The following is a 115604-nucleotide window of genomic DNA, read 5'->3' on the forward strand; positions in this document are numbered from 1 at the left end:
TCGTTAGTTTCATAAGAAATGAGATAACTACGTTGTGTTGAATTTAGTTCCATATTTTTGTTTAATTTCAACTGTATGTACTACATATCGCTGTTAGTCACATACCTTTATTAATTGATCGTGTAAGTTAAACCAAAAGCAATTGGGCTACATACAAGGTGACAGAAAATAGACATCGGTTGATAAGCATATCCGACTTGAAATTATAATCGTTTCGTTTCCGGTTAGTGATTCTCTTTTCCCTTTAATTCATAAGACCGTGATAGTTACATAGCAAACATATACATTTTACTATAGACAATTTGAGAAAGACCGCATGCTAGTTTGAGTTGTGGGTTGCTTTTGGTTTAAATTACAATACAAAATAATCAGTGATAATACACAAATATTTTTTTTTTGTTAATATATGTACTAGTAACATTTGTATACATCAGTGTGAATTTTACAACACTTTAAATATCGATTAAATTGTTTATAGGTAAAGATCACTTACCTGGTTGTACCGGTACAAAAAACTGCAGAAGTAACCACGAAATCATCAAATTCCATATGTAATCCATTTTTCCTACAAGGAAGTAACAGTATCACGTGGGTCGTAGTAAATAATAATACATGTCTACCTTAACAATTTAAAGGTAAAATTTATTTCTGTATTTAAATTTACAGTCGAACAAATTCGCCTTTATATTGTTTAAAAACCACTGAAAACAGAAATAAATTGACAATACAACTTACAATTCAATTGATTGACATTGATATCGTATTCACTAAATGCACATTAACATGATGTCTTAAAAAGTAAGTCAAAAGAACCATACGATGCTTATTTAAATAATGTTTTAAATCTTCATAAGGAAAGGTTCAAATGTAGTGAAAAGGATTAACGCAATAATTTATTTCTTGCATATTATAATTAAATGTTCTTATTTTATGTTTAACACACAAATGTTGCACTCAAATGTTTATGCTATTTTAATTCTTGTGCGCGTTGTCATCGTTTATTTGGAATAACGTGTCTCTTGGATTTGGCTAATACAAGAAGAATCGTCTTAGCCTTGTTACAAATCACTTTTATCATGAAATTCAGCATATTTACCAATAATATATACAATTGTACGGAGCCCTGTTGGTCTCACACAGATTATAAAATGTCTTTTAAAGTCCTTTGCTGAAGATGTGTAAAGTCTAGCGCTGAAGATGTAAAGTCTAGCGCTAGAGATGTAAAGTCTAGCGCTGGAGATGTAAAGTCCACCGCTGAAGATGTAAAGTCTAGCGCTGGAGATCTAAAGTCTAGCGCTCGGGATGTAAAGTCAAGCGCTGATGATGTTAAGTCTATCGCTGGGGATGTAAAGTCGAGCGCTGTAGATGTGTAAAATCTAGCGCTTGAGATATGCAAAGTCTAGCGCTGTAGATGTAAAGTCCATCGCTGGAGATCTAAAGTCTATATGTAGCGCTGGAGATGTAAAGTCAAGCACTGAAGATGTAAAGTCTAGCGCTGCGGATGTAAAAGTCTAGCGCTTGAGATTTGTAAAATCTAGTGCTGGAGATATGCAAAGCCTAGCGCTAGAGATGTAAAGTCAAGCGCTGGAGATGTAAAATCAAGCACTGGAGATACGTAAAGGCAAACTATTTTATTTTTATGAAACATTTTACTTATTTATACATGAATTAAGAAAGATATTCCTTTTAACAGTGCTTCTTGAAAAACTGCAATAACATGTTTAGGGTAGGGGATAACAATTAGGGTAGGTAGGGAAATAGGACACATTGGTGTATTTTGTCTTGCCATGGCCTAAACTGGAATCAATATGTCAAACGATTTCTCCGTAGAAATTTTTTTTTGCAGGCTTTTTCTATAGAGTTATATGTAAAACTATGTTCGGCTGTTGTGGCCATCTTTATTCTTTAGTTTTCTATGTTGTGTCATGTGTACTATTGTTTGTCTGTTTGTATTTTTCATTTTTAGCCATGGCGTTGTCAGTTTGTTTTAGATTTATGAGTTTGACTGTCCCTTTGGTATCTTTCGTCCCTCTTTGATTCCCGATTGGCGCCAAAATTATAAAATCAATGAAGGGCCATCATTTAATCATTCATGCATAAATTTGATTCAATATGTCATAAGGTCTTTCATTACATCTCCAGCGCTTGACTTACAAATCCAGCGCCAGTATTTACAACTCCAGCGCTTGACTTCACATCTCCTGCGCTTGACTTTACATAACCAGGGCCAGACCTTACATCTCCAGCGCTTGACTTTAGATCTCCAGCGCTTGACTTTACATCTTCAGCACTAAACTTTACATCTCCAGCGCTTGACTTTACATCTCCAGCGCTTGACTTTACATCTCCAGGACTTGACTTTACATCTTCAGCGCCAGACTTTACATTTCCAGCGCTCGATCTTAACTCCTCAGCGCTAGACTTTACATCTCCTGCGTTTGACTTCAGATATCCAGTGCCAGACTTTACATCTCCAGCGCTTGCTTTTACATCTCCAGCGCTTGACTTTACATCTCCAGCGCTTGATTTTACATCTCCAATGCTTGACTCTACATCTCCAGCGCTTGACTTTACATCTTCAGTGCTAGACTTTACATCTCCAGCGCTTGACTTTAAATCTACAGCGTTTGACTTTACATCTCCAGCGCTTGACTTTACATCTTTAGCGCCAGACTTTACTTCTCCAGCGCTTGGTCTTACATCTTCAGCGCTAGACTTTACATATCAAGCGCTTGATTTTACATCTCCAGCGCTTAACTTTACATCTCCAGCGCTAGACTTTGCATATCGCCAGCACTAGATTTTACACATCTCCAGCGCTAGTCTTTACATCCCCTGCGCTAGACTTTACATCTTCAGCGCTTCACTTTACATCTCCAGCGCTAGACTTTTGATCTCCAGCGCTGGACTTTACATCTCCACCGCTAGACTTCACATCTTCAGCGCTGGACTTTACATCTCCAGCGCTAGACTTTACATCTCTAGCGCTAGACTTTACATCTCCAGCACTAGACTTTACACATCATCAGCGCAGGACTTTAAAAGACACTTTATAATCTGTGTGAGACCAACAGGGCTCCGTACAAGTGACATCGCATTAGGTACAACTAACGACTCATGATATTGTCATACATAAACTACAAATGACTTCATCGTAAACCAACATAATATACTCATTCTGGTAATAATTATTTAATTATGGTTTGATAGTCCAATAAATCATCATAATTTCTAAAAAAAAAGAAGGAAAATAACATGACATAAGATATAGGTATCCAAAGCGAATTGTTGCTTAATCAAGAACTATTAATAACCGAATATTTCAAAACAAAAGATGTATAAAAATAGAAAAAGCTGAAAAAATAGATGACCTAAATAAGTTTAAATAAATAAATGTTCCTTGATATTTTAGTACTATTTGTTTTGTGCATGATAGTCAGTACATTTGTTGTTGATAATATGTGTTTGAATCGCACATCAATATGTTGTTATTGAAGCTAAGCAAAACTGTCAGTACAACTGATAGTATTTGTTTTACTCGTAAATTATTAAAAGGTTCGCGCGTGAAGGCATACCTTAGAATAATTGTTGCATGTAACATTTTAGTGTTTCATGAAAACAATCATCAACTGAGCATCATATATAAATATTTGAAATTTGTTGTGTGCCTGCAATACAACATTGTATGTCGCTTACAGAATTTCAAAAGGTGTCTTTCTTTCGTGACTCCGTCCAAAAAATTAATATTTGGAAGAATGTCTTTTTTACAGCTGGTTAATTTGAAAATTTATAGTCAGCATAAATTCATATAACAAAAATATCGCATTCAGAATTCTAAACGAAAAGTTCCAAAACATATGGTAAAAGCAAAACTCAAACACATCAAATAAAGATAACAACTGTCATATTCATGACTTGGCACATGCACTTTTTTTTGTAGAACATCGGGAATTGAGCAAGATTTTATATGAGAGCTAGCAGTCGCATACAATTCTATTATATTGATAACGATTGGTGATCAAAACAAACAGCCTTAATGGAAAAATGTCCAAAATAGGGGTACAAGAGTCAGCATTGTTCAATAATCGTAATCACTACAAATTACTTACAAAATTAACTATCAGTGGCATATATGTACAGTCATAATTTAGTCGTCGTCCATTTTGAATTTACCGAACTAACTATTTCGAGAATAAACACCGATGCATGAGACCGTCTTTGTTCTAAACATGAACAATAGTTTCGTTATTTGCATTCGCCATGGTCGGATTTTTTTTATTTTAGTGAAAGAAATGGAAAACAACACGTTTAATTATTTATTGCGTCCGAAGCGATTTTCTGGGTTTACCTTCATGAGGAACGCTCAAAGCCAAACATTTGAAATCCGAAGATAGATAAGTACCGAAAATCGTTGAAGAGCTATATGTCAAAAATACCTAAAATAAATAGCCAAATTCATTTAAAGTCAACTTTGCCTGAGGGAGTTGAAACCTTAGTTTTATAATAATTTCAAAATTTATAAACGGACAATTTTAGTATAGTTTGTAAAATCATGTCAGCACCGAAGCACTGACTACTGAGCTGATGATACCCTCGGGTACTGATAATCCACCAGCAGAGGTATCGACCCAGTGATGTAAAAAATGGAAAACAACACGTTTAATTATTTATTGCGTCCGAAGTGCTTTTATGGATTTACCTTCATCAGGAACGCCCAAAGCCAAACATTTGAAATCCGAAGATAGATAAGTACCGAAAATCGTTGAAGAGCTATATGTATAAAATACATAAAATAAAAAGCCAAGTTCATCTAAAGTCAACTTTGCCTGAGGGAGTTTGATAAATACCGAAAATCGTTGAAGAGCTATATGAAAAAAAAACCCGAAAGTTTTTAAGTATTCCAATTGACAACATTTGTTGCTTTTAATATCATACTTCTTCCTGTACATCATGTACATGTATTGTTATCACTTATTGATTCGCAGTTGACCAAGATCTTATCATTCTAGCTTTCTAATCATTATTACAAGATATAATACTTACCTTTACCTTGATGATATTTTTACCTTTTAATAACCAGTTATATCATTTTATAGTTCATACATTTACCAAAAGAACATTGCTTTGATCAAGTGTTACAGTAGCAGATATGGCAACTTCGAATTCATCTTAACAAAAATGCAGACCAGCTTTTTACATTTATTTTTGACAACAGGAAGTGTACAGTTATTTTATCAGTGTACACATTATCGTATCTATTTTGAAATATATATATATATATATATATATTAATTTTAAATTAAAATTCACAGTCGAGTAAACACAGCCCTTTGTGTTATTTATAAACTGTTGTTAGTTGAAGATCTGGAGGATTATCATAGGCGTCTTAATATCTACAAGTGATGTAAAGCTTGATACAGAAATTCTCATTTTCTGTCACATAGCAAATTCTTGATTTATCATCAGTAATATCCCTGTTATTAATTTTTGCTTTTGAGATGAATGAGACGTCAATGTATTTTTTTATTCCTTTTCAGAAGGACGGCAACATGAATGTATTTAAATTTCATTATTTATTCCTCGTTTTGAAATTTACATGATAAAATTCCAATAAATATAAACTGCTTTGTTTGCACAATTATTGCTGAATTGTTTATGTTCTTGTTAATGTTCAGCAAGCAGTGGATATAATCAAAAATGTGCATTCAAGCTTATTTAAACAAAATTACATTGTGTAAGAATCATAAATTATAGGCGATTAATTTGCACCCAGTTATAAATTGATAACAATAAATTGATCAATTTGAAAATAAATGCTTTTAAACCATTGGGCTACACAAGTTTTAGGGAGTTGCACATACCCTCATCCATGGAAACGATCATTCTCATGTAGTTGTAGCCAACACAAAGAAAGTTCACAATTTATACTTAAACTTGGATTTACAGAGTTAAGCCTTTTTCAATTGATTAATATATGGTCTGTTTTTATGTTGTACTTTTACACAACTTTTAAAAATTAAGGAAGTGTTTGCACCTTCAAGAATGTTTAGCTTCACCACATTATGTGTGTGTCTATCCCAATTCACAAGCCTGTATTTAAGTTATCGTTGTTTATCAGTTTATTACTGTTTCTCACATTTTGCTATGGCTCACGTTTTGTAAAGTTTATTCTTGTGATGTGCCGTTACGTCACTGTCCCAAAAGGAAAGACTAATTCAGGCTTTACCCGGCCTCTTTCTGTATATCAGGATATTGTCATTTAGTAGGTGTCGTTGGTTGATGTCTGTCATACTAGTTTTTCGTTAATTATTCAGAAAAATTAGGCCGTAAGAGTTCTTAGTATAATTGTTTTATTTTTCTCATGTCGGGGCCTTTTATAGCTGAGTATACGGTATGGGGGTTTCTGACTGTTAAAGGACCGAAGATTGCCTATAATTTCATTCGAACAGTTGTGTCATTGGCAATCAAACAATATCTGTTTTTTTTATAATCATCGGATTTCCCCCACAAGTTCGTAACACCTACAAAATCTCCTCATTGCTATATAGGACTGCACACACACATATTCTATTCACTGAATTAAAGTGTCGATATCATACATATATTGTTTTTCTAACCAAACGTGAAACTGTTTTGTTATAATACGGGGCGCATTCAAGGGCAGTTCAACACCAGAACATAGTTTGGAAGATTTAACGAACGATTTTCTTTTCTAAATTCTCAAAACTGTTAATAGCTTTTCATGTAAAATATTAAGTGAGATTTTTATTTCATCGATCGAAAAACTCTTTGGTCCGGTTACTGTCTCTTTGACATAAACCCCATTTATATTCTCAATTTTTGTCGTCTGTTGTCAATATCTTAGAGGAAATATAGTATTGAATGAATCATATTCAAGGTAATACTATCATATTTCTGTCATTTACAATAAAACATATTTCGTAAATGTTTCCTGTTTGTTTGAAACGACGTCATCTTTTTTTGTGATAAAATTTCAAGAATAAGTAAATGTGTATGTCTTGTTTACTGCGCACTGAACTAAGACTGCTGTTTAAAATAACTTGTTTTGATGAGTGTAGGTATGCGTTGTCAGTTTGTTTTAGATTTATGAGTTTGACTTTCCCTTTGGTATTTTTCGTCCCTCTTTTATCTTTGTATATGATATATATCTATGTTCTGTTCTGGTTTATATGATTTGATCAAGATTTTTGGATTCATAAAAAAGTTACATATTCAATTCCAAGAAAAAGTAATGTTTTATGAAAATCAAACATTCAAGACAAAAGTATACCAGTTCTCTGAAGAACACAAAACCACTGTATTGAAACATTATCAAGTTGAATTCAGATTATTTGTATACTTCAATGCAAAGATAGCTTAAAAAAATAGAGATTCAAGGAAGACACCCTGAAATAAATTAAATTTTTTAAGCATAACAAATCTCTACAATGTGTAGCAATTAAAGAAAAAAGATCTATCAACAGAACGCCTTATGTTTGCATACTTTACCTCTGCATATACAAAAAGCGAATCAAGGATACATAACAAAAATTAAATATTTTAACAAAAGGCAATTTTGTATGTACATTTCATTATACATTTTAAATACGAATTGAACTTGTATAATTAACGTACATTCCAGCTACATGTAGTGACCTTTTTTCGATAATTCTGATTATAATATCAATAAACACAAACGTCGAGTCTTAGGCCAACTAAAATTAATAAGTTGATTTTCATCCAAATTAAAAAAAAAAAATGGAGCGGGTGGGAGGATTTTATTTTTTATTTTTTATTTCTTATGAAACCCTCTTGTGACGTATTCTTCATGTATGCACGTGTAATAATAAACTTATATCATGTATATACATATGTAAGGACTCGTAAATAATTTTTAAATCTTGAATAGATACATCGTATCTCTGATTGGAACCACTGTTCTACATGTTATTGCTGCTTTAAAAATATATTTTTAGTAATTAAGTTATAGACATTATATTTACCGAATGAATATCTTTTTAAAGTCTATTATTCGCAAAGAAGACACGTCTAATAACCTTATTAGTTAGGAATAAAGCTACACTTACGATGAAGTAAACATTTAAGACTAAGGCCGTGTTCACATTGACATAAACTCGGTGTTGTGTTAGTGTAACTCACACATAAACTAAACATAATTACGTTCCCATTGATAAAACTAAATGTTTACATGTAGTGTAAATCATGTTTTGTCTACATGCAGTTGATAGTCGATGTATGCCTTGTGTAGGTTAAGTGTACACAAAACTAGGCATTCAGAACTTTAATTTTCCCATGTATATTTGAAAAAGAAACATTTTTTTACATAAAATTGATACTTATAACACTTATTAATAAAGTTCTTTACAGAAATATTTGTCTAAACTTGATATATGTATTTCATAGCCTTATTAACCTCTTATCAAGACTCATCCATCATCACTGCCGAACACATAATTAATTTGAAAAGGTCTTTCCGAATCGACTGGACATACACACTGACAGAAATATTTGCCACTGGTATTTACTCAAACAACGATTCACTCATAAATGCATTACTGAAAAAGGGTGAGGTTAATTGTTTGTTTGTGTAGTATCTCAGGTCTGTTAAAATTCAATTACAAGTAATAAAAAAAAAACATTACCCCCTCCCTTTGCCAAATACTCATTGAAGAAAAAAATACCATTTAAAACAAACAGAAAAGATAGAAATGATGTGTTCCTTAACATCGCAATTCTTTTTCTTCGTCTGGTCTGTAGGCAAGCTGATGCAGCCTTCGTTTTTAATGCGTAATCGACACATCTTTAAACCATTGCAAATCATCCAAAATGACTTTCTGAACGGAGCAACCACTTTTCCTTTAAAAAAAATAAGAGGGGGCGGTCCTGAGTCAGATTTTTTTTCGCGCGAATGTTTATATTAAGTTTTTTATTCGATGGAACCAATTCAATATTTAACACTATAATGTATGGGGAATATTTGGATTCAGAATAATTGTTCATTCTAATCATCGGTATGACCCGATTTTTTTTTAATCAAATTTTGGAAAATCCTTCCCCCCCCCTTTTTTTTTAAAGGTCAAATGGTCGTTCCCTTACTGCAAGAAAAGTTGTTTGAAAATTTGAATTAAGTTCTACGTAATGAACATTTAAATGACATATAGTTTACAAGTGTGAACAAATCTTATGTACAGGTATCTAAACAAAGTGTATAGATGTGAACACATTTAATGTGAAACTAGTGTAGATTACATTAAACCAAATGTAAAATTGTTTACTGTACACGGCGTTTGGTGTGAACACGGCCCAACTTGGTCATTTACACATAGTCATTCTTATAATACAATTGAAGCCTACAGCCTTATAGGTAAAGATGTATTTAACTTCAAGACCTTAACGAATAAGATGCCTACACTATTAAAGAATTGTGTCCTTGTACCGATGAAAAACTGTGGTACAAGTAAAGACAAATTCAATCTTTTATGGTATAACATTTCACAGTACATTCCGTGACATGGTCAGAAAAATGTCGCACGATATGCTACTTAATATATGTAATTAGTTATGATAATGTATAATCGATAATTACATAAAAGAGGGACGAAAGATACCAAAGGGACAGTCAAACTAATAAATCTAAAACAAACTGACAACGCCATGGCTAAAAATGAAAAAGACAAACAGAAAAACAATAGTACACATGACACAACATAGAAAACTAAAGAATAAACAACACGAACCCCACCAAAAACTAGGGTGATATAATAGTCATTTAAAAGGCATGAACGGTTTTCAGATTGTTTCAGTTCAAATTATTTAATTTACCAATAAATAAATGAATATAAATTCAACCATCTTTTTCATTTCCTTCTTTTTCCGGTACATTTGGTCGTGAGCTATATGTTCTAGCAATTTAGTAGATCAGTTATTTTAAAAACATAAGTTTCCTGTCTTTATTCATACTTGAAAACGTAATGTTATATATTTTCAAAACGTGAAATATTACTGTAGTAGAAATACACGAATGAAACAGCTGATGAAACATAGATTATTGACAACTAGTTTTTCGTTTGTAAAATACGATGGTTAATGTTTGTATTGCAATAAAATATTTAAATGGAAGCAAATCTGAACAAAGCAGGGTCAAGGTTGACACGATAATAACACGTGTGTACATGTGTTTAAAACTTTTGGGGTTTTCCTGTTCACTTTCATGGATAAAATTATAAAAGAAATTATTAGCCTAACAAGTAACTATCAATCATTCATTTTTGATATTTTATGAAAAGAGCATTTACTTCTAATTATTACATTTTTCTCTTTCAACACATGTGTGCAGCAAATAACCCGTACATGGTCCCATTACTGCTTTGCATATACGAAACTAACGAGGTGTTACCTCACTGTCCAACTGCATATCAAAGGCAATTCATTACATATCTATTGTTAAAATAGTTATAATCTGTGAAGTATTGTTTAAAAGTTTATTTTAATCAAAGCATAACATTGTACATTGTACATATGGGTCATAGAAACAAATCTATATTTTTAGAACAGTTTATTTTCGTATCCCAGGTAAGGTAAAGGAAAGTCGGGACGCAAATAAACTAAAACGAAATGTGTTTATAATCTTTATTTAAAGAAACAAAATAAAAAAACACATATGCCACTCGACATATAATTCTTATTAGAATAAATCAACATTCAGTATGTTGTGGAATACAGACGCTCATCTTTCTTCAGGGATTTATTTAAATGATAACGATGATCAATATTTCTTATGACTGGTAGTAAGTTCAAGTTGACCCTTCGCATCGGTTTGAGCAGAATTGATGGTTAAATATCATACAAAGCTACATTCCTATTTTTATGAATGTTTGTTGATACTTTGAATTTCACCAAAACCAAACAGAAATGAAAACATGTCTAGGATTTCTTAACCTTTATTGAGAGGAATAATTTGACATTTGTTTGATTTAAGATTTTGATCTTTTTTGTCAAACGAAGTTCGGGAAGGGATATAGGGTTTCATCTGTCCAACACAAAGTTGAAGTCCATCTATCTGTGGAAGTATAAGTCATATTTCTTGAGATTTTGTTCATAGATGTATAAGTAGTCCTGATAAAAATAAGATAATCTTGACCTACATTTCACAAATGAGTGAATAATTTAAGTTTGCGTTAATGTCCATATCTGAGATACAACTCGTAGAGAAATAATGTAAGTAGATGTGTCTGTCATCATGAGTCAGAATCGAGGGTCCTCAAAAATATGTCATCTTAAGCTTGACATACAAATCGAGGATAAGTAAATGAGGTGAAATGCTGCGTTTAATTCCATGTCTGTGATTAGGTACTACAAATAGTTTGTCAGTAGATGCAACTTTGAAAGTCACGAGTTTTAAAATGAAGTCTTGGCAAATGATATAGATGACATTTCATTTCATCAACTGGACTAAAAGATATTCGATTTGTACAATAAAGTTATATTTTATATCATTATCATAACTAATTGGATTTGGCAATTGAAGATGAAAGTCATCTCAATATAACAAATTGTATAATACCTTGCCTTTCTTTTTTACATCAACAAACTCCATATTTCCGGCCCCAAAATTTGGGGCATGCACCAATTTACTCTCTTGTCTGAGTTGTAACAAGAAGTACATTGTATATCAGATAGCGAACGTAATTATGGTAATGCAACGGTTATCATCTTGCATATACAAAATGAAATGTTTATAAAAATTATTTAGAATGTTAAGTATAACCGCCTGTTTGGTTATTATTCAAATATTTCTGCTTTGATTACGATGTTATTTATTTTTTTCGCTAGCTCAGTCGCAAACTGTTTAAATCAGACATACGTATTTTCCAACGAACGCATCGCTATGTATGTAAGTTTATTCAACTATACATTATAAAACTGATACGTACTTTTTACTTAGTTTGTGGTTAAAGCTAAACAAGTTTGACTAGTAAACGCAAAATACTCTTCGTGGAACGAATATATAATGTACCCCAGACGTTATTTTGGACGTAGACTTTTTGGAATGTATCAACAATACATTTGTTCAATCAGGTTTCACAAATTATAATGTTGATTTTTCATAACAATTTATAGGAAGATGCATAAAACAACCATCCACAGTTTGTATGGACTGTTGAATTTGAATTTCCGTATCAATATCGGAATGAAGATCTAAATTTCAATTTGAAAGGTAGCTAAAACTGTTCTGTTTCTAAAATATACAGAATATTTATTTAAACAATCGGACTGTACATTTTTGCCATGGTAAGTTCCTGGATACTTGTTTTACAAGTTGGAACAACAAAATACGATGAGTCTGAATACGTGCGAGGACTTTGAAAACATGCATTAAATTGCTATTGAATGTAAATTGTATTATGTAGCAATTACCAAATGCGCTGGTACTAATGCCCGCGTCACACTGTCCCGATTTTTACGCCGATGGCAACACGATTATGGAAATTTTCAAAATCTGGACTGATCGTATCCAGATCGGGCTATTCGTAGTGCCATCTTTAACCATCGTAGAACCATCAGCCACTTTTTCTAGCATTCGGGGATAACTTCGGGAAGGGTTCTAAATTTTTTAACATGTTAAAAAATCCCCGAAGGTGCGTCCGATGTTGAGGGTTCGTATTGAGTTCGTATCACCATCCTCACCATCGTAATGTCACCGGGAATGCATCTTTGAACATCGTATTGCATTCGTGTTTCCATCGTTTCCATCGGGCAGTTTTGACATTACGATGTCTACACGAATGAATCACGAAGCTACCCGAAGGTCTTACGATGGCAACACGACTTCGTGAAGACGTCGTAATCCCGTCGTGTTGCCATCTAATAAAAGTACGAAGGCGACAAGATGGAAATACGACGGCAATAAATCCAGCTAAATGTAAGTTAATTTTCGCGCTATAATACATTTAAAGTGTCATGCGCGATATGCACTGATCAGTCTAATACGACAGTTAAGAAAGACGTTCACAAAACATGGAGCTCATATCATATGATTCTATGAGAACAAGAAAGGCGACATCGTTGCTTCTATTAATTCAAATGGAACAAGAAGAGCAGCTATTACAGGCTCAGGATTTACTTTTACAAGTAAAATATTATTTTTTGTCAATTTTTCATATCAAGTAACATAATGAAAATCATAAACGCGCCTCGTACACCAACACTGCAGGTACACGTATATAGGGAAACCATCTTTTTCTTCATAATTCTGATTTTTTATGTATCGTCTGCGTTGTTGTCACACAAATGTTTACTCCATAACCATTTTGTTTTCTATATGTCATATTTTGCCGCATTTGTTGCTTTCCCCACATCTTTCCTTTTGTTTATATTATTATGATATTCTCCTGGAAAGTGCTCTTTTTGAATAAAAGGGATCAACGAACCCATTACCTTACCTTTAAGATAGATCAGGAAACATGGGCATAATTATGGGTGATTATTCAGACTAGTGCAAACATTTTACAGTTCAAACAAGGCAATGCCGAGCGTGGCATCCCCTCGTATGTAATATATTGGGGACAAATATGGACACTATATTTGTATATGACACATGCAGAAAATGGTAAATTGAATATGTATATTTGATGCATAAACTAGTTTTTTTAGAAATCAACCAAAACATTCAGTAACTTGAAATACCTTTAATATTGTCTTTAGAACCAGCAGGTAAAAAAATAAGCAACCAATTTCCTGTGTATTATGCTTTTTCAAGAAGAAAAAACAAGTCCATCTGCATGACCTTGACCTTTGGCCTTGAACGTAAAAAATGTCAGATCATTACAAGGAGGAACAATATACCAAATGTGGTTAACATCTTTTAAAGCATATTGGTTTTAGAGTGTTCACAAGGGTAATATTGCCTTGTATTACAACTGTCACTGTGACCGCGTGATGCCTTCGGCATATAATTTAAATGCATCGTAAGCTGTACACGACGTCTTTTAGACATCGTATGGCCATCACGCCATCATCGTAATCCATCGTGTAGCCTTCGTGATCCGTCGTGTAGGCTTCGGCTGAGATAGAAGCTTAAATACCGGTCTTCGGTTAACCTTCGTATGTCCATCTTTTGCTATCGTATATAATTTCGGCACCATCGTATAGACTTCGTTATTGGTCGTACTTGCTTCGGTCACTTTTTGGTATTTTAACGAGATCGGGACCAACTTCGTACGAACTTACAATTTTCGCATTCGGGTGTCCATCGTATATGAAAATCGGGACAGTGTGACACGGGCATAATGAAATTACGAATGCATGACACAATAATTTATATATTTAAACAATTCAATAAGTACGTATCCATTTAAACAGGGACTTCTTACTGTCGTACAAGACTTTTGCAAGTATTAAGAAATATTTCCGTGTTTGTTTTTAATTCATAGTGAAGAAAATATACTTTATTCAAATGACAAATTTAATTGCACGACTAAAATAACGTACATCCTTCCTTTTAAAATATACAAATGTATATACTCTTACAATTGCGGTGACAGGTTAATGTAAGATAAGAAAATATTTTAAAAGAAAACCTTCAAATGCATGACTACATGGACTAGTTAATTAACAGTGTACACTGTCATAAGATTTGTAATTTTTATTTGCTATACATATATTAAATGATTTATTACATGATTATTGATAATTATATTTAGTAGAAACATCTAAATACAAGTTAAGAATCCTTCATAAAAAAATAAAAAATCGAACGCTTATTTATCCAAAACAGTCATTGTATGTGAAGTTACAAAATTAATTCAGCTTCCCCTCCTATGCATCCCAACGCATAATATCAAATGTTTGTCCCCTAACTTTCAGTTTTTTCCCATAAAGGAATGTGAATTTCTGTCAAATATCATCCAGATTTTTCCACATCAAAGATGTATGAAGTATTCAAACTGAGGTAGATTAAGGGTGACAAGGGACATTACTAATTTTTCAGCCCCATACATGTATATGATAAATGCATTTATCTTTTTCAAGTATCACTCGAAAATTTGTCTTCAATTTCGAATAGTTACTGAAAAACGATATGTTGACGATGGCGGTGTAAATTTTCGCTCTTCATGACGCCTCACTTTACAAAATCTCATTTTTTTTTTGCTCTTGATCACTGGAATGTTTGTCACTGCACTCAAACAAAAATAAAAATATTGATTTCGTTCCAGTGAATTTATAAAATGAATATGCAGAGGATAAATATTTAATTCTATCGATTAAAGAAAAAACAGTAGACAAAAAGATATATATTAACAAAGAATACAAAATAGTTACCAATACTACCAAAACTACAGACTGTTAAAAAAGTCAATGTGTCATAAAATTGACATAACATTTTATAATCTTTGTTAATATATTATCCAAATGAGGATTTCTGATTTATGTACCAAGCTAACATCAAATGATTTATTTTGTTATGGCTATAAGTTGAAGGTTGGTTTTTGTTTCCCTTTGAACACACGTGCGACTGTAGATTTGTTTTCAAGTCAGATAGAATTTTACTCTGGTCAATCGAGACCTGAAATATGAGAGTTATGACAGGCACCAGTTCGCATGCACTCTCATTTATTTATCGTGCTGGAATACTGCCTGGGCCAGAAGCTTTTAAAAGTTAAGCAATATGTAGAAGTTTGACTTCATCCAATAACATTGATGGATTTGGTATATGGGGTTGAGTTTTGTCCTAGGTTTGATAGGTTAGGTATGTTCTTGGTTGTAAAAACCGTGGAAATTTGCGAGTTAAGATGTAAGACTTGATTTCACTTTAACTAAAAGTCAATTCCGTTTTAGTAGAGCTATCCAACAGCGGTCACTCTTAAAATAGTAACAGAACATTTTTTGCTGGAATCTTAAGTGCATATAATGCTGTTTGTATACTGATTATAAATCTCTATTCATTTCCTCTGGTTTAGTTTGTTTATGTTCTCGTACATGTACATGTTTCCTAGCCCGATTGTAGAGCTTTTGTTTTAGTCGAGATAGCGAGCAGTGTTTCTTGGTTATTCATGATTGCTATCTCTTTGTAGGTGCAGTTGTATATGGTTAATCTTTATTGATGATAATGAGGCAGTTATCTGTAACTCTGTTCCACAAGATGTAAATTTCAGACAGTTCGTTTTATACGTATTTGATAGTAAATACTGAAGCCAATAATTTTGCATTGTCTTAATGCTTTGAGGGATTTTATATCTTCTTTCTTCTCTATCGGTCTCATAAGGGTTATTCTGGAGTCTACGAAAACGATTTCATGGCTACTATATTCAGGGACTGGCTAACTTATAGTTATGAGGGATGTGTTTTAGTTATAAGTTCAGGATGTTTGAACCTCTTGTTGGCAATTGGACAGATTGGATAGGCCCTCGGGCGTGCTCTAGCGACAATAAGGTGTCATTAATGTCTTTGTGGTACTAGCTACCTGTGATGTTGTTTGATAACCAGTTGATATCAGGTAGGTTGACATCACCTCCTATCCAGATTGTCGAGTTGTTATACATGTATTTAAAACAAATGTATCGGATGATAGAACACAGAAACTTTGCATATTCAATACCCCTGTTAGTTGGATGATTAGCTGAAATGACTTTTAATGATTTGTTAGAGTGGTAGTCAATCTTACGAGCAATGACTTCTGAGCCTGGTATTAATCAGCATTGCTTATAATGTTAAGTTTGATCGCAATCACCGTAGACATTTTCAGTCTTTGCGGAAAGTTGCAAGGGGAAAATAGGAGAGGTAGTAGTTCGCTATTGTAAATGGTTGGTTCTCCAAGTTTCATTTGCAGGTATCATATATGGGTTACAAGTGACTAAAACGTTACAGAAACTATGCTTTTTAGCATTTATACTTTGACAGTTAAAAGCTGCAAATTTTAAAAAAATTTATGGAATTAGGAGAAAAGTTTTTTTAAGGACAGAAGTATGTATTTAAGCGCTCATATTTGTGTTGTCGATGTATGTGGTTTTGAGGCCAAACGAATCATTGACTTGTCATTCGTTCAGTGCATCCCATCGAACTAGAGACGAAGGATACTACAGATACAGTTAAGTCGGTCTCATATCTTGACTTACATCCAGAAATTGACAAAGTGGGTCGGTTGAAAACAAAACTTTACGACTAAAGAGATGATTTCAGCTTTTCAATTGCATACTTTCCATTTCTTAGAAGCAACAGTCCATCAGCACCTGCATACGGGGTATATATACACATGGAAAAAAGTATTGCAACACCGTGATTTTTTAAAACTTGAAAAATCAGCCTTTTAATTTGGATGGAATATGATAAAATATCTGTAAAATAATATTGACACATAGTTTATAATTACATTGTCATTTTAACGAACAAAAAATGTTTGAAATTTTAAAAACAAAATGAAGTGTTTTGTACAAAAAACAGCATTTTACAACTTTTACTGTAGTCGAACTTTACAATGTCAGACATTTCAAAATGTTTCTTAAGATGATTGTTCACATCATGGTTGATCATTATACGCTAAATAATTAGTATTTTGTGCGTAGCCTCCATTCAAACGGTTAACCGCCATTTAACGTCTTCTGATTCCTGCAATAAATCGACTCATTTGGTGCTAAGGTAGCAGCAACCATTTCTGATGAAAGGCATTGTTTATTGTATCACGTGTTAGGACTAGAATGTTCTTTCGCGCACATTACGCCCAATAGTGTCCCATATATGCTCGATATGGTTCAAATCCGGGCTACGATCGGGTCAAGGAAGATAAACCGAATTCCATTGGAACAATGGATCTTCCTCCACGATGCTAATTTCTAACTTTGGCGAGCTCTGCACTACATTGGATACAGACAACTGTGTGTCTGTTCGTAAGCAAAGGTCCTCGAAATGGTCTTATTGCACGATAACCAGTAGCGATGCGTCGATCTCGAACAATTTTTGTCAAACGGCTCCTGTATGCCCACCTCTCTCTTTTTAGGATTGTATTGTATGCAATAGGTTTCTTTCTGACCAAGCTTCTTTATGCTTGATTTTCCCTAGCAGATGGCATAGTAGGTCTTTTTGATCTCGGATAGTCTTTAACATCGCTTATTGCCTGATTTGTATTCTCAAAACAACAAATAGTGGAATGGTGATGACCAACAATACGTGCGGTTGTCGCAGCGACATTCTTGCTTCTCTCATGCTGATAATCTGCCATCTTGCTGCGGTTAAGAGTTGAAGAGCACCCATTACAAGGTGTCAATTACATAACTTTATAAACTTGGTTATTTAAAGTGTTAGAAACAATGAAGATAAAAACACCGGTTTTGCTGTTAACGGGTACAGTAGCTGCATGTGCAGATAATAACTTATCGCGTCGATAATTATTGATCAAACTCAGGTGATATTTAAATAATGTTTAACTAGTTCTATTTTAACAAATTATATCACAAACAAAAGAGTGTTTTTTTTAATTTCAATTTCAATTTGATGTTGCAATACTTTTTCCCATGTGTATATATCTCCCAATTGATACGATATTCCCGTGCTTACATATCCTGTCATGATTTTCTTTATAGAGGGTTGCTGCTCACACGATAAAATCAAGAGTTCCAATTGGTGAAGGTGAAATCATCCCTTCATAAATTTTATGGACGCCATCACGAGTTGGTTGACCGTTATGGAAAAACCGTTTCACAAATGATATCGGATATGTTCCTTACGTCGTAACTACAATCCCCTTCCCTTTATAAATGTGACTTACCGAGTTAGACTATGTACCGCATTTGTTTTCACATAAGCAACACGACGGATGCCACATGTGGAGCAAGACTTGCTTACCCTTCCGGAGCACCTACGATCACCCATTGATTTTGGTTGGGTTCGTGTTGCTTATTCTTTAGTTTTCTATGTTGTGTCATGTGTACTATTGTTTATCTGTTTGTCTTTTTCATTTTTAGCCATGGCGTTGTCAGTTTATTTTCGATTTATGAGTGTGACTGTCCCTCTGTTATCTTTCGTCCGTCTTTTATCGATCAAATTAAGAAATACCCCCCCCCCCCCCCCAAATCACTCAATTCTTTTTACTGTTAGTTTTCAATGAATAGAACAATTCAAGCAAAACACGTGAGAAATAAACTAGGAGCTTCAAACGAAAGTGAACATTATATAATTATGATATATTTCATACTGCTTAGTGGAGAAGTAAATTTCAATATATGCTTTTACGTAAACAGAAACATAAGATCATCAATATTATCATTTAGCATTTAGTAAAGACATGACCACTGGTAGTGACCTCTTATTCAAACTATTAGTAAGAATATATTATACATGTTATATGCTGCCAATAAGACAACTATCAATCAAAGTTGTAATGATGAATATGTACGCAATTATTAATGTATGTATGTCCTCCTATGACCTTTAGTAATGAAAACCATATGTTCCTTATGTCGTAAATACAGCATTAGAAATATTAGACTCTTTATTCATGTTATTGTTAATTTATCATTGAAGTAAAAGTGAGAGAGAAAAAAAAAGAAGGAGAAAACAAATAAAGAACGAAACCGACTAATACCAAACAAACGATACTTGTAGTTAAAAAAAAGCTATCTTGTTGTTTAGGGGTAATTTTTGAAATTTTAAATGTCTTGAATATTTAAAATACACAAAACATAATAATTTGCTAAGGTTTACGTATTTACTCACGGATCTGGCAACTATTTTTGGATATTTTATTTGAAAATCGTCGGGTTTTTTTGCAATATATTACAATTTTTGCAGCAACGAATGAATACTAAACGAGCTTTTTATGTTTTAGTCCGTATAAAACAATATTCTTTAACTGTTATAAATGTCGATGTTTTTACTTGCTAACTAACAAAATATTAATAAAAAATTATGTCTAGTATTTCAAAAGACCTCGAATCAAAATTCAAGTCATTACGAAACATATTCTGTATAGATTCAAGTTACGAAAAAAAAGAAAAAAAAAACCATTACTGTTTTTATGTAAAAGTTATTTTCAATGGTATTTAAACATGAACAAATACAAGGTCTTATTGGCTAGTCCTATTTGATCAAATGAGTATACGTGTTTTAAAGTTAACATATTGTAGCACCTAGAATTTAACAGAAAGCTGGGATTGCTAACTTTAATGTTTGTAAATAACCACTTTTGGTCGTTAATGCTAGGTAAAATTAAATTTGAACCTAATTCCGAAAATATATTTAACTTTAATTTTAATTTATCCTCATTCCACTGTCACATAGATTTTATTTTTGACAATTGAAAATAGAAAAAAATATTACGAAGGAAATCGATATAATAGAGAAATCATGGTATTAAAAATGAGCTCGAATATCATGATAACATTTTGTACTAATAACATGAACGACAATATATAAAACATTCACAAAATATGAAACGAGTGTAAAAATATAGAAAAACAGGCATTGTTACAACGAGGATCTAAAATTAAAGTTCGTATTTCGAAAGTAAACAATTACAATATTGCAAATTTTTCATCGTCTTAAGTTCATAGTAACGCTATCGAAACAGCTAAATTTACTTTGAAAATTATTAGTTTTGATTAACATGAAATGTCTATCCGAATAAATATATATAATATGTGTATGCAACTGAAATTATGCAGTTGTTGATATATCATAATCATCTTCTGTAGTTTGTCCAAAGAAATGATCATATGTATCTTCTTTCCCTTGCTCATTTCTTTTGTGACTTCCGGAGTCGTAAATAGTATCAACGGTATGGTTATAAATGTTATTCTCCGATTCCTTGTGACGATTATTTCCTGAATGGTCGTACACTCCATCAGATATAGCATATTGATCATCTTCTATAATTTTGTTCTCTGTATCATGAACAGGCTTTACAAACTCAAAGCCTACAGGAGTGTTAGAAAGTATTTGTCTATTGAAACCCGTTTGGGTTGGGTCTAATACCATATAACTGTCTTCTGTTCCAGTTTTGTTGTACGTAGTCTTATTGCAACTTGTTTCAGCGGTAGGATCAACGACCGCATATTCATCGTCATTCGGCATGTGATTGTCTGCAAATGTTTTATCCTGACGGCGTGCATATGTAGGTACCTGAACATCATCATTGACTAAACCGTTCACTGCACCTACGTTTGTGTAGTCGTGATTGTTATGAGCATTAGCACGAAGACTAGTATCACTACTCCCGTTATATTTGCCAGTATTTTGCATATGTCTCGAGTGATTAGCGGCTAGTGGTAAAGCTATGTCTTGACTTCCAATATAGTCATTTTCTCCGATATTGTTTTTTATTTTTTCTCTTGGATTGCTCCAAGTATGCCTTTAATATAGAAATTGTTAATGAAATATTCTGTGTTCAAAATCAAATTTTTTATATACAAATAAGACATGTCTGAATAATTTGTCAATCCAATAAACACGCTTTGATTGAAGCTTTAGTGCTGATTGCTGTCCCTTTACAGTCAATATTTTGAATTTTAATAGAAATTAGCAGATATTATTTTTAGTATTTCATGCGTATAAGTTGCATGGTTTAATGACACGGAATCAAATATTAATGTGAAAACAGTTTTGTGAAATGTTAATTATCAAGTACCAAGAATATTACGTCGATAATACGTTGAATAATTTAACATTCTAGTAATGGATAATAAATATACCTTCTTATCAGAATAATAATCACAAGAACAGCAAATACTAGTAACAAAGCACCAATAACCAGGCCTACAGTCAAACCTGCCAAATTAAAAAAAGTATTTATATCACATTATATATGGTTGTTGTAGTTTTAAGAACACCGTAACATGCGTAAATTAATATTTCAAACAGTCAATGTCATTGCCGAAGCAAGCAAAACATGGTATATCCATTCTGCAACCCCACTTGTTTTTAAGGCTGTGAAATGTTTTATTATTCAGTTTTAAGAACAATATATTTTCCAGTAAAAATGAGTGAAAATAGTTTTTGTTAATGTTTTTCCTAACTCTTTAAAATCGAAAAATTGGTTAGACCGGTAAACTGTATAGTCTTAAGTGGTGGTTTTCATGACTCCATAAATGCTTTAACTTTGAATTCTGTAAATAAAAATATGATTGGTATTCAATAACCATTCATACATATTGAACCTTTTTCAGTTTTCTGGCAATCCAATCAGGAAAAAGGCTGCTCGAGCCTTTGATTGAAATATTTTCTACTTCACTGATCACATTCATCGTGTTGATTTTGATAAAATCGCACGATTCTTCATTACCATGGACAAGTCAAAATAAAACAAAGGCAAAAGATGTAAAAAGGGATAATCAAACTCATTAGTCTAACACAAACAGACAACATCATGGCAAAAAGTAAAAAGCGACGAAAAAACAACAAGATGATGACAGGGGAGATGAAGGGACATCAGGTTCATGTGACACCTACGGTTTTACTCAACAAAGTGTCCATCGGCATCTTAGAAACAAAAATGGGGTAGTGGTCACCAAACAAATGATAGCGCCTATAAGCAAACAGGTTTAGAAAAGATTAAATTTCATGATCCGTAACCATTGGTTTAATAGCTTCATTTGAAGCAACAACTATCAAGGAAATCACAATAGGGAACGCAAGAACTAGAACATCCAATAACCCTTAAGATATATACTCCGTATGCAGGCGCTACTAAATTGATGCTACATGTCAATTGAAAGTTTACAGTTTGAAGCTTAAATCATCACTTTTGTCCCAAAGTTCAGTTTTAGACATAACGTTAACGTTATGCAAATTTTAAAAAGTAAATAAGAATTGGAGCGGAATAATTAATTGTACCTGAAGTACGATCCTTCGTTTCAAGATGTGTGAAATGTAATTTATAAAGCTTCTGCATGGATATTAGAATAACGCGATGTGGTATGATTGCCAATGAGAAAACTATTCACCAATGTTCAAATGAAGTGAATGTAATCAAAATAGCGAAGTAGATGTAAGCAATATAGCCAACCGGACGGCCGTCAACAATGACAAAACCTATACCGTATGGTCAGCTACAATAGGCCCTGCCATAAAAAATGTGAAACAATTGAATTGGGAAAACCAACGGACTACTTTATAACACTTTTTTTTAAGAAAAACAAGTATTACTTTCAATAAACGTGTCCTCTTTGTTTCGTTCTTTAATAAGAATTTTAATATTTTGACCTGACCATCACGGAAAAGAAATTAGTCATCGAAATGTGCATTTGGCGCCAACAAAATGGTACCATTAATGATATTCTCAATCGACCTCATTGTCAGTTAATAATTGTAAATCAATATATCAAGTATTACTACTTTGGGCATCTGCTATTTCAACTTCATTAGAGTAGATACTAAATCAATTTAGTCATCATAATTTGAATGATTTATTGATCTCATCATTATTGGAACATAAGCACACAACCATCAATTGATTACCATCTCTATCGAGGCATTTTCAAACCATATTTGCCTTTTATAAATCACGGAGACGCATGGTTGTAAGTGCGCTTTTCAGTGTTTGCGCAGTGATATTGACATTACGTACGCCATTTGTTTTCCAGTGTACGTATGTTTTCATTGTCTATCCTTCCATATTGTTTGCTACTTCTGAATTTTAATTCATTAACTTTATTTGTTATTTAGCTTTTCTTACTTGTCGACTTTGTTTTTATTAAAGTATAAAAAAGACCGTTTACCTGTTTCTGAATCGTTTGAATTGACTATTGCTCTTGCTGCAGTAATAGTCTCATCACTGACTGTAAACAAACATGATAAATCTAAGTACAAGCTATTGAAACCTCGCTATCACTGTGTTTAATTTTATATTTGATTATCTTATGACTTTCACATAACAAAGATGAGAAATAAATAGGAAATAGTGCTTAACTAATAGCTTAGGTTTCTTTGGAAATACAATATTTTAAGGCGACCGATTACTATGATAAAAGGTAAGATGTTTATGGTTCAGGTTCCTGTCATCTAATTAGTAACTCTTCTATAACGCATAGTTTTTCCGTTCTGTGTGTTCTAATCAAATATTTTGTAACTTATTCACAATAACTACACATGTAAAAACACATACATTGCTGACACGAAGTGTTTTGTTAATTAGGTTCAGTCAATTTCAATCGTTGGAATCGATTTGTGATTGATACATCGGAGACTCTTTTGGTTTAATATAACGATATTGTAGCCGGAAATGCAGCATATAATTGTTTATATTTAACGTGTTTATAAAATTGGTAACATGCGCAGATATATGCAGCAAATCAACAACATTTTTGTATTTGAGTACTTTAACATAGCAGGAAAAAAAAGAATAATTAAATCATGTAAATCTGAATATCCTGGTAAGTGATAACAATAACCAATTTTAAATTGTTTTTTTTACAAAATGATCAATATATTATGTCTACTTTATTCATTGAGTAAAATGATAAAACTTGTGATATAAATATTTTATGATTGAACTCATTGAAAGAACAGTTTACGGTCATCGAAGAATTTAAGGTAACCAATGGTAACCAACATCCGAAACAGATCAATCCTTAGAATGGCCATCTCCTCCTGGCAATATAGTGATTTTTCATGAAGCAACACTACTTTAATCATAAAGATAAGATTTAACGTATAGAGGATACTCAGGATTACAAGACTGCATACATAGTAAACTGCATCCGAAATCATCTAAACCACTTTTAAATGCAAAGATGACCAGTGTTGTTTCCTTTTATGTTATATATATATTCAACCATACCTGCACTTGAACTCTCACTTGAGGTAAATGATGTCGTAGTTTTCACAGCTGAAAATTATAATTGTTATTAATACTTTAGTTAGACTTTATTGTTTAAGGTGGTATGGGTGTCTTTCGTCATCTTGGATTGTAAAAAACGGAGAATCCTAAGTGAGGATTTTCAATCTAGTTAGCAAAATTTGATGCAGGAATGCAGATAACTAAGGTGAATTTGCATTTAAAAGAACAAATCTATAGGATAATAACTTATAAATATCAAAGTTTAGATTATTTTTTGCTTGATTTGTAATGTTTTTCAATTCGCATTTTAAGGGGAGGTAACTCTGAAATAATGCATTTTCTGAGGGAATCTACATGGAATTTTGCTCTTTTGTATTTTAGCTCGAAAAAAAGCACGGTGACCCTATCTTTTCTTTTGATATTCTCAAAGTATTTACTAAAAGCTATCTTATTGTATTTTATTTTACAATTCTATCATTTAGTTTAGCTTCTACTTACATAATGAGTTTTTTTTTCTGTATGATCGATACAAAATTTGTCATTTTGTCACAACCTGTAGCTTGAGAAAATGCGCGATAACATATCATTTTTATTATACTGTTGATCATATATCAATAGATACTACGCTTTTGCAAAGTTTGAAAAAATTCTATCATTCCTAATTTAGACTCCCATACCACCTTAAATGGATTACGCATGACGATATTCGAGAATCGTAGGGAAATGAATTTCACGAAGTGCGATACAATTTAAACGTCGTGTGTTAAAATCCTTTATGAATTGAAATATTAAAACACACTTTTGTCATCTCGTGTTTTAATTCCAAAAGAAAAGCCATAATGTATGATGTACAAAATAAATAACGAACAACACAATAACATGCCTTCACTTGTTACTCTTCCAGATGTAATATCTGATGAGACTGGTGTAGATTTTTGGTCTGAAAATAGATTTATATCTTCAACAATTGTAGAAAGAAATCGTCACTGATAATAAGATAAAAATGTTATAACTCGAACAAACATTTAGAGATCATAATCCATGCGAGCCCAGTTATACGTATATATTTACTTAAATGACAATATACGGACCATTTGTTTCTGAATATTTATCAAGACAGGGCACAAACAGGACTAGTATTCAATTGTTCACCGACAAAGTATACTTAATGGTGTCGTTTAAACGTTTGTGACTCTGCCAAACAAAGTCAATTAATATGTTTTGTACAACTGTTAATCGTCCGCTCATCATTTGTAGAGCTGTTTAAAGTTCACGTTCTTTAAATGTTTTCATCGACAATTTGTATGTGAGTTATATAGAAGTTTGGTATTTTTGCTTCGAATCAATCACCTCAAAAATAAGGTATATTCATTAATTAGATATTGGAAGACGTTTTGATATAGAAGATGACGAGCATGATCAAAGTTTTTGCGTACGTAAAAACAGGAAACAAGAGACTTTAACCGAAAATAAAGACAAATACATGAAAAAGCAGACAAACACACGGGACACTGTAATTGTTAATGTGCTTGTTGCTGTTTATTTGCTCTTTGTGTGTTTTTATTTGCTGATTTTCAGTCATAAATGGATATTCCTTAATCTTTGTTTTTCTATAGTTGGTTCGTCGAATAAAAAACGAGTTCACATGGTTTACACATGGTTGCTTTTAACCAATATTATTCCTAGAAATGTAAAGGTGATAAGATCAGACTAATTACAACAATTTACAACCATTATATTAGTTTTCAAAGTATAGTTTTAAAAGTAGTAGCTAAATTCAAACGGCATTACCCTGATTTTGAAATAAGTGTCTGCATCATAATCTTTACTTTTATTCTTTTTTAATGGAAAGAGTCCATGCGTTGCAAAATTTAATATCAATCCAAGTATTTCAAATACTAATTTATAAAACACATGTGTTGATGGGCTGCTTCGATGTTTTCAAAAGACTTCCATGATAATGAAGTACATGATTGAAATCTATGACCCTCGTAACACTTGTAACATGCAATTACATTTTGATAAATAATTTCAAAACTCAAGCCAATCTAACAGTGTTGGTAAGTTTTGTTGATTGATACAAACAATGGGTCACACACATTCTATTTACGGAACTCTATAATATAAGGATATAGTGAATGCCGAAAACATCATACATATAAATAAGAATTGCAATGGGGAAAGTTTTAAAAAAAAAAATACCAAAGAGAAGAAAATAGCCGAAGGCCAGCAACGGGTCTACAACACGGCGATAAAGATCCCCCACCCGTAGATGGGCGCCAGTTGGCCTTTAAAAAAAACTAGTTCAGTAAAAATGAACGTCATACTAAACTCGAAAACATATATGAATTCAAATTTAAAATCTTATTAGTCTTAAAAATGCCGTAGACTTCTGAATGGGGACAGGCACGAACAATACGGTGGGTTTAAACATATTTTGTGAGAAATATACCCTTCTCCTATACCTCTAGCTAATACATTAATGTATGTTACGTAACATGCATAATACAGTAGTTAGGTAATATTTTGTATCCTACAATATGTAATATGCTTGTATTTTAACTATTATATGTTCCGTATTTGTTATTTATCTTGGAGTAGTAACGCTTAATTCCAATGAAAACGGGGCGAAGAACATAGACAAGAAATAGTTTTTCAAAAATAAATATAAATTCATATACGTTTTTTGTTAATAATCAAACCTACCTGAACTTGAAGATCTTTTTGATGTAATAACTGACGAAACTGTAGTAAGTTCTTCGTCTGAAAATATACGTCTATTTTGTTTTTTAAATTAATAACTACAAACGATGGCCATTGGGAATACGATGTTTTAACAAACAGGTACTGTATGTATATGACGAAATATTTGTATGAACAATTCTATTTAAAACAATGCAAGTCCTGTCGGCATTTTTGTATGTAATTGTAAAACAGTTCGCGTCTATCCATCTGAACAATAATTTAATATCTATATAGCTATCGAAGGATGATAAACTTACTTAAGATATATTACCAAACTTTAAGAAACCTATCAGAACGCGATTCATCAAGGTTTCAATGTCAGAAACTAACTGTTTAACTAGTCATGGTTATCGGCTATTTTATTTTATCAAATGATGTATTTTGATTGTACTTAATCATGTTCCGGTATATTTACAAGACTTAGTATAGATATAGATATACAAAACAAAATCAACAATATTTTTGTCAAACGCTTTAGTCATTCGATTATTAAAAAGGAGGTATGAAAAGAGTAATTTAAAATTACTATGAATAATTAAATTGCAAGGAATATTGCCACAGGGAAAGTTTCAAGTAAAAGAAAAGAAAATGTGATACAAATGTAAAAACACATTATAAATATGTTGACTTCTCAGAACTTTGTCAGGATATACTTTCACCGGAAGCGTTCAAACTATTCAAATTGATAAATTATTAAAGGAGATGATGTTATTGACTACCTACTAGTGCATATTTCACCTGAACTATATATGAAAATAAGCGTTGTGTCTAAGTTTTATAACAATTGGTTAAGGCAATCTATAGTTAAAGAACGGAAATAAAAATTCAGCAATTTTTATGTTTATAAAGTGGCATCAATCAAGAACAATAACAGAGACACACCAAATTTCAAACTTAATTGATCTTTATTATGTGGTAATGAGCATCTTCTATAAGTTTCATAACATTTGGTTGAGTCAAACAGTTTGCCAAACTGAAGTTAGAGAATGGAAACGAAAAATGCAGCAATTTTATATGTTTATAACGGGGCATAACTTATTATGTGGTAATAAGCATTGTGTATAAGTTTCATAACAATCGGTTGAGGCTAACTTATAATTAAGTTACAGAATGGAAAACCAACTTTGTGACGTACATGATATGGTCGGAAGGATGGACAGACGGTATACGTACAGAAAAAAGGGTAAAACTTAATGCCCACTCCACTAAGCAAGGGCATACATTTGTAAAAACAGTTAGAAGCTCAAACGAGGATATAAAATATCTGAAATAAACGATGTTTTTTTTATCAAGCACAAAAACAGAAAGAGAAAACATGTTAACAAAACTCCAAGGGAAACAGACGCAACCGCTAGTATTCATTGTTACCAAAATTCAACCCATCTATATAGAAACTAAAATATAATAATGAAACACTGGAATCTTATTTCACACAACACTGACATTTTTAATCATCAGCCCATTATAGTTTATAAAAGACATAAAAACTTACAAGAACTATTAGATATTGCCTCGTGGAGTTTAAACCTCTAAATAACTTCCTAACGATGTAGTTTAGAAACGCACAGTAAACATCATGTCAGTGACAAAGCATCGACCATTGTACTGAAGATACCTACAGGAACTAACAGAGTAGTAATTACACTAATGCTAGAAAAATTAAAGAAGCACATTTGTGCCACCTCAGTGATATGCATAGATTTTCCTTAATAATCGTAAAATATGTGAATGTCAGGGATGAAAAATCAATATGAAGAGCTTTAAATAATCAGCTGTTCTTACATATTTGTCTTTAGTCTGTATATAAGGCATATAACACATAAGAAAAAGAGTCGACGTGATTTTATAGTAAGTAAGAATAATTAGCTATAATCGGTCTTAACTCGAAACCATTGGCATATTTATACATATTGCACACCAAATCTGACTCCACTTTCAACAGGAGGTCCGTTGAGCAAATATTTACATCGCTAGGGTTCAAACTTATTGGTCAATCATATTGATAAACAAATTATTCGTTTGCAAAATTAACTATTGGTTGTGTTCCTTGGCTGTTTTGTAATGTTTTAACATTAATATTATATTGATGAACAAGAATACTGGCTTTGGCGTTGGCTAATATTAACATGTCTAAATCAAGGACGCGTCTCAGAAAAAAGTTGATCTCCTTATCATCATAAATAACAAATATCTCAGATACGTAAAAAGCAATTGTGTTGTCTTTAGCTATATATGCAATATTTTTTTATATGGTTAAATCCTAGTTATCCTACAGCCTGCCGATACCTATAATTTATACTTCTTTGACTGTCCATGGTGTTAAAACATTTCATCTCTTTGAAGTGTTTTAATTGATGTTAGCCGCTGATGCATGATTATGTTATATCAATTGTGTTGCGCATTTATCTAGCTTTCAGTAACTGGAAGTACTCTCAAATGGTACTTTGATGTTAATTTGACCTGTTGACACAATATGTTATGCAGTTTTGTTATTCAATGATTGCATTTTTAGTGCTATGTGTCGTCTCACTATGTTTAAATGTACCATGCACCTTTTATTTAGTAATACGATAACACTGCATTTCTGTTCTCGTACTATGAAAAACCAATTGATTTTGTAAAAAGAAATTCCGAACTCTTTAAAACAAAGTAATTTTATTTAAAGTTACCTGTGTACGTTATTTTGTTTAACAGCCACTTTAATATATATTTTATAGTGTTTCCTTTAATGTTGTAAGGTAATACTACTGATTCAAGTTAGGGTAAACGTTGGCGGTTGTTGAAACGTTTAAACGCAGGGTGTTTGCACCCGTCCTATATGTAAGTCGGTAACCTGTTGTTGAGAGGTTGTTGTTTTTTATGTGGTTTATGATTGTTTTTCGTTTTCTGGTTTTCTGGTTTGCTCTGTTTTAAACTAACCATTTCGAAGATTTTTATAGCTTGCTGTTCGGTTTATTTTTTTTTTACACATTATGACTTAGATGGAGAGGTGTCGCCTTAACACTCAAACAACATATTTTTATTTTATTTTATTTTAATTTTATTTTATTGTCCTTTTTTTTTGCCTTCCATGTTTCGACAAAGTGTTATCAATCTCTGGATGACTTATTGGGTTTTAATGTCCGTTTGATATGTTACGTTTCCTTTCAATTGGCGACTTAACATGTATGACATCCCCCTTCGTTTTCCAGTAAAACATACAAACGAGTAACAATAAAAATATGGAACATTTATCTGCGTGCATGAACTAGCTAATTCAAAATTAAATGTGTTGGGTGTTTTGCTTTAATAGGGATAAATAACTCCTATTACAAAACGCTTTGGATTAGGATATACATATGAACTATTTAAACATACAATTTTCTTATTCCGTTTTAATTGACAAGACTTTAAACTATTTTCTCACCTTCACATGTATGAATTATGTGATAATCATACAATTGAAAACATTCTGGATAATCACTTGTATCAGTTGACAAATCAATCAAACATGTTTCTGAATCATAACTTTTTTTGCATTCCTCCAAAAGACGATTTTTAGTCTGATTGTATATTTTAGAACATTCCTGTTTTTCTGGGTCAAATAACAAATGCAAATCCGCAAAGTTAAGGTATCCTTTAGGACATTCAGTTTCATTATGCGTTTTTTCGTCTATCGGAACACACATTTCCTCGTGATAACGTAACCCTGTAAAGATGTTTGAAGTATAACAAGAAAAGCTTTGTACTGCAAACAACATGCTAATCGAGAACGAAATTTGAATCCCGACTTCCCTTACTTTTTAAAACTTAAATCAGGAACTTGATGTTCAGTAGTTGTCGCTTGTTTGTGTGAAGTTGTTTTCGTTTCTCGTTTTTATATAGATAAGACACATGGTTTCGATCTGAGCGTCATCGATAAGTCTTATGTAGGCGAAACGTGCGTCTGGCTTATTAAATTATAAGTCTTGATACTATTTACACATGTAATTTTTGATACCCATTATAGCTTGCTGTTCGGTGTGAGTCAAAGTTCCTTATTGAAGACCGTACTGTGACCTATATTGGTTTACTTTTACAAATTGTAACTTGGATGAGAGAGCTATCTCATTTTCTTATATCTATTTATCTGTTTGATAAAGATTTAAAAACAACACTTTATGATTTGCATTCATCTGAGGTTTAACTTCGTTCGGTTCGATTATTGCCGAGTACTTAAGCAATTGATATATAAGTAACAGCTGAATGTACCTCAATATAATAACCACATCAATCCAAGGTCAACTTTGAATATATAAGTTTCTTAATTATCTATGAACGTTCTATATAAGAAATAATTGTTTTAATCGTATCAAAAGAAAATACTGGTTATTGGGCTGTTCAATGTCACCAATTAGTGCTATTTCACTAGGAGTGGTATCGATCCATTGCTTTTCAGTATTGACCTTTGGCAGGAACCGGAAATACGAATACTTATAATAAAAAGCATAGGATGCATAAAAATCGGACAGTTCAAAAGATATATGACCAACAATCCATCTGAGTCACTCTGCCTGAGTTAGTTGAAATGTTAGTTTCTTAATAACTTCTGAATCCCAGACGAATGCTTTTAGGAGCGTTGTTTCAGTTCAGGAGTACCGTTTTCTGATCTGATGATACATCAGAGACTGATAATAGTTATCAGGTACCAGGATTATAATTTAGTACGCCAGACGCGCGTTTCGTCTGCATAAGACTCATCAGTGACGCTGATATCAAAATATTTATAAAGCCAAACAATTACAAAGTTGAAGAGCATTGAGTATCCAAAATTCCAAAAAGTTGTGCCAAATACGGCTAAGGTAAAACATGAACAGCTGTTTCGACTCAATGATGTTAAAGTGAAGATTCGAGTACTGTTATATATATGACAATAAGAAAAATATAAAAAAAAAGTTGTTGGTTTACTTGCTTGTTATCTGAGTATAACTTTTAAGTTTTATAGGTAGCATAAACTCCACTCTTACACCAGATGTGTATAGTTCCGTTATATTGATAAAATTGGCATTTAAGGTTGATGTGACAATAAAAAGCTAGGATTCGGCAACCAAAAACCGTGTAAGTTAATATCATAGACATACAACACAACTGACTTAAAAATAAAAACAAACATACACAAATAATACAAATTAATCCAACAAAAACGCCAACAAATACTGTTTAAAAAACAGTAAACTTGACAATGACGTCAAGACAAAAAGTGTGTTACATTGATTGTACGTACATACCGTATATAACATTCACTTTCTCGATAAAGTTACAAATAAATAAATATTGATACAAGGGTAAACAAAATATACACAACATTTCACAAACTCTTTGTGTCGATCGCACCCTAGGAAACACCTGCACCAGGAATGTCCAAAGATTAAAAGTCAAAACCCCCATGTATTGCATCATACATAAACACGCCAGGACCAGTATCAATTGGTCAGACACCGATGCATTTTACAATATCTGAGAAGCAGCTGTTGCCTCATGAAATTTGTAAGAGTTGCATTTTATATACCACATATGTGGGTCGGGTTAGTTCACTGCTGCTACATGTAAGTATGTAAGGTGAGGTAACTTTATAAATTCAAAATTCAAATCGTCTCATTTGTTTTATGTATAGTACTGACGTGACTGCTGTTTTCAAATGGGAGTTAACTGTCTATAAATAATATTGAAAAAGCTGTATTGTATTTGTGAGTTCTTCAATCTCTTTTTAGTAGGATAGATTAACAGGGCGCAATGCAATATGTTTGGATTGTTTATGGAAATCACAGCATCAAAATTCCTCTTTTTGAAAAATAATAATCCAGATTCTTGTTTTCTACAAGTTTCTGAAGGAATTCCGTCTTAAATGAAAATAGAAAAAGTTCAGCCAGGAGAGCCGCAAAATGGGTTCCCATAGGAATGTTAACATCTGGCTGGAAAAATTTGCCTCTTATTCAACAAATACATTGTCGATCAGAAACATGTCTTCGTTGATATGAAATGGTATTTTTTGTTCACCTTTATCTAAATATGTAGAACGATATTCAAAAACTGTAATTTGGTAGCGTGTCTTTATCATTTGTTTAGTATTATTTCTTAAAAAACGTTTGTTAAACTTGTTATGTAGTATGTTGGTGTAAAGGGTGGGCAATTAAAGGTTTAATAATTTCAATTAGGTTTTGAATTTTAGATACAAGGGCCAATTACTTAGTATTGAACGAATATTGTTTCATGTTCATGTACAGCATATAGGCGCTTGATTCGTGTCTACTTGTAACAATTGTTATTTCATATCGGTCGAGAATAAGATTCTCTAATGGGATAAAAAGGAGTCACATGCCATTCATTATTCTTCAGTAATAAATTCAGATAAAAACGGACCAGAAAACCAGTCGTTAACGAACTTTTACATGAAAATGACCGGTGGGCGTGGTTTCCGTCTGATAATAACCGTTTGGGCGTGGTTTCCGTCTGATAATGACCGTTGGGGCGTGGTTTCCGTCTGATAATGACCGTTGGGGCATGGTTTCCGTCTGATAATGACCGTTGGGGCGTGATTTCCGTCTGATAATGACTGTTGGTGCGTGATTTCTCTGTTAATGACCGGTGGGGCGTGGTTTCACTGTTTAGAGAGATGTACCTTTCAAATTTTTGAATTTTTTGAAAAACTAAGGCTTTTCTACCTCAGGTATAGATTACCTTAGCTGTATTTGGCAAAACTTTTAGGAATGTTGGTCCTAAATGCTCTTCAACTTAGTACTTTATTTGGCCTTTTAAACTTTTTTGGATTCGAGCGTCACTGATGAGTCTTTTGTAGACGAAACGCGCGTGTGGCGTATATGCTAAATTTGGTCCTGGTATCTATGATGAGTTTATTCATAAAACATGTTCCTGTTTTTAATATCATATTTAAGTTGTTGAATTGTTTATTATATGTTTTCGTTAATTATAAAACAAAAGATAACTTGATTAAGTATTTATATACTGAAAAATTGCACTAAAATGAATGGCAGTATTTCTACGACGTGTCTTCACTCTTTGCCATAGAGATCGTACAACTACTCGAGTTCGCTTTAGGCATTTTGAATTAATGAGAATTTTCCAAAACATGGTTTCTCAATGAAATAAACATAATAGTCCTTGAAAAACTGGTCATTATCGTGATACATTGACTATCATTATAACATACCTGTGCAAGTTCCTTCAGCTAGAGAAATATCATCTATAGCTATATCGATAGTATTCCAATAATCACTACCTAGAATGCCTATAAATTTGATACTCATATTTGTTTTATTGTGAAGGTCTATCGTTCCCTTTCTCCATTTGTTTTCCTGGTTTCCATTTTCCGTCCAGACAAGATCATTATCAAGTGTGACATTTAATGTTTCTTTTATATAATCAGAATATTGATACAAATGATACCAAAACGTCAAACAAAAATTTCCACGTCCATTTAAGTCGACTCTTTGAAATTCAAGAAATGCAACCGTATCCTCGGTACTTTCCAAATACATATAATATCCACTATCTGTATTGTACAGAAAAGAATAATCTTAAAATAACAATCTTTGCATAAATACTGTAGATGCACCAATTTTTGGGGAATGACGGAAACATTGTATTCTAGCGAATATTTTATTTCGTGGTTCTTTTAAAGACTTCAAACAATACTTTAGAACTTCGTTAAACATTTAAATGCATGACTCACCTAAGTCCAAGACATCAACTATGAGTGGTTCCGCACAAACAAATAATGTTTCACATTTCTTGCATAAAATATAATTTAATTTAAATTCAAACAAATGAAAAGCAGATTTAAACACAAAAACAATAAAAAAACACAAAATAGAACAACACTTGTTTACTTCATATTTCTGCCATTATAAAAGTGTTTTTGTTGATGTAAAAGAGGCATCCTTTAACTGTCGCACGAAGTAATAAACAGTTTATTTGCATAAAGTCATTGAATGGGCTTGCAAAATCTTCAGATGCTATTGCGATACAGAAATAATTTGTTTTCAATAAATTTAAGTTAAAAGATAACAGTTTGAAAAAAGGTAGCAAATACAAAAACAAAATCCAATTAATATAAATGTCAATCTACCGAATTTATTATGCCGAGTGCAACTACATGCATGTCAAAAGCTTTTTGGCGGCAAAAAGGACTATTCTTGTGTCAGATTTTTTTTATCACCAATGACTGAAAGGAACATTCAAGATTGTCATGCTTTTTCGGCATAAGCTAGTTTGCCAATGTCTTTATATAGTTGTGGCAAGGATCAATCATAATTTAATACCTTGAGATAACTAGCTCAAACGCTGAATAAATGTGTCCGGAAAGTGTTTTGAAAAAAAATAATTTTGTTTTTGTACGTTCCATTACAATGAGTACGACAACTTCATCAATCCAACTCGATGTGTTGTCCAGTTTTATAATGAGATAAGTATAATAAGTAAGAACAAATACACAAAGGAGTAAACTATATCAGTACTCAACAGTAAATTGGAGACATTTTCAGTTGACTCCATGTAGAAACAGTTTATTTGCTGGTTCAAATGTTTTGTAAAATATATTTAAAAAAATACTGTTACAGGTCTGTTGATGATATTTCATTGACTATAAAATGGCTCAAGAAAACCATGTGCTTACCAGATGCAGTTGAATGATCAGTCGATGGACCCGTGTGATAGTATCGAGGCTCACCATTTTGTTTTTTCCAAACGTATTTATTTGAATCATCATTATTCCAAATACATGGATAACTATCAAAGTCACACTTAAGAATTGAAGCTGAAACGCAAGTTTGACATAATTACTCACAAAAAAAACTGTTCAATTACAATGCATTTTGTTTATTAAAACATGATATATTAAAAATCCACAATGAAAGACCCCTTTATACATGAGTTGCGTCCGAAAAAAAATTCTTGATTAAAACCCTGATCATTGATAAGTACTTGAATATCGCGAGAAGAATGTTGAAATATACATGCATATCTTAGATATATTTTCAGTGTTTGGCTGTAAATCTCAACTTTTGTAGAAGTTTTTAAGTTTTGAGCATCGATTTTCAATTATGAAACAAAAACATGATAATTGCATCTTGCGCTATAAAAGTGGCGTTTAGTGTGATAAAACCCTTTGGTACCTTCACAAGATAAAAACTGTTAACGCTAAAACAGTCAGACAATCAGTACACGAGGATAAATGATACAGAAAAGCAATTAACAAGGGTACTGCGGAATATTTTATTTTATCTAATACTGTTCATGCAATTAAATTGTAACCGCCACACAATAAAACTACAATTTATCTACATGAAACAGGGTCTGTTTTATGCCCCACCTACGATAGTAGAGGGGCATTATGTGTTCTGGTATGTGGGTCCGTTCGTCCGTTTGTCCGTCTGTCCCGCTTCAATTTAAGTTTTTGGTCAAGGTATTTTTTGATGAAATTGTCCAATTAACTTGACACTTAGTACACATGTTCCCTATGATCTGATATTTCTAATTCCAATGCCAAATTAGAGTTCTAACCCCAATGTCACGGTCCACTGAACATAGAAAATGAAAGTGCGAGTGGGGCATCCGTGTACTTGTTTTCGGAGGGCTCGATAATTTTTCAAAACGAATAACTTGGCCTAGTGATTACTGAAACTACAAATAACAGTATGCAAATGAATATTATGCAACATAAAAAAAATCAGGACACAATTTTTAAAAAAGTGGAAACATGGCGGGAAAACAATCAGCATGCGTAGCAAGAGATGAAGATAAAATATCAATCAGGAAAATATCCTCCGGCACCCACTCCCCCAAAATTAACGTCTACTCATCATCTGCCCTTTCGAATATACATGTACTGTAGTATCTATGTACTTCTTGTACGCATACAATCCTATTTGTAGTAACAGTTTATGTTGAGATGTTTTTTTTGCAGTCCGTGCTTATCGAAGCGTTGCAATTTCCTATGCAAGATATTAAGGGAATATTAAACACAAGGACCATTAATTGAATGTGTAAATTCATACGTCTATTAGTTAAACTGATTCAGCTACATTTTATGTATTTATGATATGTCTAATAATTAAGTGCTTCGGTGAATGAATGAATAATATGATAGCAATTATATACTCCATTGAAGTATGAATCTTTTTACAAGAAAATATAAGGATACAAATGATTTGTGTCAATGATGGAAATTAATTTTTCGAATGTAAAAAGTAACAAATATATTACTTATGCCCACAATAAGTATAATGAGGTTGTTTCAAACCATGCTGTACGTTCATACTTACAATTGCACTTTTGATTTTCAATAAGAATATCATCAATCACTATCGTTCCATATGAACCGTAGCTGCCATGTTTTACTTCAAAACCAAGCTTGTAGGACTTATATGTCGTCATCTGCAAAGGAATTTGAATGTGATTCCATTTGTCGTAATCGTGTTCTGGTACTTGTAACAAAATATTGTCGTTTTGGAGTATATATAAACTGTCTATATAGCTTGTCTTAAAGTACCAAAAGGAAAGACACTGTTGCTGTGTTGCAACTATGTATCCGCTTTCTAGTTTTGCAGTGTCACCTTCATCCGTTGTCGACCAAAATGATTCAGTATAAACGTAACTACCAGTTCTTGCTGAAGTATAGAGTAATTTATAGATGAGTACATACATAAAAGAAATGAGTCGCATCAACCTGTATTTAGTTCAAACCTGTGTAAATTTATATTAATAGGTATTAATTAGAAAAATGTATGTTTGCCATCTTTTTTATTTTCCTTCTTTTTTACCATAAAAGAATAGTTCAAAGTATGATCTTTTTGAAGTAAGTATAATTGTTTTGCTTTCAAAAATATATGTATCGTAACTATCAGATCTCATTGATATACCTATATGGAGTTTTTTTCTTTCAGAACCATAGGTCATTCTTTTTTAGAATCAACCTGGACGATACCATGTTTCAATGATATAATTATGCTCCAAGGCATAAAATAATGACCTGTATGAGGTAGTTATTTTCCTTGATAAAAATACAATCTATAAATTACTTCAAAATTTTACTCGTCTGATAGTTTTTTGTTGCCGATTTCGGAACTTATTTTATAAAGTTCAATAGATGATAGGTGTAAAAGAAATTGTCTTTGCCTGCATTTTAATTTTACAAACAAATATAAAATGAAGTTTTGTTAATTCATCGATACAATACAGAAACATTATCATATATGTGAGATAAATTCTAATATAGACTTTCATAAAATAAAGCCAGATTTAACATAATCGCGTGTAAGTTTTTGAAAATCATATTTAGTCACACTGAATAGGTTGATTGATTGTTGGTTGTTTGCTTAACGTCCACTGGCAAATATCTCATACATGTTCAGGACGATACATACTGCATAGGAAATCATATTGTGACATCCATGTATTTATATTTGTCTTCGTGTCAGTTCTTCGCTTTTTTAAATTTATGTTTAACTTTTACTCTATCAAATGATCAACTAATAAGATAATCTTATATTTTATTGAATAATATTCACGTAGCTCACAATAGGGTCGGGTGGGGAAGGTATATAATTTTATCCTGATCATCTATAAAAAAAAATGTATTGCTATTCAAAAGACAATCTTTCTGAACTTTTCATTCGATTCAATTAAAATTGTTGAAAAAATAACCACTTTTCCGCGATAGGAATGTCATTACAAATTAAAAAAAAACATACCCCCCTATTCATTAAACTAAGTTGATACAATTAATTCCTTTCAATGTGTCTTGTATTTGTCATACCCCGTTATCGGATGGTAACAATTAATTTGTTTCTTTCTTCATGCAGTTACAGTAGTATTTTTATTGTGTATGGATGATCATTTTGAAAAGGTTTATATCTAGATTAATTAGTGAGTTTTATTTCACATTCTAAATGAGACGTAAGGCGTATTAAAACCTAAACGCATAAGAAAGGAATATCCCACTTTGTTGTGGTCGGTAAATTAGGATACTGAATTTTGCAAATCTTTATAAAAATAATATTTTTTTGACGGTATATAAGTCAGATAATGCATATTTGAAGGGTTTTCGTGTCGTAGGTGGTGTCAGGATTGCTCACAGAAAGACCTCCTTACGATTGGTCTTGCATTTGATCAATCTTGACACCCCTCGGTGTGTTCTACGACAAGAAAAACCTTCAAAAATGTTATATAAAATCCGAACTGTCGTGTCAGATTCAGCTTGATATGCAGAAATATTTTCCCTTCATTCAACAGACAGTTAAGAAATGTCATCTCCTTTTAACGTTTTTGTTTTTATTGCTATTATTCGTAATACATGATCTACATGTAATATTAAAACAATTTTTCTTTGGTTTTTTTTCTTTGTTTTTTTCTTTTTTGTTTGTTTATTATTCTTGTATGCTTGCTTACTTTAGTTTCAGACTTTTCTATGTGGTTTAATATACAGTTTGTGGTTAATACAATGTATGTTCACATTATTTGTTTGTTCTCTGTGGTTTATTTCATATTCAATTATATAGTTTTGATGCTGTTGGCGTGGACTATCGCATGCCTTGCATGAACACTTGCATCATTCCTTGTACCATAAAACTCTCACATCTGTTCGTCAAATAATACAATACAGTATTTGTCTACTTTTCTGTGAGACTGTTTTACATCCTTGATAAAAAAAAAATACAGCGTTATTACGTATCTATCTATTACAGCTTGTTGTTCGGTGTGAGCCAAGGCTCCGTGCTGAAGGCCGTACGATGACCTATTATGGTTTACTTTTTTAAAATTGTTATTTGGATGGAGAGTTGTCTCATTGGCACTTACACCACATCCTCCTATACCTATCATTTATTGTACACAATAATGCGATATTCAATAGAAAGCAAATCATTTAAAGGAAGAATTAATCGGAAATACTCACATGCTGTTGTATGATCGACTTTTGGGGACCGATAATACGGTCGAAGTCCTCGTTTCCAATGAAAGTTATTATTTGTTTGTAAAGGCAACCAATCACACAAGATTGCTTCGAAATCACAGCTTAAATCGATTATTGCTGCAAATAAACACATATATAAAAAAAATGCCATATTGTAACATGTGTTAAGAGTTTTAAGACATGAACTTATTATAATACACGTGTTTAACCATCCGCCTAGTAAAGCATATATGTGTATCAAATAATTAGAAGAAGTTACACTAAAAGCGTTCAGTCATCATTCTTTGCAGTTGGACACGATAAAGTCTGTGTTTTTGAATGACAAAAAATGATTTCCTAAAAGAAGTGGTGAAGTTTATACTAATTGCATGGGAAGCGGTAAAAGATTTTTTTCATATTTAGTCTAGCTATTATGGTTGTTAAAGGTAAAATTGTATTACATATTAAAATAAAGGTAGGTTCACACTGCCGATTAGATCAACTCAATAATCCCGATTGGCCATATTTCCACGACCATGTGTAACATGGTGTAACAAAATTCTTGATCGGATCTGTGTACGACTTCTACCCGACCGCTATATCTTTAACTTTAGCTCGACCATTTACGTCTCCTTAATGACTCCATCACAACTCAAACCCGAACACAAATTGAATACATATTTGATTATTCCGACCATTTCACGATCTCTACACGATCTGTACTCGACTAGCCAGACTAAATAATCTAGACTCGATCTCAGCCCGATCTCAATCAGACCATCTCGACCTAATCATATAGAGGTCGAAGGGATAGTCTGGTATGTACAATTTCAGTATAAGGAAACGTCGGAATATTTTATGCCCCGCCGCAGCGGAGCGGTACTAAGTGTTATCCTCGCCCGTTCTTACAATGTCATTGCACAATGACATTGATATTAGAAGAATGCTCAGGGGCCAACATACCTGATATACTTACCTTCTGGAGCACCTGATATAGGTTTTTGTCGTATTCATTTGGCCGTAACAATAAATACTTTACATTATGCATTAGCAAAGGTTAAGTAATAACTGTGTTATACAGGTTAGACATTGACATTGAAACCCGATATCACCATTTAATCTTTTTAATTGGTCATAATCACAAAAAGACAGCAGTCGGATTAACATGTTGATGTAACATGTGTTTTCCCGAAGGCATTAATTCGGAAAGCATTTAGTATAACATAATAAAACAAATGTCTTAAATGGCAGATGCTATACTAATATGTGTACTTAATTATCAATATATTCGTTATCATTTTGACTTCAACTTCATTACATATACCCTGAAACCGTTAGAACTTGAGAAAATGTGTCTCTAAAACCGCCCAATCTACTGAGTATACGAAATAAGAAGTAAATTTTAATATTGCTTAAAATATGATATGTACAATGTAAATATATATGTGCATTATGCACGATTATATATATCAATATATTAAGTTATTTACTAAAAATAAAAAAAATAGATGAACCCATTTATCAAAAACCCTTTTCCTGACATTTAGTCGAATACTTACTTTTGCAAGTATACCAGACGTTAAAGTATCCATAGTCCTGTAAACACCAATGGTTGATTATCTCATCATGTATATCAACTTTGCAAGATACCCGTTTGTTGCATTTTTCGTTAATACTCTCAATAGCATTGTCTGGTAAGGTACATTCGTCAGAAGTTGTCAAACATGTAGTGTTGCTTCGTCGGACTGTGACGTCAATATTGTTAATAACTTTTAAACCATCACCACATTCAAGCTGAATAGTAGAACTCACAGGAATAGTATATTCTTTATGATCTAAAATTATTTAACAAGAAGGATATGCGGTAGAACTTTTTAATCAAGAAAAACAACCACAATAAACGAAAAACAATATATGCATATCCATTTTTAACATTAGTTCCGGTAGAATGGACTATGTTTTATGTAGCTGGTAAAGGTCTTAACTGATTAAGTACGTAATTAAACTTTACAACATGACCCTCATAACAGGCAAACGCAAGTATTGAATGTATATCAATGTATAGCAACGAGACATGTTGCCATAACGTCCTAATTCAGCGTGTCAAATTGTTTTAGATATTTAAAGAAATGGAACTCAACATCTGCTATTCAATTTTAAGGTTGGGAATTTAAGCATGAATGCAATTTGTGTACTCCTCAAACACATTTTGCTATAATTCAAAATGGATTCAAAATTAAATTGGTGAAATTATATAGTATGAAACGAAACATATACAAAATAAATTGAAAATTTTGTTTAAATCATAAACAACGTGGGTGAAAAACTCTCAAAATAGATGCAATGTGGGTACATTCCCGTTATATAATCAATTAATATGTAACCCTGATCATCATTCTCAATCTTAGAATAATCACACATATTTTTTTTATGCAATAACATTCAGTCAAGGTTGAACTGCATGACAAAAAGAAAGAATATGAAATGATTTTAATGGCCTTATCGTTGACATTTCAAAAGTATTCTAAAGGAATATGTATCTAGCGACAGAAAAAAGATGTACAAAAAAAATTGATACATTTGTGTATGCATATTGTGCATGTTGTGCTAGACATATGATATCATGAATACTATAGAAAGATTGACAAATTCTATAATAGAAATTTATCTAGTTTGAATTTTTCAAATTGATTTAAGTTTATTTTTCGATTCTGTACTCAACTGTCCAGAAGTTAAAATATAACCCAAACTGACCAACTTGTCACCAATATATTGAAAATGGAATAAAGTGATGAATGAAGTTTGAACAGATTTAAAACAATTCGGCAGAATTATCTAATATGCTATACGTTCATAAATTAGAGTTTGTAGTATAATTGCAAAAAAGACGACACTCTACTAGAGACCAAATGAAATAGGAGTTTTTTGTCATTTGTCACAATATGGGTTTGTTAAGATTAACCAATACCGTCAGTTCGAAAAGCACCGAAAATGACAATGTAAAAAAAATAAACACTTAAGTCCTGATTTACGTTTATCATAAATAGTCTTTCGTTTTAATATATCGATATAATGATGTATTCATATTTGATGGATTGATTTGTTCTCTTTCGATACATGCTCAATGTCAAACATAAACTATCTATCAGTGGGAATTAAAATAGTAGTTCAAAAGAGTATGCTCGATTCTTCGTAATTAAAAATTAAAAATAGAATCAGGTCCGCAAACAGATGTGCTCAGTTACTTTCCTTACAGATCAAGTGCAATCATCATATCAAAAGCAGATGCAATTGAAAAAAAATATCATTACTTAAAAACGACATTATACATCTATATATTCACATTCTGTCCTTTAGATACACTTTGATAAGATAGGTGTGTGACTATTGTCTAAAAAGGGAATATGACGCACGATGGTATATTGCGTTAAAAAATCTAAACTACCAACATATTCGAAAGGATCAAAATGATCATGCAATTTATCAGATACTTACATTGAATTTTGAAACTCTAAAAGAAATTAATTTTACTATTCTAAAAGTCCTGGTTTAAAAAATGATATTACCAGTTTTTTTTTATTGTACTAAGGGTATTAGTAAGAGGCGTATGCAGTTAAGTAATGAAAAAAGACCCGAAGACAAAATTCATCTTTATTTGTAAGGTGTTTTGAGCAGCTAAAAACATTTGTAAAAAGCCAGTATACATGTTTAGTTTAAGATTGCATCTTATTCTGTTTGGAAAAAGATAGAACACAGTGTATGCTTGATAACGATGTCATGGTTACGAACATTATGTTAGTTTAACTTTTTGTAAATTTTTATCTTCTTTGAAGAACATAAGTATCAAATTTACGTCACACGATACTGATATTGTTTGGATAAAAACCAAAAGGAAACGACCGATTCAAACAATTTAACCACCTGTGATTTTCAACAGTGTAATAGATACATGTATTGTTATATCCATAATTGCATTTCATATGTGAGATGTATTTCATAAATTCTGATAGTGCCGACATTAAACATTAAATCACAATTATTTCAATATATTTCGTGTTTTTTTTTTCAACTTCATACATAATTTTGGTATGTGACATAGACGAAAGTCAGAAAAGGGATGGGCAATACATGAACGGACGAAAGTTCTACATGTTAGTGATTAGAAAATTAGCTAAATCTCGAGATCGATAAATGTTGTATTGTAAAGTACCCTTTTTTGCTTGATTTAAAGTGTGTTTTCAGCTGCTTCATTATTACAGTTACAGGGCACTGGTACTAAAAACAATTGAGTAACACTGCCTATTATTTTTGTGTTATGGGTTGCTTTAAGTTTAAATAACAAGACAAACCATTACAGAAATGTTGCCAGATCATGAAATATATTTTTACTTTGGAGTTAATATTGATTACTAATAGTGTCTTTGCATTGTAAATAAACATATGATACATATCCGTAAATCAGCTTTTGGCATGATACGGGGGTTGTTCTCATATCTTATACTATATAATTGGGTAAAACAAGACCACTAACAGTAGAGACCATGCTTGATTTTACTTTTTTTACAAAATATTCATTCAATGCAGTATTCTAGTAGTCTTATGTAAATGTATGTATTTTTGTAGTTTCTTCTATATTTACTGTTCAAACATAGGTCTAACTCTGCGTACTCCTGGGTTGTCGTTCATCCCGCGTTGAGTAGAGGTATAGGGGCGGTTGGGATCTCACATGACATGTTTTACTCTGTCGCATATATACATCTCTACCACAATCAGGAACCTCTCTCCTGTGTTAGTCCTGAATGTTTTTTGTTTTTAATTGTAGTTCATTTATATGTTTCGGAGTTTAGTTTGACGCCAATTTGCGCTGACCTAGTATGCATTATCGTTTAAGAGCCGGATGAAGCTTGCATCTGGGCATGATATTGTATACATTTGGAGAAGGATTTCTCGTTTCCATTTTCATTTTTTTAAATAATTAATCGCAAAAAATCAGAAAACATAATCAAAGATACGATATACATCATCTAAGTATCTAATGTGTGATATTTTCTAATGAATATAATTCAAGTTCACTACATAGTTCATTTTGTGTTCTTTGACATCTGTAAACATAAGTGTGAATTTTACATATAACATCAAATTTTGATTATGTTTTTAAAAGATCACTTACATGGTTGTGCAAATTCAAGAAACTGCAAAAGTGTCCACAAAATCCTTACATTCCTTATGTAATTCATTTTTCCTACAAGGAAGTTACAATGGTCGTTGTAAATAATAATAATGTATACTTAACGATTGTAAAAGGTAAAATTTATTTTTGTATTTAAATTTAAAGTCGAATAACTACGCATTCATATTGTTTAAACATCACCGATATCAGATACTGATATTGACAATGTCTGGAACGCCACAGCTGTCTTATATGGAACTCTGATATTACTTTATGTTGTTTTATTATTACGTAATGATATTTTGTCTTTACTTAATATGGTTTTGACATTACGTTATGATGTTTTAATATAACTCAATATGGAATAGTCATTACTTAATGACATTTCGATATTACACGATATGGTTTCGTATTGACTTGATAAAGTTTTGTAATTACTCAATATGGTTTTGTCATTACTCGATGTGGTTTCACCATTATTTGATATGGTTGTGTCATTAGTCAATGTGGTTTTAACATTACTTGATGTGTATGTGACTTAACGTAATGCAGTTGTTTCATTACATGATGTGGTTTTGTTATTTCGTTATGATGATTTGTCTATTCTTTATATGGTTTTAACATTACGTAATGCTGTTTCAAAATTTGACGATTTTAAACTACTTGATGTGTTTGTTTCATTATTTGATGTGGTCTTGTCATTCCTTGATATGATCCTGTCATTTTTTGATGTGGTTATCCCATTACTTGATGAGGTAAAACCACGTGACCAATTCGGAAAAACATGTTCTATTTTTAGATAGATTTCCATGTTGTATGTGCCTTGAATGCGTGTGGCCATCCATCTAATTAGTGTTCAAATTAAAGTTCGGGTTTCTGTTTGAGTTAAACTTTGAGTTAGTTTTCGAATTCAAGTCATGCTTAGAATATAAGTTCTAGTTAGCATTGAGTTTCGAGTTGGACTTCGAGTTTGAGTTACATTTAAATGAGGAGTTCTAGTTACAACTTTGAATTTGAGTCACTTCTTGAGGTAGAGTTTGAGTAACATTCGAATTTAAGTCTCATCTAGATTAATTAAAATTTCGAGTTGAAAGTCGAGCTATTTCATATGTCTTTTTGAGTTCGTAATTAAATTTTCTATCGCGGAACAAGGGCTTTTGCTCGGGCTTTCGAAAAGAGGGTTCCGAACTATGCGTACTAAATAAACAATGTTGCAGTATACAAAACGCAACATAGGAGTTGAAATAAAGTTAATGTGGTGTGGTTGCCAATGAGGCAACTATCCAGCAGATTTTAAACGCAGTGGATGTAAGAAATCATATATAGGCAACCGTACAGCCTTCAACATTCCGTATAGTCAGCTACAAAAGGTCACCATGCACTATGTTAAAAAAAATAAATTTTTAACAGATTTCAATATGTCGTTTGTTTGTGCTTTGGATGGGTATCGCCAAAGTTAAAGTTCAAATTAAAGATCGAGTGGTTGTTCAGAGTTATTTTGTATGAAAAAGGGGAACTGCAGACAATAATAAAAAAAATAAAATCCAAAATTTTTACAGTATTTCGGACATAATTGGGATATCCCCAAACCACTTGGTCCTGTTGTATTTGATCCGAAAGTGTCAAATAGAAGCAGTATTATAATGAATTTTCAAGATAGTCCACGGAACGCTGTGTCTCGCCTGATATTGCTGCTTTGAGTGTTATGTTGATCGGCTGTACATTAATCGGTAAAAAAAAAAATGTTTTTCTGTAAATGCTTTTTCATGATATTGAGAAAAAACTCCTATACAAGTTTTAAAACACTTCATGGAGGTAATAAATTAATCATGTCAAAACAGTTTCATTCGCTTTTATTTAACTAAAACAAAACTGCATGGTTTCCAACAATGAGCAAAACCCATACCCCATAGTAAGCTAAAAAAAAAAGGGCCCGAAATGACGCCACTTTCGACGACGTTGTTGTGTCTCACTGCTGCTACATTGATGTCTCAGGCTCGACACAAATCAAAAGACTAATACATTTTTGTTAACAAATGAGACACTTCAAATCAATTCACACTTAAATCTGGGGAGGTGGCTCGGACTAAGCGACAAGGCATCAATACTATAAAATTGAAAAATAAACTTTTTGGAATATCTGTTTCACATGTGACGACGAACATGTTTCAGTTGTCGTAACCATAATACCTTCATCTTTTACTTAAATGCGAACTTCCAAATAAAACCAAATTACTCGGTTTGTAATTTCGCTAATAACACGACGGGTGCCACACATTGATCAGAATCTCCTTACCTTTCTGGGGAACCCGAGATCACCCCGATGGATTTAAATAACCCAGTCATACGGAAACTGTTTTTTAAGCCATCGCAATTTTACCGCAACTGAAAGTTGGGGGCATAGTGTTTAATCTCTGTCCGTCCGCCCGTCTTTCCGTCCCATTATCGGTATATAGTTATTCCGCTTAACTCCTTCGACAGTTTGAATCGTAGGTAGTTTTCTCTTTACTGTCTGTTTGAGCGTATACTGAAGGTGTGCTGCTTGTGGTCAGGGTTTAATTGTTATTAATATTTGCTCTTTTGGGAGAAAGTTGAACTTTGTCATTTTGGGAAAATTTACTTGCATAAGTAGGGCGTTTCCAGATAACTCCTCCTACAGTTTGAATGCTAGGAATTTATCATTCTGCTAGCTGTTTGTATAGGTATTGAAGGTGTGCATGTAGTCACCCTTATGAAACTGAATTGTTTGCCGCAAACTTGTAGCAGACTTGTTGTACGCTTGCGTCAAACAAAAAGTTTGCAGGAACACAGGAAATAGTGTTTGCAGATGTTTGCCGCTAGCTGCAAACTTCCGGCAAACATTGCTGCAAGCTTGCGGCAAGTTTGCAGAAACATCAATGTTTGCCGTAAGATTGCCAGAAAGTTTAAAATAATAAAGAATGTTTGCCGTAAGATTGCCAGAAAGTTTAAAATAATAAAGAATGTTTGCCAACTGCAAGATTGCAGCAAACATTGACCATTCTATATGTTTGCCGCAAGATTGCAGAAAACTTTGACCATTCTAAATGGTCCGAGACCACAATTGTCGTCCCTTGATTTTTGACGAATATAGTCCCTAGTGTTGACAGTGGGTTACTTGCCATTAATTTTTATACCCCTTCCAAATTAATTTCTCCATGTTTAATGCCTCAAATTGCAAGTAGGGGGTGGGGGGGGGGGGGGGTGGGGGTGAAATCACACTGTAAAAAAAATTGGGTCCAGAATTTAAAGGGAAAGTAGTGATTTGGTCCAGCTGAAAAGGTTGAAAATTAGCAATTCGGAAGCTGTCAAAAGATTTCAAGACGCCCTAAACATAAAATTGTCCATATTTTGAGATAGAGCTGATGAAGTTTTCTGTAATTTTGATATAATTTGTCCCAAAAGTAGTACAACACACTGTAAAAGTTTCTTTGAGAAAGCGCAGGTGGGATTTTTCTTATTTTCATTCTTGTTCTAAAAGAAATGCACTACAAAATAATTGTGGTCTCGGACCACATGTTTGCCAGAACATTGCAGGAATTACACAATATTGACAGGGCATGCCTAGTTGGCACTTCTTCCTGGATACTAACAATTTGAAATTGTGGCTAGGTCATGTTGCTTGTGTTTGGAAATTCATTTAACATATAAGATCATCATGATCATGTTTAGTAAGATTAAGTTAAATTCTGTAATACAATTATTAACTAGCTTTATAGTCTCAATACACATTTGTGATTTTACCTTGTTTATTTTTTAATACAGGTATATTATGTCATTTGAGAATGACTCCTGCCCTTTTTCAAAACCCAAATGCATGTATGTATTTCCTTAAATTTCGAGAGTTTGCTACAAGAATTCTTCCAATGACAGTTTGTATAAAGACAGAAATTGAAAAATGCTGCTGTGTAATATTTGAAAGAGATAAATTGAATGTGTCTTCACAAATGGCATTAGTATATGTGTAGTTCCTGCAAATTTGCCGCAAGTTTGCAACAATCAATTGCCGAAAGCTTGCGGCAAATCTAATTTGCATAATTATGTTTGCAGCAAGCTTGCTGCAAACTTCATTTGCATGGTAAAATGGTTGCGGCAAATGTTTTGCCGCAGGGCTTTTTTTTCGGTAAGGGCAGGGTTTTTTCTTTTTATTATTTTTCCCCTTTTGGCAGAAAAATTGAACTTTGTTCTTTTTGGGGTATAAGCGGTAAAATAAGTGGAGTGCGGGGGCATCACTTTGTCTAGTTTACGTTTTTTTCTCGTGTTATGCTGTTACACTACTTTTATAGTCCGATGTTCGCTCACATACATGATAAACTCCGCCACGTGCACTTTCTTTATGCATCTGCTCCAAGTCAGGAGCATGAAGTTCAATTGTTGTCGTTGTATACAAATGTGTCATATTTGTTTTTGTTTTTGTTAAATAGACCGTTAGTTTTTTCGTTTGATTTTTTTTTCACATTGTGCAAGGTGGTCTTTTGTAGCTGACTATACGGAGTGTTGAAGGCTGTACGGTTGCCTATATATGATTTCTTACATCCACTGCGTTTAAAATCTGCTAGATAGTTGTCTAATTGGCAACCAAACCACATTAACTTTATTTCAACTCCTATGTTGCGTTTTGTATACTGCAACATTGTTTACTTAGTACGCATATTTCGGAACCCTCTTTTCGGAAGCCCGAGCAAAAGCCCTTGTTCCGTGATAGAAAATTTAATTACGAACTCAAAAAGACATATGAAATAGCTCGACTTTCAACTCGAAATTTTAATTACTCAGTGACTCAAACTCGAAGTCCAACTCAAAACTCAATGCTAACTAGAACTTTAATTCTAAGCATGACTTGAAATCGAAAACTAACTCAAAGTTTTACTCAAACAGTAACGCAAACTTTAATTTGAACACTAATTAGATGGATGGCCACACGCATTCAAGGCACATACAACATGGAAATCTATCTAAAAATAGAACAGGTTTTTCCAAATTGGTCATGTGGTTTTACCTCATCAAGTAATGGGATAACCACATCAAAGAATGACAGGACCATATCAAGTTATGACAAGACCACATCAAATAATGAAACAAACACATCAAGTAGTGTAAAATCGTCAAATTTTGAAACATCATTACGTAATGTTAAAACCATATAAAGAATAGACAAATCATCATTACGAAATAACAAAACTACATCATGTAATGAAACAACTACATTACGTTAAGTCACATACACATCAAGTAATGTTAAAACCACATTGACTAATGACACAACCATATCAAATAATGGTGAAACCACATCGAGTAATGACAAAACCATATTGAGTAATGACAAAACTATATCAAGTCAATACGAAACCATATCGTGTAATATCGAAATATCATTAACATTAAGTAATGACTATTTCATATTGAGTTATATTAAAACATCATTACGTAATGTTAAAACCATATTAAGTAAAGACAAAATATCATTAAGTAACAATAAAACAACATAAAGTAATATCAGAGTTCCTCGTAAGACAACTGTGGCGTTCCATAACAATGCTATTTAAAATTCATTTGATTGCACATCATTATCATATTCACTAAAATGCACAGTCATTAACATGATGTTTTAAAAAATAAGTATAAAATACCACATCATATATAATCTTTTAAATCGTCAAAAGGTTGTAAAGTAGTGAAAAGGAACAACGCAATAATTATTACATGTATGTTATATTCAAAAAGTAACAAGTGAAACTGCGAGCTACTGCTCACTGATGATACCCCCGCCGCAAGTGGATAATATTAATGGTGTAAAAATATGCAAGTGTTCGGTAAACAGGAAGTTGTCGAGTGATGAATCTGAAAACGCATCACACAGTAAAGCTGACTTATATAAATCCTGAAACCAAATTTCAGAAATCCTTGTATTGTTGTTCCTGAGAAAAATGTGACGAAAATTTTCAACTTGGCTATCATGTGTAAAAATCATACAAGTGTTCGATAAACAGGAAGTTGTCGAGTGATGAATCTGAAAACGCATCACATGGTAAAGCTGACTTATATAAATACTGAAACCAAATTTCAGAAATCCTTGTATTGTAGTTCCTGAGAAAAATGTGACGAAAATTTCAATTTGGCTATCATGTGTAAAATCATACAAGTGTTCGGTAAACAGGAAGTTGTCAAATGATGAATCTGAAAACACATCACACGGTATGGCTGACATATATAAATGTTGATACCAAATTACAGAAAGGGTGGATGTGTAGTTCCTGAGAAAAATGTGACGAAAGTTTGGTGGGACGGACTGACTGACTGACTGACGGACGGACTGATGGACGGAAGGACGGACTGACAGACAGAGGTAAAACAGTATACCCCCCTTTTTTTAAAGCGGGGGTATAATGAGGAAAACTAAAAAAGGAAAGTACCTAATCAAATGACAAAATCAAATGCTCAAACGAATGGATAACAGCTGTCACATTCCTGACTTGGTACATGCATTTTATTAATTAGAAAACGTGGATTAAACCTGGATTTTCCGTTATTAAGAACAAATGTCCTTATTCTATCTTTTACCTGAAAATGTTGCACTCAAGTATTTATTACTATTTTCATTGTTGTGCGTGTCCTAATTGTTTACTTGTACATTGTAATAACCTTGTGTCCCTTTGATGTCTAAATTTCCCTAATTACAAAGAGTCGTTTTAGCCTTGTTTCAAATATTATTTATATTGGTATTCAACATATTTTTCAATATTGTATACAATCGACAAAGGAGGGGAGGGGGTATAGATAATATGTCCAGTCCTCTCGCTATTAATTCAATCGTTTTTGTCAAATCATTATTTTAAAATTATGATATAGTTTCTCTGTCTGAACAAAAATATCCTTTAGCAAATTGAAGATTCTGCTTTATAAGATTTTGTTTTTGTTTTCTGACCAAATAAAATGAAGATAATGAAGGTATAATTGCCAATGAGACAACTCTTCACTGGAGACAAACATGACACAGAAATTAACAACTATAGGTCACCGTACGTTCTTTTACAATGAGCAAAGCCTACACCGCATAGTCAGCTATAAAAAGCCCCGAAATGACAATGTAAAACAGTTCAAATTCTAAAAAGTGATTAAAACGTAAATAAAGGGATTTTAAGGACTATTGTAATGAAACAACAGCCCACTAAACAAAACAAAACTACAAACAACATCTAGAGGTCAATATATGATATAAAATAATACACGAGTGTGTACAGTACATGTTTCTGTATGTGAAGTTCTAAAATGCCGAGTCTTTAATTTTAAAAGCCGTAAAAATTATCAACAGTCCGTAATAACTTTTCTGGAAATGTTTCTCACTTAGACCACAAACAGAGAGAGATATTTATAATTCGTTTGATTTTATTTCCGAAATCAATATTACTAATTTATAGGTATCTCTTTATAAGCAATATTTATACATCTGAAAATGTCGCCGGTTATTTGCAGAGATACATTAAAAATTGTCTGCCATAGACGTCGTGCTCTTTAGCGCCAACGTTTAGGTAACAAAGGGGGGGGGGGGCGCAATCTTTAGGAGAAATCGCATTCATCATTGAATCCAGCACGGTGACATATATTTTTTATTTGATATTTGGAGTAAGTATGACAAAATGCAGTTTATGCAGAAAAATGACAAAAAAACATTTTCAGAAACAGTTTATTTCCAGATTCTTAGGTTTACAAAAAAAAAATCCATTTGAGCACTTGGTACTCAATGCCAAGCGAGGCTTGAATAATAATAGTCATTCGTGTAGGGATTTGTTGTTTTCCTTATTGTCACTTATCATAGTTTCAGGTTGAACCCAATCTTAATAATTTACGACAAAGACTATCTACTCCAAAAAATTTATAACATTGCCTAATTTTTTACAAAATTGCACAAATTCCAAATTTTCAGCCTCAATTTTCTCGAAAACAAGCACGGTGACCTATGTTTTATTTTGTGTTTCATTTTATAACTCGCAAAGGCCAACAACATATTTCAATATTATAAAAATGACATTAAATCGAGAAACTGTATCAGATGCCCTTAAAATATCCGCTTACATTTCCTCAGAATACTTTACTACATGTGTATATAAGCTAATACAGTATAATAGTCCTAGTCCCTCCAGAAATTAAAATGACGGACCCTCTGTGAAATTAGGAAATAAAAGTTGTCCAACTATTTTTTCATTGCGTAATCATTATACTGCATCGCCATTTTGTTTTTATTTTAATGACTATGTTTAAATGTTACATAACAATATAGCATGCAATTTTAGAATTTGGCAAAAACAAAACAGCAAAAACAGACAACGGCCAATTTGAATGTATGCGAATTGGATTATCATTTTCACGCCCATAATTCACATTGTTATTATTGTCTCACAACAATCCGAGACAAAGAAATTCAAGTTTGGCGGGGCTTGAACTTTTTGTTTTAAAGCTTTATATTTCAAAAGTCATGACTTTATCTTTTACACTTTATTTTTGAAATTGTTATGATTTTTGCTAAATAAAAAAAAATGACACGTCAAATATACCTTGTGACAAATGAATAATAAACTTTCGACAAAGTAAAACACTTGCTTTAGTAGTCTCTTCATGTGTTGAGGATTTTAAAATATATAAGTGAATTTTATAAATTTCAACTGTTTTGCCGAGTGAATAAGTACATAAAAAACACAAAGAAAAATAACACTTACACTCAGCTTTATGTATATGCATCACTGAAAGAAGGATGAATAATTCCGATGGCAAATTTATCCATACAATAATCCAGACCAGCTTTTTACATTTATTTCTGTTAACAGGAAGTGTACAGTTATTTAGGTCAGCGTACATATTATCGTATCTATTTTGAAATATATACCTTTACTTTAAAGTTAAATTCACGATCGATTAAACTCAGTCCTTCGTACAATTGATAAGCTGTGGTTATTTAAAGAAGCTAATTGTCGCTAAGCTCACGTTATATTTGAAAGTGATATAGCTACGTGAAAGTTTTAAGAAGTCAGAAACATTTTTATAGAAATATAGATTTTGTGATACAATGCATTTTTTTTATCGAATCATAATTTAATTCCACAGTCATGATAGACTCCTTACGATTTTTTATAATTTCATTCGAAATGGACAGTTGTGTCATTGGCATCTGTTTTTTGTTGTTGTTGTATTCATCGAATATCCCCCCCCCCCTTCCCACATGTTGGATAACACTTACAAATTCTCCTTTTTGCTATATAGGACTTCACACACATCTGTTTGCTTTATGATCGATTTACTGACTTGCAGTTGAAATATCATACACACATTGTTTTCTAACCAAACATAAAACTTTCATGTGAGCACAAAGAGCGCACTCTGGGACAGGTCAACACCAGAGAACTGTTTGAAAACTTAACGAACAATTTTCTTTCATGAATTACTCAAAAATGTGAATAGTTTCCGTGTAAAATACAAAGTGAGATTTTCATTTTATCAAACTCTTTGGTCCAGTTTTGTCTCTTTGACCTATTCCCCATTTCCATTCTCAATTTTCGTCGTCTTTTGTCAACCCCTACGAGGAAATATAGTATGAGGATGATTTAAATTCAAGGTCTATTATTATATTTCAGTCATTTACAATACAAATTCTTTTAAAAATGTTTCCTGTTTGTTTGAGACGACGTTATCTTCTTTTGTGATTAAAATTTGAAAAAGGTAAATGTGTATTTCTTGTTGACTACTTACTGAAAGTATATATGATACAACTTAACACAGGCATACATATTTTTCAATAACATGAAACTCTTTAGGAATCCAAAAAACTTTATCAAATCATACAAACCAGCACATATATATACAAAAATACAAGTATAAAGAACAAATACACATTTGACCTCATAAATATGAATTTTGAAATTTTATAATTTTGAAAATCAATTATTCGAAAAGCAGTCTCAACTTCTATTTCGGTAATTTATTTTTTGTTAATGATTTAATGAAACATCTCTCATGTATTTGTTTTATTTCTTTACTTTTAAATGTCAGTCAATTTTTCTTATTACATATATTCTATTCAGTTCCAATAAACACTATTTCTCTTTAAACTTGTTCCAGGTGCAAGAATAACTGTTTTCTTTAAAGAAAAAATTTACTTATATTACAAAAATGTGTTTTAACATAAAATCCATTCATCAAAACATTGTCAAATTGAATTCAGATAAAGTAGACATTCAATGAAAAGATATCTCATATGATATGAGATTCCAGGAAGATATCCAGAAAGAAAGTAATTTGTTATGCATAAAAACAATCTGATCATACATGTAATAATAGAAGAAGAAAAAAACATTAAATCAACAGAACACCTTATGTTTACAATTTTTCCCCCTTACATATCACGAAAAGCAAATTCTTAACGAAACACATAGTAACTTACCAAAAGGCAATTTTACATGTACATTACATTATATATTTTATATACAACTGAAATTCGTCCACATTATACAACTGACATTCGTCCACATTATACAACTGAAATTCGTCTACTTTACACAACAATACGGTCACTTATAACTGTTACTTATAATTGAATAGTTCTTAGAAATGTGGTGACTATTCCATCAAACAAATAGACAAAACATCAATGTTATACGGTGTACCCCTCCTTCTGAAAAAAGGCAATACAGCACAAAGATCAATACTAATCAGCAACAAAAACATCTTTATCATACTCGACTAAACAAAAATCCATTTCAAACTTTTATGAAACATTTTGTTTGTTACAAAATCCCCGTACCTTATTTTACTTTTATTTGTTTGTCTCGTTTCTTTACTTTAAATTTATATACAAATGTTTCTAGTTATTCAATTCAATTCCAATAAATAAAAATATTTTGATGAAAATTATGCCATCAAGGAAAAAAATAGCTGCTTCCTTTTAACTACAGTGTTCTTTACTACGAACAATGTGGTTTAATACAAAACTCATTCATCTAAACATTGTCCAAATGAATTCAGATTAATTTGTAGAAATTCAATGACAATGTATCTGATAAAATATGAGACCATGAAGTAAAGTAACTTTGTTTAAAGCATAACAAATCTCGTATTATTCATGTTATCATCGATAGAACAACAAAACATTAAATCCTCAGAACACATTATATTTGCATATTTGTCCTGAATATTGCGAAGTCAATTTGCTAGTGCATGCGTTCATGTCGTTGTTGTGATATCATAATCATCTTCAGTTTTTTGTCCAAAGAAATGATCATATGTATCTTCCCTTCCATCATCCTTTCTTTTATGACATCCAGAGTCGTAAATATTATCAACGGCATGGTTATAAATGTTATCCCCCAATTCTTTGTGACGATTATTTCCCGAATGGTCGTAGACTCCTTCCTCAGATAAAGCATATTGATCCTCATCGTCAATTTTATTCTCAGTTTCCAAAACAGGCTTTGCAAACGCACTGTCGGGTGTTTCAGTTTTGCTGTGTATAGTCTGACTAAAACTTGTTTCAGCAATAGGGCCAACCATGGCATATTCATCGCCGTTCGATGTTTGCTTGTCTGCAAACGTTTCATCCCGACGGGCTGCATATGGAGGAGATTCAAATTCTTTGTGTGTGCCTAAGTTAGAACATGTATGCTGAACATTGTTGATCTCGGTATTAGCAGTTGTGTTACAACTGCTTCTTTGTCCGTATAAACCAACATTTTGCTGCTTAGAACGACCAGCAGTTTGTGGCAAAGCTATATCTTGACTCCCAATATAGTCATTTTCTCGGAGTTCGTTTCTTACTTTTTCATTTAATCCTATTCTATTTATATGTCTGTAATGTATTTCAAATAAAAAAATCATAATAAAAACAACGATAAGCAAAATATGGGTTAAATTTCTATTCTGTAATTCTAATTAGAATAAGGAGATATTTACATTAATTTTCTGAAAAATTATCAATAACATTATTGGATTTGCGCTGCAAATTTTTGAAATTCGCTGCTGTTTTCGAGAAAAAATACCTACGCATATTTAACTAGTTTCACCAAACTAACGTTCTAAAAAACTGATGAACGATATCAAGCTTATATTTAAAATACTAGACAATGTGTACAATCTGAGAACGAGCAATAAAATACCATTCGCATATACACTTAAAAATCCTTAACTGTAGAGAATAAAAAAAAAAATGAAAAGGTAAAGGGACATTTTTGAAATGATAAAACAATTTCATCTAGAATAATAAAAAGACACAATGGTACCACGGCATTGTCAGTGTTTCATCTTATTGAAACTAATATTGAACTTTCTGAAAGTATTAATAAATACCAACGTACCTTCTAACCAGAACAACAATCAAAATAACAAGACATATTAGTAATACACCAGCAATAACCAAACCTGCCACCAAACCTACAAATAAGGAAATAATCATGTTAAATGCTTTGTGGTTGTTTTAGAGTTTGCAATTCCTTTGAATACATTGATACATTTTTCTATCTATTTAAGGTTCATCATAACCAACGGACAAATATGGCCGTATTTTTATCTCAAAAACTACTCTGTGTATAGACTTACCTGTGCAGTTGGAAAAGTTTTAAGGTCTGGCATCCATTAGATATATAAAAGTTAAATGTTTTTTGCATATTAGAAAGATAAAATCTTTTTGGGGATTTTAATGAACATTTTTTTTTTGTTCCTGCAGAAGGGGTAAAAATTAACTAAATTGGGATGCAACTTTGAGAAGCTCTCTCACAGGTAACACCTGCTTTGTATTGTATTGATTGTCCTTGATTGGCATAGACAATAGATATCTACACATCTATAGGTGAGTTAAAGGAAGTAACCGAGTGGACCGTATCAAATGCAGTGCAGGTGTTTATTTATTTTTACACCTTCTGCAGGAAGGACAAAATATGCCCATCAAAATCCAAAAACATTTTTTTTTCTGAAACGCAAAATGCATTTGACTTTAATATATCTAGTTGATGCCAGGCCTTAAAACTTTTTAAACTGAAAAGGTAAGTCTGTACACATAGTTGTTTTTGAGGTGCAAATACGGCCATATTTGTCCATTTGTTATGATGAACCTTAAATGAATTAAAAAAGTTACCTAATGAATGATGTAAAACGGAAAAAAACTGTATTCATACTATTGTGAATTATCAAATATTCCTGGTAAGTTGAAATGCTTCATGTATGATGAGTAAATATTGTAACTACACGAAATATAAAGAATACTTGTATTTTTGTCATGTGTTTTCTGCTACCAATTTTTGATTCTCTACTTAGTATCGTGTCATTTCTATTGAATAATTTTGCATAATACCCGCGTCACACTGTCCCGATTTTTATATACGATGGACACCCGAATGCGAAAATTGTAAGTTCGTACGAAGTTGGTCCCGATCTCGTTAAAATACCAAAAAGTGACCGAAGCAAGTACGATGAATAACGAAGTCTATACGATGGTGCCGAAATTATATACGATAGCAAAAGATGGACATACGAAGGTTAACCGAAGACGGGTATTTAAGCTTCGTATCTCAGCCGAAGCCTACACGATGGATCACGAAGGCTACACGATGGATTACGAAGGCTACACGATGGATTACGATGATGGCGCGATGGCCATACGATGTCTAAAAGATACGAACAGAATTTTCGACAATATATCGTTTCTTTACAAGTCTGCCATGCATGGCGGGAAATCGATCTTTTTGTCTTATTCTTATAAAACTTAGTTTATTATCCCCTCGCCTACTACATTTAAGTTGCGTGTAGATAAAATTGTTATGGACACTCTAAAACCAAAATGCTCAAAACTTGGTATGGTGTTACTCGTTAAGAATATCTTAAGCGCTATTGACTTTAAAGTTCAAAGGTCAAGGTCACAGTGGCAGTTCTAATACAAGGCAATATCACCCTTGTGGACACTCTAAAACCAATATGCTTCAAAAGATTTTAACCACAGTTGGTATATTGTTCCTCCTTGTAATGATCTGACATTTTTTACGTTCAATGCCAAAGGACAAGGTCATGCAGATGGACTTGTTTTTTTCTCCTTGAAATAGCATAATGCACAGGAAATTGGTTGCTCATTTTTTTACCTGATGGTTCTAAAGACAATATTAAAGGTATTTCCAGTTACTGAATGTTTTGGTTGATTTCTAAAAAAAAAATTGTTTATGTCTCAAATATGCATATTCAGTTTACCACTTTCTGCATGTGTCATATACAAATATAGTGTCCATATTTGTCCCCAATATGTTACATACGAGGGGATGCCACGCTCGGCATTGCCTTGTTTGAACTGTAAAATGTGTGCACTAGTCTGAATAATTACCCATACTTATGCCCATGTTTACTGATCTATCTTAAAGGTAAGGTAATGGGTTCGTTGATCCCTTTTATTAAAAAAAAGCTCTTTCCAGGAGAATATCATAATAATATAGACAAAAGGAAGAACGTGGGGAAAGCAACAAATGCGGCAAAATATGACATATAGAAAACAAAATGGTTATGGAGTAAACATTCGTGTGACAACAACTCAGACGATACATAAAAAAATCAGAATAATGAAGAAAAAGTTGGTTTCCCTATATACGTGTACCTGCCGTGTTGGTGTACGAGGCGCGTTTATGATTTTCATTATGTTACTTGATATGAAAAATTGACAAAAAATAATATTTTACTTGTAAAAGTAAATCCTCAGCCTGTAATAGCTGCTCTTCTTGTTCCATTTGAATTAATAGAAACAACGCTGTCGCCTTTCTTGTTCTCATAGAATCATATAATATTAGCTCCATGTTTTGTGAACGTCTTTCTTAACTGTCGTATTAGACTGACCAGTGCATATCGCGCATTGCACCTTAAATGTATTTTAGCGCGAAAATTAACTTACATTTAGCTGGATTTATTGCCGTCGTAGTTCCATCTTGTCGCCGTCGTACTTTTATTCGATGGCAACACGACGGGATTACGAGGTCTTTACGAAGTCGTGTTGCCATCATAAGACCTTCGGGTATCTTCGAGATTCATTCGTGTAGACATCGTAATGTCAAAACTGCCCGATGGAAACGATGGAAACACGAATGTAATACGATGTGCAAAGATGCATTCCCGGTGACATTACGATAGTGAGGATGGTGATACGAACTCAATACGAACCCTCAACATCGGACGCACCTTCGGGGATTTTTTAACATGTTAAAAAATTTAGAACCCTTCCCGAAGTTGTCCCCGAAGGCTAGAAAAAGTGGCCGATGGTTCTACGATGGTTAAAGATGGCACTACGAATAGCCCGATCTGGATACGATCAGTCCCGATTTTGAAAATTTCCATTATCGTATTGCCATCGGCGAAAAAATCGGGACAGTATGACGCGGGCATAAAGAAAACGACAAAAAAGGCCTGACATCATCATGATCATCAACCAGAATATGAAATATATTTGAACATTGACTCTCTAATACCGGCGTATGCCGGATGTCACAGTGGTAACATCCGTCGTCTTACTCTATCCAAAAAGCGTATTGACACTATATATACAAGTCCAATATAAACATTTACATGTACCTATTTCTGAATCACTAGAGTCATTCACATTTGTTGGTAATGGAACACCTTTGACAGTTACTGAAAATATATGTATGCCAATATTTAATAAAGAAAACAGTACTAACCCTAGCTTCTTCAATCAAAACCGAACCATGCGTGTGCAATTCTACTATTTCAAAGTTTACATACTTTTAATATTTTCAACGGAACTGCATATCTATGTTTCAAAATTTAAATTAACACACCAAGCTGTTTAAACTACATTTTGGGCCACCGTTTTTTATTGTCTTATTCGAAATATTTCCAGAGTGATTCTCACTTCATGGATGTTCAGACGTTTGAAAAATTGAGCTAATGAATCACCCATGCAACATAATGTGTTTCCCATTTATACAATCTTTGAAGTAAAGTATTTTGTACTTCATACTAGTGGAGATACTGATTAAGTTTTATTATTCAATATATGTTTACAAGTCAGAATTGTTTGTTCCCACAATTATTGCAAGAGCACACAGACAACCAACCCGTTTTAAAGGATGAATAAGCTCTCTCAAGCACGTATGTGTTGCTTTTGAGCCCTAAGAAATCCAGATCAAGTGGCTCGGGGAACATGTACACTTAAAAGTAAAGCGGCATTGTGTTAGGAAGATAAAACATTTAGGACAAATTACAGACACTGATGGCAATGTCACGATACTCTTCAATTTTAGCTCAATAAAGACAAGATATAAACATACATCAGGATATTTGTCAAAGTAAAGTAGAAAGTGCATGTGAATCCTAAATGTGAAGACGATATTGTTTGGTGTTTTCGTGCTATTTTGATACTCCTGCATTTGTACCTGCATCTATAATTTTGTATAGAGAGAGCATGACTCTTGATTTACTTTTTCGTGGTTCCTAAAATTACTTTAACTAAAATATATGCAACTATATTTGAACAAAAACTATCGGCCTTGTCCTCTTCAAATAATGTGTTTGTACTAATATGTCTTTCACAATGATATAATTCAAAATGTTCACTGCAAATACAGAATATGTCATTTCAATTTAATTATGAAATTTTGAAAGATGGATTTTGGCAAATTCTTGCTACTGCAAGTAAACATCGTGAGCGTGAATTTTGTCAGCCAGATAAAATACTTTGTATCTATATTACAGACACTGACGGAAATTTAATACTACATTTTGATTTAGTTTATTGAGAACAGGGTTAAAACGCACATTAGGAACCTTGTCAATGGCTTATAAAAAGTGCACGAGAAAATTAAATGTTATGACGATATTGTTTGGTTTTTTGCTGCTATTTGTGTTTCACTTACCTGCACCTGAATCCCCAATGGATGATATATCTAGTGAAACTGTAGTAGATTCCGCCGCTGAAAAAAATAAAAAATAATGAAAACTTCATTTAAAGAAAATAAATTTATGAGTTAAATTATAGAATAATTAATGGTAACAAGTATTAACCTAAGAAAAGCATACAATATTATTTGTTTAGCATTAGTTAAAACATTGGTTAAAATGAAAGATTGGATAATATTTCCATTTAATGTTTTACATGACAATTAATGGAAGTCATTTTACAACGCATTTTGACGGACATATGTTATTCTAACAATGAATTATTGTCAAAATGTTCACAGCAATATGTCAATTTAATTATGAAATTGTAAAACATGGATTAATTACAAATCTTTGCGACTTAAAGTAAACATGGAAAAGTTGTCAGGCAGATACAATACTTAGTACCTATTACAGACTTGAATGAAAACGTCACTCTACATTTTAAATTTAGCTCAATGAAGACATAATACAAACGCACATCAGGAACTTGTCAAAGGCTAGTAAATGGAAAGTGCAACTTAAATGTAAAGACGATATTGTGTGGTTATTTTGTGACATTTTAATACTCCTATCTGTACCTGAATCTCTGACGGAGGTTACAACTGTAGTAGATTCATATGCTGAAGAAAAAAAAGAGAAAACTAATTTTTCATTAAAAGAAATAACTTTTGAAATAATGAATTGAAAGAAAAAAAGTTAATTAACACGATTACTGGTAACACGAATAAACTCTGGCCGAGTCAAATTTGGTGCTTTTCACAGAGGAAGTTAAGTTATGTGTTGGTGCTTACATATACGAATGGTTCATATGGGATTTAAAAACTAAATGATAATGTTTACAAACGATGTCTATTTTTAAAATTAAAACATTAACCACACGTCATTATACGATGTTCATGATTGTTTGTTTCAATATACCGTTTAAGCACAGATATGCGCCCAAAACGTCCAGTACAGGCATTACTTGCTGATTGTTGAAGATTTGTTTCGCCTTTTTTCCTTTTTTTTGCCATGGTATTATCATTAAGTTTCAACTTATGACTTTAATTATCATTTGGTTTCTTTTGTAACCATCTGACTGTTTTCAAAGCTAGTGAATAACATACAATTATACAAACACCTATAGAGAAAACACGATTTAAGATAACCGCCTGTTGTGAATGAATTTATTCCACTAAATCATTTTAAATCAATCGAATAAGTCATTTGACTTTTCGATTTATAATGTTGAATTTTAAGATACTTATTCTTTATTCATGTCTGTCCCTTTTGTGCAGTTTGTTCTCTTTTCTTGTTCATGTTGTTATTTCACTACGCTCCCAAGGTAAACACCATTTGGTTTATATTTTAGTAAACCTTATCTTTACTGTTTAGAAGAATTTCGAAACGCATTGCTATATTCACCTATATGTATTACATGTACTGACATGAAAATTATTTTCTAGTATGAAGAGCAATAAACCACACAACTAGCCATCTAAAGTATATTTCTTGTAGCGCTTGGTGGAACTGTCTTTGATTTAGATAATTAAAAGTGGAGATGAGATGAACAATATTTTTGTCTTAATATTTAAGAAATGTTTTGTCTTACAGTTCCAATACCTAAAGTGAGGAATGCCGAAGAACATACCTGCAGTTATGTCCTCTTTTGAAGTTATATCTGATAGTACTGTAGTAGTATCCCTCGCTGAAAATACATATTCCACAAATATTTCATAGAAGTTATCTCTACATATTTATATTTAAAAAGCAAACAACAAACTAGACTGAGTTATGCCCCCTTACACTTCGCTCTGAAGTAACTGTATTATAACGAAGGTCAATAACGGAACCATCACGAATTAATTGATCTATACAATGTACTTGTGTTTCCTACCACAACCGACATGTTTCCGCGCTCTGCGATCTTAATTTAAATACAAGATTATAATTTTGACCGATACAATTACTGATGGGATAACGGCTCTCTTCGGAGTTTAGTCAGTTCCTAAAGTTTCGTTTTTGACCATTATGTTTACCACCCTTTTACATTGGTAACGTACTTAAATGAGGGGCGAAAGATACAAACGGGAAAGTCGAGATCATTGATAAAAAATAAACAGACAAACTCATGGCTAAAAATTAAAAAGACAAACAAACAAATAATAATAGTACACAAGACCACAAGACAACATAGCAAACTAAGTAATAAGTAACACGAACCATACCGAAAAAATGGGGTGATCTCAGGTGACCCGGAAGGGTAAGCAGAACCTGCTCCACATGTGGCACCGGTCGTGTTGCTACTGTTATTACAAACCCGGCAAACAGTCAAATTCGGTAGATCACATTCGTGATGAAAATGGAAGTGGATTGTAGTTATGACAAAATTAACATATCCGATATCATCTGTGAAACGGATATTCCAAAACGGTCAACAAACTCTTGATGGCGTCCGTAAAATTTTACGTAGGTTTAATTTCAACTTCACCATTTGGAACTCTTGGTTTAATGGCTTCACCGTGGGCAACAACCCTTTATTAGGAAAATCATGATAGGAAGCATACAAGCCCGGAAATATCTTATAAATTGGAAGATATACACTGCGTATGCAGGCGATGCTATGATGTTGCTACAAAGAAAAGGGAAAAAATTGGGAAGCTCAAATCATCGCCATTGTCGTAAAATTTATTTTTCAACCGACCCTCATTGTCAAATTATAGGTGTAAGTCAAGATATGAGGCTGACTTAACTTTATCTGTTGTATCCTTTATCTCTAGTTCGATGGGATAGATGCGTTCAAAATAGTAATTAAACTTGGAATGGATAATAAATGTGTAAAGTGTAGAAAAGTCATTTTTTTTAAACTATTGCAAGATGAGAGAGTCTTAGATTATATATACTTTAAATATCTTTGGAATTTTGTAATATCCACATATGATTAATGACCCCTCTCGAATATGCAGTATCACAATGACTTTGAAGCCCGCCTTTATTTGCAGATTAAATAGATGTTAATTATTTAAAAAGAGGTTTCGTGGAGCACACAGTAGCCTCGAATGTATATATTACTTCATTTTCCTTATCAATATTATTTAAGGATGGTCTCTTCTCTGTTTTAAAATAACAATCTTTACGTAAGGGTCTATGTGCTTGTTTCAGGGATCGATATAAGCCATTGAAAAGGCCATTTGACGGGACGTGATTCTGTCTAGATTTTTCATAAAATTAACATAGATACTTTTTTTCTTAAAACAAAAGGATTTTATAAGATTTTCAATTACGGCTTTTCAAACTACAAGTAACACAATTTGAAAGGATAATTTAGAGTTAGTGGGCAAATTTCTTTATAGAACTACACGAATAAAAGTAGTTGACCTCGAAATATCTGGCAAAAATGTTAAAACAAGAGGAACAAACAGCTTTAATTTGTATTAATTAACCAGAGATTGCTCATAGCATAAAACGCTATCGGTGACCATGTTTGTCTGTAGCCATACCTTTCGTCGTCTCAAGTGTAGTACCATCGCATGTATATCGTATTCGAATTTGGTGTAACTGGAAGCATTCTGGTTTTGCAGTTAAATCAGTCGAGGGATCAATTGAACAGTCTTGCGAATTATCATCTTGATCTTTACATGCTCGAAGTAGATGTGTTCTAGTCTTTTCATAATGTTCAGAACATTCCTTCTTTTCAGGATCAAATGATAAACTAGCATTCGTGAAATCAATGTAGCCTTTTGGGCAATAGGTATCTGTAGATGCTTCGTCGTTCAAATCTAGACATACATCCTCATAATCAATAAGTCCTGTAAATTCGTTTTGAAATAAATCATTTAAAAAAGTATTCTTATATACTGCATACAATTCCAAGTACATTAAAAATGAAATGAATTGAACAATTCATACACAAATATCTTAATTTCCAAATCGGTATTGCAAGTTCAATGACAAAACATGTTTATACGGAAAATCTTGTAAATTCCTCAACATTGAGTAGGTATTAAACATGTTAAATGAGGATTTGCGCATACAAATATCTACGGAAGATACAAAACGAACCTTTTGTCTTGAATCGTTGATTTTTTATCAATTTATATATGCTTAGGACTCGCTTCAGTGTTTTTATAGTAGAGTGTTTGTGATTTGTATCAATGGGACGGATGGTCACCCAAACACATGTTTAACATGCAACAAAAAACATGTGTTTATCTTAAGTCAGGAGATTGTAAAACAATACATGACGTTTCGTATCATAGCTTATATTTGTTATTCGATTGTTATTGTTTTTATAATCAAGTATGCTTGATTAAATATTGTTTTAGATTTTGTGATGTTGGCTTGGGTAGAAGAAGGGATTTACAGGATGTTAAACTGTAGAAAACTACAGTCTATAAAGCACTATTTTAAATGCTAAATACTAAATAACTCTAACTCCACATAAAACTTACAATGTAGGTGCGGTAGGTGAACAAGAAGGACAAGTAGTTAATGCGTCATATATGCATGTTTGGCACTAACTATCATGGCAATTGCTTTATTCAACAAATTTATTTGACCGATAAAATACATGGCTCAACAGAATTCATTGCCGCGAAAAGATCAGTTTACTTCTCTTAAAGAACAGCGTGTATGTAAAAAAAAATCATATAAATCAGCGAAAATAAAGTGGCCTTCTGTAAATTTGTTATCCTTTCAACTGTTAGCACTTTTTTCTCTCAGTATTTGTCGTTCGTTATCAGTCTCATATATTAATTAATCTTATTCCAATTGATATAAAAAAAAACAATATTTATAAACACGAATGAAAGGAAAGAATAGCTTAAGGAATACTTCGATTAAACAAACAAGGAAAGTCAAGTGCATATCATGTGCTTTATAGTGATCATAGTCGATCGGTAGTGATCTCAGAGTTGATTTGTCCATGGTGTTCCATAAGTTTTCATACCTAAACGTGAATTTAGTTTTCTGCAACTGCATTGTATGTTCGTTTCCGAGTCATAAATTATATTGATCCTTTCGTTTCTGACGCCTCTTTGTTTTTACAAGTTCTTATTGTGTCTTGTTTGTTTCTATCGTCAGTTAAAGACGATCCGACACTTACTTACAGTATATGACATGTAGTTTCCAATCGTTAGATGTGTTTGCGCTTTAAATTTTGTCATTTTATTTAAAAAATTCGTTTATAATCCCTTGGAGTTAGGTATTTCTGTCATTTTACTTTCTAAACTGGTTGATAGCTTTCTCAAACTCTCACGTGTATGCCATCTCATAAAATTTTAGTATATTAACCAAACATATGTGAGTGTTTTATTGGTAAATATATAAAGAATAACACTAAATATCAGCACAGCACTGTAAACTCTGCAATTTTGGTGTCTTGCCTAGACGGGATTCGAACTCATTCTATGGGGATACCGATACAACACCGCCTGCACTTTGTCCATCGCTCTAGACCATTCGGCTTAGGAATTATGTTAGTCACATACCTTGGCATGTTCCTTCTGTTAAGGAAATGTCATCTACTGCTATGTCGTCACTCCAGTTATCACCAAGAAAGCCTATAAATTTAATTTTGGATATTTTTCTTAAGTCGAGGTCTATTGTTGCCTTTATCCATGTATTGTGCTGGTTATCAAAGTTCATCCAGACAAGTGTATCATCAATTTTAACCTTCAATCCTTCTTTTCTGTGAGCATAAAAACTGTACATATGATACCAAAATGTCAAACATGAAATTCCTGACAATTTTATATCAAGGTTACGAATTTCAAAATAAGCTGCTGTTTCAATTGTAGGTCTACCGTTCAAAAATATGTAAGATCCGCTGCCTAGAAAGAAAAGTATCATCATAGCAAATGATTACATACGTTTTGTAATAGACATGTGTCGATTATATCTCGACGCAATACGAAAATTAACCTTTTTCCTTACACCTATTAATGTTTTTAATTAATTGACGTTATATATCAGATATCCGATATATTTCTATTTGTATCCATCTGATGAGTAAATTGTTTTTTTAACAAATTTGTATAGTTTGTTTTAATGTTGCTCTGTTACACCACTGTCGCAGGTTAGGGGAGGGTTGGGGTTCCACTTACTGGTTTAACTCCAACGCATTATGTATGTATTTGCCTGTCCCAAGTCAGGAGCCTGTAATTCAGTTGCTTGCCGTTTGTTGATTTGTTTTTATATATTGATGTTTTTTCAGTCATTTCGAAGCCGTTTATAGCTGACTAAGCGGTATGGGTTTTGCTCATTGTTAGAGGCCGTACGGTGAAAAATAGCTATTAATTTCTGTGTCATTTTGGTCTCTTGTGGAGAGTTGTCTCATTGGCAATCATACCACTTCTTGTTTAAATGTATTAGGAAGATTTGCTATCATTAATGAGCGAGTAAAACTACTTAAAAAGTAACAGGGATTTACGTAATAATCTTTACATCCTTGCGTCGTATGCAAATTGTAATAGTATAACAAACTGTTGGCTCTCATTGGACGATCAAGGTCAGGTGTTGTGAAAATTGGTCTAGTACAAAAGTGATCTTGAACTACTTCATTATATTTAACGATAAAAATAACAAAAAAGATTTATTCAAATCTCAGTCAACAATTTCAGTTAAAAAGTTTGTAAAAAAATTATAAAAGAAGAAAAGACGGTATAAAATATGTCATATTATTTAATCAAAAACTTAACTTAATGAACTGAAAATTAAAAAAAAAATGGCATGTATAATAATCTGCTTACCAGATGCTGTTGTGTGATCAGTAAGTGGGCCAGAGTTTGGTGATACAGGCTCGCCATTCTGTATTTTCCATACGTTTGGATTTAAATAACCATCACTCGACCCACATGCCTTAGTTTCAAAGTCGCACATTAGAATAGAAGCTAAAAAAATCAACATCGCTTTGTAAATTTTATGTAAACAAAACAAAAACATAAAAAATATGAAAATATATATGTAGAATGTTTCGTTGAACGTTTCATTCTATTTCATTCGACCATGCAAGGGCTGTATAGTCATTCAATGTCATTAAAAACTTCTATCATCATTATATTTTAGGTCATTATGGTGCCTATTCATTAGGACTACACATTGTATTTCTTTAAATGACAAGCATATTCATTTATATTTTGTTTTTTAAAAGTAGTTATAATCAAGCATCATAATCCAATGGACATACATGTCGCATGATTAAATCAAACACTTAAGGTAGATCATAGGTATAAGTTTCCCGAGATAGAATTTTTTTATATTGCTAAAATGAAGATTTTTCGATGCTCTTTTCAAAAAGATAATGAAAAGGATGGGTCACCGTGCTATTTTGTAAGCTATGAGTCGTTGAAAATTGCCTAAATTTGCTTAGAATGATCATGCAAAAACAAATGTTTGTGCATAAAAAGAAATCCATGAGATAGAATTTTGAAATAAATTGTGAGAAGATAGATTTTATAATATGTTTTAATAAAATTAAAAGAAAAAATGGTGTCACCGAACGTATTTTCTCACTGCAACTAAAAATAAAAAATTTCCATATCAGACTAGTATATTTTTTTTATTAAAAGAGTTTTCTCCCCTTATCATGCTTATATGACTAAGTTGAAACAAATTATTCTAAAACACAAATGTTTGGTGTTTGTTTAAATATTTTGGATAATGCAATTAATCAGCAAGTTTTCTTCATATAAATTCACAGTCTAACCAATGAAATTGCACATCTCGCTACAAATTTGAAGATTTGGACAGACAAGTAGACTGATTGTGTACTGCGATAGTACAATCCAAGATGGCGGTATACCATGAATCTACCTAAACACTAAGATATTATTAAAGATTATAAGATATCATTTTCCATTTTCCTCTTTTATATCATTTTCAGACTGTAAAGCTAGTTCAACGCGGAATCAGAGTGCTCATATATAGAATCACGGTATGTCGCAATCTAGTTATATATAACAGACAGTAATAAAAAAAGGTCTGTGTTTTTTGTTTAATTTTTTCCTGCTTTGTATCGATACAATGAGTTCAGCCTTTCTCAACTGATTTGTATCGGTTTTTTTTTCTTTTGTTGCGATTTTACAACAGTCCCAGGTTAGGGTTTAATGAATGAAATATTAACGATTACATTCGTTCTTACTTTTTTCATGTGTGATTGAAAGGTATTAAAGTAAAGCTTTCGGTCAAATATATTTGTATAGGCTTTTATAGTCTTTGCTTGCACAAGATATTAAAATTTGTCCATGTTTTGAACCGTCCATTCGCCTATCCAACAATTTGATGACGTTTTGATAAGGTAAGGTTACATCTGGAGTTTAAGTTTGGTCAAGATTTTGGTTTAAGGTAGTCACTTATGAATGTGAATACACTGACTTGCAAGTTGATACGTTGTTATATTTAGTCTTTACAATTAAACGCGAAATCATAGTTTCAAACCAGGTTTCGGGTTTTACTATACATGATATACGAAAGTACAAACAAGAAACTAAATTTTATCTGTCTTGGACATGTTGGATATCTGCATAGTTTGTTTGTGTTTTGTTTTTGTTTTTTTTTGGGGGGGGGAGGGGGGGGTATTATACGTCAGTATCGTGTTAGACATTAGCGGTTTAAAATATCACATGGTACAATCTAGATTTCAAAAAGTAGGCACATGTTTGGTACAAAAATATGTTTAGTTTTTGTCTTAGGCACAGGCTTTTCATTATATTTCGGTGGTAATAGTAATTAAAGGTACCAGGATTATAATTTAGTACGCCAGACGCGCGTTTTGTCTACATAAGACTCATCAGTGACGTTCATATCAAAATATTTATAAAGTCAAACAAGTTCTAAGTTGAAGAGCATTGAGGATTCAAAATTCCAAAAAGTTGTGCCAAATACGGCTAAGGTAATTTATGCCTGGGATAAGAAAATCCTTAATTTTCGAAAAATTCAAACTTTTGTAAACAGGAAATTTATAAAAATGACCAAAGTATGTTTTTCTCAGATCCGATTTATAAAACAAAACAAGCTATTTCTTTACGTAAGATCTGTAAAAAAGACAGGATTAATTTTCAATAGTTTTACATTTTTTATAGACAAATTAAATAGTTGATTTCACTATATCTAAAGTAAACATCATTTCAAGGAATTAAGAATTTGTAATGTATTAATAACCGAATTAACAATAAATTAACGAAAAACGCGATCAACACTGGACACTTTATCTGAAATGATCAAAGTGTTCGGTGATGAATTAAAAAAAAAATATTTAAGATTGACAATGAAAGAGGTTGACATGGTATCTAAATCTTTCAAAATGTATCACACGAATAAAAATTACTCCACAGTATTCAAAAAATCAATATTGAACTGTTTTTATAAAGAACTTGGCACTCACAGTAAATATAAAGTACCCTTACATCATTCTTGAGAGATGATATATTAGAAAGTAATTAAAAAATGATGTGATGATATATATTCAACCAGCAATGTAGAAATTGTTAATTACATGATTACGTGGATCCCTAATCATTCTAAAGATCGTCTTAAAATTCGTCATTCTTCACTCACTTATCACAATATCTCAGTTACACCTTTAATTTGGCTGCGCTTTAAAAAAGATTGCTCGTACTCTATTGAACGATCTATAATATTATCAACACAGATTGTGAGCTTTTTGGAACAATGAGAACGTAGGTGCAATTGGCTTTTTGTGGTCAGAAAAGAATCAAATTGATGAAAAGAAAACACACGGTGTTCTTTCACAAAGACAGATTTTAAAAAGATCTCGCAAAGATTATTCATATTCAGATAATATATTGATGATGTCCTGTCACTCCAAAACCCATATTTAAACGAGTGCTCAAATCAAATATTTCTAAAGAAAATTGATTTCAAGGATACTATGGAAAAAAATCTTGTATAACCGTGGTTTGATTCCGCTCCAGAGGATGACAGTTACTAGTGGGTTTTTTTTATTCAACAACAAAAATGTACAATTTTTTTAAATCTGGGTACAATATCAAACATTTCCCTCTCATCAAGAGCTGATTTTTTGAATATTGAAAAAATGGGGCTAGGTATTTTTATGGGTATTTGACAATGTTCGAGTTAACTAAACCTTGAATAGTTGATTTATGTAAAAAATGGACAAGGTAAACTAGCGTTTTTCATCTAAGAAATGGCCACGCTGTATATGTGTTCCACCTACCAGAAGTTCCCCTGAATACTTTGTTATAAACAATGGCATAACATCTGTTATTGTTGGGAAAAAAACTCTATATCATTTATTCCGCAAACAAACAAATTCTGAAATTTTAATTCCATATATAAATTATACCACGAAGGACTTTTAGTTGTGATTAATATGTATTAATGCACGTTACTAATTGAGGTTGATTTTATTGACGTTAATTATAAAAATGTACTTACAGTCACAATTCTTGTTTTCAATTACAATGTCATCAATTACTATTGCACCAAATAAACCATTTCGTAAAGGCCCACGTCTCACTCTAAGAATAAGCTTGAAGGATTTGTATGCCTTCCTCTTCAATGGAATTTTAATATGATGCCACATGTCTTTTCTATATTTTTTGTTTGATAAATATAACAAATGATCATTATTTTGAAGTACTCGTACACTGTCTCTATAATTTGTCGAAAAGTACCAAAAGGAGAAACACTGTTGCTCTGAGGCAATAATTTGTCCACTCTCCAGTATTGCAATGCTACCAGTAATACCTCCAAATGTTATATAAACGTATTTACCACTTCTTGCTGGAATACCACATAAATGTTGAGAGGAAAAATAATATTTCAAACAAAGCTGTGTATATAAACAGAATTATATTACTGAACATAGATATCGGAATGACGATCGACATTTGGTATGAGAAAATTATCCAAAATGTTCAAATAAAGTGAATATAACAATTGTAGACAACCATAGGTCCTCAAACATTGAGAAAAATCCATACCTTATAGTCGGCAATAAGTATATCATATATATGTAAATGTATCATAATAATGTCAAGCTACATCGTTGAAAATGCAAACAGTCCTGATACACATGTTCATACAAAACGTATATTGATTATATACTTCGCATGTAAGTGTTTCTATGAATCAAAATACCAAACTATCATATTTAGATATGCTCATTTTGTTCCAAACAAAAAAGTACAGTATCATGTTGAACATATAGAAACGACTTTGATACCACAATGTACATGTAGCTCTAAATCAGTTAGTCTACTGTCTTGAGAAATACTAGACCACATTATTTGTAACTGAACAAAGTCAAAAGATGGTTAAAATGCAAAAACACTGTTGTATACATTAACACAATGCAAGTGGATACAACAATCACATAATATACATTAAATGATTCCACAAAAAGGTAGAACTGTAGAGTATTTTAGAATAGAATAGTGATATCTTAATTTTTGCTCAAATTATATATTATTATCGGTATCTAATACCGCAGTCCAACTAGGCCACGATCGCACTACGATCTGTGAACAAAATGCAAATTTTGATGATCGTAGTAGGATCGTGTAGATCGCAGTAAGGTCGTATCATGGTCGTGGTGAGGTCTTCAAGATCGTGATGAGCGTGGCCAACTTTGAACATGTTCAAAACAATCGTGGTGCGGTCGTGGCGAAATCAGGTCGTAGTAGAAGCGTAGTGAGAGTGCATAATGCGGGGTTCACACATTGCCGATTGTTGCTCCCGTTTGAGATAAGACAGAGATAAGACACGAAAAGTGAAAAAGTCGGATCACTATCCTCAATTATCTGGAATATCCTATCATTGTCTGAACGCAGTCGTTTAAGTTCGTAACAAATTCCTACGGGTCGGGAAAGGTCCGGATAGTTCGTCGAAGCACCCCTACAGTTAGGTGCGTTCCGTATTATTTGGGGAAACTCAGCCGATTTTGTCTAGTCGGATAACAAGCGTGACTATGTCGTGACATATTCTGATGTATCGGATCAAAATTCTGACAATGTTCAGTGTTTTCTGGACGGTGTCCGGTGGAACGGGAATGATCTGGAGAAATTTTTCATTGATGTTTTTCTGCCGATTGAGTCCAGATTGCATCCAGATCTTGTCGATTGCGAACCGTCTTTGCCAAAACCGTTCCAGAACAGTCCCGTTATTAATACGAAATTCGTTAATGATACACACGTCAGAGTGCTAACAATAACAGAATACAATACGACTGAGACCCGATAAAGCCATTTTCAATACGATAGAGCGAACCGTGATAGGATTATGTTCCGACAGTACATAATCATCCCGAGTATGCCGACAGTTTTCGAACGGATAACTTCCGTCAGCGTCGGTTCACTGTCTGGTAACTGTCTGATATCTGTCGGATTACATTCGGTATAATCTGGACGCAGTCGTGACAGACTTGGTCGGATTTTACCATGCGAAAGATACAAATCGGATTAGAGGCGGATTGAGAATGGGATTATCGGGACAAATTCGCTTGGAAACAGTTGAATATCGACGCTTCCTGAACAATATCTGATTGTTGTCGTGATTTTTAATAGACAATTTACAGATTTATTAAAGTTTGAATTTCCATTAACGATTCACAAGATCTTGAGCAGACTTTTGACAAATTTTTATCGGGAATGGTCTTGTCAAGGACGGCAGTAAAAATTCGTGAATGTGTGACCCGAGCTTAAGGTAGTAGTAACATCGCAAAGGTCGCTGTACCATCGTAGCGAAAGCGAGATTTTACTCGGAGAGACTGCACCACGATCTCACAGCAACGTTATTACGACCTCAATACGACCATCACGTTCTCACCGCGACCCAACTACGCCTCCATTACGACTATACCACGTTTACACCACGCTGTTCAAGACCATAGTACGATTCTAGAACGCCCTTGTCGTCCTCGTCACGCTCTTCTTACGACCTGACTACATGCATACTACGACCATTATTCCCATTGTCATTTTCACATGAAATATATTATATATCTCCGGTCTTGTTTGTCTGTATGTAGTTCTCGTCCATTTTCGCTAACGGCTCAACCATGCCTCTCGTTTATAAAGATTAGATCGTTGGTTTTCCCGTTTGTATGGTTTTACACTAGTAATTTTTAGGGCCCTTTATAGCTTGCTGTTCTGTGTGAGCCAAGGCTCCGTGTTGGAGGCCGTACCTTGGTCTATTATGATTTACCTTTATAAATTGTAACTTGGATGGAGAGTTGTCTCATTGGCACTCATACCACATCTTCATAAATCTATTGACACATCACATCCGTGTCATCTCTGCTATCGTTCACTAAAACATCTTAATTTCAGCTTTATGGACCAGCAAAAGTTTGTAATTTGGGTTGGATTGGTCGGTCCGAAATCTCTGCTTGATCAGGATTCCTCACAATCAGAGCTCCCTCTGCCTCTACATCAACCACTACCACCAAGCCCACGTGTTCTATAAGATTTTGGTGGCATGACTGTATTGTTTCCGAGAAATCTATGTATTAATCAGAAATAGAAGGAAGGGAATTTTATTGATATGAAACACGATGTTGACGTTATTACTGATAACGTAGTAAGATCGCGGTATGAACGTAGTATACTCGTGGTAAGAAAGTACTATAATCGCAGTAAAATCGTGGTAAGATCGTGTTGCAATCGGATATCTCGTGGTATGGTCGTAGTGTCAACGTGATGAGCGTAGAACGATCTTGATAAGCGTAGTGATTTCGCAGAATAAGCGCTGTGAGAACGTAGAATAATCGTAGCAGGATCGATATAGAAGTGTAATGAGGACGTAGTAGCATCGTGAAAGCAACGAAAATTAACATTTTCATGCCGCTCATATCGCGACCTCACCCCGATCTGAATTTATTTTAAATCGCGGTGAGCGTAGTGCGATAGTGGTCTACTGGGACTGGGGCTTAAAGGCAACGTCCTTACAGACTGACCACCCCCTCCCCTCCCCCCAAAGAAAACCCCAAATCTTTGAATTTCAATTTTTCAAAATAATAGTTAAGAAATGCAAAAAAGAAATTATAAAATGTTATTTTTCAATTATCGAGTAATTAACTTGTGGCGCAAATTAATTCTTTTTTAGCGAAACTGGATATCAGCCTTCAAAACATTGTGTGTACACAAACAAAACAGTATTCATCTTTTACTCAGTCTAGCCGGAGAATAAAAGTTTTTGCAATTTGTGTAGGATTTTAATTTTAGAATTTAATGAACAAGTAAGAAGATCGTTAGAAACCTTAAGTGAATCGGAAAATGAGCTATGCACGATGAAAGGGAAAAGTTTGGTGCGTCGATAAAAAAATTCATGGATGCATGTGATAATTGTAGACTTGATTATTTCGATCCTTCAAATATGTGTAGAATAATAATAAAAAAATATATTATTTAGTCTCTTTCATATAAATACTGTAGATTTGTATTTGATCATCGATTGCAAACATAACGTCCAGTGAGAAATATTTCATGTATTCGTACAAAGAACAAATCAACTTCTTTTAGAATACAATTGATTGGTTATTTAGGTAAATGATTTGCGACAGAATAAGTGGAACTTTGCCGGAACCTAACCTCTAAAATAAAGAAATATAAAAAGGGTAGAGTTATTTTTTAATTCTGTATTTTACTCATAATGGACTTAAGCACTTTTTACAGTTAAAAAAAAAACAGTTTAAACACCGACAGCAGGAATCACAAGCGACGCTGGTTCCATAGATATTTTCAACGAATTTTTATATACCCCTGGCAGTTTTCGGTTTATATCAGACTCTCACATTGAGGAGAACAAATACCATGGATGTGTTGTCTTTTTTTTTTAATACATTTAGATATGAAACATGTACTTCATATAAAGCCTCATTTATAGAACATTCTTTATAATTTATTGTGTCAAGGAAATATTTGGATCGGAGAAATGTTTGGCGGAGGAGAGAGAGAGACATAGAGAGCGTGACTTATTTCGCGGTATTTGGTCTCATGTTATTCATGTCAAAATGTGATTGGAGGAAACGTTTCCCATTCGTTTTATATATATTCCATAATGATATTAGTTAGAGATTTAATCCAATCCAAACTAATAATTGTTTTTTTTTATCCCGCATCTTTTTATATTAAATTACTTTAACTCATAACTATAATAATTGAAATAACTTTCTGAAATAAAACCCTAACATACATGTATATCAGACGCTTAACAAAACGATATACCATACGATTGGTGAAACGCTAAACGATATCACACACCATACGATAAACAAAACGCTAAACGCTAAACCGTACCATAAACCATACGACAAATAAAACGATTAACGATACCATGAACCATGCGTTATACAAAACCATCAACGGTGACATTTACCATACGATGAACGAACGATGAACGAACGCTGACCGAACATTGTACGGACGCTATACGAATGATGTACGAACGATGACCGAACTCTATACGAACGATGACTGAACTCTAAACGAACGATTACCGAACGCTGTACGTACGATTCCCGAACGAAATAAGTGTTAACTTTTACGTTACAGGGACTGTACCCCAATGAATCAACAGTTACAAAAAATGACACTTCTTCACGCATTGCAAGCAAATGACGGATAACGTCGCTTGCTGATTTGTTTTTGCAATGTTCAACCAATGTGGGTTCTTTTTTCGCCTGACTGGTTTCAAAGAAAATGCATTAGCTGTTCTCTCAAACAGTAGTTCTCAATCAAAATCGCGTTTTGAAAAATTGGAAAAAAAAATGTATAAGTTTTTGTTGTCGTTAGAACAAGAACGCATTAAACAGGCAATAAATTTCAAATTGAGATGAAAAATGGGGACTCTGTAACAGAGACAGCAACGCAACCATAAAACAATTAATAGCTAAAGGCCACTATTGCGTCTTCTATACAGCGAGGAAATCTCGGAGTTGAGACACAGCTGGCCCTACATAAAAAAATATCTATAAATGAACTAATATTCAAAAATATACAAGACTAAAAAAATCCAGAGGTTCCTGACTTGAGATAGGCGCAAACATTTGGCGGGGTTAAATATGTAAGATCTGAAACCTCCCTTTTTACCTTTAGTGAATGTCGAATACCGAAACACACAGCAAAATGAGCAATACGTACAGTAAAACTCAGTTTAAAAGAAGTCTGAGTCCAATGTCAGCATCGGTAACAAAAGAAACTAATCAAAATGACAATGATACATAAATTAACAAAGGACTACTAGCACTTGATGACATGCCAGCCCCAGGCCTCAATTAAAATAATTGAATATTTCATAATAACAACGTTCTTAAAACAATAGATACAATACAAAAATAACCAAGAGGGGAGTTTATTCCATAAAACGCAAAATGTGATAATCACATCAAAGTATAGCACACATATACAACGACTGTTAGCTGTTAGTTCTTGTGGATAGGTGTCTCATTGACATTCATATGACATCTTCTTGTTTTATACTAGTCTATAAGACTGACAATGCATGATGCCTACTGATTTTAAATATTTATCTTAATTTTTAACAAGTTTTCCACGCAATTGTACCCAATGTTGTTTTTAAAAAAGTTTGATGAACTCGTTTAGTTTATAATTAGCATAAACTTTTTAAGGTAATGTGGATACACATAAATTCTTAATATCTGATCAAGGAACTATACAGCGTCACCTGTAACATGTGTAAACATATTCAAACCTTTTGTGTAAACATATTCAAACCTTTTGTGTAAACAAATTCAAACCTTTTGTGTAAACATATTCAAACTTTTTGTGTGAACATATTCAAACCTTTTGTGTAAACATGTTCAAACTTTTTGTGTAAACATATTCAAACCTTTTGTGTAAACATATTCAAATTTTTTGTGTAAACATATTCAAACCTTTTGTGTAAACTATTATGCAATCCTTCACTTAATTTCTACTGTAACAAATAACTATCAAATTTGTAGAGGGCATTTGTTTTTGGGTGGTCAAGAAATATTGATAGAAGCTTTTTAAGGAAATACTTTTTGTTAACAAATATCTAAAATAAATCTACTGTATTATCAATGGGTTACAATCTCAAGACAAACAAATATATACAAAAATACAGAAGAATCTATTACATTAAAAAACACATTCCTGGTTTCGTGTATTGGGCGTCAGAAAATTGCAAAGTGAAACGTCACAAAAAAGAAATTTTGAAGTTCAATGTCTATTCAAAACAATTATAATTTCACATGGAGAATGGTGGTATGCAGGGTTATAAAATCAAAAGTTGTGTTAGAATTAATTACAGAAACAGACCGAGATTAAAAATTATCCAGCAGTTCTTACGAATTTTTAAGAACCCATATACGGTCAATACTACTACGCTAATTAAATAATTTTGTCGTTTATTGTTCAAAGTATTATCAAATTTATAATAGAACAATAACATTTTAACATTACATAGAACAATAACATAATGACGGGATCTTTAAAAGTATAGAATCTCGTTATAAGAAACAAGGAAACATAAAAAGTCGCATGTACCAAAAACACCAGCAAAAATGAAAGATATTAAAAGCACATTGATGGGATGTATAAGTACCGAGCCACGTCAAATGGATATCACATACAACAGACCAAACAGTAAAAGTAATATCAATAATTGAACAAAGACAAATAAAAGAACAATATAACGCGTAGTTAAGATTATAAACAACGTCAGTACGCATAATCTATACATCAAGTATTATTTGTGAAGTTGATACGGAATATTTATCAAAAATGTCTTGGTACCTTCCGATGATCTTTTTCTTAACAAAAAGGACGAGACGTTCTTTGACATACCCCTGGTTCATCAACTTTCTGCTCAGATATTGGTGTCGTTTTACAAAGTCTGAATAGGAGCAGCAAACTCTTGAATATCGAAAGAGTTGGGAATGTATATACCACATGCAGGTGAAATTGATATATTGCTACTAAGGTGGGGGAAATTTATAGTTTGAAAATTAAAATCGTCTCGTTTTTCATAGATTCTGGTACTGAGATGACTGTGTATGTCAAATTCGAGATATAGGTCTAAAAATGAGACGGAGGAAGTCGTGTCTGTTGTTTCTTTAATTTTTAGTTTTGATGGATATATTAATGGAACCCAATAGGAAAAGTTCGGATTGTTAATTGAAAGAACATCATCAATATAACTAAAAGTGAAATTAAATAATCTGGCTTCTTTGTAATTGATCTTCTTGTGTTTGACAAATGTCTGAAGGAACTCCGATTCAAATGAAAATAAGAAGAGGTCGGCAAGGAGAGGCGCTCAGTTCGTTCTCATAGATATGCCGACAATTCGTGAAAAAGTCAACCTCCAAATTTAACAAATATGTTGTCGATAAGAAACTCCAGCATACTGATCACTTGTTCCTCTGTGTAGCATGGTTTACCCTTTTGTTCACTGTTAACAAAATATGCCGTATGATATCCTAAAGTAATAAATTTATAGCGTATGCTACCATTTTGATGTTGTAAGGCATTGTTGATTATTTCTGTCAGGCGAATTTTCAATTTCACATGGGGAATTGTGGTATACAGGGTTGAAAAATCAAAACTTTTGATAAAACTAATTTCAGTAAAGACCGAGATTTGAATTATCTAGAAGTTCTTAAGAATTTCCAAGAACTCTCATTGGGTTAATACCACTACATGAGTTATTCCAAGCATTTTCAGAGACAAAGCGGCCGTGAAATGTCTATCATCTCTTTATGACAAGTACGTTGTTGTCCTGCGGACAAAGCTTCGAATAATATTGTCTTTGTATGTAAATCGTATTACTACTACAATTGAGAATGGAAATGGGGAATGTGTCAAAGAGATAACAACCCGACCAAATAAAAAACAACAGCAGAGGGTCACCAACAGGTCTTCAATGTAGCGAGAATGAATTTCTCGCTACATTAAAGACCTGTTGGTGACCCTCTGCTGTTGTTTTTTATTTGGTCGGGTTGTTGTCTCTTTGACACATTCCCCATTTCCATTCTCAATTTTAGTAGTAATACGACTTACATACAAAGACAATATTATTCAAAGCTTTGTCCGCAGAACAACAACGTACTTGTCATAAAGAGATGATAGACATTTCACGGCCGCTTTGTCTCTGAAAATGGTCGATTATTCACACAGTTTTTCAACTTATGAACACGACGTTTTATCAGAGACCTGATGGTTTGAACCCATTCTGACAAAGTGTCCAGTTCAACTTCTTCCCGTTTAGCCCATGCTCTGGCGTACCCCTCAAGGGAATCCAGAATTATTTTTGAAATTCTGGTTCCAATTGATATTTTGGGGTTCTCTAAACTTAGAACCATAGGTGATTTTCATGTTGAATTATGGCGAGTGGGAACAGTCACATGTCAGATGTGTTTTTAAGTATTAAAATTCAGTTCAAAAGAAGTCCAAGTCCGATGTCAGAATAGGTAACAAAAGAAACTAGACAAAATGACAATGATACATACATTAAAAAACTACTACTATGAATTACTAACATACAAGCTCCAGACCTCAATTAAACTGATTGAAATATTATGTCTTCATCGTATGAATATCAAGTTGAATGCCTCACGTTTAGTATTTTACCATCATACACTATGTGAGGAGAACAGAACCCGTATAATGCAAACAAAATAAATGGGTTCATTCCCGATGCAAAGACCCTACAGGTTAATTAATATTAATGTCAAACTATGCAATCTTTAATGACCTGACAACAGTATCGTAACTATATCCTTTCTTAATAAATCTGTTTAAAGGTTTTGTTAACTTTTGATCTGAATGCCGACATATGTGTGCTTTGTTATGAATACTACCATAACAAACTAGATGTGAAACACCTAAACGTATAAATATAAGATGTTTAATTATCTTTACGAATGATGTCCTTGCTTGTACTGATGATAATGTTTGATAAACGTTTTGACTAGTTTGTTATATCGAAAACCCTGGTGTAACAATTTTGCAGTAATACACAAATTTCTCTTGCTAAAATTCATATTCATCTACCTTTTCGCTTTTTTTTATAGGGAATAAGATTATAACACAATGTTAACTGCTGTACCAATATCTTTGACATTTTTACCTATTATATAGATATAAGATCTAGAAGATGTGGTATGAGTGCCAATGAGACAACTCTCAATCCAAGTCTGTTTGTTTTGTTCACACATTATAGTCAATATAATGGAATTATATTCGACTACCAAACAAGTGGGAGGGTAAGTTAGCCATTATACCAGGTGTAATCCATCTTTTTCTACATAAGAAAATGCGTTTACCAAATTTGGAATATAACAATTGTATTCCTTTTGTTTGATGGCGAAATTTCCGTTTTGAATTTTCCTGTGAGTTCTGTGTTTTTGAGACTTTACTTTTTTGTACTATAGAACCTATTTGTCAAATAAAAAGTGTTCTTTCTTTGTTTATGTGATAATGTTATAAAGTGAAAGGCAAAATGCATCTATTTAGGGTGGGCAAATATCCACTTGTTGATATGGGACGAGCTCTGACGTCTCACGGCCCCAGCTTGTCTGGCAAAACAGCCGTTGGACGTCAGAGTAATCTCGGACTACTTCCAGACCAGACCCTTTTATAAGTTGCACATTTTTTTTTTGCCTTTTAAATCTTTCCGTTCGGACACCATATTGGTCCGACATCCCAATAGCCTGACGCCCTATTAGTCCGACGACCCATTGGACCGACACACGAATATTAGTAATCCGACACATAATTCTTGAGCAATACTTTGTATGAATAATATTTATATTTCAAGAGAATAATCCCAATAGTTTAAAATGATCCTACTGAGATTCCTCAAAATAATAACATATTGGAGTACATGTGTTAAAAATTTACTTAATTTTCAGTGGCAAATATTACATGCATGTTCAAAACAATTGTTAAATAAGTACAATAGGTAAGTCCCGTAAAAGATTTCATCTGGGGTGAAAGAAGGTCAATGAAACTTGGACTGCCACTGGACAACGAAAGCATATTGAAGGTGAACAGGAATTTGCCCTCCTGCATATTCAGACAAAAGGCCACCCATGGCCTCTAAAAGAGTTGATGCAATAGTTATTAACCTGCAGAGATCATGGCACTCTCTTTCTATACATGCTATATGAGGGATCCGATTAAAGGTAACCAATCTTACATTTGTTGAAAATTAAACATCCCGCACAATTTTACTACCAATGTTTTTACTGTTTTTACTGTATCACATTATCCGTTGTGATGACAGACTTGCACTTCTGGTGACATTTTCTTAGTGAGAATGTGTTCACATATGGAACAAATCTTGTCCTTATGTCCCACGTAAGTGTCATCAATTACTCCTGAACCACTTTACAGAATTTTGTAAATCATCGATACAATCTTTATCTCATGATGTATTTTTTCAAAGGACAATTTACAAAGTGTTACGTCCATAATTAATACCATAACATGCATGTTTGGAAAAACAACTTTTTTATCAATGCATGCAAAGTATTTGATGCAGTATGATCTATTGTTATAGGTATCTAAAATGGATCCCACCAGAACACAAAGACTAAGTCTATGAGGAAAATAAAGTTTTAGATCAACGACTAAAAATTATCATGAACAGATAAAATATGAGATAGAGATAGAACTGGTATGAAAGGTGACAGTAGAACATTGACATAATTTGAAAGGTAGGTATATATATATATAGTTTTACACTCAATTATGATTTTTTTAAAGTAAGTATTTGCAATTATTCCTATAATTTTATTTCAATATCATGAAATGTTGTAGTGTGTTCATATGACAACAAACCAACAACGAGCAAATTCAAAAGAATAATACAATTCTTCAACAATTGAAAGATATCATTAAAGTTAACAAAAAAGTCTACGGGAAGTACATATTCGTACACACAACTTCTCATGTAACTGTTTCACAGATTGCATTGATATTGTGCTCGAATAATCAGATTATATTAATACATATGTGTTTTGGTGCCGATCCAAAGATGTCAGAGTGTTACAGCAGGACATATAGTTGAACTTAGAAACCTAAAGGAAATATAAACAAACATCTCCTTCTTTGTAACCGAATAACAGATTTAAAAAATAGTAATATATTACAATCATTAATGAGAATTTCCACTGGTACTAATAATTAAAAAATTCTCAAAAAGAATACTTTTATTATTTTTTTAAACTATTGCATAGTGTATAAAATAATAAAAAAAATGTAGGATTGTCACTGAGACAACTATCCACCAAATTTGAGACGATGTGAATGTGAACAATAATATACAACTGTGCAGACTTCAACCAAGGGGGGGGGGGGGTAACTTCCTATTATTGGGTATACGGGGATGTGCCAAAAATATGGGTCATAATTTTGCGAGATTTTATATAAAAATTACCCTCCTTTTTAATGACATCCTATATTAAAATGCATTTACGTTTGATAACTGTATATTGATTTGGGGTATGATCTATACATATCATATATAAATATATGCTATTGAGAATCTTACATTATTAATGGTCAATTATAATATTAAATTAAATCAATTCATTTGAAAGTTCCAATGCACCAAACGATGTCAGTTCATATATAAAAACTTAAGGGTAGCTGGTATATTTTATATGAATTAGGAGTGATGATGAGTTAGTGTTTATATAAGATCATATAAGCATGGGATCATATTTTAAATATTGTATATAAGTATAGGTCATTCTTTCTTAAATATTTATATAACTATAGGTACTGAATTTCAGTGAATGTTATATTAAAATGGGTACGTTTTTTTAGGCAAAAATGGCACACACCTACCAAAAAAATATCGAAGTTACCCCCCCCCCCCTTGTGACTTCAACAATGAGAAAACCCATACCGTATTGTCGGCTACAACAGACATTGCATGACATGAACAATATATGAAACAATTTAATTTAGAAAAATTAACGACCTAATCTATAACAAAACAAATTAAAAATGTTAAAAGTGCAGCCCGTATTGGAAACATGGAGATTTGCCATGAACCCAGACTTGGGACGCTAACATTCTTCTCCAAATCGTATAAGATCAGGCCCTGAAGTCATACAAAAATTTGTCAGTGCCCGGAGAACAAAAATCGTGGTCGAAAATTGAAATCCAGCATTTTGATTGGTTGATTTGTTGATTTTGGAGTTTGAGTAAATAACTGACTCGAAAGTTTAATGACTTCAAGGCCAGTTTTCAAGTAGGTAAATCAAACATTGTTCCATTTTTTTCCCGGTATAATATAAATCTTGTATAATTAATGATATACCACCTTTAGCAATGCATGTACACTGATTCACATTATGTCATGGTTGACCTATGTTTAATCTTATTATTGGACTTTAACAAAATGATAAATGTTATAATCCACTTTTTCCTTTCCAGAAACAAGTTGGCAAAGATATATATCACATGCATAGGAAGAGCAGTGGAAAATAACATTGAAGCAGAATTATGAAACAGTTATTTTAAAAAACATTAAAATTGAGAGAGAGAAAAACACATTTTTTTAGTTTTTAATGCTGTTCATTCTTAAGATTACTGTTTATTGTATTTGCAATGGAAGTTATTGCAGTTTATAAGAAGATAGAACTAAAAATTTGAGTTCTTCAGCTTGTTTTTATTCAGTCAATAAAAATCAATTTTGAAAAGCAAACCATATATGTTCAAAAATCAAAAAGGTTAATTATGTACCAAATGACCTCCGTCAGACATTAATCAGTCTGTTGGAAATCTTTCTTTAAATGTTTATACTTATTTTACAAAATGTACCTCTGTTTGTATGTCTTTAAGATTCAAATCCATCAGAGATTTCTGAGGAACTACAAACCAAGAGTTTCTGACAGTCATCAGTCCTCATGTGAACATGCTATACTGAGTAATGTAGTTCTCACCCTTTCAACTCCCCGTTAACGGGATGCCTAAATATTGTAACACCAAATTTCATATATTCTTTTCGTAAAATACGCTCTGCAGTTTTATAGGAAAGAGTACAAGAGTTATGCATACATGTATTTAAGTTACTATTCACAATACACTCATTACAAGGGAATGAAATTGCAGCATGATTAATGTATACAAACCAAGAAGTAATTGTAACAGGATGCTGTTACGAAGTCTCCCAAACAAAGCTCCCATATTAATTTGACTTGTTTAATTGTCCCATACAAGAATATATATGGTTTAGAGGTGGGGATCTTGACCGTTTACAAGTTTTCAAACAAGAGGGGGTGGGGTGACCCCCTAGGGACTTCTCTTTTATTTCATTTCATTTATTTTTTTGTCCCCTACAAGAATATATATGGATTAGGGGTGGGGATCTGGACCGTTTACAAGATATAGAACATTCTCAAATTGAGCGGGGTAGGGGTAACCCCCATGAACTCTCCCTATATTTCAGTTGTTGTGTTTTATTGTTCCATACAAGAATATACATGGTTTAGGGGTGGGGATATGGACAGTTTACAAGTTTTCAAACACGACGGGGTGGGGTGACCCCCTAGGGACTTCCTTTTGATTTCTTTTTATTAGTTTTATTGTCCCCTACAAGAATATATATGGTTTAGGGGTGGGGATCTGGACTGTTTACAAGATAATAGCACATTCTCAAATTGAATGGGGTGAGGGTGACCCCCAGGGACTTCCCTTTAATTTCATTCGATTTGTTTTATTGTCCCCTACAAGCATATATATGGTTTAGGGGTGGGGATCTGGACCGTTTACAAGATAATAGCACATTCTCAAATTAAACGGGGTGGGGGCGAACCCCCAGGGACTTCCCTTTAATTTCATTCGATTTGTTTTATTGTCCCCTACAAGAATATATATGGTTTAGGGGTGGGGATCTGGACCGTTTACAAGATAATAGCACATTCTCAAATTGAACGGGGTGGGGGCGACCCCAGGGACTTCTCCTTTAATTCACTAAATTTGTTTTATCGTCCCATTCAAGAATATACATGGTTTAGGGGTGGGGATTTAGACCCTTTACAAGATAATAGCATATTCTCAAATTTAAGGGGGTGGGGATGACCCCCTAGAGATTCCCCCTTTATTTCACGTGATTTGTTTTATTGTCACTTGATCATTTCTGAAGACTGTGTGTGTTTATCACTTAAAGTTTTAAAGTTATATTCATTTGAAAATTTTCTAAAATAAAATCCCATAGGGTTCTATAGTAAACCCCTCCCTTCTTTTAGCCCCCCAAAATACCCCTAAATAGACCCCAATGTACAAACGAACGATTGATGGCTCACCTAGACATGTTAGTCTAACATTTTATGAAATCCTAAGTAAATCTGACAAGTGGTTTTGAAGAAACGCTGCGGACAAGTTCATTTTTTAAAGTGGCGGAAAAAGAAAAAGAAAAAGAAAAAGAAAAAGAAAAAGAAGAATAATAAAAATAATAAGAACTGAGCAAAAACAATAAGTCTCCTAACTTTGTTTGGGAGACTTAAAAAAAGAAATCTGTCAATAAATGTATTTAACCATTAAAAATCTTACAATGAGCATATGATTGGAAATTTATTTATGAGAAATTATACTAAAAAAGTGGTCGTATTCTGAATATTCGCTCAGCTCACAGTAAAAGGAGAAAAACATACACTGTTCAGTCTGAAGGTACCTGTTCATGTAGGGGGACATGTCTTATAGCAGATTCTCTCCTTGTGGTGAACTAGCATGTTAAAAAGGAGTTCAGTGCATTATTGGTCTAGTTTTGTACAAAGTATGTTAATTACATTGTATTTATATCTGAGTATCATGTCCTCTTCCTGCACTTAACTTGCCACTGGATCACATAACATCAATCCATCCACCCATCTTCTCAAGAGTAATATACCGAGTTCCAATGTTCAATATGTTCTGATTTGACTCAAGCAAGATATAAATACATGTAATATGGTATTTTGTCAAATAGAAGTATTAATAAGTATTAAAAACATAAACCTTATAGACCACACAAGATGCAATTCTGACAATAAATATGACATAAAGCCAGAATATTAAAAAAAAAAGAGGCTAAATTAACTGTCGAAGAGCTGGATCTAAAGCAAAACCACTTCAGGACAACAAAAATCAAATAAATAAAAAAAAACATAACGAAAAAATTAACATGTCACGATATAGAAAACGAATGGAAATGGGGTTAGTGTCAAAGAGAACGATTAACCCACCCCAAATATACAAAACAACTAGGCATCACTATACAGATACAGTCTGATTTAAAAAGTGTTATAATGAAACAGTACTGAAGAAATCTGTAACGAAACACTACTTACGAAATCAGTACTGAATCATTACTGACGAAATCAGTACTGAAACAGTACTGACAAAATCAGTACTGAAACAGTATTGTCAAAATCAGTACTAAAACAGTACTGTCAAAATCAGTACTGAAACAGTACTGTCAAAATCAGTACTAAAACAGTTCTGTCAAAATCAGTACTAAAACAGTACTTACTGAAACAGTACTGACAAAATCAGTACTGATTTCATTGAAAGTATAACATTATAAGTTTTCAGTCTTTCCTAACAGTACTGATATGCACGAGGGTAGAAATGTACCAAAAAAGTGTGGGTAAATTATTGGTAGTGTAGCAATGAAAACACATATGATATTATCATTTTTTTTAATTTATTAACAAGTTTTTGTGAATATGTTTAATGAAGTACACAATAACTGTATATAACTTTTAACAGTTTAAAAGGACCTTAAACTATCTTTGTGAATAAATGTTTCACTGCAATTTTTTTTTCGCTCGTGAATTTTTCAGCATGATTTGATATTTGATACAAAAACCCAATAATAATTGATAACTGTTCATGCTAATATGTTTGATATTTAATAGAAAAACACAATAACAATTGATATTTTTTATGCTATTTGATAAGCAGAACTCACATGCGCTTGTATGCTCGACAACTGGGGACATACCAGTCCATAGAAGTCCACGTTCCCACCGAAATCCATATTTGTTGGGCACAAGTGACCAGTTACACAAACTCGAATCAAAATCACAACTATAATCAATTATCGCTGTAATTATACAAAAATATATTTAAACAGTGTTTTAGAATATTCACTTTACCATAATAACTTACCATCTGCTGCGTCCAAGCATTTTACGTATAGCTAAGCATAACATATGGTAGGGTTTGATAATACTATTTGAGGTTTCTCAATGTCCTAATACGAATGAACTAAAAAAAAATGCATTATATTGATGTAACGTTCCGTAAGGAGAAAAGTTGGGAGCATTTATCTATCTAATGATATTAAGCTATTAGGCTAATGGCTGTGCACTGCCCTTATCAAGGTTTTTAAATGAAAAGAAAAACATGCAGGGTTTTAATACCATTTTGAGTGGTATATATTGACTGGATTTATCTAATACATGATACATACAATTTATAATTCAATAAACACAGTTGTAATTTATCAATCAACTTTGGCTAAGAATATGAAAAATGTAAATCAATGACAGTAATTGTATAAGGGGTTTGGTAAACATGTCATCATCATGTCGAATTGTTAGTAAATAAATGGGGAAAATGGTCAATGTAGGTCTTTGTAATTGGAGGGGCTATACATCTTTTCGAAAAACTTATCTATAAAAATTCCTGCACTAAAATGAGGTAAAACAAAACTAGGAAAAAATGGTTTTTAATTAAAGTATAGATAACGTTGTTGCTCTAGACCCCTAAAATCAAAATAACTAATGATTATTACTGACCTATATTCTAGCTTCATATTTTGTAAACTGGCACACTCAAAAATATATATAAAGTGAAATATTTATAGAAATGCTTGCAAAAAAACAGTAAGCGTGAAAAAGATGTTCGGTAATGTATTGTATATTTTGGTTTGTGCTATTGCTTTGCCTTTCTTCTTCTTTTTGTGTTTTTATCATTGCACAAGTCTAAGAATATAAATGATTTCTTTTGTTTTATTGTTTATTGCTTCCGTTAAGCTTTTATTGATTGTTTGTTTTCTGTCTTTATATAATATCCTATCATTTTAGGTACATACATTTAAAATAGATTTAATAACTATGTTTTATCAGTTTTGCTGTTGCTCAAGCATTTATACTTCCAACTGCAATACATAAAACTCTACTATCTAACAATACATCGAGTTCATATGTATGTAACAGGGATCGGTTTCATAAAACAAAGTACGACTAAGATTAATCAAAGGTCATTAACAATTCAGTATTCTTACGATCAAACAAAGTTTTTTTGAGAAACCGACACCTAATTCCACAAAAAATTCAAATGAAATAAATAAACACCGGCAGAAAATGGAATTTATAATTAAATTATGTCATTGATGTCTATTCGAAATAGTATAAACAAATGTGGTGCACACTTAAAAAAAACGCTTCCCCAGTTATTCAGTGTGCACCACATTTTTTATGGTCTTCATAGACAGAAAAATATTATAGTCATGTCTTTAATAAATATGAAAAAAATTGTAATTCTAAAAAAGTCTTTGTATTGAACCTTTCTAAAAACATGTAAAACCATAGTTCATAAGGTAACAACATTTCATTTCTCTGTGACGTTTGAAATTCAATGTTTGTCATTCGTCCTAAAAATGGAAGAGGGACGAGACGAAAGATATCAGAGGGACAGTCAAACTCATAAATAGAAAATAAACTGACAACGCCATGGCTAAAAAATGAAAAAAAAGACAAACAGACAAACAATAGTACACATGACACAACATAGAAAACTAAAGACTAAGCAACACGAACCCCACCAAAAACTAGGGATGATCTCAAGTGTTCCGGAAGGGTAAGCAGATCCTGCTCCACATGTGGCACCCGTCGTGTTGCTCATGTTATAACAAATCCGGTCAATAGTCTAATTCGGTAGGTCACGTGTATGATAGAGAAGGGGTTTGTAGTTACGACGTTAGGAACATATCCGATATCATTTGGGAAACGGTTATTCCATAACGGTCTACCAACTCGTGATGGTGTCCGTAAAATGTACGAAGGGATGATTTCAACTTCATCATTTGAAACTCTTGGTTTAATAGCTTCCTTGTGAGCAGCAACCCTCTCTCAAGAAAACCATGATAGGAAATGCAAGCACGGGAATGTCGTATCAATTGGGAGATATATACCCCGTATGCAGGTGCTGCTACAATGTTGCTACTTAGAAATGGAAAGTTGACAAATTTTTTACAACAAAAAATATCGAAATCATCTCTTTTGTCGTAAAGTTTTGTTTTCAACCGACCTTAATGGTCAATGTCTAGATGTAAGTCAAGATATGAGGCCGACTTAATTGTATCTGTTGTATCCTTTATCTCTAGTTCGATGGGATAGTTGCGTTCAACATAGAAACCAAATTTTGAATTATTCAGTGAAAAAACATCATCTATATAGCGTTATAGAGTTAAATAATAGTGCTAACTTCTTATCTTTCTTTCTTAGAAGTTCCTGTATGAAGTCATCCTCATACTAATTAAGAAACAACCCGGCAAGAAGAGGAGTACAAGTGATTCCCATTGGAATGCCAACAGTCTGTTGAAAAAATAGGAAAGGATAAGATAATAGTAATTTGTTGGAACTTTTAGAACTAGATTAGATCATTCATGTTCCTATTCGTTCCTCAGTCGAACATAGAGTATTTAATCACATACAACAAAAACAATCATTATGGAATCAACTCTTCAATTGTTGAGCTAGATGTATAAACTTTATTAAAAAAAAACATATAAAGAAAGAGTCTGACACATGTGACATTGGCACTGGGCGCTGACATGTTTAAATATCTACAAAGACTAAACAGAATCAGTCCGTATACAAATAAGTGAAAATAATAAATATACTCTATACCAATAGGTAATGGTAGCATAATGTGCTAGCTGCACTTAAAACTGACCTTCTAATTATTTTATACTGTAGTATGATAAACAAGGGAAACTATTCCCACTTTAGCAATTTTAGCAAAATAACATGGATAAATAGGTCTATAGAAACCTCTATATTTAATATGTAGGTCAAGTACGACGAAACTCGGAGGAGAAAATCAACCTTGTCTCGTCAACTTAATTGTTTATTCAGAGTGAAGAACAGGCACGTTACGATATCACCGCCGGACAGTTATTGATAATGATATTTTGAGGCATTCAAAAGCTTATAGGAAGAAATAAATAAATTTGGTGTTTTTACTGTCTTCTGATTGGTTAAAATTATTAGTTTTATTTTCAATGTTGTAAATTTTGATGGCGACACGCCCACTCTGACGTTGTGTATTCATACGCCAACATGTGTGTACGTTGTTATTGTTAATATAAATAATATAAAAAGTTCTTTGAGCCTTATTTTTTATAGAAATTTATTTATAATGAATGGCAATAATTTATTTTGATTTTATTGAACCATATAACTAATTTTTGACTCTTCACATTTTACATAATCCGCTTTGCGGATTATTCAATGTGAAGAGTCAAAAATTAGTTTTATGGTTCAATAAATTCAAAATAGATAATAGCCATTCATTAGATAAATTGCATGAAAAAGAGAAGCAAAAGATACCAAAGGGACATCATTCAAACTCATAAATCGAAGACGACTCTGAAGATTTATATTCATATAATAACAGAAGAGACAGATTCGCCTGTGAACTTGTTTTATTATTATTGTTTGACTTTTTTTCAAGAGATATTATAACGATTATCAAATAGCTGTTTCCTCTTCATGCTGTATATCCGTCCTTTCAATACATTGTTAGGACGTATATGCAATGTTATTTCTAATTAATGCTATCTTTAAATTATACACCACCAATCCATTTCTCGTGTAAAATGTAGGTGTCGAGAGTTATTAAAAGGTCTAAAGGTCGCGCTCCTGCACGCTCCTGCCCACGAAAAACTACTCTCCTACTTCATAACATCGCCTGAATTTTCTTTATTCATTTACAAAACCTTGTTCTATTACTTCTTTTTTTTTGGTTACAAAGTTTATTTTGCGGTTTGTAGTCATGTTATGTTTTTCTAAATAATGATACATATTTTTATTATGCTCATTACACATTTTAAATACAAAGAGATGTTGTCCCTGTAAAAAAAACTGTCCACAGTAAGATTAACATATGATTTAATTTCTGTATTTTTTTTTTTACCAAACAGAAAAAATATAGTATTATTGATAATCCCTAAAAATATTCAAGGAAATATGTAAGATAATTTTTATAAGTTAGTGCTTTTAAATGTAAAATCAGGAAGTATATACATCGGTATAAACACTAAAAAATCAGAGATAATGACAAATCCCTGGAAAGAACAGGGATTCTACATAATTTCTGATTATACAAATTCACTGTTACATATACCATTCATAGGTTTTGAATATCCTATTGGTATCTTTCATTTATTTTCAGTTAAGAGCAGGATATTCTCTGGTTTTATGTGTATTCAATTTGTATGTTTATTCATTTTTTGTACATAAATAAGGCCGTTCGTTTTCTCGTTTGAATTGTTTAACATTGTCATTTCGGGAACTTTTATAGTTGACTACGCAGTATGGGCTTTGCTAATTGTTGAAGGCCGTACGGTGACCTATATATAGTTGTTAATTTATTTGTCATATGTTCTGTTGTGGAGAGTTTTTAAATTGGCAATCATACCACATCTTCTTTTTATATTCGTACTTATTGTTGTTTATATTTCTGTTTTAATTAGACTTACGATTTTTGATTTCCTGTTTCAGTATTTTCTCTGTTTGTTTTTGGTCTAAATCGATGTATAGTTTTATTAAAATAATGTGAATTTCACATTTAATTGACAACTTACTTTTGCAAGCATACCGGACGTTAAAATATCCATTCTCCAGTAAACAGCTTTGCAGATTTGTAATATTACGCATATCAACGTCACATGATACTTGATTGTTGCATGATTTCTTAATGTTTTCAATGGCATCATTTGGTAATATGCACTCTGGAATAGTTCTTAAACACGTAGTGTTAATGCGTCTGATTGTAACTTCGATATTGTTAACTTTAAAAGCATCATCACATTCTAGCTGAATAGGGGAACTAACAGGAATAGTAACTTCTTTTTGATCTGAAAATAGATATTGTTATAACATAATATTTACAAATCCATCTTTATGCTCTACGGATTGGAATATATATGTAAACACCATGGCATGCCATTGATCACGCATGCTTATTCAATTCTGTCAATTTGAACCAAACCACAACACCCAAGTTTGTCTTAACCTTTTAGCTAGTTTATGTTGTTATGTCGGTTAAATAAAAAATTGTGTTCAATTGGTGCATACACAAAAGTTTGTGGGTACATATGAAAAAAGAAGAATGATGTGGTATGATTGCCAATGAAACAACTCTACAGAAGAGACCAAAATGACACGAACATCAACAGATATAGATCACGGCACTGCCTTCAACAATGCGCAAAGCTTATACTGCAAAGTCTGATATCAAAAGCCTAAATAGAAAAAAGTAGTGTAAAACAATTCAGACGAGACAACTAACGGCCTAAATAAAGTACAAACAACTAACGAAAAACAAATACATGTGTGTAGCACAACAACAAACGACAACCGCTGAATAACAGGCAGCTGGGAGCCCAATTATCCCCTCCGATGGCTACAGGTAGAAATACATCTGTCAAAAACATAGAGTGGACATGGCCGGATACTTGTACATCCCAACAACAAAAAAGACACTGAGTACTGATATAAGGGTACTAGCAGTTACTGACAGCTAGTTCAAAGCAAATACAAAACTAATAAAAAAATCATGCATCTAAGACTAAAAGAGTCTATGTATTGTCAGTTCAAGAAAAACAAGTAAACATTTCTAAATATTGTTATCCCTAGGATAATAACTGGTCTCACATTTTAAAAGAAATCATAGAAATGCGTAACAGTTATATGATGCAAAACTATTACATGGTTAGGATATATCTAAATTAAGCAACCATGCAAAAGATATTTTCTATAGATTTACAAATTTTTGCTAATTACAATAAAACCCACTTTAAATATAGCAGTCCGAGACGAACTAAGAAGACAACCCCTCGAACATTTCATTTTTTTCAAAGTCTCTGTCTTACCTAGCAAAGCTGAATTATGAAAATATAAATCATTTACTTAAGAGGCTTTTATATTTTCATAAATGCAGGACTCAAAATGTATATGTACTAATTATTGGTATACATATGCAACGAATATTTTATACAACCCACACAATTTAGATAAAAGTAATAACTGTAGGGACTTGACATGCAATTACTTCTTAAAGTTCTTGACTAAAATTGAATTTAAAGAAAAGATTAAATACTTTTGAAAAAATAGTAAATGATTAAAATGCAGAAACTGTAGTACACTGTGACTTCATAAAAAAAAATTAGGTTCGATAGTGAATTTTCCATTAATTTTTCAATATGAAAATTATACTCTAAGTTGACAATAAGGGACAATAACTTAAACATAAAAAAATCCGTGAAAAGATAGAATATGTAAATTGTGACACTTGCTGGCTGATGAAACAGTGACACTTGGAAGTAAAATTAACAAAACAAATGGGGATAATTTAATTGAAATTTGTTCACCTTCTCCAAATTATATGTATCTTATACCCAATAACTAAAAGTAAAATAAATGTAAAACATTCATATATTTGAACATGTTATAAATATTGACTCATTTATTAGAACTGAGGAAAGACGTCTTGTAATAGTTTTTCCTGTGTTAATTCTTTTAGCTACGCATTTCCTTGCTATAATATATGCTTTGTTTGTTTATGTAACAAACTATTCATAGATTATTATAAAAGTACTGGAAACTGATTCACGTGATTGTAACTACAATATAATCATCTACTTGTAGATCTGACTTTCTTTTTGAATTGTTTATAAAAGGAAGCCCTGGGCCTTGACTAATATAATAGTTTGTCATACTAGATTTCAAATTATTTGAATTATTAAGAATAAAACAGTTATCAAAGGTGCAAGGAATATAATTTAATACGCCAGACGCACGTTTGTTCTACATAAGACCCATCAGTGACGCTCAGATTAAAATAGTTATAAAGCCATAGAAGTACACACTTGAAGAGCAGTTGACTACACAATCATTAGAAGAATAACATTTGACTAAATATATGGTTTCCTGTTTTTAGAAAATCATGATAATATCTTTTTTTCAGGTCAAAATCGATATTTGTTTGTTATGAAACTTTGCAAGTTTTCTAATACAATTAAGTTTGTTTATTATTATGGTTGTATTAATTAAACGAATGATCTAGATTTCGATTTTCGCAGTGGTCCTTACAATCAACGATGGCAGTCCCTTTATACATCAACTTTGTGAAAATACACATAAAGTAACATTTGTTATAAAAAGATGCTTCTCAATTAATAACATAACCTTAAATTTTCAAATTTTTTTTGTACATTAAATAGACGATGATATTACCACAAACTCATCTATTTCCATCACCATTAAATTCGTTTACTTTTAGCATATCAATTATAAAGATATCATATAAACACCAAAACATTCAATAGTTGCAATAGTATTATACAAGGACTCTAAATGACAAGCCATCGATTTGAAATGAAAGGTTTGTACCCCAGTTAGGTAATTCATTCTACATACAAAACATTTTAACAAGTAACTTTTGACACAGAGATAAATTTTGACTTTGTATACACTGTAACTGAAAAGTAAAAGACAAACGATTAAAACATGTATTATTATACCTTACATCTGTTACAAACAAATATTGGTTAGCACGTTGTCAAGTCACATGGAATAATTCAGTTAATTTCCATTTAATTGCAAGGAATGACAAATAACCATACAAATTACACCAGCGGTGTAAAAGCCTATTATTAACCGGGGAATAACCTTTTGAGTTCCTTGGCCTGTACACGAGTTATCTCTCATGACGTCACGAGCATAAATAAACAAAATGGCAACATTCACCTTATGAAAGCCCATCGAGACACGAGAAAATAAGGCTTCGGACATGCATCTAGTGCCAATTATATTTCTTACAAACGGTCCTTTTCAGAACCATTAATATTTTACAAATAGATTATGTCTTAGTCGTACATGTATACAAGATTCTAAACCACTAATGCATTTTCGAACGTCAATTTGTGTTTGTTTCTAAACGTCTAAAGTAATGTAAATAAACTCATCATAGATACCAGGGTTAATTCCTGTATTTACGCCAGACGCGCGTTTCGTCTACACAAAACTTACAGTGACGCTCGAATCCAATAATGTTAAAAAGGCCAAATAAAGTACGAAGTTGAAATCATTGATCACCAAAATTCCTAAAAGCTATGCAAAATACAAATAAAGTAATATTTTCCTGATGATTTAAAAGACCCTTCCACTGTTGGTTCGATATAATAAAACCCTTAGAAGAGATGGATATCCAAAATTGTCAACGCGACCTCAGAGAAATATCATTCCCGTGTTTACAATTTCAGATATTCCCATTTACTACGGGCCGTAATTGTATATTATACTATGCCAATCCGTCATAGTCCACGAACAAATATGATTGAAAATGATCTCCACGGAAAAGATATGTCCCTTGGCTAACAACTGCATATCAAATTCAAATGACTAAACGTTTTTATTACTCAAGCTTGATTTTTTTCAGTTGGCCTTATTTGAGTTTTAAACTTATCAAATGCACTATAACATGAACATTGTATAATTCAAACGTATCCTAACGATATGGGTGGCGAAGAATATTTATCAACATATTTTATCATGGTATATGTACCAAATTGTAACGTTAACATATCAAATTAAGCAATATTTTTTAATATAAATTGGTATCAGAAAATGTTCTTTACCTGATTTTTGCAAAGTTACAGAAAACAAATTCAGCAGTAATAAAAGAACTATGAATTTCTGCATTTTATCCACGCTTCCTCAACCTACATATGAAACGAGGAAGGTCAACTTTATTTTATATTGAAGTGCCAAACCACTTGAAGTACTTAAATCAAATTGACTTCCGTGTGACACCAGATCAAAACAAACTAATATAATTAGTTGATCTATATATACAATAGTCAATTTTTTTTACATTTATAAACATTAGTGATTAAGATATCCTGAAGACACATTGATTATTGAATTTTAGTTTTATTGTTTTGGTTAATTTTTTAAAAAGTAAAACGGGATAAATATCTTTAATGTGCATATTGTATTCTTCATTGTTGAGTGCAAAGTTATTATCCATAAATCTAAAAATGTTATCAAATGTTTGTTTCGATGGGTCTTTTCAGAATTCAGACATAACTTGTTAGACGAAACAATACAGAAAAAGTTTCACAATTCTAATATAATTTGGCGTTATACATATGTATCGAATTGTCAATAGTACGAAAGCCGAGAAGGATCATTCAAAATTCAAAATTCAGAATTCAGAATTCAAAATTCAAAATTCAAAATTCGAAATCCAAAATTCAAAATTCAAAACACAAAACAAAATATTTTGCGAAAATATTACACGTGTTTCTGGTATGAAGAACTGTCATCCTGACACCTTTTTGACAGTTCTACCTAGAACTGACCAAAGTTTTAGACAGTTCTCCGGCTAGAACAGTTCTACGATTAGAATAGATTTGGTCAGTTCTACAGCTAGAATTGATTTAGTCAGTTCTATTCATAGAAACATTTTAAGAACTCTTTGTCTTAAATATAAATAAGTCAAAAGAATATAATATATATTTTGCGTGTGGTTTTATCAACGATTGTAATAACACTGAATGGTGACCAGTGAGATGCCTTAACTGCAGTGACGTCATTTAGAACTGTTCTACAATCCTGACAGGTTTTGTCAGTTCTACAGCTAGAACAGTTTTAGACAGATGACCAAACCTTTAACACAAAATAGACTGACATGATCGCAAGATATTCTCGATTAAAGCTAGATTGACACTGCCCATCAGATCAATTCTATACCCGATTGCTCAAATTTCCACGATCAAGCGTACTAGTTACTAAGTTCTTGAACTCGATCATTAACGACTCCTTCACGACTTCTTCACGACTTATCATGAAATATAACCACTAATTCAATATCTTTTCGATGATCTTGACCAATTTACTATCTTTACATGATCTTTAATCGACTTTCTCGACTAAATCAGCTATACTCGATCTCAACCCGATCCCGACCAGACATGATCGACCTGATCGTATAATAGTATTGGTCGCAGAAATAATCGGTATTGGTCAGGTGAGAACATATTCAGTATAAAACGTGCAATAAATAAAATGTCTAATTGTTTAGCCCCCGCCACAATAGAGGATAAATTAAGTATTAGCCTTGTCCGTCTCATCGCCCGACAGTCCGTACGCTGTCTAACTCTAGTTTGCCCCAACCAATAGTATATAACTAGACTTATATGCAATGTTTTGCACCACATAACACAAAAAAAAATAATCTGGGTTGTGTCAATTTTTCCGTTCTATCGTTATGCCCCTTTAGAAATGAAAAAATGGCCGAATTTTTCGTTTTCATTCTCTAAATTATGTTTGCCTCAACAAAATGTTATGGAACTTACACAATAGGCCGGTGACCGAAGTCGGTATTATGAAATTTTAATCGTCAAAAATGGTATACGGCTGTATCAGATATCATTCGATTCGAAAATTTGTGTACTTTGAGATTATTTTGGTCGTCAAAAGAAAATATGGTGCAGTTTTTCAGAAATCAAGATCAAAGGTCACTTGTCGTTTTATAGGAAAAACAAAATTTAATATTCTATTCTAATTTAAATACACTTTTTACAGTAGAATGGTTAAAACATTGAATTCATTTTCTTCCTTATTCATTTTTTATATCAAAAAGGTGGAAACTTATCATTAAATGAGATTATCGAGTACACGTATGCAACTTTACAAAAAGGGGGGTAATTTTCAGTTTAAAACGATGTAATTTGTTCAAGTTATAAGAACAACGGCCGTCAAAACTTTACAAAATTTATAGAAAATGATGAACAAATATGTATTTGTTAATATAACCATCTAGTATGCCTCAATGAAAGGGGGAACTTAAGTTTTGGCCATTTACGTTGAATTCGGTACATGCAAAACTGGCATCAAAAATTATTTCAAAACAAACTTATAGCTGAGTTTCTACAACGCCATGACGATTTCTATTGAATGAAATATATTAATAGGAATATAAATCATTATAAAATAGACTAACAACTTTAAAAAGACATGTTTAATGACAGAACAGCCTTTTATTCGTTTAAAAATGGAGAAAGTTTTGGATATTCAATCCCAAACTTAGTGACGCAAGATAATTTATATTTTTTATCTACCAAGGACAGTTTAATATACCACTAAATATATATTACTACATTTAATCATGATCAGTAGTTCAGACCTCAAATGACTTTTGTAATGTGGGAACGTTATTACGATGTTCTGATCCTTGGCTGGAATACATATGTTACTTCATGGAAGGTTTAGCAAATCTCGAGTCAGTATTGATCCCACGTGCTTAAAGAACACAACTTATTTCTTAATGATGTACTTAGGTGAGGTTAGGTGAAAATTAATAAATTAAGAAGTTAAAATTGATACTATAAGCTGGTAGAGCATCAATTACGGAATAAAATAAGCTAAAAATATTGATAGGTCATGGACCTCCTTTTCGAGATATATGAGATTTAAAATATGGCGGGAAAAGACTGACTCGGACTTTTACCTTATAAAATGTATTTGCATTGGTATTATTAGGTCTCAAAACAAAAGAAAGAAAATTAAGAATCTTCTAAAATTTTGGTAAATGACCTTTCATGAGCTATTAAGTCTTATATGAAAAAATAAATGGGTGTTATGGGGCAAAATGTTTTACATTGTATTGTATGGAAAAACACCAAGGAGTCCGAACATTTGACACAAATTCCAAAACCTCACCTAAGTACATCCTTAAGCTACAAATCCTATAATAATATTGCGAATATGAATGCTAAGCTTCGGACATTAAACCTGTTGTGCCTTGGAATAGAGTGGTTGTAAAATGTGTCTGTACCACATGTAGCTAGCCTTTATCCAGCATCATTGGACATAAAATTCAAAACATTTTGTCATTGCAAAATACACTTTGGCCGTATCAATCTATAAATGGGGGGATATAAAACAACTGTTACATCAGTGCACCTATAGGACAAATGTCAAATGAACCCTTTCCGGAAAGGAATAGTTTTTTTCTGCTGATTGAAACTCTAAATATCTCTTAACAAAAGTAAAAGAGCCATCTCTGATCGACAGTATACACTTGCCATGATCACATGATTGTAGTCTGTGGAATTTTTCCATTGTCGTGATCATTCTGCCCTACTGTCAGGTCTGTATAATTGATTTGATATCTGAAGTAAGGTTATCATTTATATCGAACTGCTTATTTAAATGTCCTTGTAATTCATGAATAAGGTTTAAATTCAAGTATAACCTTTACTTGAATATGCTGTTTTAGAGAGTGTTATACATTGTCTTGGTTGCAGTTTTATCTTATTTCAATCGATGCAAGCATATGAAAGAGAGTCGAAAGATACCACAGGGGCATTCAAACTCATAAGTCGAAAAAAAAACTGACAACGCCAAAGCCAACGAACAGACAAACAATAGTACACAAAACAACCTTTGATAACAGTGACTTCGTTTCTCGACTTGAGCCTGCTGCTGTTTTATCTATTTGACTTTTGCCATGACGTTTTGATATTGTTGCCGACTAATACGTTTGAATATCAATTTGTAAACTTCAGCCTGTTTTAAGTAGTCAGGTGTACACCCCTGTTCATGAAGTCTGTACTGACTCATAATGCACGAGCGTAAAGTATCAATTGAAATATGTGCACATTATACGATAGCGCAGAGGATATAGTATTGTTGAGATATGGGGAAATTGAAAATTGGAAAATCAAAATCGTCCATTACAAAAGATTATTGTTTATTGTTAATCGGTGTCAATATCAAAGTAAATGTTAACATATGAAGCAAACATTCTAATTTCTTAAGTATCCTTTATCACAAGCTCACTGGGGTATATAACATGTAATAACAGATAGACTGACATGTTGGTAAGAGACAGGAAATCTTCAGTATATATCTGAATTTGAAATCAAGATCTAAGCAAAATGGTTTTCTTTAGGTCTGTGTAAAGGTTCTGCATTTCCAATTGCAGTGCAAACTGTAGACAATGTTATGTTATTTAGACGTATGTATCATTCGTATCCACTTTTAAAATAAACAGTTTCCAAGCAAATAGAACAAAGGCGCTTGGGTATATGATACAGATTTTTATTTTTTTTATTTTTTGTTGTTGATTAAAATTCAATTTTCTATATTTATAATACACATCTATCACTTCTGTGCATGTCTCACCTAGTTTCGAGTGATTTAATCTTAGTATGGAGTTTAAATCACTCGAAACTAGGTGAGAAATTCACAGAAGTGATAGATATGTATTATAAATATAGAAAATTGAATATTTTAATCAACAACAAAAAAAAAAAAAAAAAAAAATACCCAAGCGCCTGTGAAATAGAATGATCGATCGAACTACAGTCACAATCATTCACGCACTTTCGGGTAAATTTCATCATTACACCTACCAACTGTGTCAAAATACAACAGTATATTGTACGTGGAAAACAATATTCGCACTTCTGCATTTAAGAAAATAACAGTATTTAAGGGATTAAACTTATTGTTTGCCTCTTTGAAATGTTAAAGCCAAGTTTCAACGGACTTTCTAGTTTTGGCAACTTTTTGGGATTTTGTCGGATCACTATTTCTTAAATAAACAACTGAAAAACTTATGTTGCCTCTTATATACATAAAACTAAATCCACACAACCCGAAAAAAGAATAACGGACACCCAAATGATTCAACAAAATAATAAAACATCAACAAAAACAAGAAATATCAAGTCAAAAATATTTGATGAAAACTATGTATTCAGCCCAAGCATGGACAGGACACAATTATCCGGAATCGTTTTAAGTTAATGTTTGAAAAGAAGAGATTTTTGAAATTTTAAAAAATATCGTTTTTTACAATCTTACTTTATAAAAATTTGTCTATATGAATAGAAAAATTGCAGTTTTATTACTTTATAGAGTTACGATTGTATTCATTCATCAGTGCTTTATTATATGATGTTGGAATCAGGTGAAACACAAATTGTTCCCGTTTACAGAAATGTTTACCTTCATAATTTGTCATCAAAAGGCCTTTAGAATTATCTTTTTTCGCCTAATGCATAGAACATTATATGTGATGATTGAATAAAACAAAAAAGAAAGATATTTGAGGGCAGCGTTTTAATAAAAAGCCAAACTGCATGCCACTAATGATCTGCATTTGATTATGCATGAGATATAACATGTTATGTATATGATAATATGAGTGATTATTTGTTTATCAAAGCTACATGTGACGTGTATGTTTACAATGAAAAAATATATACTATATATAAATTGGGAAAATGTATACTACAATATACATTATGCATGTTATACATATATATACCAGTTCAAAATAAAACCCGACATTAAGACCAATCTTAAATTCAAGTTAAATCATTTTTCTAGAACTGTGCCAATTGTTAGCCGTATACCCTGATGTGAAATTAAACCCTTTTAATAATCGATTTTTTCCTATTCCGTCACCGCACTAGAGGATCTCATTAGAGGAACAAATTAAGTAAAGATACATGTAGAAGCAAGAATGATTTCCACATGCAAGACATCAAATAGGACGATCTCTCAATAAGAACGCAGCAACTTGAACTATAACATCCATAGGCAATAACACGGAATAATGGTCAGTTTGAATTTTAGAAGGTCTGTAGTAACTGTCGTTGAGTGGAAACCGTTTTTCAAAGAGTCCTATTCATCCTAATTTTTTTGGGGTAATTGTTGGCTAATTTTGTTTAGTCTTTTTTCTAATTATTATTCATTACTTCAATTAATAAATTAGTATACATTTCTTAACATTATAATAAACTATATAACATCTAAACCAGCAGCCATCCTTCACCGAGGTAAGTTGAGGCACAGAGACCACGTGACAAAGAAACGGCGGGATTCGGAATCGGAATTTTTAATGTGAGAATTTTGAGTTTTGAATTATGAATTATGAATTATGAATTATGAATTTTTAATTTGAATTTTGAATGCTCCTTCTCGGCTTTCGTACAATAGCACACTATACTGATATCTTGTCCAATTGCTCATTGATTGTCCATGAATTGGGTGGGTAGTATTGGCACAGCAACCAAACTAGCACACAAAAACCAGAAAAGACATGGCTATGGGTATAATAGAATTAATCGGTCTTTCAAAAGCACATTTTTTATGCCCAACTTATGGGCATTATGTTTTCTGGTCTGTGCGTCTGTTCGTCCGTCCTTCCGTTCGTTGTACCGTTCGTTCGTTCGTCCGTCTGTCCCGTTTTAGGTTAAAGTTTTGGTTAAGGTTTTTGGTCGAGGTAGTTTTTGATAAAGTTGAAGTCCGATCAACTAAACTTAGTAAACATGATATGATCTTCATAATTTAATGCCAAACTAGAGATTTTATCCCAGTTTCACGGTCCAGCGAACATAGAAAATGATAGTGCGGATGGGGCATTCGTGTACTTGGGACACATTATGATTTAACACTGACAGAAAAGCATGAAAAGATCAAACCCTTACGATTTACCTAAACGTATGTTCGCTTTTTTATTCGATAAGATTTTCTTTTTCTGTCACACATTTTTATTAAATATTTCAGCCAAATTGTGTTGAACCTCTTGATTTAAGTAACATGAGCTTAATGATGTATAATTTAGCAGATTTAGTGAACAAAATAAAACCGAAAACCAATGTTTTGTTCAAACGTCAGTATGTTGATCTTAAAGTTTTTCACCAGTGAACTTTACATCTCCCAGGTAATTTCCATCTAAGGTGGAAACCCCCTCCCCCACCAAAAAAAAAAATAAAATTTTAAAGGGTGTAATTCACTGCTCAAAAGATATTTCCACATTATTTACCTTTCACATTTTGAAATCATTATTTTTTTTTTTTATTTTATCAAAATAATTATTGTTGTTTTGATGGTACGTATCACTTAATCATCAGGATATGAGGAACTGCAATAATCTATTTTTTCAATTATTTTTCGTTTTATGTATGACACTACATGAAATATACTAACTCTGACTATAAATTTCCTTTTTTGTATATGATCAAAAATAAATTCGGTCTATCTACGACTGAATTTTAAAATTGTAAATGCTTGATGGAGTGTAACAGCCTTCAAACCAGCATAATATGTGCTTTAGAAGTCTGCTGTATGGTATTGATGTGCTTACATCTTTTGATTTAAAAAATAACAACTAAAATACATGTCTAATCATATAGTGTTTCCGTTGTCTCTTTTCGAATCAGTGATTAGAAACCACAAACTACGAAAATCACCAGGATATGAGAAACTACAAAATGATCGTTAGATATAGTGAAGAAAAAAAGAGAGGCGAAAGGTACCAGTTAAACAGTCAAACTAATAGATCGAAAATAAACGACAACGCCATGGCTAACGAAATAAAAAGACAAACACACAAATAAAAGTACAGAAAACATAACATAGAAAACTTAAGACTAAGCAACATGAACCCCACCAAAAACGTGGGGGGATACCATGTGGTCCGGAAAGGTTAGCAGTCCTGCTCCACATTTGGCACTCGTAGTGTTGCTCATTTTATTACAAACCCGGTAAATAATCTTTATTCGGAAGGTGAAATTTGTGATGAAAAGTAAAGTTGATTATTGATACGACATAAAGGGCATTTCCGATATCATCTATGAAACGGTTCATCTATAACGGTCAATCAACTCATGATGTCGTCCGTAAATTTTTTGAAGAAAACTACAAAATTTCGGATAACCCGTGAATGTCGTTAGATCTGTAATCTTATGTCCACACATGATGATATAAATTGATTATGTTTCAACAGAGACAAGTCATCATTTATAAGTGGAAATTATTGGTTAAAGTGTCAATGAATTCACAACTAATTTATAGTATTAAGCTTTATTATAATCATGTGTATTCTTCTGACTCCTTTTTTTGACATCACATTCATTATTGATTCCAAAAATTAGGTTGTGTTAAATGATGAACCGCAAATGGGATCTGCATATAACATCTCTCTCTTCTATAAGATAGCTTCCTGCAGATGATCACTCATATACGTCCATGTTTAATAATAACATAACGGTAACATCGCCTGAAACGACAGCTGACTATTTTATCAGTTGTTGTTGGAAAAATGGATAAGGCGATTGCTCAAAACTAGTTGGTGCGGCTTTAGAAGTTAGAGAAAAAATTGTAGGTTCTAGTTAAGGAGCAAATAAATAATCGATTCTACTATAACATTGTACAATTTTTTTTAGGTACTTTTATAGGATCTGTGCATGTTTTCATGTCGTTGTTCAGATATCATTTCCATCTTCTTTCTTTTGTCCTAAGAAATGATCATATGTATCGTCTCTTCCTGCTTCCTTTCTTGTGTGACTTCCAGAGTCGTAAATAGTATCGACGGCATGGTTATAAATGTTTACTTCTAATTCTTTGTGACGATTATTTCCCGAATGGTCGTAACACCCTTCCTCAGATAAAGCATATTGATCCTCATCGCCAATACTGTTTCCAGTTACAATTACAGGCTTTGCAAACTCACAATCTGAACGAGTGCTAGGCAATGTTGTTCTATTAAAACCTGTGGCAGTCGGATCTAATACCATATAACTGTCTGTGGTTCCTTTTCCATCGTCTCTTGTCTTATTCAATGTTGATTCGGGTGTTTGATCCACGATTGAATACGTTTGGTCATTTAACGTTGGATTGTCTGATAAAGTTGTATTCCTCCGCCCTGGATATGCAGTATTGCTATGTGTGCCATCATTGGGTATATGACTGGAATGGTTAGCGGTTAGTGGAAATGCTAAATCGTGACTTTCAATGTAGTCATATTCTCCGGAATTATTTTTTATTGTTTCTCTTGGTCTAGACTTGAGTGATTGCCTTAAATATACATTAAGCATATAAGTATTTTTGTATTCTGATCCAAATAAACTTCAAAATAATTCATGCGAGTATAATTTAGCAACCAAGTAAACATGCATAAAAGTACACTTTAGTTCTTATGGATTACCTTTTAACGGTCATTGTTTGTAATGTGATAAAAATATGCAAACTTCATGAGTATACTTTTTTTGTAATTCACTTAAAATATGTGTTCTTAATATTAAGTAAATATTATTGATCAAATGTGCAGGTATAAACAGGTACGTCTAATTGAAGAACTGGGCATACCCAAAAAAGAAATATTTCGGATTATTGTGCATGCATAGTTCGGCAATTTGCATTTGTTTTGAACATCATAAGCAAGCTGCTTCATAAAACTTCGAAAGTATATTAAAAACATTAAGAGTACAAATTTAAGTAACAAACCTTTTAATGAGAACAACAATCACAGTAATAACACAGAGTAGTAATAAACCTCCTATAACCAAGCCTACAACTAAATCTGAAAAATAAAAGAAATAATATGAATTAGAATAAATCGGTAAGCGGCTAAAGGGGAATACTTATATTTCAAAATAAGTTATCATTGAAGGACAAATTCTAGATTTTCACGCATTGTATGTATTATTTATCAATTTTGTATGCATTTAAATACAACCATCTGAAATACTTAAGCTACGGATTTGTAAGCTTTCGCTAAATGCATGCCAACTTGAGCTGTCGGATAAATGGTAGCCTTTTCGTCAATTTTTTGTTTAAATGTTTGCAGTTTTCCTACGGACTGTCCCCTCTGTAACTTACATCTCTATTTAATAACAGTTATTCTGATGTTAACAAGTCAGATATACAATGTTGTAAACAAGAGGCAGTCTACCTGTTGTAAACAAGAAGCAGTCTACCTTTTATAAACAAAAGGCAGTTTACCTGTTGTAAACAAGAGGCAGTCTACTTGTTGTAAACAAGAGGCAGTCTACCTGTTGTAAACAAGAGGCAGTCTACCTGTTGTAAACAAGAAGCAGTCTAGCTGTTGAATCCCTTGTAACAATGATACCATTTACTGCTAAGACAGGAATGTATATAAAATATACCGGCTTAAAACATATTACTATCATTGTACCGAACTCTACATTCGAGTATTACAAAATCCGCCGCAGTAGTTAAATGTCTATATGGTTTAAGTTTTCATGTAATATAAAAAAGAAGATGTGGTATGATTGCCAATGAGACAACTATCCACAAAAGACAAAAATGACACGGACATTAACAACTATAGGTCACCGTACGGCCTTCAACAATGAGCAAAGCCCATACCGCATAGTCAGCCATAAAAGGCCCCGATAAGACAATTTAAAGCAATTCAAACGAGAAAACTAACGGCCTCATTTTTGTAAAAAAAATGAACGGAAAACAAATATGTAACACATAAACAAACGACAACCACTGAATTAAAGCTCAGTGTTTCAAAATCTCTCACAGTTAATAAATACTGATGAAGTATGAAAGAAATCAATCGTTTATATTCTTTCATATGTCACAAATATAGCACAACTCATTGTGAAACAAATAAGGTTTTGTAAGGGTCATATATACATATAAAAATAAAACAGATGTGGTATGATTGTCAAATATACTACTCTCCAACAGAGACTAATTGAAGTACAAGAGAACAAAAAATAGTAACTGTACGTCCGTCAACAATGATTAAGACATACAGCAAAGTAAGCTATAAAATGCCCAGAAATGGCAATTGTTAACACTGACGGTGTGAATAATGGAAAAAAAAAAATGAAAACAAAAATCGATACACATCAACAAAAGATATCCATTGATTCAAACAACAAAATCATTGCATGAATAAAAGACATCTTTTTTTTAAATAAATTACTAATACTGGACAGTATGTATACACCAATCAGTTATTTCGGGAGGGTTAAAACAGTCGAAAAAACGAGATTAAGGCGGCACATTATTATACATATACATTGCACACAACAAAACAACACAATATTGTCACATCTTATTATACCATTCATACATGTAGACGCATCGTAAAAAAGCACTGTTATATACTTAAAAAGATCTTGAGGACTTTTAGACAGTTTTTAAACTTCATTTCCTGATTATCAACTTTATTACAAATATAAAAAATGAAAAAGGGATGCAACTCTTCATTTGCATTAATTGTGTACGCTGCCATGTCAAATCATATGAGAAGAACAGACATTTATGTACATATAAATACATTGACTAAGCTATTTATAATTTGGTAACCATCATTTTGACAATCCTTTTTTTAATTAAATAAATACTTGATACAATTAGACGTTACATTTTTGTGACATACAAAACACCATGTTTTTTTTTCTCCTCAATTAAATGCAAATTCTTTAAAAAAAATTGTGTATGAACCATGTGTAGTCCCATTTCCGGGATTTGTTTTCCATTGAAACATGCATTACAGACAGTCAAATACAATCTTCCGATTATGGTGTAATTAGAAATGACTTATTTGCCAATCTAAGCCAGACAATTCAATAATACGGATATAATTTGATTTTTTAGAAAAAATAGAAATTTAATGAGTTGATACCAATTAAATGATGTAATATTATTAATTGTTTTTCTCAACAAAAGAAACTGATTTTACCACGTAACTTATTTCAACAGATTTTGTGTTCGGTTCTGTTGATGTTAGCCTCATCTCAAAAAAGTTAATTGTACATTCATTTCCTAAGACCAATACAATTGCTTGATTTTTAAATACAAATATCGACTGTGTTTGTATTTTTTTGTTAGAATACATTAAATATTATCGGGAATTTTAAATGTTTCGTTCTATTCTTCATTGAACACATAGTTGCACCAATTCTGATGAAATATCATGTTTGTGCATATGTACTGCAGCACAAATATTAAATGTATACATGTACTTAATTCAAAATCAGGGAAATGTCAAAACCAATTATAAAGCATGTGTGTTGAAAATGCCTGTACCAAGTCTGGAATATGAAGTTCTTGTCCATTCGTTTTTTATGCGTTTTGATATTTGATTTTGCCATTTGATTATGGACTTTCCGAATTGATTTTCCTCTAAGTTCAGTATTTTTGTGCTTTTTGTTTGTAACTACGAGTTGTCTTATAACAGCATGTACGAGGTTTGTGTATGATTCAACTGTTTTTTAAAGGAGACTTCTCGAATAATATATCTTAAATGTTGACTCGATATTTTTTTTTAAATTGTATTTGTGAAACATCTACGCTACATATGCTACAGTATAATATTTGTTTTACTGCAATTACGTCACTCAAATAATTTATTTAATGGTTTGGTTGCTGTTTCCTTGAGGTAACACAAACAAACCACTCAATGGATCGTATACACAGTCTAATAAAATTCCTATAAAATACAAGGAATTGTATTTTAATCCGTGACAGTTTGATTTCATTTTCACAGAAAGTTAGAACAAACCATTTATCGTTTACATTTATATGTGCAACAACAAGAAACCCAATCATGCTTATTGTAAACATAGTAAACTGTAGAGCGCAGATTTTTGACTATTTGAAGTTTATCAACAAAGGTTCCGCTGGTTATTGTAGTGGAAAGGAAAGTTTGTTTCATACCTTTCTTGCACTCGGTGTTGTTTATAAAGATGTCGTCAACAGCAATTTTACTTTTGTATCTTTTACCACGAGTTGCTCTAAACATAATTTGATATGGTCCTATTTCATCCAATGACAATGATTGATATTGCCAATTGTTTCCTTGATTAGCTGCTAGCCTCCACAGTTCAATTAAACGTGCATTTTTGACTTGAAATACTTTCAATGTATCGATATTTTTCCCATTCATGTGATACCAAAAAGTCAAAAACTGTTTTGGACACTGATTTATCAAACCGGAATGTAGATCACTTACATCGTTTTCTTTCGAATGACTGTTAGAAACCGTGCAAAAATAGTAACCATTTTCTAAAATATATTGATTTGCGTATAAAGGCAATAAAAGATACCAAGATTGGCATATCTCAATCAATGTAAAGTATAAAAAAAAGATTATCGGAAAATTCAAGGGATGCGAATAAAGGGCGCTCTCTGTATAACTGTTACATATGACAAGTGTATCCCGACTAAATATCTAGGATTGCACCAACACTTAACATATCTTGCTTGGTCTTCATTTCTTTCCCCATTTTTTATTTATAATTTTAAGTGTGGCATTGTACTTTTTATAACGTACTTATTCTAAGTCATGCTTATACTTCCGGAGCATATGCGATCACCCCCTGTTTTTGGTGGGGTTCGTGTTGCTTAGTATGAGGATTTCTGTGTTGTGTCTTGTTTACTTTTATTTGTCTGTTTTTATTTTTTATTTTTTAGCCATAGCTGACAACAGTTTATTTTCGATATATGAGTTTAACTGTCCCATGGTATCTTCCCCCCTTTCATGCATATACTATAATAGATGCATTCGAAGGCACGAAATCCATTATAACCATAATGCTTATAGTTGTACAATGTATATAATTGTATATGTGTTGAATAGTGTGCAAGTCTAACGGAAACAATTGTGATTTCATATTTGTAAAATAGGGGCGAAAGATACCAGAGTTACATTTAAACTCATGTAATAGTAGTTCCCCTAAAAAATCTAGCCAAACACAAAACATTCTGAACGGATAGCGCTCATCTTTCCTTCACATGCATGAACCCTGTTAGGTCTCATGTTATGCCAAATACATATTGAGAGTTATATAAACCAAATTCTCTAAGCTATATACGAAGATGGAAACAAATAATTAATAAATGCTTATGTGAACAAAACTAAAAAAAAATAAAAAAATCGCAAACACTATATTTAAGCTAACGTACGGCGTGATTGTGCGAAGCAATTCATACTTTTTTAGTAGATATAAATTTGAATATGTATAGTTTAAGGTTAGTCAAGGCAAAATGTATTACCATTAGAATTCAAAGGCTTTGATTTTACAGTTGAATGCTTCCCTGCTTTTTTTTTGGTTTGTTTGCTTGGTTTTTTTTTTAATAAAATTTAGAATGGAAATTAGGAATGTGTTGAAGAAACAACATACCGACAGAAGAGCAGATAATATAAATAATGTTTTGCATTACAACTTTACCAGATGAAGTTGTGTGATCTTTGTCTGGTCCTGTAGATGAATGACGAGCGTTTCCACGTTGACGTTTCCACTTGTATCTATCCTTACCATTGACCGACCAACCGCACTGGCCACTTTCGAAAGTACAACTACTATTAACAATTCCTGTGAAAGATATATTTTTCAAACTTCAAAACAATAAATAGTTATACATGTGGTACATTTTTATGTTCAATATATATATACTTCTGACTCAGCAGTTTACATATGAGAAACAATTGATGGGATATTGTTACAAGTGACTGTTAAAAAGGGTTTACCAAACTTCTAATATGTATGACGTCATGTCAGTGGTATCAGTCACAGTTACGAAGGTCTAATCAAATCTCTGTATGACGTCATATAACGTTATACCATCTACCTCAGATATATTATATAATGTAATGTTTCTGTACAAAACATTTGTGAAATCTCTAAACTTTATAGATTCATTAACTTTATTCGATTAATTTGAAAAGAAAAAATCTAAATCTAAATATCGTTAAAAAATTTCAATGCAAAAAAGGACAAAATCTTACAGCAGTAAGTTAACAGTTAGTAAGCTGAGAATATTTTTCCAGTTAATACATTCCGTCGTTGTGATTTCGTGTTATGGTAAGTTTGTTTTTAATTCTTGTCTTTCCTTTTTGTTATGTGCTTTATATTTAAGCCTTCCTGTGTTTGTTTGTTTGTTTGTTTGTTTTGAAGTCAGAAGGAGTATAACACAACAGTGACTGCTGTACCCAAATTTTGATATTTGAATCTAGCATGTCTGTTTGTTTTGTTCACACATCGTTGTCAATATAATGGAAATTTATGCGACTGTCATACAAGTGAGAGGTTTACATAGCTATAAAACCAGGTTTAACTCACAATTTTCTACATATGAAAATGGCTGCATAAAGTCAGGAGTATGACAGTTGATGTCTATTCGTTTAAAGTGTTTTAGCTTTTATAATTCTCATTTGTGATCCGTAGTACATGTAGATATAGATATACACAAATGAATACAAATATCCAGCGTATGCAGTATTATGATATTGTATGATGATAAGTGGCCTTTTTTTTTACTTTTATTAAGATTATCAATAAAAAACTAATATACATGTTATCAGGTGCATACCCGTTTTACCTGTTACATATGGCTATATAAAATGCATGAATTTTGAGGCTGAATAAGTTAAGAAAGTAGATTTTCTAATTTCATCTTTTCCATATTTGAAAACATTCAGATAATAAAGGAAATAAGTTCAACTGAATACCAATTGTATGATCAGAAAACCGTTTTCGTTTAAGTAAGTTCGGTTCAATTTGGACAACATAGAATAAAAAACAAATCATTATATACAGTAAGATTTAGTTTGAAAGAAATTCTACATGTCGTACGAAAATGTAATAGAAGAAACTAAGTAGAATGAAAGAGATTAACATCAATTTAAAAAGTACTCCTTTGACCTTCCTTTTATAAAAAATCCTTCCTGTTAGTTGTATAGTATCATGAATGCCGTCATAAATCATAAAGGAAATACCTAAACCGTTTGTAACAACTGGTTTTAAGGCAACTGTATTTATTTCCGAGGCAAAGACCATATATACAACAGTATCTTAATATAATTCTTGCACATAATTCGGTTTACAGGTTTGGTAAATTTTTCAGGTGAATGACGACAGTTTGGTGCTATGCATAGAACATTACCATGATTACCATAAAACACTGAAACACCTGATTGGTTTGGTACAAAACTTATCAAACGAGCACTTACCCGATATTGTATTTACATTTATCACTAAAAGTATGAGCAGCTCCAATGTAAACAACATCATAACGTTTCGTGATCGTTTTATCATTCATTAATGTATAATATTATAAATAAGGAAGTAAACATTTAGGTCAGTATAAGTATACTTGTATTGATGTTTTCCATGTGTGTATTAAAATATGTTTTATAGTACTTACATGAAATCATGATAAAATTCAAACTGATGATTGGATTAATTCATCATTTACGTATATATATTTTTAAATGATATAATATAAGAACGAGACTTGTTCATGTTTCATATAATTATAACTATTGAACTCATGTAGACATATAGAATTTGTAAAGTCATTCATACAAATGAAAATTAGGCAAACATAGGGCCGTGTTCACATTGACCTCAACTCGGTGTTGGGTTAGTGTAATTCACACGTAAACTAAACACAATTACGTTCCCATTGATCAAACCCAATGTTACATGTAGTTTAAATCATGTTTTGACTACATGAAGTCGATAGTCAATGTAGGCCTTGTGTGAGTTAATTGTTCACAAAACAAAGTATTTAGAACATGATTTTTTCCATATAAATTAAAAGAGGAAACGTTTTTAATCAAAATTATATTTATAACAACCATTAATAAAGTTAGTTACCGAGTTATTTGTCTAAACTCGAGATATTGCTTTGTAATAAAACAAAACTTAAGGTAGCTTTTTAACCCCCTTATCAAGACTATAGCATCAGCACTACCCAAAACATACTAGTTATTCATTTGGAAATGTCTACCTGAATCCACTGCCCTTTTTATAAGCAATTGAATAAAGTGTCTGGGACAAAAACAAGCAGAGTTCCTCTTTTCTTAACTGACCCCTTTTATAAGAACTTCATGAAATCATCTTTATTAAATTATCATTAGTATATCGTTTGAAATATGCTAAAATATTTGCCACTGGTCTTTTCCAAATTGTCTCATAAATGCCTTACTGAAAAGATTGGGGGGAGGGTAAATTGTATTCCGTGGTAG

At 32.4% G+C, this 115604-nt stretch overlaps 5 protein-coding genes across 6 annotated transcripts; all 5 read right to left on the reverse strand.

The window, feature by feature from the left end:
• Positions 1–2130: 2130 nt before the first annotated feature.
• On the reverse strand, positions 2131–11686 carry LOC139490082 (uncharacterized). The gene is made up of 2 exons (XM_071276935.1): positions 11585–11686; positions 2131–2715 (listed from the first exon to the last, which is right to left on the reverse strand). Exons 1-2 carry the CDS (start codon positions 11684–11686, stop codon positions 2131–2133), a joined length of 687 nt encoding a protein of 228 aa, XP_071133036.1.
• An 8806-nt stretch (positions 11687–20492) lies between these two features.
• LOC139490083 (uncharacterized) lies at positions 20493–35278 on the reverse strand. The gene is made up of 8 exons (XM_071276936.1): positions 34719–35278; positions 30939–31220; positions 27494–27550; positions 25656–25727; positions 24788–24835; positions 23727–23786; positions 21702–21777; positions 20493–21361 (listed from the first exon to the last, which is right to left on the reverse strand). Exons 1-8 carry the CDS (start codon positions 35044–35046, stop codon positions 20668–20670), a joined length of 1617 nt encoding a protein of 538 aa, XP_071133037.1. The 5' UTR covers positions 35047–35278; the 3' UTR covers positions 20493–20667.
• Positions 35279–37771: 2493 nt separating this feature from the next.
• On the reverse strand, positions 37772–45832 carry LOC139490084 (meprin A subunit beta-like). Its single transcript, XM_071276937.1, has 4 exons — positions 45628–45832; positions 42017–42292; positions 40461–40595; positions 37772–38175 (listed from the first exon to the last, which is right to left on the reverse strand). Exons 1-4 carry the CDS (start codon positions 45692–45694, stop codon positions 37772–37774), a joined length of 882 nt encoding a protein of 293 aa, XP_071133038.1. The 5' UTR covers positions 45695–45832.
• A 9823-nt stretch (positions 45833–55655) lies between these two features.
• On the reverse strand, positions 55656–98531 carry LOC139488661 (uncharacterized). The gene is made up of 13 exons (XM_071274464.1): positions 98422–98531; positions 94366–94638; positions 89461–89595; positions 72949–73296; positions 69282–69422; positions 68022–68363; positions 66033–66341; positions 64184–64240; positions 63132–63173; positions 62535–62585; positions 61225–61284; positions 57984–58059; positions 55656–57478 (listed from the first exon to the last, which is right to left on the reverse strand). The coding sequence occupies exons 1-13, from the start codon at positions 98483–98485 to the stop codon at positions 56857–56859; spliced, it is 2520 nt and encodes an 839-aa protein (XP_071130565.1). The 5' UTR covers positions 98486–98531; the 3' UTR covers positions 55656–56856.
• Positions 98532–106653: 8122 nt separating this feature from the next.
• Positions 106654–114752, reverse strand: LOC139488662 (uncharacterized). Of its 2 annotated transcripts, XM_071274465.1 has the most exons (5): positions 114585–114752; positions 112804–112947; positions 111290–111637; positions 108092–108167; positions 106654–107662 (listed from the first exon to the last, which is right to left on the reverse strand). In XM_071274465.1, exons 1-5 carry the CDS (start codon positions 114667–114669, stop codon positions 107071–107073), a joined length of 1245 nt encoding a protein of 414 aa, XP_071130566.1. In that variant the 5' UTR covers positions 114670–114752; the 3' UTR covers positions 106654–107070. The 2 variants fall into 2 exon arrangements, with proteins under 2 accessions (XP_071130566.1, XP_071130567.1); XM_071274466.1 differs by lacking the exon at positions 111290–111637 and having other exon boundaries at positions 114585–114685.
• Between the last annotated feature and the right edge of the window lie 852 nt (positions 114753–115604).

Source organism: Mytilus edulis, chromosome 9, assembly GCF_963676685.1.
Source record: "Mytilus edulis chromosome 9, xbMytEdul2.2, whole genome shotgun sequence".
Classification (NCBI taxonomy): Eukaryota; Metazoa; Mollusca; class Bivalvia; order Mytilida; family Mytilidae; genus Mytilus; species Mytilus edulis.

Bases quoted from the DNA above. Each gene is read 5' to 3' on its own strand.
- LOC139490082 (XM_071276935.1), bottom strand. From the start codon at position 11,686: ATGTACTTCTTGTTACAACTCAGACAAGAGAGTAAATTGGTGCATGCC. The intron at 2,716-11,584 runs GTATTATACAAT...TGATATGTAAAG, and splicing joins ATGTAAAAAAGAAAGGCAAG to TCTAGCGCTGAAGATGTAAG.
- LOC139490083 (XM_071276936.1), bottom strand. From the start codon at position 35,046: ATGTATTTGGAAAGTACCGAGGATACGGTTGCATTTCTTGAATTTCAA. The intron at 31,221-34,718 runs GTATGTTATAAT...ACATCTTTACAG, and splicing joins AGCTGAAGGAACTTGCACAG to GGTTACGTTATCACGAGGAA. The intron at 24,836-25,655 runs GTTCGTTATTTA...TATAATTTTCAG, and splicing joins TGAAGGCATGTTATTGTGTT to CTGTGAAAACTACGACATCA.
- LOC139490084 (XM_071276937.1), bottom strand. From the start codon at position 45,694: ATGAATTACATAAGGAATGTAAGGATTTTGTGGACACTTTTGCAGTTT. The intron at 42,293-45,627 runs GTAAGTGATCTT...AAATAATTTTAG, and splicing joins TCTTGAATTTGCACAACCAT to ATCATAAAGAATATACTATT. The intron at 40,596-42,016 runs GTAAGTATTCGA...GTTTATTTGCAG, and splicing joins CGTCTGGTATACTTGCAAAA to CAATAATCGATTTAAGCTGT.
- LOC139488661 (XM_071274464.1), bottom strand. From the start codon at position 98,485: ATGCAGAAATTCATAGTTCTTTTATTACTGCTGAATTTGTTTTCTGTA. The intron at 73,297-89,460 runs GTGAGTTCTGCT...GTGGTATTCCAG, and splicing joins TGTCGAGCATACAAGCGCAT to CAAGAAGTGGTAAATACGTT. The intron at 61,285-62,534 runs GTGCAGGTAAGT...ATATATTTTCAG, and splicing joins ATCATCCATTGGGGATTCAG to TAACTGTCAAAGGTGTTCCA.
- LOC139488662 (XM_071274465.1), bottom strand. From the start codon at position 114,669: ATGATAAAACGATCACGAAACGTTATGATGTTGTTTACATTGGAGCTG. The intron at 112,948-114,584 runs GTAAGTGCTCGT...TATCTTTCACAG, and splicing joins AAATGTAAATACAATATCGG to GAATTGTTAATAGTAGTTGT. The intron at 107,663-108,091 runs GTTTGTTACTTA...TGTATATTTAAG, and splicing joins ATTGTTGTTCTCATTAAAAG to GCAATCACTCAAGTCTAGAC.